This window comes from Cyrtonyx montezumae, unplaced genomic scaffold (assembly GCF_038088225.1).
Source record: "Cyrtonyx montezumae isolate F1298 unplaced genomic scaffold, pur_monq_1.0 scaffold_2, whole genome shotgun sequence".
In the NCBI taxonomy this organism is placed as follows: Eukaryota; Metazoa; Chordata; class Aves; order Galliformes; family Odontophoridae; genus Cyrtonyx; species Cyrtonyx montezumae.
This window is the reverse complement of record NW_027071936.1, coordinates 32,741,507-32,867,007: the sequence shown is the minus strand read 5'-3', so window position 1 is coordinate 32,867,007 and position 125,501 is coordinate 32,741,507. Positions and strand designations below refer to the sequence as shown.

Genomic DNA, 125,501 nt, shown 5'->3' with positions numbered 1-125,501 from the left:
AAGCACAGGCCTAGTTATTTCTAGTAGGTGTTTTCCTGGTTATTAATAAAAACAGAGAGCTTCCCATGTAACATGAGAATCACTCCATCAAATTCTGTGCCTGCATTGCTTGCCTGACAACTAGAGTACCTAGGACAGGTTTTCCAAGAGTGTTCAGGGATGGCTAGATCCTCCTGTCCCTAAAACAAGTAGAAATAAGTTTGATGAGAACTAGCACCTTCTAGAAAATCATCACCTGAAGCTACTCTACATATACCTAGCTTCATTCGTTGTAGCTGAAAGATGAACTAGCACCTGTGTGGCCTTTTCATAAATTCCCTGTATTTAACCCATTTATACAAGTACTGACAGAGTCAAAACAGAAATCTGTCAATTTCAAGAGGAGGAAGATTTTACTTTAGCCTTTTGAGATTGTTTCCCAGTGACACTTACAGGCTCTGCCACATACGAGTGTAAACATTTTCTCTGATGACACAAAAAAAGCTAAGACAAATTTTACATTTAAGAAAAATTCCCTTCAGATTTTTCTATCATATTTCAAGCACTAAGTACATAGCTAGCGTTGTAATTAGGCAAGTAACGTGAATACTAGCAAACAGATTGTACAGTGTCTATTAAACTCAGAACATTCAAGCCTCTGAATAGCAGTAGTTTGAAGCAGCCTATGGCTGATCCTTACTACCATAGAATGAACTGCCACATAAAACCAGTCTTAAAATACAGGCATGACAAAAATAGACAAAACAGGTAATGAGATCAACATATGTATCAACCCTGCATTAGTACCCCCAAAAGATGATAATTAGCTGTACTTTTATTAAACAGCTCAGCTGCTACTTGCTGCTACCTCAGAGAGCAGAAAAAGACCTCTCCACCTGACAAGTATTAAGCAGATATCATAGTTCAACCTTCATAACCTGAAAAAACTTTTATATCAAACACAAGCAAGGGAAAGCACCTCTACAAACTCACTTTTATCTTACCTCCAAGGCAGGAGAGGTATCCTTTACAGCTCGTGTTAAAAGGCTTGTTAAAGGAAGCAGAGTCAGTTGGCTGCAGCAGTGGGCTGGTAATGAAGCCCAGCTGGAGCCTCCTGGGCTCCTGGAGCTCAGGTGGAGCCACACACCCTGAGGAAGCAGCTGACTTTTCCCTATGGGCTTACACTTGATGCAGATGCTCCAATCAGTGGAAGTAGAAGCAAATGGAGAAAACAGCCACCTTCTTCAGTGTAGTTTAGCAATATCATGACTTGCTTCCCAGAAGAGGAATTTAAATTGCTCTGAGTTGGTTCATTGGTCAAAACTGTACATCCTATTCTGTTGTACTTTCTGAGCAGGAGTGTTTGGGTAAAAACAGGAGGCAAGAAGTTATGGATAAAAAAATAAAAAAGGCATATAATAGGCAAGAAAAAAATTTCATGTTCTTCTAAACTCCCATAATCACTGGAATTCCAGGAGGCCTTTGTATTAATAGCAAACATTATGAAATGCAAGAGGACATAAAAGAAAATGTTAATATCTCTGAAGTACTCCTATTTTTCCTTTCTGCACCAGGGTACAAAATTCATGTGTACTTTGGCATCCAGAATCTTAACAAATATTTTCTTTGTATATGCTGAGACTTTATCTGTACATTTTAGCTTGGGCCTGCAAGAACGCTTCTACAGTGAAACTGGAAAGGGAAATGAGTAGAAATAGAGTTAAATGGTTTGCTTTAGTCCATTGTAAGCAATTCGTTTGTGGTTAAGAAGAATGCAGGATACAACTGGGAGGAAAAAAAGAAGCCAAACAGCTTCCCTTTCCCAAATATTAAAATAAATTCTTGGCCAAAGAAACAACTGCAATTTACTATACACATTATTCATCAAATGCTGTCAATCCACATTGTCCTTGTACTCTCTAGAGAGCCTCATGTTTTAAAGCCTAAGTTCTGAATGGGATCTGCTTAGAAGGACCCTTTGCTAACTTCCAGACACAGCAGGTCCCTGTGCAGACACAGAGCATAATGTTATAGACAGGGACCCAGCTGATATGAATTGCACCAGGTAGCTACTAATAAAGTCAGTGCAAGCACCAGGGGAAACTATCAGACAAACTGCTTTGAGAATAGACCTCTGGACCAAAACCCAGTGGTTCAGCATTATTTCTTTGTTTACTAATTTCATTCACTGTGCCAAGAGTGAGTTTGTTTATTTCTCTGGGAAATGGGCTTGCACTTCTAAAGCAGACAAAAACACAGTAAGTAGACATCACACTACTCAACCATTACATTACTGGTGCTGGACAAACAGAATGATGAAACGCACCTGTGTCTAAACCGGGGTTTGAATTCTGTTATTTGAGAGGCAAAAGGAAGTTCCCCCTTGAGTAACTCTGTAACCTCAAGTGCTTGTTGAAAGCAGCTTTAAAACCTGAGCAGGACTGTTGGCCAGATTAGCATCACTGTGTGACAGTCTGGATTTGGAACTAAATGCTGCACTCACAAGTACAAGGTCTGTTGCTGATTTTATTAGTAGCAGCATTTTTTATTATTTTTTTTACAAGATAAAAATGAGTACCACTTGTGGAAAACAGAGAAGCCAGTATCTCTAACACTGCCTTATGCGGGATACAATGGCAGGTGGGAAGTGACTGTACCTAAGGAACTATCAAAGAACAATACTGTGCAAATAAACACAATATTTGACAGTGCCAGTCCTTTAACCTACAGTAAGAGCTTTTCATAGTGTAGACCAGCTTTCAGCCTCAAGTTTGCTACTCAGCAAAAGCAAGTGTAAGCAATTTGCTTTATTGAAATGCATCTTTAGTTCTCAAATAACTTTGAAGCCACAGTAATCCAATATACCTTTACGAGGAGCTGCCATCAGTGTGGGCCACCATGCACTGCTTCCCCATAGTCCTGAGTCTTCCTCAGCTGCAGACCCCAGCGCAGCATTTGTTCCCAGTGAGACATGCACACCAAACTCCACTATGTATGGAATGAGGCAGGAGCTTGTGCAGCCATGAAACCCTGCTGCTGCCTCTCAGTCTTCAGACTGAAATCACTGGGGACAGCAGAAAGGAAACCTTGATGAACTCAGCACCAAGAGGGAAATGGGAGAACATCTCCACAGGGATCAAGTTTCATTCTCCCCCGTGAGAAGCCTAAGAGAAATCTGCTTTCTGCAGGTTTGGGTCTCTTTCTCTTTGATTTTCCTCCTCATTCCCCAGTTTCTTCAAGTGTATTATCAAACTCCCAAGGGGACTGCAAACACGAGAAAAGTCTGACAGATACCTAAGGAAGAGACCTGATACCCACTGCCTTACTGCACCCTGCAGTTTGCACTAATGCATACATAACATGAGACCAAGAAAAGGTCTCAGTTACCTGTTCTGAGGCCCTGAACCACATTATAGTATGAGGAGCAATGCAGTGTGTATCCTGCTCTTAGCCACTTAAAACAGAGTTGCTCTAGTTGCTTCTGAGAAGTGTGTTTCCCATTAAGCAGCTCTATACAAGTTTCTGAGTCAGTGAAGGTAACACATGGAAAAACAAAGAAATAAGGAAATTTAGAAAAGATGAGATCCAGACAGTTAATATTTTAAAGAAATCTACACAATGAAAATAACTGCATTTTAAATGACTTCTCTTTCTTTTTTTTCTTGGCAATACTATTCTTGTCAATGGAAAAAAATCCTCTCCATTTATTATTGCTGTGGTCAAAATCAGCAGCATTCAGAAAGCAAATATTTTCAGTGATAATCTAACAAAAATAACGTCTGGCTCCCTGATGTGTTATTTGTTTGAATTGTATGCTTGCTCTAACTCAGACTGTGAACTTCTAAGGAACACTAGACTTCAGAAGTACTTGCAACCATGACAAAGCGAGGCTTTTTTTTATCTGGGACAAAGTTCTTCCATGCTGTCCTGTTCCTCTAGTGCTCCTATCAGAGCAGACATAGAGCATGTCACAAATGCCCCTTTTCCAATGGCTCTCTTGCAGATTTTAACCTTTCTCTCTATACCATCAGTAATTCTTTCTCACAGACTTTAGTCACCTTGCTCCAAAAGATGAAGAAAACAAAAAATAAGTATGTGCTAACTGAATTCAGTTCAAGTTGCAGCATGCCTCTTCTCTCTCTAGCTTCGTTTTCTCCCTTAAAATGTCAAGAAAAAAAGAAACAATATATAATCTAATATTTTTTTTAATTTTCTGTACAGGAATATAACGTTATGGCAACTTTGTACATGAAATACATACAGTATTTAAATGTGAAAATCAGTTAGGTAAGAATTTACATTAGCAATGAAACTCATTCATGTGCAGTTAATATTTAGTTTAGATCTGTACTTTAATGGGGAAAGATTTTAATAGTTTACAATCATAGAAACATAAACATTTAAAACAAGACTCTATAAAATAATTTACAGATACTCTACCATCTACACTGAGAGAAAGGGTGTATTCCTGTGTGTTCTGTGTTAACAAGGTGGATGATTGATTTATCTCAGCCTTTAAAGTATAAAATAATTTAGAAGCAGTTCATGCAATGTGGAAGCGAAGGAGTGTCAGTTCCTGCAAGGTTTCGTGCTACCTCAGACATCTACTGAGCATCGCATGTGGGTCACCAGACACATGATAGTACAGCTGTCAGATGTTGCCAGAGAGCACCGGCCTCAGTTCCTCCAAACAATTACTTATGTAAACATAAATATACAAGTTGATATCTTTTCTACACAGTACAAATACAGGCCACAACTTCTCAGCTGTGCAAGTAGTCAATCTGTATACTGGGAAGTAGGATTATGTTCAGAGTGGAGTTCGATATATCTCTATTTACAGGTGCACTAACAGAACTTCCTTGTTTTCACCAGTTTGCTCTGGTATTTGACAGAATGCCCTCCATGCCCAATGACGTACACGTCCAGCAGGTAGGACTTGCCAGACTGCAGGCCCCTAATTGTCTCTGTGGTAACTGCTTTCTGTATATTCTGGCTGTGAAAATATTTACAGAGAACTTTTTCTGATTTCTTCCTTGTATCTGGACCCAAGCATTGGTTCTGTTCTCTTTTCTTCTGCTCCTCGCTGTAGTTGTCATCCACCTCCTTTTTGTAGATGCAGAATTTGTTCCTCTCCTGCGTGCCGAGCCATGCCACTGTGACTGAAGAACATGTGCGGAGTTTGTCAAAGGCTTTGATCCTTGTATCTTCAGGAAGAGAAGGAAATAACTGCTTGTTAGGCCTTGTCGTTGCCAGAATCTTCAGCATAGAAGCACCTTTTTTGCTCCCTTTCAGCCTAATTAGATACTTAGCTTTTGCTTTCCCTCGCAGCTGAAACTGCCGTACTCCTTCCACGTTTTGAGACAAGAGTAGTTTGCCATCTCTTCTAACTTGGATCTGAACAGCATCAAGGCACGAATGAACAGAAAAGGTGACCTTCTGGTGAGATGAAACAGGAGCAAACCGTAGAAATTTGGCTCCCTTCCTCTTGATGAACACATCCGTAACTTTGCCGTCTTTCAGCTCAACTGTTTTCTGCTTGGCCTCCTCCTTTGTTCTGGCAAAGGTGCCAACATACGCGGTGCTCAGGTTCGTGTCAGTGTTTACTGCAAACATGTCAAAGTAGTACTGTGTGTCAGGCTTCAGGTCAGACACCGTGAAGATGTTCTTGTTCCCAATACAAACTTTATGCAGGTCAACTCTTGGCTTTGAGGATGTTTGGCGCCCAAATTTTGATGATGATTTTAGAAAACCACGTTCTTTGCCAGCACTGTTGTCTGCGGGGAAGCCAAAATGGGCAAAGTCAAATGGGCTGAAATCCAGGCCTGGTTTTGGAGCCATCATAAAAGCATCATCAGAACTAAGCTTGGCTTCAACAGCACAGAGGCTTTTGAAATTGTGCTCTTTATTGATGACTATGCAATACTGAATTGGCTGTTTTAGCAATGAGGCCGTGGGACTCGGTTTCCATGCCAGCGTTACTGTTGTACGTCCCAGAGAAGTAACATCAACTCTCGGATCATAAGGTAATTCAGGGTAAGGTTGGTCAGATTCTGGAGTAGTAGTTGCATACACTTTAAAATGTGTATCCTTCTCTGTCGACAGCAAATCTAGTTGGTATAAACCAGAAGGGGAACTAGAGGACACAAAATACTCAACATCGTTTCCTTTGTAAGAGAACAGCTCTGTGCCTTCTTCATTAGTAATCTGCTGTTTCTGTTGCTCAAGAGGTTCTGGTTCACCTAAATTATAAACAAAGAAAAACATGTATATACACGATCCAAGAATATAATAAAATAAAACTACAAGAGACACTTCTACATAAAATGCAAATGTGAGATTAAAAAAATAAAGGTTTTACCTTCTGAGGAAGGTATTACCAATATTTTTTTTTCAAATAAAGCAGGGTTTGGCACTCAGGATAACAAAGGCAATAGGAACCATACCTGACTGGTGTTACCATAGTCTTGCAGATGGCAGCTATACTCTCTACCAGACTACGCCAAACACCTACCTTGGGTGTGCCCCAGAGAGACTGACTCTGCTCCCTGTTTTTGGGCTTGGGTCCTCAACTTTGGCCCTATGAGTTACTGTAAAGCTGCCTGCCTAAATACACTGAGGGCCTAAGGTGACTATGTGATCCAGCATAGATGACATTCGGCACTTGTGTGAAAGTCTCTGAAAGTCAGAGTCTGTTCCTCTCCTGAGTAGGAATTATACTGCTGTCTCCAAATAAACTCCTTGTCAATATATGGGCTCTCAAAGGGGCCAGCTGAGGCCTACAGGAAGGCCAATCTTGCCTCTTCTATTCACTTCAGGTTTTGTTCTCACTTTTTACAACTCTTTTCATTCTCGTGTTGCTACCTTAAGCTACTTTCGTGCACAAAGGCAGGGCTAGGGCTGAAGATCCAAAGGTCACAGCAATGAGACTGCTGTGAGACTCAGCACTATGCTGAGTTTGGCTTGCGAAGCTTTGAATCCAGGAGAAAAGCAGGAGCTAGAGGGGTAAAGAAAGCCTTGGATGGGTTGTTACCTGAACCTTCTCCACTGGCTTCCTCTGGGAGCTCTTGCACACTCAGTTTCCACTCCAGGGGAGCATCACAGGGTGTCACTGTTACTGCTAGGGGTGTGTTGTCCTCTTCCACCACAAAAAAGTACCTAGGAGAAGGTTAACAGATCCTTAGCATCAATAAATTCTATTAGCACCAACCATTGGAGACCAACTTTACATTACTTACGTTATTAAGTTTGACAATGTTGGGGCAACAGAGACAAAAACATAACTTACAGGCAGTAAGAGGGAATGCCAAAAGGATAGTTGGCATGAGCTAAGGAGGTAAAGGGCTAAGGCCCCCAGCTGCACAGTGTTGCCAAGACATCATGGCACAGGAGCTTTTGGCCTCCTGCCATCCCCTCCACCAGCTTCACCTTTTGCCCCTACGCTAACCACAGATAGTATAAATGGTCACAAAATGGTCACCAAGGCACAAATGAGAGAAACAGGGCCTTTCCTGGAATTCGAGGTTATGCTCTTCAAAGCAGGACATGCTTTCCAACATGTGTCCAGGTGAAGCACATGCATACACATACTCATGGAGAATGGTTGCAATTCTGCTCTTCCCTAAATTCTTTGACTCATTTCCTGTCTAACCTCAGTATTTTCTGACCCGAGGATTGAGGCCGGGAAGTGGGCAATCAGCTTGAGCTGCTTCTTTAAAGCACATTACGAAATAGAAAAGAGCAACAAGTATGGTGGTGTTTGCCTGTCGTTTTTCCTTCCCCTCCCTTTTCCTGCAGACATGGTTAGTGGCCCTGCTTTGGGGAACTTCTGTGGTCTGCAAGGGCTCTGGGATTGTAGCAGAAATCAAAGAAACTTCACAGACTGTCAGCTGGAAGGCCAGACTCACATAGTTACTTACTTCACCAGGCAGAGTGCTGGCATTTGCATTTCCCTTACTCAGATCCAGCTTTGATTCAAAACACCCAACAAATAAAGCTGCTGTTTTCCAAGACCAATGTCCTCACTTAATCCGAGCAGAAATACCTTTTAGGCGTGTCTCGGAAGAGGTAGCTACTAATTTCAGCTCCATCTGGGATGACTGATGAATCATGAAAAAACGCCTTATCCCGGATCTGCATCTGGAAGAGCTCCTCATCTCTGGTAGGCAGCTTCTGCATCCTGGAGCTGAGCGGCAGCAGCAGTAAGAGCAGCGGGCAGTGGAGCAGGAGCATCCTGCAGCAACAAGAGGGATTCCAGATTGGCGAGGGGTGAGCCATGCACACAACAGGAGCTGCTCAAAAGACTGCAGGGAGGCACAGACAGGGTCTGGTGGTGACCTATTTGTTCACAAACTCAGCTAGCTGCCAACTCATGTGAATCCTATATACTGATTTAGGGCTGGCAAGGAGCTTAGTACAACCTTCTGCAAACCCTTCGACATAGATGCATTTCAAGGAGCACAGGGCAGTTTAGAAAACAGAAATGAATTTGAAAGGCTTATTCTGCCGCTGAAACTCACATATACACACAATGATGTTGCATGTCCTTTATATTTTATAGGAATCTTTGCAGTAACACCACGTGAGCACTGGGAATATGTGTTGTTAGGACCAAACTCGCACTGTTAGAGCATTTGGATGAAGAATGTAAATAATATTTTTTCATCTTGAGCTGTAATTGAAAGCAAGCCCAAACAGTGGTTTGAAATTGGTATCTCTCCCAGCCTTTAACAAAGAGCAAAAGCCTTGCACATCCTTTGGTCGAGCTACAATCTGGTGTTTTGCCGTAGGAGAGTTTGCTGGATGTGGAATCAGAGCAGATGGAGGGTACAGCAAGCTCACTTTGCTCAGCAGAGTTTGGTTGGGCTTCCATCAAGTCTTTGAAAAGTAAATATTTCCAGTGAAATTGCTGTTTATAAAAATAGTGAATTAGGAAAATATGTGATATAAGCCCACATATATTTGAAGCACATTGGTATTAACATGCAATTCAGCAGGGCTTAATCCTCAAGCCTGATGGGAATTGCAAAACACAAAAGCAGTGAATCCCTTACAAATTAGGCATAATAATTCATAATCTCAGCCTTTCATTATTATGTCTACAACTAGGTCAGTAATGACTGCACTAACATATACAGCAGAATGGACTGCAAATCTCCTCAGAACAGCAGATGATCTCACATATAATGGCTCTGGTATGGGGTGGGGGGGAAATGCAGCCTGTTTCTGGTACGAGTGCAGTGAGTTTAAACCACTAGATGATTACATTCCTAAAATTAGGAAAAAGAGTGTTAGGCCATTACCTAAGCTGTGTTAGCCACCAGCTTTGGGGAAAAGCACAATAAAAACACTAAGCTGGAAGGAACAGTTTTATTGTACTTTTTTCTTGTTACTTGTCCGGATGTGTGGGTATTCCCTGGTCCTTACACTGTAGGATAAGCTGATTACTGCTTCATAACAAATTCTTTCTTTTTACATTTAACATTAAATCTGTTAGGCTGTTGATTTTTCTTTCCCTCACCATGACCTTCCTCCAGGCTTTTATGTAAAAACAGTAAATACTGGGCTCGTTGAGAAGTGGCATGATGTAGTTCAAACCATAATAAAATCACTCTTCCCTTTCAAGCCCTTAACATAAATATAAGCACATGCCCCCAAGGGAAGCATCAGTGCCCGCCTCCTTCCCCCTCCCGCGGTTACCTTCTGAAAAACCAAAAAGAGCTGCCAGCCCCGTTATTTATTCAGTGATAACCTCACAACAGCAACGCAGGGCCCCAGGGCAGGGAGGCTCAGTGGCAGTAATTCCCCATTTGCAGGGTGTGTAATGCTTCATCTCCATCACTCACAGGTTTTAAATTGCTATTTTATTATTATTTGAGAGCTCACTTCAGTGTACCTGGCTTTACCCAGGACACGGAGCTGCTATTTGTAGTCCAGTCGTGACCTGGCTCTCCCAGGGTTTGTCAAAGTTTATCCCAACCAGATCCTTACCTAGGTTTTGACAACAGCAGACATATTTTCTTGAATTGAGACCAAAGTGTTGATGCTTATCATCACAGCTAATGACATCTGGCCTTTGGGAGCAAAGATCCTAACTCAAAATGCTGGCTGACTCGAGCCACCCAAGTCAGCAGAAATCCCTTCTCTCAGGGGGCAGGATGAGCTCCGTGTGCTATGCCGTGCTGTTTATTGACTTTTCACGTATTATCATTGGCCAACAGGGAAGAAATTCTTTCTAACTTAATCATACAGCTACAGCAGATTATTTGGTTAGGTAAGAAACACAGACACTTTCTACAGACAGCGTCCTCTGCGTGAACCCCCTGAAACTGCAGTAACATATATTCTCATAGCCTGCTCCACTGCAGTGTAGCCGTTACCAAAATAAACTACTTTTGATTATAGGACTACCCAGGCTAAGCTTCAGTTCTTAAATAATTTCACTAGCTAATCCACTTTAAAAACTTTGGTAGACAGCATTTCTGTCCCCATAAACTACTCTGGTGCAGTAGAAAGGTAGGGATTTGTCTGTGATTTCTGTATCTAATTGGAAAATCATTTCAGCTTAAAAATAACAAGAGACAATAAGGTTGGTCCCATACTCCCTCCACAGGCCAGCATCAGCCCATTTTATATGTGGAATAGCTTGCAAAGCTGTTAACTGTTAACGAAAGACAAATGCTGTATAAGCCTTGTTACTTTACAAGCAAATAGGGTTTTGAGTGTGTTCAATTTTACATATACAACCTCACAGGCCTAAAACAGCCTCAATTTTCATGTGTGACCCTTCTGAAAGTGGAACATCTAAATAGTGAAGAGGCACTCAAAATTCACCTGTAGTTTTGGAAAAACCTTTTGTCAGCATCAGACCGCTCCTTCACATAAGTCAGTAAACAGATTTTCTTTATTTTTTTTTTGCACTGCATTGGTTAATTTGGCACAATTTTAAAGTAAAATCACGACAGTTCACTCACACCAAACACTAGGAGAAAAGCAAAAAGAATTCCATGTTTCCTCCTGGACAAGCTCCTCCTTGAGCTCACTCTCACATCGTCCCCCCAGATTTGCACACTGTGCCTGTGGACACATGTACAAGTGCTCTGCCGTCCCCCTCCCACAAATGTTTCTGCTTTCTCAGTGCCTTGCAGTCCAAGCCTGTTTTATTTTCTGACTGCATGCACAGGATGAGGCCAGAACTCTGCCCTCCTACATCACCCCTCCTACATGAATGATGTGAAGTACACTCTGACTTTTTTGTTCTCGACTCTGCCACTTCCCAAATGCCTTTTGTTCCCTTTTTCGTAAGTTCACCTTCTTTTCTTTTCAACTCAGAGTCAATATTTTATTGATATATTCCTGCTGACTGGAGAGATTTGCCTGCTGTTTATCACTGAATTTAAGAGTGAGCCAAAGCAAACAGTCCTAAGTGAAATAATAAGCGCTGCTTGCCTTCCCCAGAGTGCACAAGTGCCCTCTGATGGCCCGTCCTTCCCGCTGGCCCTCTCCCCAGCCCCACCCACCAGCCCAAGGTGACAGGCACAGGCACGTGTTGTCACCCTGAAGTGTTGGGAGAGCAGAAGCACAGGCCGTGAGCTCCAAGTGGGATGCGATGGCCTCAAGTGCTTCAGCCTTACCAGAGGTGAGCCTTTTCCTTCTGAAAGGATAAATAAATCAAGGCAGCAGTCTGGCCACTTTATAAACTTGAGCTGCAAGCCCATAGATGAAAATCATTACACTGGATCAGAGATCTCACAGCGATTCCAATTCCCTCCTTCCCTCTGAACACATCTCATTCAAGCAGTGAGGCTTCCCAGCCCTTCACACATCCCATTCACACACTCTCTCCACAGTCCCTAAGACATCTGCATGCCTAACTCCATCTATATGAAGAACTGCAAATATCTAGGGAGAATGCAACCATAAACCAGAATGGAGAGATCCTCGTGGCCCGTGCTACTCGTCCTTCACCACTGTCTGCAGATCACAGGGACCTGTGAAGGATTTACAATAACAAAACAAAACAAGATCTGGATTTATTTGAACCAAAGGCATCTGGAATAAATGAAACCTAATTAGAGAGAGTGGAAAATGCATGACTGTAATTTAGTGAGGATCATTTCAAGGCGCTGCCTGCGACAGTACCTTTGTGTTGCATTTCCTTTTCTTACATGCTTGGTTAACACTTTTTCCTCTTTAACCCCTATTTTTAAACTCTGGGGTTTTTTTTGGTTGTTTGCATTGCTCACACTGTATCTCATAATAAGTCTGCAGATTTATTAATTTGATTCAAGTCTAGCTTTGAAAATGAAAATGCACTGCCAGACTTCTCTGACTTATTATAGGAACATGGCGAGTTTGCGAGCTTTGCCATTATAGCCTTCGTTTCCACAGATAAACAACACAAATGTATGTGCCTTGTCATGCAGAGTTATCACCACAGACAATAGCAATTTAAAAGTACTCACCAATTTCAATTGTAATACAATTAATCAGTTTTAATGTGCAAAGGATAAAAAATGCCTTTGAAATTTTAAGTATTTACTGTAAGTGGGTCAGTTCGTTTTCTTAGAGGGAGACTTGAAGGGAGCAGTGAAGGCATTGCATTTAATACTTGTGATTCCCTAAAGGATCTGGAAAACGTTTGGTATGCCTTTCATTTGTTGGATTTTTGTTGGGTTTTTTTTTGTTTGTTTGTTTGTTTTTTGTTTTTTTGTCTGTTTGTTTTTCTTCAGAAAGAAAAAGAGCTGTGCTCTGGTGGGCACAATGCTGGCTGAGGATTTGTGCCTGCAGTCCTGACCTAGGGGACTGGGCCCACTGCCTGCCCTGTGAGGAAATATCCATGCCCCATTGTGCCCTTATCCCTCAGCACGCAGGGACACGGTGTGATGGTGCCTCTGAAGCTGTTAGGGCACAGCCTGATGATAACCTGGGGCATCACTGCCCAGTCTTTGCAATCCCAATTCAATCCACAGTTCCCCTTTGCTGGAAGTATCGTGACTGTAAAGCAAATGGCAGTAGCATGGGAAACTGTCCAGCTCCACAGAAATAGGGCTGTTTCAAGAAGTTAAGGGTACGTTTCCACCAACTCTTAATGAACAACAGTGGTGATGAACCGCAACTTGTGGGAGAGGTTAACTCCGAAGGGGGATTACTGTGAAACGTGGAGCTGTCTCAAATTAGACATGTTGAAAAGCAAACATACTCAGGGAGATATGGTATCAAAAATCAAATTTTACATGGAATATTCTGTTTCCAAACTGAGCCGTATTTATTTTTCCACTTTTAGTGGAAACAGATTCAAGCTTGAGACCTCTGTCCTGCAGCACATGGAAGCAGGATGCTTCAAAAACCCAGCAAAGCCAGGAGATCCCAACGTGGGGAGAAGCCTGGCAGCTCCCCTCCTCCTGCCAGCCACTGCCCACTAAACAGCTCTTCTCTTTTCCACAGCCACTTCCATTCATGCAACCTACAGGTACTCGTCAAGAAAGAATAGAAGTCCCAGAGATCTCTGGCACAATGTCCAGTTGTTCTCTAGCAGCTGAGGCCTGCTGGGCGCCTGCTCCCACACAACACTTCGTTCCACTCATAGGTGGGGCACTAGTAGGCCTCATGGCTGGCACCATTCCTGCTCTACCTCCCCAGCCCTCCTACTGTGCCCATGAAGTTGAGTGTCTTCCACTGAGACCACAAGTGTATCTCCCATAGGACAATATCGCTACAGCTAGTGTCTTCCACAGGAAACACCAATTTTAGGCCCCGGACTCAAAGCTAAACTCAGTGAAAGAGCCCATCATCTCAGCAGGGTTTGAACCCTCATAGGAGGAATCAGATGGGGCTGAGAAATTTGAGTTCGTATGACTCTAGCCCATTGAAGATAGCTGACTCTGAACGCCACATAGCTCTGCAACAAATCTTTCATCACAAGATCCTGAGGTGTTTTGTAATGGAGAGCAATTACTGTCCCCTTGTTACAAGCAATAAAAGTGGGGCACTGAATTCCTTGTTCGAGGAAATCCCAATCTAATCCTTCCCTTTAATCACAACACAATAGCCACTTCCCGAGGCCAAGTCCCTCTGCCTGCAGCAGGGCTCTGTGCGTGGGTGCTGCTGCCGCCCCGTAATGGATTTCAGCAAGAGGATTAGTGGGGAGGAGCGCACTCACACAATTACAAATGACAACCAACGCCAGCACATTGCCGTTTGGTACCAAGTTTCCCACTGCTTCCCTATAATAGCCCCAAATGACATTACAAGCTGCAGCTCCTGCCAAAATCCACATGGGATAAGGATGGCTGGAGCGTCAGGGGAGGACGCAGGAATTGTTTGTGTACTGTTTTCCTTCTGCTTTTTGGTAGATGATTAAAAAAAGGGAAAATCTGTCACTGCTTTGCAGTTCCTTTCACTAGCAACACAGATTCTTCAGCATCTAGAAGAACAGCAACACATGTACACGGTTATGAGCCACAGCCAGCACAAACACATGAGCTTCGATGCCACCTTTCTGACCTCCAAATTTACATCTTTCCTGGGAGATCTTCTCAGAAATCCTCATTTTCAGGTAACCACATACTACTTACTAACTGGGGTCCCCAGCTAACAACCACCCCTGCAGATACCTGAGGTGGTACAAAAAGCTGCAGCAGTTTCCCAAACACCCAGTGCAGCTGTGAGTGCACAGCTGGACAGACGCTGTGCTGCTCAAGCCCAGCAGGCAACCATGATCATCTGCAAAGCTGGAAGATGCCTCAAAGTGATCGCACTGCAATAGCAACTCCACTGAGACTTCAGTGGGCATCTGGCCCCATATGCATTTTCATTTTTATAGTCTGGGAGCACTCATAGGACACTTGAGAGGAGACAATGATGTGACAACTTATTTGAAAGAGGAAAAATAGTATTTCTGGTGCATTGTTTTTTCCTATGGGTTTTTTTTTTGTTGTTGTTCTGTTTTTTTGTTTGTTTGTTTTGTTTGTTTGTTTCCCCCTGCATTGCTTGCAGTTATCGCATAAACCAGATCTTCAGCAGGCTTCAAAGCAACTTTTTTACTGGATTGTGAGTTTAGCTCCATACTATTGCTAAGGGTAATAAAGATTATGCTGGCTCCCCAAAATTTCCATCTCCTTAACTAACATCAGAATCCACATTTTCCAGTTGAACTTATTAGCCAAAATTTCTTTTTAATACCATCTGCTTTAAAGGCAAGCAAGGGGAACTCCACAAACCCTCAGTGCCACACCACTCAGGTGCTCTCACAAAAACTTGTTACATGCCACAGCAACACTCACATCCTGTGCCCAATTTTCCCAAGCTGGATAAAGCTTGCTGCAAATGCGTAGATATTTGTATAACATTTGAAAATGGAAAGTATGAAATGTAGTGCTCAGGGGATGGATACTGACATATTTCTACAACAATGCAGCATGGGAGCTGGTAGACCTCACCCATGGCTACATGGGTGTGGCTTCATCAGCTCTGCTGACTTCTTCAGGGTTTTGCTTAAAACAAAACAAAACAAAAAGAAAGAAAAGACAGGTTCCTATAGAAGGCAGCTCTGTGAATTATTGTTGTTTCATAACTTTCATAAGTTGCTGGCCCAGGAAGCCAACAGTTCTTAGTCACGCAACTTTCAGTCACTCTGCCAGAATGAAGAATGCCAGAGAAAACCTGAAGTTTGCTTCTCTTATATATCCAACCATCACATGGTGTTCATCAGTGAGGTTAATTCTGCCCAGAGACAAGCAGAAAGACACCAGCCCTGATTTCCCCATCCTCTCATCTGGGATAAGCACAAGCAGCAAAGGCACCTGATGTTCAAGAGGAAGCGGGGACCCTCAGGAAGAAAAGCACCCATATACCACAGCGTGGCTCTCCCAGCAACATTTAGGATCTGCAAGGGCTAAGAACCCATGGGACAGAACTGGTTCTCCATCCCCATGGACTCTGGCACCCTGCTCCATTACCACCATGTCCCCACCAGGGTCAGCAGCAGAGCTGTGATGCGGGGTTTTGGGAATGGCTTACTGATGGGCAGGCCTCAGCCCCACACCCCAGCTCAGCAGAGGCTGTTTGTGCAGCCGGCAGGCCAAAGGCCGGCCCTTCATCCCACCGCCACACAGAGAGCACATGGCAGGCCAGGCTGCCACGGGTGAGCAGACGTCCAAACAGTCCCCGGCCCTCAGACCCTCCTGGGGTCAGCGTCCCTCCTCTCCTGGTGGGAAAGACCAGGAGAAAGAAGGAGCAGAATGCGTCTGGAATTAAGGCACTAATTGTTGACACTTTCTTATAGTCCTGCAAATTCCTTTCCTTAAGTGAGTGGGGATGGGAGTGTGTGCCATGAATTAAGGAAGCACAGCTCCCACCTTGTGCCTGCAGCCCTGCTCCATGTGCCTGCAAGGGGTGTCTGTACCCTGCTTGTTCAATTTGAACTTTAAGTTAGAAGACTTCAAACTCAAGCTCTGCTTTGTTCACATGCTGTGAAAGGGTCTTAGAAACTGCTTATTTTTCTCAGGACGTATTATTTCAACAGTTGTGCTCTAATGCTCTTAAAAGTCCAAGTTTGCCTTGGACTGACATTAAATCTCTGCAAAATGGTAACTCTGCTACACCCTAGGACTGTTAGGTTTTAAATGATTATTCTTCATTACTGACAAATCAGCCTGAGAGAGCCCCTGGGGTCCTCCTCAAAGAAGGAGATCCTATTAGCCCTACAAATCATACTCAAGTTTAAGTATTACCCAGGAGGCAAAGTCTACAGAGAACTGACAGCAGCTATAGCAGCCCAAGCAGCAGCAGGAACGCTGCTTCCCTGTGCATCCTAAGAGCAGCCAGCAGCCAGGATGTCACTGCTCAATCTCTATCTCCAAGCTCCTTGGCAGGAGATGTGCTTTGGCACTGAGAAGGTCAGAAGTGAGGAAGACTGAAAGCACCATTCTTCTCACCCTAATAAAATTACAGCCCCTCTAACACTACTTTTCATTCCAAAAAACAAGCCATGTACCAATGCACTTCACTTAATTAGGTGCACAGTGCTCTTCCCCTGCAAGTTGCAGCAGAAGCGCAGCTCTCACGATGTGTCACCTCATGGGAGTGCGGGGTCACATTGAGGGGCACTCATATCCGGACCCACAGAGTAGGGAATGACGCGGGAAGAAGAAATTATTGCCTCTCGCCTTCCAGGTGCTCTCAGCAAGGACCACGGCTCCTTATCTCAGCTGTCACATAATCAGCAAACGTCTGTCTCACGACTCCGTTTAATTTAGGCCACAGGCAGAGCAGCCACGCAGTTCCACATCCCAAAACAAGCCAGCCTCACACACCCTTGAGCATTCCATGAGTGCATCCCTCCAGCAGCACAGCACCTTCTGGTCTGGCAGACCTGGGCGCTCACAGAGCATGGCCTGCTGCCTGCTTGCACAGCACTTACAGGTTAAGCACAACCCCCAGACCTGTCCTGTAAAACCAACACATTTTAGGCTTCAGACAGAACATCAGCCATCTTGTACACAGACTGCTGTGTCCTGCCCAAAGCCATCCATGCAGATTTCAAGCAGCCCGTCACAGCTCAGCATTCATCTCTCATCAGCATAGCAGCCATCTCTGTATGCTGCACATCAGAAAATCAATTCTGAAAGAGCAAACTCGTTTTTAATATTTACCATCCCCATTCTTCTTACTTTATTTCTGCCTTCAGATACGCGCTCCCGAAGTTCAGATTTATTGCCCTGACCCATTCCTCAGTCGAAGGGCAAATGCTTCCTCTCCTAATGACATCTCACTGAAGTTTTCAGGCACAACCACTCCTCACCCTCCAGCTCCTCCCAGCAGTGTTAACTCTGTGGAGTAGCTTTCTTGGGCAGACACAATCAAATCTGAACCTATCAAGGATTTCTGCCGTGGAAGCAATGCATTCTCAGTCACAATGCAAAACAAAGTTTGGGAAAGGGTTTCTGTGGGATTTTTGTTTCTTCTTTGATATTATGCTCGCTTCTACATGCCCAAGAAATTCCCATCCCTCACACGTAACTCAGTTTTCTCCTTCCCCTCCATCCTGAAGGGCCATGCCCCCATAAACAGCAAAGTGCAGTGCCTCACAGCACTGTCCAGGCTGGAAACATCACACTTAGGGCTCAGTGTGTGCTCCTGTTGAACCCCATCCCCTACTTTCCCATGGTTTGTAAGCAAGCAGAAAAAAGAGAGCCAAGCCCCACTGTCACGTTAACTCTTTATTAGCAGCCGAATGGCAGCAGCTCCGTAGTGCCCCACGTTAACGACAAGGGCTGCTCTGAGTGAGCTGAATGAGAGGTGTGCAGCCCTCATTAGACCCTCAATGCAGAAAATATGCAGCGGGGTTGCACAGAGAGCTGTCACCCAGGGGGTGTCTGTCAACATGAATGAGCAAACTGCCTCCTGCAGAAACGAAAATAAAAAAAGTTGGGGAGCGAAAAGACAAATACCCAGCAAACAAAATAAAGCCAGCCCTAGAAAGAGGCAAGGTACCAAAGGAGGCCATAAAACAGCCCCTTGAAAATAGTGAAGTAATGGGCTTACGGTTTTATTATTCACATAAAGTTTAGTGACTTCAAGACAGAGGCAAGGCCAAACACAACGCGCTATCCCCGAAAGCCGCGCCGTAACCCAAGCCCTCGCCCAGATGTCCTGCAGCAGAACCCACCGCAGGAGAGCCCCACGCACCCTGGTGCGTGCTTCTGCCTGGCTTCATCCAAACCCACGTCGGCTCTGCGTTATTTTCCTAACAATCTTTGAAACTGACAGAGGAAGCATAAAAGCCGGTCTCCTGCAAAACCGTTTGATACCACCTCGAGGTGTAACCACTTGCAGAAATAAATCAGGATTTCTCTTTAATAAACTGTTTATTATGAGTCTTTTGGACATAAATCGCAGAAGACGAAGCAGAGGCTGAGTTTAATAAACATCTCATCCTGCCATACAGGCGACCCTGGCACACCATGGAGTTAGGCTGTGCCCCACAGAGCCTCCGCACTACAGAGACTCTGATCCCCTGACTCCAGGGCCAAGGGCTCCCCGAGACCGGAGCCAACTTCACGCTGTGGGCACCGGTCCCACAAACTGTAGCCAACGGGCCAGGCTGGACTGGGCTGAACCCAGCTGGGCTGCGGGGCAGCACTGATTGTCAGGCACAGAGCAGGGCCTTGTGCGGGCTGTGCTGCCCGGCGGGGCGCAGGCGTTGCGTGATTTGGAGCAGCTTGCTTGACAGCTCGCACCATATTGTATTTATAAACACTGCGGAACGCAAAATGCTTCTCCTCCGTGCTTCCAAAGGAGCAGTCTGCAACACAACAGTCCCGCAGGGTGATCCCAGCGCAAAGCCGGCTCCAATTAAAAAAAGAGGCCCTATTAATTTCAGCAGGCTCGCTCAGGCAAGTAATTGCTTGGGATTCCACGTGGCACAGGACTGCCCGGCACATCACGTCTGCCAACACCCAGACCCACATTCCTGGCGTGACAGGGGCCGATGGTACCTCCCCGGAGGTGGCAGTGTGGGGTGACAGGGGCCAATGGGACCCGGTGCTTTGTCACACGCTGCTTACTGCCAGGTGCCACCGTGATGTTGGGAGCAGGAGGGTGGGAAGGGTTTTACCGGCAGCATTACAAAGCTCTCTTAAATTAAGAGGGGCTTCTGATCTGCTGGTGGCGAGATCCAGCCTGTGAGGAGCTGATAATGGGAGGAATGCAACCGTGGGATCCCAAATACACAGTACGCGTGGGACATGCAAAACAGCACTTCTCATTGGTAATGTTGAAAATAGAACATAAAATCTTCTTTCAAAAGCTCTCTCCTCCAGTAGAAACAAGTTTTGAATCCTGACCATACCTCCACGTGCTCAGAGAGTTCGGTGGTGCCAGGAGCCAGCAGTGCAGCCCTCTCCCGCAGCTCCGTGAGTGCTCCGTGAGGACAAGGCAGTCCTGACGAGGAGCGCCGCAAAATGCCATTTTTCAGAGAGCTGGGGAGCAGCGGGTTCCCAGCAGGCGAACCGGACCCTCTGAGCTGTCTCCCCGCTCCCTCGCAGCACGGTGCGGGCTGCTTGTGCCCCACACTCCCGCACTCTTCGTATGGGAACTGGGCTACGTCCCACCCAGACGAACCCTGCGAGCACACAAATCACTTGGGGTAGGGAAGGCTTCATCCCCACACCTCACTCTTCTTTTACACGCGCACAACTGCACCGCCTCTGCCTAACGCAAAGCGAGGCACGAAGCCCCGAGCGCTGCTACAGTGCAGCCCAGCTGCACGATGGCAGCGCGCTGCTCCACTCCTCGCCCGCTGCCACCCGCTCCGCCTGCCAGCGGGACGCGGCTTGGGACTGCCCCCTCCCCCGCCCGCCGCACAGCAGCGATACCCTGCGGTGTTACAACGAAGCCCTCTCGGGGAGGCAGCGGGCGCTCGGGAGCGCGTCGGCGGCAGCGGGACGCGGGGCGAGCATAGAGCCGCGCCGGGCTTCAGGGGTTTAAAGCATCAAAATGGTATCTGCGAGTGATTAAACGACGCTTTGTAGCCATTGTCTGGGCGCTGCCGAAATAAAAACACAATCCACGCAAATCCTCGGGCTTACATCCCACCGATCACTTTTTTCGGTCGCCACTTTTTTTTTGTTCCCCCCCAACTCCCTTTTTCGCTCCAACGCGGCGCTCCCGACGCGCTCCACCCGGCGGGGCTACAGCGGCAGCACCGGGCTGGCAGCGGGCGGGCAGGGCGGCGGAGCCCGGAGGAGCCGGGGCTCGGTGCTCGATGCTCCCTCCCGGTGCCCGGTGCCCGAGCCTTACCTTGCAGCGTCCCGTCACGGAGCTCCCACGGGGCTCGGCTTTTTCGGGGTGGGGAGGGAAGTGTTTGGTGAACCCCTGTTCCGACGGGGACGGGCTGCAGCGGGGACTGCGTCCCGCCCGTCCCTCGGCGCTTTATAGCCCCTTCTCCTCCCACCCCTCCCGCGAGGAAAAGGAGAAAAAAAAAAAAAAAAGGAGAAAAATAAATTAAAGCACTTAAAAGGGGGTGCCGGAGCCGGGGGGGGGAGGGGGGGGGGGAGGGGGGGAGCGAAGGGCAAAGTTTGGGGCGCGGAGGGCGCGAAGCGGCGGCGCCCGGCACGTCTCGCTGCTGCCGCCGGGGCGGGCGGCGGGGGAGCCCCGCGGCCGCCCCGCCCCACCGCGCCGCTCCGGGCCGAGGGGCGGTACCGGGAGCCCCGGCCCCCGAGGGAGAGGGGGGCGCGGGGGTGGCTGTGCGCCGCGGGACGGGTGCGGGCTGCTCCCCGGCGGCAACGGGGGCTGCGGCGTCCCGGCGGGGAGACGGCGATGGACGGCGCTCATCGCGCCTCCTGCAGCCCCACGAACGGCCCCGCTTCGCGTACGCGGTCCCTCACCTTCTCCCTCGCCACGTTTCACTCGGAAGCGGCTCTCGGGTTTGGGCAGTGACGGATGTTTCTACCCTTACCTGCGAGGAAAAGGTAGAAAGTATCATTTGTCACCGGGGAGCCAGAGTCTTTTCGTTTCTGTTCTTGGCACATCGCTCATAAAGATGTCAAGCGCTCCACAAGCATTAAACAAGTGATCACCGACAGCAGCCGCTCGGCAATTCCCCTGAAGGTACCCGTTCCCTTCCCTGCACGCCATATCCTACCTTCCGCAGACCTCGGGGGCAAAAATAAAATAAAACCTCTTTTCCCTCAGCAAAACTGCTGAGCAAATCTGACAGCAACGCCCTGGGGAAGGGACACGGATTGCCCTCGGCTGTAGGCAGCAATGAGCTTCGCTCTTCGAAAGCACGGAGCCCAGAAAAGCTCCCGTCTGTGGACACACGCAGCTGCCCAGAGCTGCCGATGGCCATCAGCGTTGCTCCGTTCCCCGTCACAACGCGGCAAACACTGCCCGACAGACTGCTCGGAAACATGAGTTTACCCAAAGGAGCCCAGAATCAAGAGAGAGAACCCCGTGGCAGCCCGAGTTTAGTCATCGTTCTGTTCTCATGTCCCTGTTTTTACACATCTTGCAACTCTATTCCTCCTTTTCAAATAGGATGAGGGTAGGAGCGTGGGGAAGAGGGGAAAGACGTGAAAGTTTAGAATTAATGTATGTATATCATAGAAGAACTTACAAATACCTGGTACTTGCATGCAGCATCCTCGCTTCTTCCTTCCAAGAGGAATGTTTGCCTCCAACTGCAACACCTCAGGAAGAAATACAAACAAAAGCTCAGCTCTCGGCACGTGTTTCTCCTCTCCTGCAGAAGACACAGGCACTCAGTAATACCAAATGCGAGAAACTAACGAAACAAGTCCAAATTAGTGAAGAAAAACAAGGGAAATTAGCCTTTCCCCAAGCCTTTGTAACATGCAGGAGCCAGTGGGGAGCTCTGCGCTTGGCTTAGGAGATGCGTTTACATTAGGGTCTCCTCATGGCAAAATATTGCTCCGGAAAGCCGGCAAAAATGGCTGGCTCCAGTGTGAGGTCATTAGAGGTAAAATATTGCTGCCCGGACAAGAGCTTGTGAGAGCGTGCGCTTTGCACACAGGCACACAGATTATTTCTAACCTGAGGACAGCTTTAGTGCTATTGTTCTTACAGGATACTGCTGTCTGTGATTTCAGTGCAAGCAGGACCACGTCCCCTGAATGTTATTTACTGAGCCATGCAAGCACCAACACTTCTGCGTGTGGATCACTGGTGCTTGGATGCTACAGATTCATCTCTGTCAGAAGTGTAGATCCCTGCTGGGGTTCAGGGCATAGCCTAGAACCATGCTCAGCCAGGGGAGCAGTCTGGCAGGTACTGAGGCAGGCAGGTGTATTTTAAAGGATGATGCTGATTTCCACTTGAATTCATTTGGCTGTCACGGGCATTGTCAAAGCACAGGGGAGACCCTACACTTAGTGCAGAGCTCAGGGACAGCTTCTGTGTGCACAGCCAGCAGGCTGAGCAGCTCACAGCACCCGTGGCAAAAGGGAAGTCATTAAAGGGCAGCTTCTTGTGCCAGGGCAGCAAAACTAAGACACTTCAGGGGAAGGAGATCAGGAAACTTCTGAGCAGCTTGACTTTGGCCATCAGCTTCTCTTTGCCATCTCTCAAAGAATGCCAAAGAATGGAGTTTTACCAGACAATAACAAAAAAAAAAAAAAAAAAACACCACAAAACAAAAAGAGAGCAAACCGAATATCAAAATAACAATGAGAGCCAAATCACTCACTCACATGTAGTTGTGATCTTTTATGCAGTCATGGTTCATTTAGTTGGGGACTGAAACTGTTTTGACTTAAGTGAGCAAACCAATATCCAAAATTTGGAACATCTGTAATTGGTTCACAAAGAAGGCAGCAAATTCTCTGGGTTGTGCGCTGTTTCTCCACGCTGGGAGCCCCTGCATGAGCAGAGAGGTGCTACCAGAAACAAGATGTATGTTACACATTACGGAGAGAAAAGGGGAGGAAATGTTTAATAATCCTTCCCACAAATAAATCTGAATAATAAATCTTTCTGGAACCAAAATGGAAACCTGCAATTGGATATTCTAGAAGCAGAGAAGAAGGCTAATTCATTGTATAAATAATTCATTGCAAATTTTAGCACCCAGCACTGCTGCACACTCAGAATGGAGGACAGATGACACTGTGTGTGCCTGCATGTGCGTGTTTAATTGTGTGTATCTATCTCTTTTTTTTTCACCCCATTATGTGACTGTCGTTGTGGTGCAGATCTGAAGATCCACCCTCAGTAATCCATTGATTAACGTTTGCTGGTAGGGAAAGGGTATCGTTATCTATTAACCTCAGAAAGCGCGACGTTATGCTGGACATATTGATCAGTGATAAGGCTGCAATGGCTTCAGCTCCCAGCCCTGCAGGGTCAGGGATGGACAGGGCAGCAGGGCTCCGTGGGACAACACTTGCTAGTGGGTGCATCCACACAGAGACAGAGCCACTGGGATTTGCCTCCCTTCCTTGCTTCTTGCAGTAATGAGGAACATTTCCTTTACCCTATCTCAAGAGGAAGAAAAATCAAAAGCAAACACAGCAGTTGGTGTGCATCTTGCAAGTTAGCTCAGCACTTCTTCCGCATCGCTTAAAAGCGCTGGTGTGAGAGGGACCAACTGAGACACCTCGACGGCAAAGTGCGGTTAATGCAATGTTGCAGCCCCCTGCCACGCGCCCTCCAGGCTTAACCCAGCTGTGGTGCAAGCTGCCAAGCTGCCACTGACCTTGAGAAAGTGCACATTTGGGCCGCTCTGAACTCATTACTCACCTATTTTATCCAATTATGGTTTATTTATTAAGCTAATTTTAAAATCTCTCGGCGCTGACTGTTTTACACCCCCAGTGCATTCTTTTTAATCCTACCATTTTATGAACCGATTAATAAGACCTTTTGCTCCAAGACCACCAATCCAATGCAAAAATCTAAAATACGATGCTATGGAGTCAAGCGGCGAACACCAGAGTTTCCCATAGCATTGCTGGAAATCATCTGCTGTTAAACACCGCTGCAGTGATTGTTTGATTTTGTCAAATTCTATATAATATTAGAAAAACAAATTAAAGATGGATAATTTTACTGTAAAATCCCACATCTGCATGTGCAAAACAATGGCGAGCAGAGCTCCCATGCTCCAAGCATTATTTCTTAATCATAATTTTATTCCACTGAGAAAAGAAAATTGGTGCTATTTCACATAATTTAAATAATCTAACCTACTTCCCAGATAAAATTGTTAGCAAACCATTGATTTAATCTCAAGTGTCCAATAGACCTCTTAAACTCAGATGCAAATTATCTATTCTGCTAATTAAAACAAATGAATTTAATAAAAGAGAATGGTACGATAATTAGAAGCAATACAAACTACAGGCTGCTTTGATCTAGAACACGCTCTCTTTAATTCTTAGGTGGCTAGGTGTTCCCACAGACATATCCCAGATCTAAATTCTCGTTATATTCCTGCCTTCAAAAAAATAATTGTTTTCGACACGTCACTGCAAAGTGTTTGTTTGAGTCGCTGATTTCAGTCACAGTATTCCACACTCATACCACAGAGACACAAATTCTTCTCTGAGCAGCACGATTCAGCTGCACGCATTGCTTTTGCAAGCAGTTCTTATCGACAAATAGGACATTCTGCTCACTGTAAAACAGGGCAAAACCAGTACTTGTGATTCCGAGGGCCGATCTGATGACTCCTAAAGCATTCATCTGTAAAATGCAGAGGACTTCTATTTGTTTGGCAGAAAATCAGGGCAGATTTGACAAACTGATTTGGGTTTGGGTCCTTTTGGAAGGACTCTTACACACAGGACAGCTTGGGGATGCCCTACACAATTCCCTCCAGACCACTGAAAAGTCCATTATATCAACCTCCATCTCCTCTTCCTCTCCTTCCCACCTCAAGGTGAAGAACAGTCTTTGATATCCTCCACTCCCATTTCAAGACTTGAGATTTCCCTTCTGGCTAACCAGTGTCAAGAAGAAAATAAAACTATAAAAAATAAAAAAATATATAAAAACTATAAAAGAAAATAAAACTCTATTCCACAGAAACACCCCAACTGCACTTGTGATTATGACATTTCTCCTTTTACCCTTTCCCAAAAGATCCAGAATCCCCAGCTGACAATTTAATGTGAAGATGTTCAGAATTCTTAGTATCTTTGCACGCCTGTGGCATATAATATTGCCGTGCATGTTAGGCATGGCTACATCTGTGAACGTGTTGGCCCATCTCACTCTGTGTATATAATCAGCAAACACTTGTGATTCCTAGGAAATCCAAACATGTAATTTATTTGATAAGACAGAAAACATCAAGGAAAAGAAAGAGATAAAAAAGGAACGGTCAGTCATAAGCCACATCATGGGAAGCAGAAATACACCATTGCTGGGAGAAACAGAAACATGTCTGAACTAAGGTTTGATTCTCCATAATTACTGACACAGACCAACGAGGAAACGAACAGGGGAGGCACAGGACCTAACCTGCTCCATTTTCAAAGCCTGCACTATGGGCCTTAACAATGCAGAAAGAGATTACATTAAGCACGGTAGAACATCTGGCTACTATAAAAACGTAACTAGAAGCCATACAGTGCTATAAGTATACATCCAGCTACATGAGCTCTTATCTAAGCATACCCAGTATCACCCTGTAGCTGACACCAACACTTTGTGATCTGACATCCACTTCTACAAAGAGAAGATCCAGGTAATGGTGAAGTAGGATAGTAAACTACAAAATGCTTCTCCTAAAGGCATGATGGAAGAGAATCTCATCCTACATGGCTTAGAATAAAAGCCTGTTTGACTGTAGGTTTTATCCCTTCTCACAAACACACACTGTGGGGCCCACCTTTGCATTGACTGAAGCCAGTGGCCATTCAGTGTGACTGCATTTTTTTGGTCAGTTGATGAAGATTAAAACGAATCTGATAGCAAACCAAACTCAGCTTTTACACTGCCCAGTAAAATTCTCAGCACGATAAGGATGGCCACATTGCTTTACAGAGGTGGGCCATGATAACGTAACTCATCAGAAAGTAGAATTAGTGATGTCCATTCATTCTGCCTTTCCCAAAGAAGGCAGCACGTTGCTGCGTTACACTAGGAGGAGCAGGGCACAAACCTCCTCACTGCTTGTACCACCCATGTTGAAGCAAAGCACAACATCCTGCAGGGTGGAGTGTTTACGCTGCCCTGTGATGAATTAGAGTAGCTGTTTGGTTACACGAGTAACTAATGGGTTTCTATAAATGAGTTTTTAAAAGTGTTTGAGACACATAATCTGTGAGGCGAGGTGCAGAGAGTGTAAGACACAGTTAATGCTGCTTTCTTCGCCACACTGGGAAGTTCGATCAGCTTTCTGCTTGGTAACTACGTGTCAGGTTGAATGCTTTTCCTCCTCACACCCCCATTGCACATATTTTCCTCTAAACCATTAAGCAAGTTTTCCAGTGCCGTGATTATATATGAATTTAATAGCTAATGGGTGGAAGAATTATAATTACACATGGGAAGCATGCTAAAGGGATAGAAAGATCAGAGAGAGCGTGAGCTGGAACAGCTCTGCCAGACAAGTCAGCAACAGGACAACAAGCACACCATGGAAAGCTTCAAGTAGCAAGAACACATTCCCAGTTCCCCCACCTCTCCTGCCGAGCGTTTCCAGTTAGCAGCAAGCGCTTGTGAAGCCAGGCTTGCTCAATACGAACAAAAAAATCCACTAAAAGCGAGGTCGATGTCCCCCCCCAACCCCCACCCTCCCGGCCCTGGCCGCGGCCCTCGGAGCCCCATCTCTCACACACGAGCTCCATCTCGTGGCCCTGCCCGGAACGCCAGGACAGTCGCGGACTTCTGCGCACAACCCGGGAGTCCGAGGGCAAATGGCCATTTCTGAGTCCCAGGGACAGACTGGGACCCTCAGGTTAAAAGTGCGAGGGCTGTCAGGGCTGGCCGCTGTGTCTGGGCTTTCTGTGGTTCTCCTCGTGCACGCATGCTGGAGACACCTGCATGGAAGTCGTAATGGATTTATGGGCGCCTCGATGGGAGACAGGACAGCTCCGGAGCTACACAGTTACCTGTTCTAAGGGTGTTATCATCATTTTGAATCTGTTGTTATTAAATATTGGATTATGTAAAGATGTTTCACTGAGTCTAAGTATGACATCTGTTTCAAAGATCTATTAATTGCTTCCCACCTCAAGCGAACTGATGACAAAGACCAATGCAGAAGATCAAAAGCTCATTGTAATAAATTGCATTGGCCAGGAAAGAAAAATTTAAAAACATCTGAGATTGAAATGATATTAAATACAATTATGCAAAGCTTAGAAACCAACATCTTCTAAAACAGCAGAAATTTGTCTGTGATTAAGGAATACCGCATGTGGGAACGCATGTAACTAACTTGTCTGCCTTCCAGTACACTCTCTGTGCTCCCTCTGTCACTAAGAGGAGCCTCCTCAACTCAGGAGGTAGCAGGACTCACGCAGTTCTGCAAATGGCTTGCACAACTCTGCAGATGCCCAACAAGCCCAGCTAGCTGGTCTGTTTTTATTTTTTTTATTTTTGTTGTTTTGTTTTTTGTGCTATTCACATGTTGTGAAGAGCAAAAGGCACAACAGAGATGCTCACTGTTTACGATTTCCTTGTGGCTATGCACATCAGAGCTATTCGAAAGAAGTTGTTTGCAACTCTTGATAAGAGCAAGGACTGCTCATTAGAAGATGGGCAATTAAAAGAAAAATGAGAGAAGGGAACGGAATGTTTGTGTGTGGTCCTAATGAAAGTCCATGGGAGAGTTTGCCTCAAGACATTAAGAAATCTGTGCAGATGAGCTTACTACCGAAGCCATCAGAGCCAAGGAGGAATTGACTGGATACATTTATTTAATCTTGCCTCTTCTTTTTACAACACCAGCTGGAAGAACACAGGGAGCCAGCTAAGTCAGAGATTCAGTGTGGAAAGAGCATCTCTGGACTGTGTGGCTAGAAATACATTTGGGGTATTACTGTTCCAAGTGGAGTCGTTTGCTTAATCATTTTATCTTAGCACCAGCTTTAAGGGTATCATACAAGCCAACAAACAATCTTTAACCGTGGTTTCTTTTCCCATCCCTTCATACAGAACCAACATTTATTGTCTGTAAACACCACTACCCACCATGCCAAAGGACTCTGAGGAATGTTACTAAGATTACAAGAATACAAGAAACATGCAGGCAAAGATTTCACAAGCCCCCAGTTTTCTCACTGAAATAGACATTCCTCTAGGCTCCACAAGGTACCTTTTGTCACCTTTTCTCAGCTTTCTGGGGATGATCAGAATCCAAACCTGAGAACAGTGATCCCCATGGAAAATGCATCTCCTCGAAGAAGAAACCATTAAAAACAAATGTTATGTAGTGTATTAGACAGAGCATACAGGCAGAGAGGACAGAGTCATAGCTAGCCCTGCCTCAACACCAAGTTAGATGACTGTATACCATTGACCATATTTTGATATCCTTAATAAGACAAAGTAGAACAAGAAGTAATGACCTTATGTTGTGCTAGGGGATGTTCAGGTAGGATACTGGGAAGAAATTATTCTCCAAAAAAGTGATAATGCACTGGGATAAGCTGCCCAGGAAGTTGGTGGAGCTACTTTCCCTGGAGGTGTTCAAGCAGTGTGGGCTTGTGGCACTGATGGATGTGATTAGAGGGCATGGCGAGGTTGGGTGGATGGTTAGAATGGATGAACTTAGAGGTATTTTCCAACATTAATGGTTCTATGATATTCACAATATTGAATAAAAACAGAGCATTCTTTCAGTGAAACGTGAGTATGATCATAAGGAAAATCCAAGCTGGCCACTCTCAAACACATTTCTACCTGTTATGGCTTTATCAAACAACTTCTGAAAGACAATTGTTCCTACACAAAATGAGAAGTATGAAACAGCGCACTTACAGTAACAGTCTGTACATCAGGAAAGTATCCTCATAGTCTTCAGTATAACCACTCAGACAGAAGTTCATCACATGCCTAACATCCCAAAGTTCAGAACACGCAGACTGTAATATCAAGAAAAAACATTATCTAAATGTCAACATTGTAAGCTGCTGACAACATCTGACTGTTCAAATGTCTTACTTTTATTCTTTATGGCTTGCCACCATCCCTCAGAAAGCCCCAGTAGTTCTGTGAGCTGAGGGGTCAGGGTGGAGATCTAAGAGGCTCTGATTGAGCAGCAGACTTGAATCTTTAAAATCAGGTTTATGGGGACAGATGTCACCTGGATGAGGGCTTGTGTTGATTCTGTGATCTTGCATAAGGGATTTCTTCAAGCTGATTCTGCTGAAGAGGCACTGACCTTCTCCGTCCTGCTGAAGCACCTCACTTTGGCTCAGTAAAGGATTCTAAGGAAGCAAAAGATGTCCAGTGGTCATCACCTAGCACCATATGAGCAATGCCAAAGGGTACAATGAGCCTTTCTGCAGCCTGCAGGCAAGGAAGAGACAATGTTTAGCTTTGGAGGCCCCTCGTCCCAACAAGAAAAACTGCACTGGAACAACAGCACACTTGTGTAAGCAGGACAGGCTGCTTTGGAGCCCAATTAAACTGTCATAGTAAACTCAAAGTGCCCTTATAAAAGAGTAAATAAAATAAATGGAAATGCACTTTCCCCTCATCAGTGTATAAAATGAAAGCAAGCACTAAGAAAGCCAGCGTGGTGGCAGATTTTCAAAAAGCTGGTGGCAGGGAGCAGTTTTTGGCCACCCAGATTTGCATAAAGCCTTCTCAGCACAGGTAAATTTTCCCAGTCTGGACAGACCTGGAGCTGGTGACAGCTGAACTCCAGGTTAAAAAGAAGCCTTTATTTTCTGTTACTTTAATGCTCTGCCCTGGGGACGTGGCGCCATGACCCTTTCTGTGTAACCTGGCTGGAAGTTATAGCAGTGAGTCTCTGCTCTCAAGCTGGGACCCAAGCTTTTAGAGCACAAAGTGGGATGTGTTCACACATGCAGGAGCTTCACAGCTCACACACACCATCCCTGGGCCACCTGGAAGCACCTGGGTTGGCTGCACGCATTTTTCCTGTAGATCATGGATCACCCGTGCAGTTTAACGGGGCCAGAACCAGCGTGGCTCTGCACATCCCCACCAGGTGTCTGCGGGCTCCAGAGGCAGAATGCCTGCAGAGTTTCAAGGAATGATCTGCAACAACTCAAAGCAGCCCAAAGAAGTTAATGGAGATTTATATGACTGCAACTGCAATATGAGTACGACTGCACTCCTTCTTGAGAAAGAAAGACAACGATGAAGGACAGCTGCTGAGCAGTCCTAAAATATCTGAGCCTGAACACTATCTAGGATACATAAATCAAGGTGCAATGTTTGCATCAGTTTCTTTTCAGATGAAGAAAGGCTTATGGTCTTCATAAAATTAAACTGTTTTAAAACAAAATTAAATTATCCTCACCAGCAGTAGCAGCGTTTACATACAGAAATCAAACAAAACTGAGTAAGTGGAATGAATCAGAGCCAAAGTGGAAGCTGTAGGGGATGTTCCTTACTTCTTCAGCATCCTCCCCCCTCCCTGGTGCTGCTCAAAGGTTTTTGTTTGCCTTTCCCACGTCTCTTATCTGTGCATCCAGATATGAAGTGCCTCACAACATGCTATAGCTTGAATATTTGCATTCATCAGGAAGAAAACTTTCATTAATAAGAACTCAATTATTTGGAAAAGCTTCCTGTCCGTTGAGCATTAACCTCCCCAGTTCTCATCCAGCGGGAATTTTATGTCCACATACCTCATTTGGCTCATAAAACGCAAATGGATGGTTTGTGCTGCTCAGGCACAAGGACTTGAGAGCAACGAGCATGAAAAGTGGAGCCTGCCACAGGCATCTGTGGAACAGTAGGAAGTTATGGCAAGCCTGTGAATGGTAGCACTGTCTGAGGCTCCCCGTGGGAATGCGATTAAATTAACAGCACATTCCGATTAATCACTGTTTTATTCTGGAAATTTTCCTCCCAGCCACCCAACAGGTATCTCTTAATGCAGAGCTGCAGCTCACAGGGGTCACCCGATAACAGCAGGCTTGCCTTTATGGTGACATGTTCTGCTTGTGCAGCTTGTTCTTTGAGTGTAGTAAAGAGCTGAGTTGTCCACAAAGTCTGCAAATATGGGGAAATTGCTCTTCCAAAGTTGTTCTGGTGTTGTTTTTTTTTTTTCAGGTCATTTATGCAAAAAATTTCATTTGAAATATTCTGCTCTTTGGGTGTTGACCATGTTTTCTGCTCTCATTGTCAGTCCTTCAGCATAACCAAGAGAGTTTCCTCTGATCACAGGTAAAAGGGATAGGTTACAAACATGGCACTGTGCAAAAAAAGGAAAAAAGAATAGAAGATGCAAAAAGGACATATTTCAAGCTCTTTATCAGTTTTAACCATAGTGAAAGAATCTGGCTGATACTTCACACCTTTCCTTCAGTAACGTTGGTGAGTGAGTGGCATACTTAATCAAAGAGAGAGGTGGTTTTGTGAAAAACTTGCAGCAGACCTAAGTACATGCCAGTTCTGTGGAGTAATACTATTGTCCCATTAAGTGGATTAATTTGATACTTCTGCTACTAAGAACTGAGCTTCAGGATGCCAGAACACAGGTAGGCACAAAATGAAAACTTCTTCCAAGAAAATTAAAGCGTTTCCCTCTGTCTCCTCAACTAAACCAAGTGACTAAATGAAATAAAGCAAACTAGTGATGAAAATGCCAATCGAGATGCTTTAGTTTTCATCAGAGCTGTAAGTAATCTCTCAATCAAGTTATGACATATAAATTCCAGAAGCATACATTCTTTTTTCCCAGTTCACAACACTTCTCCAAATCCTCCTTCAGCTGTTGGGTGAGCCTCAGCACCCTGGTCTATTGCCTCCCATTAGACCAACAGTGCTATAACCTACGGGGGGCTCGGCCTCACAAGATGTCAGCTGTCGCAGCAATTGACAGATTGCATCAGTGAACATGGTTTGTCACACACCCTATATCTGCCTGCCCTCGTTGCCCTCAGCCCTGTTGCACACCCTGCAGCTGGTGTGGGCCCTTTGCACGAGCAGCCCTAAGGCAGGAAGCACCTGGGGGTTCCCCGCTTACAGGGATGGTGGAGAAGGGTTGCTGCTGCCCTAAGTGGAAACACAGAATTAGCCCGTATCCTGGCTCCTGGTGGGAAAATGTTTCACTAATCAGAAAAATACTTTCCACCCTGCAGTGTCTCAGACCTTTACACTTGCATCTGCAAAAAAAAAAAAAAAAAAAAGGGGGGAAACTCTCCTGTCACTCTCATAACAAAGTCAAAACACATAAATTGTTTTTCAATCTTGAGGATTATTATTATTATTTAAGCAAAGGAGAGAACTGCAGTGTAAGTAGAAATGCTCTCTCAGTTCAGCACAGAGAGCTGCTGGAATGGCCATAGCAAAATTTCAGCTCATTAGGGTAAAGCTGCATTCCCTAGGTGCTCTAGGGCAGCTGGAGAGCTGAGATGAGTTCGAATAAATGTTATTTTCATACAATAGCTTCTAACTCTATTCCAGACTACAGAGAGAGAGAGGAAGACAACGACAAACACTTTTGGGCACCTCATAAACCTAGTTCCCCCAAAACACATAGAAATGAAAGCAGACAGAACAACAACACAGGGAAAGAAAATGGAAGTATGGGATGGAGCTACTGCAGTCCAAGTCTGGGTGTGGGGAAACAGAGCCAAAGGGCTATCCCTAGCATTAAGAGAGCATCTCTAATTGTACTGTTTATATTCAGTTGATCTCAGAAGAAAATATTTCTTTTGAAATGTTCTTACTATAATTCATAGGACTATGTATAGTAACATAAAACTTCACATTGCAGAGGATAACAGACTAATCTCTCCTACAGGGATGACATTCTTTGCCAAGAGATCTAGAAAACAAAGCACTGAACTTGAAGCAATTATTAAAAACAAACAAGGATGGTATGCCACAATTTGAAAGACATGTAAAGAAGGATTTAGAAATCAATCACACAGAGAAGATGGGAAATGAGGTTAGGGAGTTACTTGAAGAATAACAGAAATGTTTCTGACAGGTAAAAGACGAATGCTACAATAGAAAGAACATCTTATCACATTGGATGCAAAAGCCATGCTCTGTAAAGCAAAAGGTAAGGTAAGAAGCTACGAGAGAGTGAAACATCGTATGGGAGATGAAATGAAGATTTGTTGTTTGGACATGAAATTAAATATTGATGCAGCAAAAGATCAAAAACTATGGATTCGAGGAAGGTAAGGTGATCCAAAGTTTTGCTTGTTCATTCTCTCAGATCATCCCGAGTTATCTAGCCTTTCCTTTATAGGATAGGATACATGTTTATCCAGGGAACCCTGTGTGCTTTGCCCACACCATAAACCTGAACCCACTTTCTCTTGTATTCAAGGCTTCTGAGGCAATTAGAACTGCACCCACCTTAGAATCATAGAATTACAAGGTTAGAAAGGACCTACAAGATCATCTAGTCCAACCGTCCACCTATTACCACTGCTACCACAAGCTACTCAACCATACCTTGTAGCTTCTCATCCAGATGCCTCTTGAACACTGCCAGGGACTGCAACTGCACCACCTCCCTGGGCAGGCCATTCCAGTGCCTGGAATCCACCTTCCATTGGCAATTTTTTGTTCTTAAAATAGCTGAAACTTAAGACTGAGAGACTAAAAACAGATGGAATTTTGTGGTTTATGAACACTGACAACTTACTTGTGACCAATTAAATCCTCATAATGTGTCACAGAGTATCTATGTATGAAAGTAGTATGAAATATCTATAGAAACAGAATGGAGTAAACATTAGCAAGACTGTCCCCAATAGCACCTCACTCTTCCAGAAGATAAAGGCACTTCAAGAACTACATATTTTTTGACAAGCATGGCATTTAAAAGACCTGGGACATAAATCCAAACCAAAAGTTTCATGTCAGTAAAATGCTGGTGTCACATCTGCTGGCTTCATACACACATGCACAAAAAAAAAAAGACAAAAATTCCCCAAAGACCCCAAGCTTTCAAGTGCCTCATTTGCATTAATCACTCCATGAGTTCAAACACGTGCTCCTATTTTAATGTTGGATAATTACTGTTATAATAATTAAAACATCATTTAGTGAACCCAGCATATCATGTAAATAATGTAAAGATAATATTAGAAGCAGATAATTTAACCTGACTTATGAAGAGTTGCTCTCATTCATAGAAATGAAAATTTCTTCACAGTATGTTAAGTATGTAACACTGTAACTATGGAAAAAGTCCAATTTTGAAGAAAAATCTATGCCAAAAAGCACATGCATGGTACTCTCAGATCTATTATTTAATAAAACTGTACGTTCATTAGATTCCACAGCTTGCCACTCAGAATCTGCACAGCTTTGTATCAGCCATCACACTCCCACCAGAAAGAAGATGGTGAGCTGCCCACTCCCAGCAAGAAGACATCTGGGATCCCCCATCACTTTATCTCACTGAGTAATCAGCTTCACCATGGGTCATCATACCCATCAAAGTTTACCACTTTTAACAGTACAGCTGAGAGTTGGGCAGCATGGATGGGGATTGAACAAGTCAAGGCAGTAGCACTGCTGGACAAACAAGAAATGGGCAGGCTGCAAGTCAGAGACCTGCAGTAAGAGAGGAAGTGCAAGGGCTAGTAAACATCCCTTTAAATGGCTGAAGGGTTTTGACAGGAGCTCACTCTGTGCTTGCCTTGTTTCCCTGAGCCAGCATGAAAGAGAGGAAAGCAGGGCCTACAAACCTTGGCAGAGCTCATTACAGATTCAGGTATTCAAATAAGTTTCTGGTCCATTATTAAATAGAGTTACTCTGTCTGTGCGAATTGCTCCTTTGGCAATTTGCATAGTAATTCCAGCATTCCCAAACCCTCAGCAGCTCCTACAGAAAAAGGGAGGTAAAAAGAAAAGGCCTTTCACAAATACAAGACGTGCACTCTTAACTGCAAAATCCACTCACCAGCAGTACACAAAAATATTGGAGAAAGCTCAATTAAAAGGCTCAGATGGAAAATCTGGCAGGTGTCTGGAAAATAAAACATGAAAGAAAGATTAGGAAATGCCAGAATTTTTTTAAAAAGGTGCTGATGCCCAGTTTTGGCAAAACTAGAGATAAAAACAGTGCTTGCTATGACTAGTTTTGGTTGATCTTCAACTAGAATAACTCACCTCCTCAAATTTGTCCAGGCCACTGAAGAAAGCACATCCCTTGGCGGTACCTGAGCCTGACAATGCTAATTCAAATAGAGGACAGGGCCTACATTTGGGAAACATGCATCTGTACCAGAAAATAGGAAAGAACTCTACTGGCATTTTAAGCACGTCCAAAATTTTGTGGATTTTCTATCATATAAACACAAAGAATACCTCACACTTAGTATGATTAGGATCTGCATGAGTCAAGGTTTATCGCCTTGCGCCCAAGCCAGCCAGACACTAAAAGCCTGTGACTAAACTGAGAAAAAGGTATCCCTGCAAGCTCTATTTTCTTATGGTGAATGGCTCGCGTTGAATCATCTGCTTGGGCCAGATAAAGCTTGCACAAGTTGCAAGATAATGAGTTAAGCTCCACCAATGGAAGGCACAAACCTACGCAAGGCGTTGGGGAAAACACTGAAATGAATGAAGCGGGGTTTGTTGCCTCCCACAGCAGCCACACAGAAGCTGGTCTGTTTGGGGAAGGCACGGCGCCTTTGAGTGCAGGGTGCCCTACTCACAACACTGGTCACCTGCTGGGAGTCTGCATTGAGCCAGGCTACATTATAATTGGATTTTCCGAAGGCACTGCATTAGCATTTTCCATGATCTCACCCTTATTAGCCAAATAGCTAATCGGGAGCTGTGCTCTTACGCTGTTTGCTAGTTAAGTGATCTGCTGCTACGGTGTCTGCAAGCCAACTGCAAATTCACATAGTGATAAAAACTCCTCTCTATCTAACAGGCAGGGAGTTTGTTCTGGGGCTAATCTTGCAATTAGAACTCTAATTTTCAATAGATCATAAAAAAGCAATTTCTCTCCAGAGCTCTGTTCACTTGGTGCTTTGCTCAGGCTCTTCCCAGTTCTTTATTGTAAGTTAGGAAAACTTTTCTTTAATCAGCATAGGCAGAAGCAGCACTGCAGTAAAATTTAACAATAGAAAAATCCTTTCCCATGGACTCTTCCTCACTGTGTCCAAAATCAAACTCCCAACATGTTTCATCCTGTATGGTTATTATTTTAATGCCTTTGTATGTTGATGTGAATGGAAATATCTGTTCTAAATACAGAAATGATGCACAAACCATCTCTAGCTGATCTCTCTCTGTTTTCATATAGATCAAAAATCTGCTTGAGCACAAACTTCAGCTTATATTAACTACTTCTTCTGTCTTATCAGGGTTATCATACGGCTCCTGGCACTAAATCCCTAGTCCTTCCTTCAAGTGGGTCCCAGCAGGTTGGGGTACCTTCCACACCAACAGCCTGAAGGGAAGAGGCAGTCTGGCATGCAGGTTACTGGGCAACACTTGATGAACAGCCATTCACCAGAGTTTTAGAAAAGTCTCAGCCTTAATACAATTTTGTTTAGAAACCCAGGTTTTATTCTCTGATTGGAGGTCACAAGACAATGTTCAGATTCATTACAGTGTGATTATTAGCAAGAATTCTTTGGAAATCTAAATTTATTTTCACTGTGAAGTTAAACCCATGAAATACTTACACAAAAATCATACAGACACAAATAAAATTATTGTTTTTATATATTTTTTTGGAATCAAATTGAAAGGTGGGCTGGCCTGGACGCAGAATGGGAATAGGCAACTTGTGTCTGGCCTAGCATCAGAGTCCAATTGCACAAACATGTTAAAACAGTGAAGTGCATTTTGTTTTTAACACGCAACCAAGAAAACCTACAGAATTCAAGATGGTACATCAACAAATCATTCCCAGGAATCAAATAAAGTCAACTATAATCCTTAAACAGAAAGAATCACAACACTATAGAGCTGGAAGCTCTTGAATTCAAACCAGATGCAACTGTCTTCCAAAACCTCAGCAATAGCTGCCTCTTTTATCACAAGGCGTCATAACAAATAGCCAGCACAAACAGCGTCTTCAGAACAAAGGGCATTAACACTTCCCAGCAGAGTTTAACCGGATCGTGAGGATCTCTAGCCTGAATGATCTGCTTCTCTATTGTCCTCAGAGGGATTTCACAAGGCATAAATAACATGCACTGGAGAGATAAGGAGCTAGGGACAAAAAAAAAAAAAAAAAAAGGCCAGATCAAAACAAAATAACAAAATCGCAAGACTAGCTTGTAGACTTGGGTCTATGCTTCTCCAGGTCAGAAGTTGTCAGCGATGGGCTCCTCTTTGTGAGGACGAATCTGCAAAAGTAAACCAATAGCATGATTTTGACATTGAGAAATCCAACCTGCTCATGATTCATTTCCCTCAGTTTTCTCTCTCCTTCCCTTCCCTTGGAGCCAAGATTGTACATCCTTACAAGCCAGTAATCAGCCTGACACAAATAACAGTGAGCATGAAGAAGCAAAGGAATGCGGGGACATCCTGCAGTGCACCAGCAGTCACTATCTAGTCCTGAATAATCTTGGACCAGAGCAAACCAGAGGTTCTGTTAACCTCCATTCCCCATACAAAACACTTCTAGACCTCTAAAAAGAGCAGCTGGCACTCAGCAGTGTTCATTAGGTATACATTCACAGTAGGGACACCTGAGAAAGTATGTAAGTATGACAGAGGGAAAAAATTAGCAATAATGCAACTGTTAAGTAGGTGTCTGTGGTTCAGATGTCTTTGTCAGTAACTTATTCGGGCTAGGAAAACAAAATAGATCATAGAAAGGAAATGTACTGTGGCCAGTATAACACATCCTTCCTTCCTGAAGTTCCAAAAGATTCTTGAAATGCTGTAACTTGTTGCTAGTAGTGCACACTGGTGCTCACACCACTTTGCTTACAAGAGAAATATTAGGAGTGAAATAACTCTGGCAGGGATCTGAATTTGCCTTGGAGAATTGTTCTGCAGCTACTATGCAGTAACCCCATCCCTTCATGTCTGAACACGTGGGGTTGATGATACCCAAACGTGGATGAAAAAAAGTTAACCAAAATGTCTACAGCTGTGACAAGATGCAGCACCACATGAATCACTGATTTTGGCTAAATTTTTTCTTGCAGGTAGCATCAGAGCTAAAATTCATCTTATTTGTTCAGAAAAGCTAGGAAGAGCACACCCATTAGCAGACTGGTTCTTTGTACATCATTAAGGTAGACACAGAGAAATATAGATATAAGCATTTGTGTATATGTACATATAAATCATTCACTTATCCAGTGGAATATTGTACTCTTATGCCATAGGGGACACTTCAAATTGTATTCCCACACAATGCTTTTGAAGCAAAACCTTTCCCAAAAAAAACCAATTTGATGAAAATGTAAAATACTGACTCTCTGGCCTTGAGACCCTGGCTTGCATTCTGAGAGTTCTAGGCAGCTCTAATCCATCAGTGTACAAAAGCCTCTTCTGCTATCAGCCCCAGGATCATACAGCAGCATGGCACCAACAGTCTGACACAAATGAGTGTGGAGGAAGACAAAAAGCTTCCATGATGAGGCAGCAAGAGCATGCGTCCACTCTGGTCCTACTTTTCCAGCATCCCCTCTTATGCTCACCTGACTCCATGAAGAGAGAATACAAATCCCTCCCCAGTCAGAATAGGATCAGGTAACATGCCAGGGCAGAGATGCAAATAAACATTAGAGACATGCAGCAGAGTAATTTCGTGCACACAGCCCCCTGTAGTAGCAAGGAGAATGAAGCACAACTTTTTCTACCAAGCACCATATAAAGGAACATTTAGACACTGTTGAGGGATGCAGTTTAGTGAGAACTATTGGTGGTAGGTGCATGATTATTCTGGATGATTGTGTAGGTCTTTTCCAACCTCGGTGATTCTATGATTCTACATTTCAAAAACTTCACACCAAATTTTAAATCCAATGTCCACTGAAAGCAAAACAAGATCTAGATAAATCTCAATATGTTGTTTTATATTATATTAAATAAATTTATAATATATTATATATCCTGTTTCTCTTCATGTTAGAGACTCTTTTTTCCTTCATGTTAGAGATGGCACCGTAGAAAATTTAAAATTTTCTGTCGTTTCTATCTCAAATCTACTTCAAAAAGCAATACTTCTCATGTTTCTGAAGTTAAATCTTAGAGGGGCACAGAGAGGCCTTCTCTTTCAATTGCGGTAGCAAAACTCAAGTTGTATCAGTGAAAATCCTGGAAATAATCACATATACACTCCCAGGGGAGTGGCAAGCTGTTAATTAAATAGCGGTCTTGACTTTTCTAATGAAATGTATACACTGAAGACAGGCTAAATACTAACAATGTTTCTTTTTTTCTTTTTTTCCCTCACCAGGAAAATTAAGATGTCAGTTAATTGACTTTTTTTTCTGTCTGTTTTTCATTGAAGATCTCCATAAATCTATTTTTCCATTATCCATTTTTCCCCTCCCAGCGAATTCCATTATTTTCAGTGGAAAACCCCACACTTCCCCCCACTTCTTCCAATTAGCTGTAATTATAACAACATTAGCTGCAAAGTAGGTACCCTTGAGGGCAAAAATCTGGAAAGCAGCACAGTGTGGAAGGGAGCAAGAAATGATATTATAATGAAAGTAAGTGGACATATCAAGCTGCTGTATGTGCTCATTTGGGCATCCCTAGGGCTTCACAGGTTGGTTTCTGCTTTTCCAAGGCATGCCAGCTGCTGCACGAAGAGTTGCCCGTGCCCAGCATAACTGGATCCAAAACTAAAACAGTTTAGGTGAAAGAAATCCAGTAGTTATATCAAATGGGGGGCAAATGGGGTTCTTAAACACGTGCATTGAGATTCTTTCTGCCAGAAAAACAAATACAGTAAGATTAATTTTGGAAGTGAAGAAGGCAATATGTGCCAGCAGTTGTGGCATGCAAAAGGGATCTTGCTCTGAGTAGGCTTTGTGATATAAACCTCCTTTCCAGACAATTTTCCATTAAAAACTGAGTTCAGGGAAAATCTCAAAATATCAGTCTATCTTTTTTTATTTTTTCCAATTGCATTTTCAATTTTACACAGTTGGATAAGGAAGGAAGTCAACAATATTTGCCAAGAAAAAAAAAAGTGACATTAACTGCACTTGCTGGAATTCTTCCTGCCTTGCTCCTTAGAAAGGAGGAAAAAAAAAAAAAGAGGAAACTTGTTCCAGCAATTCTGAGTGACAAAGCACAGATATTTAGGAGCTAATGTCCCTCTGAAGGCAGCACAGCTGGCAGAACAAGGCTGAGTTGGAAGGATTTAAGCATGTTGTAGGATCAGGATTTCCAGAGAATGAAGAACCGGGGAAGGGATCACCCCAGAGTCAGATAGAAGTTAACTTCTCAGAAATGCATTGCACATGCAGTGAGTCATCTCTCTTCTTCCTTAGCCTCTACCCACCTCCTTACCATTTATCATTACACACTGTCCTTCTCTATCATGACCCTCAAGGAAACAGCCTCCCACTTTTGGAAGCCAGGTGATTTGTCCTAACCTTGCCCCGCAAACCATGGGTGCCCATTCCCTGGTGGCTGGATCTCCACCGCCCATATATAGGGCATGGCAGAGCACAGAGTGCTCCCGCCTATCTCCGATTCTGCCTGCCTTCAGCTGGAGTGTTTCATGTTTGGGAAGACAGGGAGAAGACATCTTTATTCTCACAGACGAGCTGTGCTCTGATATGAGTCATCTGACATTTCTGAGCTGTTTAACAAGATGTGCAATGTGAAACTTCTGGGATACTAATAGGAAGAAAAAGCAAGAAAATCAGGTCCATGATCGGATGCAATCACATGCTCCTTTTTGCAAGTGTCTGTTGAATATTTCTGTATTCAGCCTGGATCCCTACCTTTTTGGAAGTTATATATTATGTGGTAAGTAAATCTTTACTCTCCCATGCAGCCCCTGACAGCTCAAAATGCCTCCAAGCTCCCACGATTACCAATGGTAATACTATGTTTCGTAATATATGAGGCACATCTAGGTTGTTTTTAAGGTCCCAAAGGCCCAAATAGTATTTTGTTAATATTTAATAAACTCCCTACTGACATAAATTTGTTTTTGTGAAGCAACTTTAGTAGGCAATACAATTTAGTCTCAAGAAAAAAAAAAAAAATGTCAGCTTACAACAGCAAAGATATCTCTTTCACAAATACTTGCAGAAAAGGTAAAATCATTCTGGGACAGATCTGCACTCTAATACAACTATTTCTGATCTTCTAAGCAGGCAGCTTTTAGCGACACCAAAGCTAAAATAAACCACCTTTTAGTCTATCTTTGTTCAGCAGTTTTTTATTTTATTTTATTTTTTTTTTTTGTAGACAACTGCAACTATTACTAGCCAGGGTAGCTATTTGATTAGCCTTACAAGACAGGACCTCTTTATTTTGACCTTAAAAAGTAGCTCACATTATTCGCTGACACTCAGAAATGTTTCCTTTTTTGGAACTCCTTTTTCGTCTTCTGCAGGACAATTTTTCCCAAGAACTTCTTCCTCTTCTCTCTGACTTGACTATGGGAAATCTAATTTCAACAAACCAAATGCAGTTCAATTGCAGTTTACCTCACTTGGGCTTCTTCTTCCTATCCCATATCAATTTCTCCCCTTAAATTCTTGAGGTTCTTCTACCCTCTCTCTTATCTGGGAGTTCTAGATTTTAGTTGTTTTTCTTTAAAGTCTTCAATTTTTCCTGATTCATTTCTTCAACCAGGAAACGCACATATATTGACTCTTGCTACTTTAAGAGCTCTTTATGGCTACAATCACTATAGTTTGAAACATACATTGCTTTGTCCTTTGAGATTGACTGTAATTTTCTTTGGGGAAGCATTAACTTTTATTAAAGAAAGCATTTCAAAAATAGCTGTGGGCATCTGTGAATAAAAATGGATTAAGTAATTTAAATTCTGATTACTGGATCAAAAATATAAAGAAAGGCCACATATTAGCCACAATAGCTAGTCGTGGACAACATAATGTCTACAACAGTCAATAGCTTTTGTTTTACCTATTTAGGCATATAGGGAGATCAAAATTTTAATTAATCATAAAGGCATACCAAGATTACTAGTTGTGCTTGGTCACATCCACATATTCGTACCTGCTCGCACACACACCAACCTTCAAATTCCCATGCTTTATACATGAACAAAGGCAGGAACAAGACACTTGAGCACACTGTTACATCAGGCTTTGAACTTTGTGTCCAAGTTAATGCTGATGTCATTTCAAAGCTGAGGACTGGTCTCCCAAGCCACAGCACCCACTTCTAGGAATAACCAGATCTCTCTATACAGTAACTTCATCTTAGTGCAAAGGCTATGGACCCCTCTTTTCACCCAGATTAAATCTTTAAATGGCCCATAGATACTCAGCTGCAAAATACAGAGAGAAAGATTACTTCATGGCAAGAAGAGTAGAGTAGCTCTAAGGTGCTTTAGCCAAAGAAGGAAGGCATGTCACTGAACCTCACTTAGCTGACACAGTTCTGGAAGAGGGAGTTGATAGAGCCCTGCTTGGGTAACAAAAGATGCTCCAAACACTGAACAGACATATGAACAAACACTGAACACATAAAGACATATTTCATAGCTCAGCATGATGGGATAAGTGAGAAAATAGAAGGAAATTCCCGCGGCACTTTAATCTTTAAAATATTCTAGTAGTTCCATATCGGAAGTATCGATTTCCATTCAGGGAAAGATTACAGAAAGTAGAAAGGCAAACCAGGCTTCACTGATTATATCAGTCCTACAAGAAAGCTTTCTCCAAAATATGTAGTAGCTAAGAAAAGTGGGGACAGCCAGAAAAGAAATACAGAAACGTCTACATAAGAACAGAAGATGTGAAATTACAGCTTCTTCCTTCCTTCATTGTTTACAGAAGAACCTGGAGACCCTCTCACATGCCTAAAACAAATACATTCCTCCTCACAAGGGAGAGTGGAAAATAGTGTGGGTTCAGCTATACAAAACTGCACATAAAGCTATGAATTCCTCTTTGGTGACATATGTCTTTGCAGTACCAGTGACACTATAGCAAACTAGGTATTGTTCTCTGTCATAGAGCTAGTTACCGCCAATGTAGAGACTCTCACATTTGAGAGGTGTTTAAAACTGGGTTGTTGTTGCATGTCGTAGAAAAGATCTGTCTTCTGATTCACCTCATTTGTGTTCGATTCCAACACTACAATCTGTGACCCATACTTAGTAATTATTCCTCAAAGAAAAAATACCCAATATCAAAGGAAACTTCCTTCAGAGAGGGAAAACTTAAGCTTTTGCCCTAGAAACATCAATCTACCAAAAAAGCATTTCTAAAGACAACTGCCTCATGCCCAAAGTTGCTGCACTGGTGTTTGATTTTTCTATAATGAAGCACTAGCTCAGGAGAGATGAGATTTATTGGTCAGTTTATCACCTAATGAGGAAATGAAAGCTGAGAAATGAGACTCAGGAATGCTGCCACACATACTAACTCATTTAAACTCAGAATTGCAATTAGAAGTAGTCAAAAAGAGAACAAAGAAATTGGAAAACATTAGGAATGCTTTAATTATATATTCTTGGAGATTCTATATTCAAAACATTTCTTAAAAAAAAAAAAGGCTTACATTCAGATGTAATTTAAGTGACTATATAAAATACTTAAATCCAAGCTAATGCATTTTAACTGACAGTAGACACTGGACTTCTCTGTGACCAATGGCTAATAAAATACTGTTTCGCAAAGATAAAAAGAGCCCTGAAGATACACTACAAACATACCCTACATAGCACCATGATGGTACTAGTTGAGAATTCCTCTTTATGGGCACCAAAAAAGAAAGGGAAAAGTCTGTGAGTTTCCTACTCACTGTTTCACTAAGGAGGAGGTATTTGCATGTTCTAGACAAGGAACAGTTAAAGAAAGACAGAACGTGGTGCATTAAAAAAATTTTCAAGAAGACAGAAGTCATTATAATCAAACAGTGTAAAATAATTTGCTTTTCTTCAGATCCCCTAAGTGTACTGCCCAGGACCACAGCTGCAGTTGGTGGCCGGACATGTTTCATACACTGGTATAAACATCCTCTCAGTATTCTCTGGTGCAATAAATCACTCTGAGTTTAAGTGGGAGGAACTACAAAATTAATCTCCTGTCCTCTCTTGCAGTCACAGCACTACTTTCCCTGCAACCACATCAGAACCCTCCAAACAGTTGCCATGTAATTATGGGAAGCTCGTCCTCTGTTTTGGCAAGCTAAGTTCCCACCGCACCCTCTCTTCTGTACAAATGTGGGGGGCTATAAACAACAGAAGAGTTCCTCTGCAGCCCTCTTCTTCCAGATGTAACTAAACAGCTTTTGGTGGTGACTCCCTCCCACTCCATATGGAACCCACACACCCCAGGAAATGGTGCTTAGATGGAATGTTCATGCTCCTGCAGTGTACACCAGCTAATCTGGTCAGTCCCCTAGTGCTGCTCTGGATGATGCATCATTTGTTTGAGGCAGTATCAACATAAAGGGACCTTTTAGACATAAGAACAAAGCAGAACACAAAACGTAAGATGCCATTATTCCCAACTACTTCCAAGAGAAAAGCAGTAGAATGCGCCCAGAACAAAGTCCCTTCTTTGTGCTCCCTGGCACCTGTCTTTTGAGGGGCCTGAACCAAGTACTTTAAAATGCCGAGGAACTTTGCACGATTTCAAATCCAGCTGCAAATATTAAATGCTCTTCCTGGTTTCCAGCAGATAGCTTAGACCAGCACTTGAGCAAAAAATTAATTTGGTCTGTTCAAATGGTTTTATTTTCAGAACCAGCACACTGAACTACCAGAACTGATCAAGAACAGACATTTTCCCTTTTAAGTGAAACAGTGTCCTAAATCCTTCACTTTGTTATCACGGACTTATAAAACCTACCCTATCTTGTCTCCCAAGCTTGGTTCATCATTTAATTTAGTTTTAGCTGAAGCAGCAGAACCTCTACAGACAATTCTGAGGATATCTATTCCTTAGGATTCTGAGTAGTCATTTAATGAGGCAAACACACGATCCCATAATGTGTAACAGAGACATTTTACAAATTGCAATGAAGCTGAAAGTTGTAATGTGGATAGTATTATGTTAGAAACTTCACTTGTGTTGCACGTACACCAACCTCACCTTACTGAGGCAAATCTGTCATGTAAGCACTCAACAGATAAATAGAAAAGTTTACAATAAATCCCTTAAAGGCCCCCATTTTAAAAAATAGTACAGCTGTTGTCTTACCATTTGCCTTGTGCTGAACATCTGGCGGAAACTGGTCAGGAGCATACCACTGATAGTCTGGCTGCACAGAACAATAAAACATTATTACAGCAATATGGACTTCATAGACACTTCAAACAAGAGAATATCGGCCGGCATGTTAGAACATAATCATGCTGTGAAGCTTTTTTATTAGTCGTAGAAAAGTAGCTTACAAAAATCTTATATCTTGATATTTCTACCAATTGAGTCTTTCTGCTTGCTTCTTTCTTTGTGATGCACTGTTTCATTGCTGCACCAATTAGAAATATTGTTGTAAACATTTCTAGATCCCTCAAATCAAAAAACATTAACAGAAACAAATCCAATTTTAAAAGATCTTTACAGTACACTACAGCTAAGGACTAAAGCGTACCAGAGGATACAAGCAGGCATCACACTTTAAACTGGCTCCATCCTCTATACTTAGCAGGCTCAGAGAAGCCTGGTATGCACTGACCTGATGGGTGAACCTGTTCTATTTCCAGTACAGGTAACACACTGCTTTGCACAATAGGAAAATCTCTCTGAATAAAGTTATCCCACTTTTCCCTTTCCTGCAGATGAACATTTATGTTGCAATCACATTAACTGTTCTTTGAAAATCTATTGAAAATACTGTGGGATGAGAAGATTTCCCATCTTTCTTATAAGAAGGAAGGTTGTGTGCCTACCGGCATAGTCCATGGAAATTCTTCATGGTAAGGAACAGCAAGGAAGAAAGGAAAACTGTGCCTTAGTTTATATTGTGCATTGTGGTAAATGAGTGCTGCCAGGAGAGAAAACAATTCAGGGACCAGGCTGTTCAGCTGAAGCTCTATTTAACCATCAGTGTGGTTTGAGCACTGCATTCAAGCTCATCAAATTCCAGGTAATTACCTCTTCAAATTAGTTAAACTGAGAAAATAATTGCTGTTTTGCAGAAATTACTCTAACAATAACCCGAGTAGTCCCAAGGAGACTCCTTACAGACTTCAACTTGTAGGGGAAAATTGCCACTGATGTCTCAAAAAGTTTTGCCTCAATTAAGATTGCAAAAATGAAGTTGTAGATACAAAAAAGAGATTTAACTTTTATGTGTGCTTTCACTCTTAGTTACATAGCAGCGATCACTACCATGCGTTGTCAGGGAAAAGGAAGTATCCTATTTTCACTTGAAGAACACTGTCCACGGGAATTAACTAGTTCTGTGCTTGAGGACAAACAAACAGACTTTGATGCATTGCAAGACTGTGCTTTACTTTATGCGAGGTTAGTTTCCCCTCTAATGGCTCAAAATGTATTTATCTGTATTGCTCTTCTGAATTTCTATTGACTTTTTTGTTCTCTGATTTACTGTTTTCTTTCATACATACACAATGCAAAGTGGAATGAATTTCAGAGAAAAGAGATGTATATCATGTTAGACTAAACAATTTTTTTCTATTGACAATGTAAAATGAACAAAAAGGCTCAGGATATAAAAAGACTGAAAAAGCAAAAGCACAGACTAAACACACAGGATTACGTACGTTAACTCAGGACACCCATTAAATTCTAACACCTTCCTTCATTGCTAACAAATTGCTCAGGGAGCTATCAAAAGCTCAGAGCAGCAGCACTGCACTCACACAGGCAAAGAATTTCAAAGAAAGCTCAGAATGAAATTCAGAGTTACAAAGCGACCAGTCAAAGTGACCCCAGTGCTCCAGCAGGAATGGCAAAGTTGTAAACCTTGTGATCCCTTAAAGAATTAGAAACCCAGCTGATGAAAGTTCAGGGAGAAGAGCCAAAATAATCTGGGACAGTGCCCAAATTGCAGTGAAAAACATTCCACAACGCTTCAAATTCTGATAAACAGGCAGATAAGCATACTCCTGAAATACAGGAAATGAGGTTTGAGCACAGCTTTCTCCTGCTCTCTACAGCCTTCTATGTATTTTGCATGAACCAAGCTTGAATTTCTCAAATAAATGAACGTCTTTAATAAGCAATAACTTTACAGGCAGAAACAGACACTGTATATTTAAAACGACATTCACCATGTTTAAATGGATCCTCACTAGTTTTGAAGGAGTACAGCCTACCTCTTAGATAGCCCAAAGCACTTCAAATATAACAGTCTTTGAAGCAGTATTTTCCTTGAAATAGAGAACTCATCCTGATATAACGTGGCTTAAAGAAAAGAATTCTCCTTCATGCTGAGGAAAACAGGAAAAAAAGGCCAATTTCCCACTGGGTTAACTACATACAAATGTAACTGCGACTTATTTATTGACTTTTTCCCCTGTTCTTCCAATATACAGGTTTACTTGGGAAAATGGCATTCCTAAAACATTCACAATCAGAGTGGCTCAACCCTAGTAGAACCGAATTTCTCATATGATCCTATTATACATCAGAGGACCAGAAGGAAGATACTACTTGGTACAAGACACAGCATCTGAGATTTCACCCATACAGTTTAACAGCAGTTCTCTGCATCCTACTGCTGGCTTGTTAGAGTGTGGGAATGGGGACAGGGCATCTGCGACTGTGCATCTGTCTATAGGAGTATTGCCTGAAGGTAGAACAGTTGCATTATCTGAGAGTGCAGAAACTGTAAGTGAAGAACAGAGTTGTTTTTCAGTGACAAGGCCAAAGAAAGAAATACTCAGGGTAAGACATGGAAATAAGCTATTAGTCAACAAGATTTTTTAGGCAGAACAGAGAGAACAAAATAATGCTGGCTGCAGCTAAATACTCATTTTTGTCACTATCATTTATACCGAATGCCCAGAACTGGGCTCAGCTAGAGAGGGCTCTGAATTTACATGTATGTAAATTCATCTGAGAAACCACCAAGAGTTCAATCAATCTTAGGTTTTTTTTTTTAAATTATAAGATGACCACTGTTATCGCTGAAATCAAATGCATAACAGTATCCTTTTTCTTCTCAGTAGTTTAAAAATAATCAGTATTTGCCAAAATTATTTTATATACACGGATGTATACTTAAGGTGTATAATTATTTACAGGCTTTAATTGCTGTAATTTTTTTCCTCTACGTACTGATTTCTATTGGCTATGCTTCAGCTGAGGCATGGCAGCAATCTGTGCAATTCAGTACCAAAGGCACTGCAACAGCAAGAAAGAACAGATCGTGCTCATAAAAGGAAACCAGCATGTTGAGAAAGATAATTAAGGAAGAGAGTCTGCAGAGCTCAGAAAGGCTCTTCTGAATCTTGAGGTAATTCTAAAACCTCAAAAGTGCCAAAAACTAATGGAAAACCAAAAAATTTGGATACTGGTGAGGATAGCAGTATGGCAGCAGTATCTGTGATGTAAGAAAATCAGTGCCCTTGTGAAACTAGAAAAGGTGGGAACCTTACTGAGTGCTGCTGCTGTTCTTGTGCTCTGCGAGATACTGGGTGGACTCGAGGATCTTGATAGTGAAGAACAAGCCCACAACTCCCATAATTAACACAAGGGGAGAGAAAGAGTGGAGGTGGGTAGCTGAGCCTCTCAGACTGTACCGGAATGTCCTTTGTCTGCCAAAAAACAAACAAAGCAAAAAGAAACTCATTACTAACAGGGTACAACAAGCAGCAGAATATCCACATACAAATTCCTTGGTGAAAAGCTAGAGGGAAGAAAAAAATGTCTCTCAGTGTGTGTCACAATGCTTTCAAGTTTATTCTCTCCAGTCTGTTAGTGATTAAAAAAATAAATTAAAAAAATTTATTTTTGCCATGACACTTTTTAACACTTTTTACGTTGGAATTTTTCCCCTATATATGGCAAGCACATTTCTGAGTGTTTTCTGTCTTCAGGAGATTTTCATCTCACGCCATAGTTTCCAATAGCTTGAAGCAAACCTACACAGACAGGTATGTGTGTAACAAGAAAAATCAACATTTGGTCCTTTAACAACAAAGTGATATCTACGGTTTCAAGATCTAGTTGATTCTTATCTTAGGCTACCTGCCAATAAAATCAGTGGGAATTTTCCAAAGGACAGAACAAGGAGGAATGACAGATGAGTCAGAACTAAATATTTTTATGTCAAAAAAAAACAAACTAATAAATATGCTGTATGACTGCTCCTATATTTAAAGTCTCTCACAAGCTCTGTTTAATTGCATCCCAAAGCAGGAAGAAACAAACAAGACGAGCCCAAGTGCAAGCTCCCACTACCCATCTGTGCCTCAAAAATTTCCTGTGAAAGAAGTAAGGCTCAGCCAAGTGAAAAAGGAAGAGTTGTGCAGGAGCAAATGTAAAGGAGGAGCTGATGCACTGGAAATTCACACTCTTCCTGGTCTCTCTCATCTACCCACAGCCACAGATAACTTGTGGAATGGATTTGGGTCAGCAACTGCAGCTGATCACATATGTGGGACAGTTTAAAGCCTGGTACTGAGCCTCTACTATGTGGGCGAACCTCAAGTGCACCTCTACTATCCTCCGTTTCCTCTAGGACACACCAGTGAGCCCCAGCTAATCCCCAGTTACAACAGATCTGACCTTCTGGCAGAAGGAGAGAGGAAGAAGGAAGGAAGGCATAAATACATTCTCCCAATGTAAAGAACCTGAACCCTTCAGGCTGTTCTACCATGTGCAGTGCCACTAGCTGTTGTGGCTAGCAAGCAGAGGGAAAGGCTGGGCGTGAAGGAAAAGGAGATAGCTCCTCACCGAGCCCAAGGGCCAGCATTTCAGTTACATCCAGCAACGTGGAACAGAAAAAGAGAGCGTACCTGCTGCTGTAACTGCATTTCTTTCTGTTCCTTTTCTTTCAGACAGGTCTTCATCTGTGAAGAAATTAAATATTCACCCTGACAAACCAATTCTCTGAAAGCCACATCCAAAGTTGTTCAAGTCGTTGCAATGCAGGAACAACCAAGTTTTGCGTACACTCCATGCAGCACATGCACCACCCATAGACTAAGTTGCACATGTGCACTGTGGTAACAATTCTCCTTACTCAGAGAGCTGGGGAGGGTAGAAGAGGCCATGCAATATCGTTTGTAGTCCCCCCCATTCTTACAGCATCCACTGACTAGCTGGGCCCACGCAAGTTAAAATTTTTATGATCTCTAGACAAAGCAAAAATTCATAGGAAAAAGGCATTTGAATGCATTCTCCTTACAACAATAACAATAATAATAATAATAAAATCATTTGCTTTATTAACCACCCAGGAGTAGGCTGGAGTAGGAGAAATGTAATTAAAAAGTTTTTGCATGCAATACTAACAGATATGTCCTAGGTATTTCTGTATGCCTAGGAGGATTTCTATTTTCTTTTTTTCCACACTTGCATGAAGTGCTTTGAAGCACCTTTAAAAGCACTCACTAGCCAGAGGCCCTAATACTAATTCTGGCACATGGCTGGGCTGAGAACAAGGCAGCATTGCAGTTTCTGTTTCACAACAAAGTCGGGGCAGACAAAAAATCATCACAGAGCATTTTGGTAATCAGCCATTCTTTTAAGCCATTGCACAATTTTGTCAAGAGAGAAACCTCAACGTTTCATCATTTTTAAATGGGGTTGAGAAAGCTCAAAGTTTTACATGCCGTGACTTCGCCTTGGCTTCCTGAATGTCTGTGAACAGAACACTGACACTACTCCAAAGAGATAAAAAGGATGTTGCAATAACAATTATTCTAGAGGCTGCTCAGCTAATTTGCATGGAAGCATTTTTTCATTTTCCTCAGTAATATTAATATCACTCTGTAGTCTCATGACAGAGGTCAGGACTCATTACAGACACTTCTCATTTCAAAAGCCATTTCAATGTCATAGCTCTAATATCAAGTGCCAGCAAAACAATCAGGAGCCCTCTGGATTTGTTTTCAATTCCTCTTCTTTTTTAAGATATGTTTGAGGAATTTTTGCAAAAAACACTCCCCTCATCTGCTTAATTTGGAAATTGTCTCTAATCATTTCTCATCTTCTTAACACATTACTTCAGAATGATTTCATCCCAGGTGGTGACCTCACATAAAATTCAATGTCAATTAATAAGAGCCAGAAAGCCTTGGGTTGAGTGGAGAGTGAGAAAATAAAAATAAAATACACGTATGTTGGCAAGAGCATCTTTCTTTTGACTCATACCTGAACACTGAGTTTATTCAGTTGAGTCCGTAATCTCTCATTGGCTTTCTGCAATGCTTCTTTCTCCTCGTTAAGTCTTTCTCTGTCAGATCTCTCCTTTCTGAAGTCTTCTTCATATATTTCTACCTGCAATCATTATGACCAAGTCAGTGAATTTCAGCAGATCCACAACAGAAATTTTAAACCACTTTTTTTGTGAGTGGTTGCTTTTATCATTGGCCAACCAGAGGGTTGCATCCTAAAAGGATCCTTCTTTACAATCCTGCAAACAAAAGATTTCCCCCCTATCTTTTTTTAATTTATTTTTAAATTAAAAATAGCAAATAATCTGCAGTGGCACATATCAACTGAAACAGTTCACAGCTTCAGTGTTCAAAGACACATGTAATTACTGGGGAACATCCATTTTTAAGTCTACAAATCAGATTGCGAAAATTAAAGACATGGACATTTTAAAGGGATAAACAGTAGTAAATAAAACATTTCCTTTTTTTTTTTTTTTTTGCTCTATCTTCTTTTCAATTACAGACCACTGTAACTCCTTCCTGTACCTCCTGTTATGAAAGCTATGATTAAATAACGTCCTGCCTTTTCCATAGCTGAACAACACTGAACACCAAATAACAAGCTCAGCCTTTAGCCTGCCTCGTTTTACGCCTTTGCAAGTTGCCTGCAGCTTTACTTTATATGTTGCTCTAACTGTCTAACATTAGTGCAGACCAAAGGATTAAGCTGTATGAAAGTATTGGTACTATTTAAAGCTGTATATTAACAATCAGAAGACTTGGACTAATCAGGACTGCCAAGAAGTTTAGACATTGGCTGCAACACTGTGGGAAGAAATTTGTAGGAGGGTGTCCTGCCCTAGAAGCTAGAAAAAGGATGTGAAAAAAAATTGGCCAATGCGTCTTTTGTCTGTGATATGGGGACCTCTAATTCCCCATCTCAAACTGCCACCCAAAGAACCCACCCATCTCAGCAAAGAGGCAGAGGAGAACACTGCATGCACAATTCACAATGCAAACGTGGGGGTTTTGACCTAGTTCATAGAAGACAAGCTGCCTTTTGATACTCAGGAATACAATATCTTTTCTTATGTCGCCAGGGGTCATAGCGCTGCATCCTATTTAAAAACATCTGACCACCCAGGGCACAGACAACAAACGTATTCAAGAAGCAAAATTTAAGTCCATAAGTTAACTGACATTAAGCTGGCTGTTTTTGTTCTTTTGCTAATGAACAGACATCCACCTTGTGTGAACCTGGAGGTTCGTGGCACTTCCACAGACAAATAAAAGCAGAAGTACATTGGAGTGGGAATGACCATCAGAGCTTCCAGGGGTCCTTTTGTGTCCTTCCAGTTGGTCACTAAAGCCTGCTGACAGTCTACTTGCAGAGTTTCTTTGTTGCAGCTCAGGCTCTGCCCGTAGCACAGAACTAGTTTGCTTTTTGCTGGCAGCAGTATTATGACTTCACAGGAAGACTAAAGAAATGTTAATGCCCCAGGGAATAAAAAAAGTCAATGTAGGGCTCCATAAATTATTTTCATGACTTGCCTGTTGCAGCTATTTTTTGCAAGGTTTTTTGGGGCCCAGAGGTCCCCCACTAGATATAATCCCTTTCCTGAATAACATGGTGTAAAAACGAACAAAGGCTTTCTGTGTGGCCACGTAGAGTCTCAGCTCCCCAGCCTGCAGCTGAAGGAGGCATGAGTGCTGTGATCCCCTGAAACAGATGCAAAACTGTCACCTACTGAGAGGTAGGTTTCTTGTATCCCTGTCCATCTACATACATCTCAGTGTTTCCTCATTTCTTGTCTCCCGCTTTGCTCTCTGCTGTCTCACATCCCTCTCAGTCCCCAGCTGTAGGATTTGTTGAAGATGGAAGGGAGCAAATTTTGGCATGGTTTTATCAGATATTCTCTCACCCCGAGAAAGGGAGGGACACCTCCCAAAGAATGAATGCCTTCAACTCATCCGTAGTGGCCAGAGGCTGGCTGATGACCAGCTGAGATCTGGTGAGACTCTCACATCACTGTTTGTCCCGAGGATCCCTTTCTCTGTGAAGCTATAGCCTCCTGCTCCACTTTGTGCAGAAGGAAGTTTAGACTCACTGTACTGATTTATACAACCAGAAAAAATACATTCATAAAAATGGTTACCCCCATGAGAACTCTGAAAAAAAAAATTGGTTTACTCTATTTTATTGTGCAGAATGAAATAACTCATTACTGCACAATCAAGTGCAGGATTTTATTTTCCAGCATGTGGCAAGCATTACATTAGAGAGCAAACTTTGGCTCTGCTGTCAAACGTGACAGAAACAAGTATTTTATTCCTACTGAATAAAACTTCCATTCTGATCACATCCATTTGTGTGTCAATAACGTTAACCTTAACACTGCCCAGGATGACAGACCTAAAGTGTAGAACTATCTGTAAAGTATCATGCTTTAACCAGATTCTTTCATATGTAGACAGAGTGCACAAAGCACTTGAATTGCTTGAAATGAAGATTAAAAATAAATAAATATACTTCCCTACAGTGACAGGCATACAGGTTATGGATGCAAACGTTTTGCCTCATACTTTGAACCACTGCAAGACCAACAATAATGAATTGTTTTGAGAATACTGGTTTTGGCAAATTGAGCTTTCAAATTCAACAAAATAAGAAACAGAAGACACAAGCAACCAATTCAGCAGTAACTGATGAAGTTCAGCAGTCTCTGCGGGTGAATTCAGCCTGTACCAAGAGGCTGTCAGGACACCTCCAAGTGCCACAAAAGTCATTTTGCTGCTTGAGGTCCTATGCTCTAGACCTTTGCAAGGATTCAGTTTCACTTTATGGACTTTGCTGTGATTATGTGTTTCCTAAAACACCAATTTGAATACCTTAGAGCTCCTACAGCTTCCTGTCAAAAGTACTATACAGTGAGTCAACCAGGCACTGTTCTTGGGAGTGATGGCAAAACCACGTAGTATGAAATTCAGCCAGGCTTTCTTCTAGCCATTCTTACCTGTTGTTTGAGAACTTCAAGTTGGGTTCTCATGTCGTCAAGACTGCTCTTGTCACCAGTCTCTGAAGGAGTCCCGAGAACAGACAAGTTCTTCTTTTTCAATACATCCAGAAGGGCCTGCAACATAAAATATGACACTTACTAGTGACTCACCATATCAGAAAAAAATATTTTAATCCATTATAAAGTTTTCTTTTTAAATAAGCAGATTCGAGTGAGTCACGGACTCACTTCATTGCCTCAATTATACATAAATGTTAACCTCACAAATAATAACATGTGCATGCCTAAGTCCAGACATTCTGTGTGTTCACACTCCATCCATGAATTTAAGACAGCGCAGTTTAGGAGATTATTTGCATTTAAAACTACAACCAACAAATAACTGTGGAAATCACAGCTGCAATTGTCATCCAGAAATGTCGTTTACCTGTGTAAATCAGAATTTGGGAAAACCAAGGTAGGTATCTAAATTCATCTGGGCCCAAAAACAAACAACCCGAGACTGCTTAAAGGAGCATGTAACTATAGTAAAGTCTGATCAAAACACTCTGCAGAAGGAGCACAGACTTCTTCAACCGGAACCAAAGGGAAAACTCCCGTTTGGAGTTATGTAGTCTCTATAATTTGTCACTAGAGGGAGTTATGTATACGCACACTACACAGAATGCTCTTACACTATTTTTCAGTCGAATTCTGCTACTTAGAAGATTTTATTTAGCAGTATTCCAGCAGTTCCTTGGACTGGAATAATTTTTAAACTACTCCTACCATTTTCTGTCTATGACCACACACTATACATATATATTTGTTTATCACAAATACTACAGTTTCAGTACTTTCCTATGTCACTCTCTGGACATACAGACTCAGCTAACTTCATTCATTTCAGAAGGCTTCATTCTTGTTAACGGTCCTCAGCTCCTCATGGCTGGCCACATACTATTCATATCTTAAGATAAGGTGGAAGATCTCTTGGAAGAAGAGGAAGGAGTAAACAAACAAAACCCAAAAACCCCACATCTAATGTAACAAGGATTAGTAGTATTATGGGCTTTATCTTCCATTAAGTATCAAAAGGAGAACAAAAAAAGCACCTCCTACAAAGAATGCAGAAGTGAAAAGAAAGGCCTTTTATCTGATGAGCTACTGTCCTCAGGTCAGTATAGAAGAGAAATAGGTATATAATAGTAGAAAAGTTTGTCACATACGAATAAGCTTGAAAGTAGATATGGGAGGATAAAGATATGAATAGCTCACTGATTCATCTTTCTTTTGTCTCTTCCAGTCTCTGCTGATCATTTTGAGGATATGACACTTGAGAGTTCTCCACAAATAGCAAAACAGAATGAAAACAAATTTCACAGTGGCACTTAGACTTTTTGGAAGTTGTTCGCAAACAGCTGCAATAGCCAGTGAAGCATTTGTATCATGATTCTAGGCAATAAGATGGAAGGTATTGTGAACTGTATATTGCACAATAAATTAAATATAAAAGCTTCTTTCATTATAAAAATAAGGACAAACAGAAAAGTGCTGTGCACTGATTCTCTGAGCAAGACTGAAGATCATATTACCCAAGAAGAAGGATAACAGAGCACAGCTTCAAGAAAGGAATATGTAAAAATGAGGAAGATCTCACAGCTCACTGAGTTATTTCCAGCTTAACTTCATGCAGTGTAAAATATTGGTTATTCAGAAATACTGAAAACCATGATGTGAAATAGAAAGATTACCCACCCAGAGATTTTCTGAATTTTTCTACATCAAAAAGGAAAATGTGTGACCAAAAAATATCTATATTTGTTTTCAAAGTTATGAGAGGGATAAACAGTCCATGCACCTAGAAATACATTAAACTAACCATAATACTTTTTTAGACCTGGGAATAAATTTTGAAGAGAATAGCCATAGGGATGAGAAATGGGATGGAGTAAAGCACAGTTTAACCTGACATCTTTTATTAAAAGAAATAAATTAATTAGTACCAAAAACTCACATATTTTCTTAACGGGGAAATATATTCCAGTCTAAGGTTGAATAACATAACTGAGATGGTAATGCAGCAAAATTATCCATTAAGTCACAGAGAAATTTGGCTAATTCTTGGGCTGTATAGTGAACAGGAAAGTCAACAATACTGGGATGTGGCATTACAAACTATTCTGGCATTACAGCATCAGTTTCATTCTGCAAACATCAAAGCAGGATCAGATCATACTCTTCATTTTGGGCTCTCAAAATGACTGGATCAACACTGAATGAAGCTCAAAGTAAATATACTTACAAACAAGTAGTAATGTCTTCCTTAAAAAGGAACCTAAGCAGTTAAAATGACTGAGATGCAAAATCATACACATGAGCAAGCATAGTTCTATATTAAAAGAACAAAATAACTGGGCCAGCTTAATTAAACTGACCTCTAGTGAAAATATCACTGCCTTGTGTAGCTAAAGTTAAGAAGCATGGGTAATGGCAGGAGTGAGGCAGATATGTTTGACATTGCTACTGTAAGAACAAATATCAGCTGGCCAGAACAAATTCAGCCCTTTTGAAAGAGATGAAGTGTCTAATGAAAGAGATACAGTTCCAGAACAGCCTTCCAAAAGATGCAGTGTTCAAGGAGCTTCAAGTATTTTCAAGATAGAAGTTTGATTTAGGAGAATTTGTTAGAACTTCATGTCACTGAAATTGCAATAGCACAGTTTTCTATGCATTCATCATGACACGAGATGTGAAGGACGCAGTTACACGGGAAATCAACATCACTCATGTTAGAAAGCACACTGTGTGAGACTGATGTTTTGTTTAAAAGTATGCCTTATTCACCTACCTCTTAGTTCCAATAACATCACAAGACAAGAAAGCAAAATAGAACACTGAAGTAAGCTGTTTTTATGAAATAGGAAGGTCCAGTAAGGTTTTGAACAAGTCTTGCCAGTGCATTTCATAAATTCTGTCATTATAATATGGTAATGTTACTTTTTTTTTACCCAGACTTTTGCAGGTCCTCCAGCTTATGTTGCACTTAAAGACACACAGCAATGGTTACTGCGGTGTATTTCCTCAGGAAGCATTTGTGGTTCACCATGAAATACAGAGTTGTTAATAAACACGCACTGTTTCATGTGATCTGATCAAACTAAGTTACATTTATTACTTTCCCTCCAATGGAAAATTAAAAAACAAAAAAAAATATTGAGTAATTTTATGGCAATTTCCTCAATAACATATACACACATACATGAGAATACACATGCATGTATGCATACAAGAACAGAAGCATCTGTCTTGTGAAGAGAAGCCATTCTCAAACAAAACATATGTAGAGCAAGTTTTTAAACTAATTTTTTAAGCAGTGTTTCACTAGATGCACATGAAAGTATCTCTGTGCCATTTCCTATTTCCCTTCTGTTTTAACAAGGAAAAACCTAGAAAGAGCATAAATATGACACAGAGAAGTTTCATAGAAGCAGCCAGAGATTTTCGTATTTTAAACTTTACAGAGCAAACTGCTGCCTGCCAAAGCAACATGCCCAGGTATTTGCTAAATTCAGTTCTTGTTTGTTGCCCCAGCTCCCTGAACCTATCTACAGATTAACAATGAGTAGTTTGCTGCCACGAACAGATTGTCCACTCAGAACTGGAATGAAGGTCATTAGGTGGTGTCAGTGCTTGATAGTAGAGGCCCTAGAATTAAAGGGAGAAGTAATTTTCTGGCCAGTGCCTCATTCTTATTCCTACCTTATTCAGACGACTGATTTCACACTCATAGTGCTCTTGTTTTCTTATCATTGATGCATTCTTCTGCTTCAGGAACTTGTTTTCTTCCTTCATTTCATGCAGAGCTTCACTGAGAACCTTCGATTCTTTCTGAGATGCAAAAACACAGAGAAATGTTGTTGAAATGCAGATGGAACCATTTTTTGAGAGTAGTTTTCAGAGTATTTGCTGTCTGGCAGGTGTGTTGAATTTCTGGTGTCCCAAATATAGCTGTGAAGGAAAGCAACAGGAAGGCAGATGGTTAGTAATGACTAGATATGATAAAATCTGCTGAAACCATTTTGACCACTCACCAACGATGAGATAGAGGACACAAAGCAGACTAAACTTTTGCTCTCTATAATCTGCAGTTGCACAAATGCATGAAAAAGCTAGCAGGCCAAGGCAAACAGCAGCACACAAATGACCATCCTAGCCTTCCTTCAGGCTCATCTACTCATACCATAAGACCAGGGATAGAGGTTTGTGGAGTCCCAGCCATTCCCAATGTCATATAACATTGAAGATAAAACCACTTCTCAGTATTATGCAGTCTGAGGACTTTTTCTACTACTTGAAAAACTAAGGAAAGCCTTAGCCTGCTCAAGGGTTACCGTGCTACTAATCAAGGATTATAGAAACCCACTTTTTGGACCCCATCACAATTGTTGGTGCCTTGAGGAAGGGTCAACTTCCTTGTGTGTGTCTGTCTACACTGTTTCCTCCAAGCAAGCTACCATAAAGATTTCTCTATTTGCAACAAGGCTTACAAGAGTCTCTCAAGATAGTACTGTAGGAATTAGTAGGACAGTTTTGCCAAATTAAGTTTGATTCTCTTTCCCTATTGCTTTCAGCAATTTTCAATTTACAATGAAAGAAGCTAAGATTCAGACCAAAGCCTGAAGTAGCTAGCGATGCATAAGCTTCCCTCCTTTCTCTCCCAGGAAAAAGCATTCTTTGCTAGACTGCTTTTGTCATGTTGTCTGTTGTTTACATGTATTGAACAGAATGGCCTTTTCTACTAAAAACCAAACGCACCTCTGCAGCTGCCTTATGTGATAAAGAAATGAAATTCAACAATCGCACGCGTATGATACCATATAAATGCTCTTTCTGTGCAACAGGCACACCTCTGTGCAGCCAGCTATGAGGTGTTCATGTTTGAGCTCATGAGATATGAATCACAGCGTACATATCAAGTCACTGAAAAACACCCTTGAGAAACTGCCTCTCACAGAGAAAGCAGCTTTATTTTCCTTTGTTCTAGGCTACTTGGAATGTCTGTATAAGAACTTGGCACCTAGACTTTACCATAAATCTTTGATCACTGCCTATGGACATCTAGTCAAACCCAAAAGGAATAAAAAATTTTGCATTTCCAAAAGAATAGGTTTTCCTCTGTGGGCCACAGAAATCACGGGGCAGAGAACTAAGTTCATAACATTGGCTTTCTGAGACATACTGTCAGATGCATCAAAAAATGAGATAGCCCCATAAGACAGCAATAGCAGGTAATCTACCCCAGGACTATTTGCTGCTGTTGGCTTTCCCAATGGGTCAGGAAAGCACGCAGAGAATGGCTACTCTGAATTTAAATAAAGAAGAAAAAAGAGATTTGCTCAGGCTGTGGGATTAGATAAACAATTAGAGACCAAACAACTCTCTGCTCTGGCAATATCCTTCTGCAGCCACTCTCAACTCTGTGGCTACAGGATGAGATGTGGGATGCAGAACATTTGAAAAAGAAACTTGCTATCTTCTAAGAAAATTATATATATTAAAATATATAATATAAATATTTATCAAATATATTTTTAACAAAAAATAAATGCTGTTCTGAAGAATGCTAGTTGCTTTAGAAAAAAAAACAGCCCTACAAGTCTAACCTTGGTGGATTCATCAGCCTGGGTCCCTTCAGTATGCTGAACAATAAAGACAAATCTTGTTCATGTGTTTTCAAGCTGAATAACTAAGCATTTCTCTGGATCACCCCCTGGAATTGCTTTTTCTTTATCTAGCCCCACGGGCAACCCAGGTATTGATGTGTGTATTAAAAACCATGTTGCTCATTCAAAATTCTCTGCTTTTAGCAGCTACATCTGCAAGGGTATAGATCTTCTGCATCCCTGCAGGGCATCCAGCAGGTAAAGAAATTCAAAGGGAATAGAAGCACTTTCTGGCTGACTATGTAATTTGTAAAGAAGCTGGTGATCTGAGGCTTGAACATGTAAACGGTTTCTGAAGTACTGAGTTATTTTGTTCATTATCTGTGTATGTAGTTAGAAAAATAAAAATATAAATGGAGAGCACACCCTCTCAAAAAGAGTATTTTCCCCAGCTATTACAGTAAACAGTGGGCAATAAAAACTTCAGTAATACAAACAGGAAGACGGATTATCTCATGTTGTCTGCACACTGAGGGTAAACACGGGCAGCAATTCATCACGTTCGTAACGACACAGTTTGCTTTAAAGCATGAAAATGGTTTGTGGGTTTATTTTAGTGGGAATTATTCATGGATCTGACTTCCAATATGCATCTCTATGCAAGAGCCACTGCCTAAAGACTCCTGAGAGAGGTGCCTGACTATTGTCAAGGTGAGGTGAATGCTTCTCTAGAACAGAGAACAACAACTGATTAGCCCTATCACTTTCAACACTTAGCACCTGTAGTCTTTAAGGGGACCTAAGACAGATAGTTGTAAACTGTTAACACTAGCCCACGTGTAAAAATGTGTACCAAAAAGTGAGGGTATGGAGTTCAATTCCTTCTCTTAGTATTTATTGACAAGCATTTTATATAAATCTGCAGCTTTTCCACTTAAAATCAATGTAGTACTTTCTTTCAATGAGCACTCAAAGAAATTTACCCTGAAATTAACAATTAGGTAGAACATATCTGCACCATACACATCAATCTGCCCTCTATTCCCATATACAGACTACTGTTGTGCAGTCTGACAATTTCTCTGCAAATGGCTGTCTCATCACATTTAGTTCTCTGATTAGACACTGCCTCAAGTCCAGGACAGAAGAGTACCCAACACCACAACTCCATCTACCGATCGTACAACAACCCACACCATGCCACTTGCTAGAAGAGAGAAAAGGCAGGACAGCATTCAGCACTGGGTAACAGAGTACATCCTCCTACCGTTTCCTGTGATGGTCTGTCTCTGTCCAGGACCTGCAACCTCTCCTCTGGAACACGATGTCTTTCTTCCTCCAGCTCACTAACTCTCCTCTCTGATACGTGCAGTTTTGCTTTCACTTCTGCCAGCTGAAAGGCAAATAACATACCATGGTGGGCTGACTGTGTATCCTGAAAGGCTCAGCACACCAAAGGTGCCTCAACACCCTTTCAGCTCTCAGTAGACTGGTATAAAGGAGAGCATCTGTTTGGCTGAAAAGTTCCCAGTCACTTCTCCTCTCTTACTCCAAGCTCTACTGCTCTGTTTGAAGAATCTTAATGACTCCGGACAATTGCTTTCATGATGCTCTATCAAGTTGACTCTAGAACTGATTTTGATTCCAAAGCACTGTTACGAAGAGGTTGTTCCTATCTATGAATTCTTTGTTTTAATGTCCTTTTCTCCTTTCTCTTTGCAACATGGGCTGCCTCTGCGCTAGTGCACATCCAAAGCAACCTGGCCAGAGGAACAAAACTGTGTCATATTAAATGAGGAAGAGTAATTTGAATTCTTCTTCCCTTTGGAAAAAAAAATCAAGGAAGAAATGATCCAGACCTCAGTAAAGCTTACTAGAACATGTTAGAGGGAAAATTTTCCTGAGGTCACTCAGCTGACTTCCTTTTCATAGAAGGAAATAAAAGATCAGAAGTGTCAGTTTCTGAACCAACTTGGTCTTTGAAATATTAAAAAAATAATAAAATTGCAAGCACCCCATTAATAAACCAGAGAGGTAAGTACCTCAAAGAGGTGGGACAAAAACCAACAAATACATGGCTGGACACATCAGACACCAGAAGCTAATTTTCAGTTAATTATGCTCTGAAGTGTGCTCTTTTGGAAGGTACAAAGATCCCTGCTGTCATATCCAGCCTACTTCCCTACTCAGAGAAATGGCCTAACTAACCAGCAGCAGGTGATGTTCATATTCCAACAGAAATAATCAACACTGTTACCTGTTTTTCATAAAGCTGTTTCATGATCCTAAATTGACGATCCCATTGTTTGTTCACATCCAGAAGCTGTAATTATCAGGAAGTCACATTAAATAACCCTTATTTCAACACTGTCAATAAGAAAAAGAGGCTGGCATTCTGGTCCTGAAGTTACAAGCGTTCACAGTCTCTTTGGTATCTGGTCATTTCATATCAGAGAAAGCAAATGGAAAGTTCAGCAAGTTTTATGGCCCTTCTGCCAGTTATTTGCTACTTCAGTTATGGCACATGAATATTCAGGAAGTAACAATCAGAAAACATACAAGAAATTATAGGTGAATCATTAGCAGGAATGAACAAACCCCCAGATCTGCATTTCATACATGGCCAAGCACTTTTTGTTAGTCTGCTTTAAGTTACATAAAGGTATTTGCAATTAGAATGTCACTAGCTTCAAAAAATGAATATGACACATCTATTAATTGCAATTACTACTGAATGTGAAGCTTGCTCGCCTTTCTCAGTACCACTAAACTGAAAAATAATAGGCAGGCAAGACAGGGAAGACTTGTGAACAACTTTCATTCAAGTATTATGTCTTAAATCAGTGTGTGTGCATTTTGATTGAAGAAAGCCAAATAGGTCTCAGAAGCATTTTGATCTTTAGGAAACAGGATCACTTTGGGAAGCTTATTGGGAAATCAGCTCCCAACTTGCTGCTACCTGTGAATAAGAGTCCATGCACTACTACTCATAGTGGTTCTTTGGCCTTTACCATAGGGACTACTAAGAAAATTGGCCCTTTTTGACATAAAAATCTCTGCTTTTCTGGATTCATATCTAAGTTATAATAGGTGATAATTTGATTTTGGACGTGGTTCTCAAAATATTATATTAATAATTATGGACTGTAAAGGTTAAGAGTCAAAATTCAAGATTACCTCTTGTCTCTGTCTTTCCAGTGAGAGGATATGTCGTTCCTGAGACTTGGCTAATGCAGTCTTCTCTTTGTTTGATAATACAAGCTTTGACTGGAGAAAAGAAGTGCTTAAAATGAATGTTTTCAGCATCCTCTCTTCAAGTCAAGATTATCAAACAAGTCTCATTCTCTCTGCTATGTGTATGTAAAGAATGTAAAACAGCAACATTTTCTTACGCTGTATTTTATTTCAGTACCTCAAACACTCTGTGGAAGTGGATTCTGAAGCACACATCTGCATTAACCCTGCTTGACCTCTGTTTTAGAGCCATTTTGCAAATGGATCCCAAGATAAACAGAATCAAGGCTATTTGCACCATCTCAGATGCAGAACACAAAATACACTTTTAATCATTTTACATATGGTACTACAAACAAATAGTATGATTCACAGAAGTGGAACACAAATTAAAAGTGAGTGCCCCTTCATTTGTAAAAACTAAAATAATTAGTAATGCTACATGGGGTAAGTGTTTGCAGACTTGGAGCAATAATCTTTAAAACAATGGGTTCAAAACAAGCAACACAGAAAATGAATTGGCTATTTGATGAAATTAGGAAAACCAGTTCAATCTGCAGTTCTTTCATAAAACTTGTACCCATGCAGGACAACAGCAGCTATGTCCTCATTTCTGCAATGGCAATACCATATATTTAATCTTCAAGAAACTTCTACAGGTTGCTATGAATATATATATATGTGTGTGTGTGTGTGAATATGAATATGAATATATATGAATATGAAATGAATATCATATATATATATATATATATATATATATATATATATATATACAGGTTGCTTATATGCATACAAGACAATAGCCCTGGAAAAAAAAAGTTCATGTTCATATAAACACACTACATCAGGTCAGGGATATTTTCTTCTCCCTGGTCTGAATTCTAATCAATAAATGAGACAATGTAGAATAAAAGTGTAAGCACTTCTGAGGTCTTATGACTCCTGAAGTAAATTTATTTTCAACGAGGAAATTTAATACCAACACCAATAAAGAAAAATGCATATCTTTGTTGTGTTTTTTCATAGGTACAAATCTTGACGATGTATTTACCCCATGACCAGTCCTGCCAAGTTCATAATGATGGAGCACTCGACTTCAAGAAAATGATTAATCTCTCTTCCTGTAGAAGCTCATCAACATGTTTAAATTAAAGCATCTGAAATAACTACATGATCATAAATTGAGTTACTCATGTGTTGAATTGGTTTTTATTGTTTTTCAAGTCAAATAGCACTTCAGAGGGAGCTGAAACATTCACTTACTTCTAGTGGGTCTGCTGGAGCTTCCATCTCACTCATGTCTGCCCACACACTTCCAAGATGGCCTTGAGCATTTGTCTCGCTGCAGGTCTTTGAAAGAAGAACAATGAAAGACAATGGAAAACACACAGAACTGCAGGAGAAACACGAGCACTGTCTGTGGAAGCAGTGGGGACTGAGGACTACGTGGTGGAATTTTGATTTTAGCCTTTTCCTCCTTCCTATCTGGGACTTCCCAGAATGTTTCAAGCACACTGCCTATGACTAATGCACCAGGCAAGGCAGCACTGAGTACTCAGTATGTAAATTGCAATTGACTGGACAGCTTGCCCCTGAAAGGAAGTTATTTGTGTAAGTGAAAGAAGGGTACATTTCTCTCAGCAAGTAGGACAGCAGGGTTTTCTATCCCTGCTTCCACTTGTAACAAAGCACTTACGTAAGTAGAGTAAATATTAAGTGACAATAAGACAGTGTGAACCACCACACTAGCTAAAATTAGTGAATCATGCTCAGAAAGTCCGTAATGTTAATGGCTACGAGGAAGAGGGCACCCATACAAAAACCAGGATGTCAGAGGGAGCACCCTAACTGGAAAACTGATTTACTTTCCTAGAAGAAGGGTGGCATGAAGATTCAGATTGACAGATTTTGTTCTTATCACAAGTCCTTCAGTTTTAGTCAGTAACTCTAAGCATGGTTATAGCTTCAAGGTACTCAAGTTTTAATACTTTGAACTTATGTCTTAGTTTCCCATTTGGAAAAAGAGACTGACATTACCAAGTTAAACTCACAGGAAAGATCAACAGGGAAAAGATTTCCACAGATTTCACATGCAAAGCAAAAAGAAGATATAAAAGCACAAAGCATTGCTGTCTTCAGTCCTGGAAATCTGACTGGTTATTAATACAAGAAGGAAAGATGAAAGAAAAATAATTTTCCTTATTGTGGATAGATCCCTGTGTCTGAGGTCTTTTTTCAGTGAGGGTAGAAGTTATTCCATTGCTTGAAAAGCAAATAAACAAAAACTGCTCTGTGAAATGTGACATAAAATAATATAAATCTTCAGGAGATCTTTCAGTTTGGAAAACAGCATTAATCAAACTCAAGTAATCCTGTGAAATGGTAGAATTAAGCAGCCACATTCCAGATTTCTGGTTCATAATGTGTGACTAGGCAAATTCCATTTTCCAAAATAAAAAACCCGATCTGGGAGAAAGCTACTGTTAGAAAATATTTGCACATGAAATATATCATCCCAACCTCAAAGTTATTCTTAAGTCTTCTCTTTTGTGGAGCAGCAGCAAAACTTGCGGGTTATAAAAGAAAGAAGTTAAAAGAGACATTTCATTCTAGTAAAAATATTTTAGATTCTACATGGAAGCCGCTCTACCAATCAAAAAAAACAAAAGCATTTCATCTGCACATCTGCCCAAAAACAGCTTTTGAGTATATACACCTTCCACGTACAGCACTGGTTTTAAAAAAAGAAACACAATTGTGGTTCTTGACATTTCTCTTACGATGTAATAGATATATGCCAGAAAATGTCAGGTTGTGAAACAAAGCAAATCTCTTCACCTCCTAAGCAAGATTAAGTCCAAAGCCAAATGAAGTGAAACAAGAAAGTTATCCTCTGGAAACAGGTTTGTGATAAAGTCAACTTCTAAAATGAATAAATACATTACACTTCCTGAGGGAAAGTAGTAACAGTAAAACTGTGAAATCCCCACAGTAAGGTAGGAAGGAATCATCACATTTTTAGAATTAGACCTAGTATTGCAACAACATTGTCAGACATTTATGTCATATCAAAGCTCAGGATTTCAAAGCCCTAGGCAAAAGCCAAGGTAACAGCCTTATCATGCACATGGGGAAACAGACCAAGTGAGCCCTAAAGATCAGCCAGATGGTGGTGTCAGACTGGCGAATGAATAATATCTCCCTTTCACCCACAGCCACTTCTGCAGCATCCATTAATTGGGTGTCTGTATAATTGTGTTCTCACACTCAAGACAGAGGAAAACTATTTTCTCAAATGAAATTCCTGCAAATGAATAGTCAAAAGTTAGCTGCTGATTGAGTAATGTTAGTAGACACAAATGACACGAACTGCCTCTACCTCTCATCTTCTTGCCATGTCCTACAACTTTCTGCTGTGCCTGCCACAGCCATAAACACTATAATCTCACGGAAACAGAACCTGCAAAGTGCCGAGTGAGATGCTGAATGGTTTCTGCAGTGGGGACAGAAGAGCAGACTGAGGGCACAGCCCTGCTCGTGAATCACACTTGAAAGAAGCTGGAGCTCAAATCACTCAGAAGGGAGGAAGAGGCTAAGACCCTATAGTTCATATGGTTGTCATTATCACTGATTAGTTCAAACCAGTTAAGTGAAAAGCTGAGTGGACATTAGGACCCTAAGTCCTTAATTGTTAATACCATAGTGATCCCATTAATGACCACTGAAAGTGAATGATCTATCTCTTAGACTGGAGGATTTGAAGCTTTTCAGAGATCACCATGTTATACTATATCACAAGGCCGTGACTGCATGGAAGAGACAGGGAATCTCAAATAATTCTCATTCTTTTTAAAGTCTTCTGCCTCAACTGATTAAAATCCGTCAAATGGGGTTTTTTTTCTTTTACTATTATTTTGTGAAAAAATGCAGATTTCAGATGAACAAGAATCATCATGATGTGAGCAGAAATCTACAGAGATTTTTACTAGTTGCAGCCTGTACATACATATTAAAAATGATTCTAATTCTTCTTGTAGCATCTTACAAGAAGATCCTATTGCTTTCAACTGCAGGAATTTTATTCAATATATGACAGAACAGAAATGGCATTCAGTTCTGTTCAGTATGTAGCTAGGCAAGCTCAGCATTCATAGGGATAACACCAGTGCTCCTTCAGAGTTCTTTAAGCCATCTGCCTTTTAAAAAGACTTGATGGTAAATCCAAGTCAGGGGTCCAAACCAGACCAGCATGCTGCTAAAGGGCAATGGTTCTGGTAAGTGGTGCAAGCTGCTTGATGAGAGATAGGTCCCTTGGCCCCGCCCTCACAAATGTTTTTCTGTTCTCATTACTGCATAAGAACAATAGTGGGCACTGGAAAGAGAAGCATGTCTGAAATCTGTAAGAAAAGAAGAAAAGACAGTGAAATAGGGAACAGAAGTTCAGCTCTTCAGAGGTACTGGTCTTCCAGCAAAACCTGGGAGAGGTTGAAGCAAATTTGTTTTTTCTCCTTGAAAACATTCAACAGCACTGGAAAAAAAAAAAAAAAGATGAGATGACATTGATTTTCTTTTGCTGAGATAAAGCTACTGAATTTGTTTATCAGTCAACTGCTACACAGCGTAAAACAACTTAGTTTACATGATAGCACTGCAGAAATTGGAGATATATTTGTGAAGCTCCTTGAAAGAAAGACTCTTGATAGCTATGGGACTTTAGGAGTGAAAAACAAAACAAAAGCAACAAAAAACCCAACACAATTTTAACATATTTATAAGCAGCTTGAAACTGTTGAATCAAATAAGCTATTGTCAATTGCCTGGAAAATTCTAGTTCAAGACCAGACAGTAAATGCAGTCACAAAGCCAAAACAAAAGCAGACTGTTTCAAGATTCAAGCAATGTCTTAAATAAGCTGTTCAAATTTGCCAGCCTGAACCATACACCCAGAGCAGTTAAAACAGCTGGGGGTAAAATGTGACCTCATGCTACACAGCCACTAGAAGCTCAGAGATGGCGGAAAATGACAGCAAAAGAGGGCACCTACAAAGTGTAAACAGATCTGCACAAAACACCATGAAAGTAAATTCTGGAGGAACATCCATTGGTACTGACCAAGAAGCATGCCCCCCTGAGGCTGCCAGAGCAACACAGTATGGACTGGAACAAGACTTCAAACATGCACAGGACACCAGGGCACGTACACACATGGGTACTTGCATGCAAATCAGCACTCTGTGCATCAATGCAGTAAAGGGCTTGCAGAGAAAACTAGTCTCTCGGAATAGAGACTAACAAAAAAACAGATTTTACTGTGGTGAAATAATTCAGGCACTGACATGCAAAAACTCAATTCAGTAAATGTGACATAACAGTGACAAACTGGTCAGCAAGTGCTATAAATCCCTATCTAATGCTTACGTAAACCTTAATTTCCCTATTTCTTCTCTTCCTCTGAAGTCTTTGTCATGCCTCTTACTGACTACGCTTAAAATCCTACAGTAAGCCGGCTGCAGGGAGTAGTCTGTGAGTGGAGAAGTCCAAATTTAGTAACCTCTTACAGTATTACTACTTCCAACTTCTCCACAAGCATGTGCAAATCCATATCCTCACCTGCAGAGATCAGCATCATGGTACTTCTTACAACCTCCCTGTGGTATGCCACACAGGCCTTCATCTAACCAGGCTGATTCACACATCCTAGAGCACAAGTAGCTTTCATGCTTTTTTCATCTATTTTTCATGCTTTCTTTCTGTTTCCACTCTTTCCTGAAAGTCACTCCATTTGCATGTTTCGTATACCTGTCCCACATAAGAAAACAAAATGTCATTCCTTCTGCTGCTGGGCTGAGACTGAACACAAATCTTTTCTTTCCATTTAAACATAGTTCAAGAAAATGTGTAGAACAAAATTAGAATCAGTGCAGATTTTGCTCTCCAGAAGAGTCAGTGAAGTGTTGTGGCTTAAGAATTGATAGAAGAAAGGTAATTTTCCTTCTCCTTCCCTTCTGCCTATGCATACAGTATGAATGCTTTCTTCATGCACACATGCCATTCTGTTCCTTCACTCCCTCTGCCTCCCTTTACGAAGACAGACCAGAACACAATTAGCACTAAGAAAACACTGCAGTAAGTGAACCTCCCACTACAGGGAGCTTGAGTAAGCCTGAAACCTTCTCTAAGGTCAGTGAATCATAATTTAAAATGTTTATCTTCTCCAAATCAGAACAAATTCTTAAACCTTTACCCTTCTTTCTTCCTCCCTTCACACTCCTTTTCTTCTCCCCATACACACCCATGTGCTTATCCTTGGCACTTATGAATTTTGTCCATGCTACAGGCAATGGCAACAGATCACAAATGGCCACCTATTGCTCACAAACTACTCAGCAGCTCTGATGAATGTGACAGCCAGAGGTTCTCTCATCTCCCACTTTTGCTTACAGCTGTCCTATTTTAAGGGCTAAGGTGAACGGGGAAATGCTCTTTAATGGCAATCCACTGGAGCATATTCAGGGATGAAAGTTTCAGAGGCTTCAGAACACAGCCACCAGGAATGGCTGGCAGTGAGCTGGAAGTCAGGAGCTTCTGCAGACTGACAACTGCAAGGATCAGAAATAATCGTGCCAGCTACCAGGTGTGGAAAAAGCTTCTCAGTGATCAAATAGGGTGGGCAGGATCTGCTGACCCCAGAGTCACAAAAGGACTGAATTGCTCAGGAGATCCTTACTAATGTCTATTCTATTTGGAGGAAATTGTGTACTTTCTGTAATTAACACCATGAGTCTCTCTCATCCCCATTTTAAAACAAGGATTATTTGTAGCGTTTATTCTAAAAAGACACAACATTTCTGATTGTAGAAGCCTTTTTAGTCATCACTGGGAACATTGCAAAGAGATTTAAATAGGAACCTTGGAGCTCTTGCCAGCGCTGAATCCTCTTGAAAGCATCAACACCGCAAGAAGTTACAAGTTCTAATTTTTGGAGAGTGCTGGATCTTCATTCCAGGAAAGGCTTCTGTTACAGTATTAACAAAACAGGTGCACAGACTAAGGTAATGAAAGCCTCTCATCACTTCTGAAAACTCTGTTTAGTCACTGCAGTAAAACCAAGAATCATTAAATTGCTCCAGTCAAGTAAAAGCAAATCTTTCCTTGACTATAAGAAAATAGTAAAATTCTCTCTCCCTTTTTTCCTCCTTTCTGCTCTATCTATTGGATGTGAGCTGAGATTTTTTAGTTGTACGATTTCAGAATGGCAGAAGTTACATTTAATTTGAGATGAACCACAGCTAAAACTTCATGGCTTCTAGGAAATTGTTTGCTTACATTTGGGTCAAGCTTTTCTTTTTTATTTGAATCACTTCTAAAAGTGCTGTGACAACTTCCACTCTGAGCAAAAACGTCTAAAATAAATGCTTTATTCTGGAAGCTGTTACTTAACCAGCAGTGCTTGGCACGTTATCCACTGCAACCCCTTTTTCCCCATTCTGGTGCACAAAGTGAAAGGGTAAAAACTGAGGAATTTTAGTTGAAGAATAAAATTGGCTCTTAAACCAGAACAATCTCTTTCTGTTTCAAGCTGGTCCACTTGCTTCACCAGGATAAATGCACTAGAAAGGGATTTTCCCTTAAATAAGCATGTCAGCCTCACCATTTTCCATTTTCAGATAGGTACTCCCTCTAACAGAGTAACACATGCAGATTCATGAGTTCCCTAATACACAGGAAACAAAATCAGAGCAAGATACGTCTTCAGTGCAAGTGAAACAGGCACAGGCTTCTGTTCTAGAATAGAATAAAAGGGTTGCCTTTTATCCACTGTTTTCTAAAATCACCAGTGAGGCTAACCACACAGGCACTGCTACTCAAGCACACAAGCATCTAAGCATTTGCAAACTCAGTTCTGAAGATGTAAATTTCACGATACAATAATTGGTAAATAAATTATACCTGTAGCAAACAGGCTATTTTGAGTTTCAAAACAATTACTGCACGTATGGAGAGTTGTTACATTAGATTTTTTCTCACTTGACACACAAAGGAGTTTAGATGCTTTAGCAGTTTGGTTTTAATGCGTTACAGTATATTTCACGGAAGCAGTTCATCTTTGCCAATAATCTTTACATTGACACATCTCTTAATATAATCAGTATTATTCTTCCTTTCCTATTGAATATTTTTGTATGCCCTCACTGCTCTCGTTACATTCCTCATGTATGTCATGCAGGGCTTCTTGTTTGTATAGGCTCTTGCTACACATCAGTCTGCAACACAATGTTGCAGAAAAAATTAGGGAATTGAAAAGTAGACGTGAATTAAAGCTTGTCAGTAGTTTTGATCAGTGCATATGTTTGAGGGCTTCCCCTCATTCTATCTCATTTTAAGTCTACATCATCATTTCTTTTCACAAACTGACATTTTCTGCTTGTTATTAAATACTATTTTATAACCTTCATAACAGGACAGTACAATAAGTTTGTTAAAATCACTTCTCTCTTTTTCCAAAGTCAGATCCAGCAGGTATACTCCTAGTTTCTAACACTGAACTTAATGGAGCCTCACTCCCTTGAAGTCAGTAACCAGCCTAGTGAAAATCTCTTTGACTTAAAAATACTAAGAATAAACAGCCAGAGTATTTCCACCATGGAAGTATCATAAACCTTTGTTATTTAAGCTATGTAAGCAACACAAGCACAACTTCCAAGGGGAAAAAGGTCCTATAAATGCAGAAGTATAAAAAAATTATAGATGAAATACTGCCATAGTACATTTAGTGAAGCACTGAAGCACCCATAGAAGTGAGTGAAGATGTTCTTTTTCTCTCTTGCACCCCATAAATCCTTTCCTGCATCTCCTTCTGTCACAGAGGACAAGGTAGGAGCTGTGTATTTCCACAGACCACTTGTGCTTGCTGTTCTACCCAGCAGTTCCATAGCCTGATGCTAGTCAGTTCAGTACTGACTTTTGCTTTACCTTATTGTTCCAGCCCTGGGGCTGGGAATCCCCATTTCTCCATGTACTTTCTCTCTCTCTGTTTCTAATCCCACAGGCCTGACCCTGTGGCATCTCCTTAGGCTTAGCCCCAGTGCATGCTCCAAGGTTGTGATTCATTTTGGAAATGACGGTTCACACGTGAAAAGAGCTGTGTGTAATTTTGTATTTCATAGAAGAGTCATCTCTCCTTCACCTCCTCATGAATTTCCTGTATCACGCTGAGGGGCACTGTCTTCAGAGATCTTTTTCCTCCTGGTGCAGCCACACCAGTGGGTAAGCATGCCATCCCTCCTGGAAGAGTACTGGCATTCACACCTTCAGCACTGCTCTCCTCCACCCCTTCCCCAGCAGAAATCAGGAATTTCCTTTTCTTCTCCTCCTGCACGGTAAAAGCAAGCTGGTTGCTTTTACCATGGGGAGGGGAAGGAAACCTAGGACATGTTTTTCATGTTTGTTAACTGCTGCTTCCACCACAAGCAGAAAAGGTTGTCTTTGCAGCTAGCTTTATGTTTCTGTTCATAATATCACAGAGATGCAAGTTTAAATCATCATTTTTCCTCTTCAGCACTTTCTTTCTGTTTAACTGCCTTTATTCCCCCTGAGCTCTCTCTTCCTCGCATCTCTTTGTGTCTTCAGTTAAAATCAGAGCTGCCAGTCACAACCAAAAGGGATGTCAGTGCTCTGGGTGTGCACTGTTTCATGGGTCCATGACACCAAAGAGACACAGCTAGCTGCACAGGGTGGCACTTCATGGAACCGTCAGCTTACTTTTTAAAACACTATGAAAAGCATCTTTCCATTTTAACCTCTTAATTGTGCAAAGTAGCAGTATTAGAAAGAAGTACATAGTGAGTTCAGTGCATCATTTCAGAAATCAAGCAGTTTCCTGTATAACCAACGCGGGGAACGTGCCCTGAATGTTCTGCTCTCACAGATAACAATTGCGAAAGTGAATGGTGTTTACCTTAAGGGAACACGAAGTCCTCTGGTGGTTCAGACTCCCTTGGGCAATAGGTTCAGGGTCCTCACGAATCTTGGGAGTGCCACTCCTCTCTATCAGGTTCCTTATCTCAACATCGAGCTCTTTACTTTCACACCTGCTTAAAAAGAAATTGCAGAAAGACTTAAAGCACGGAAAAGAAAGATCTGTCTGCTGTCTTCTGAACATGTCAGCAGATAAATCAGAGCATGGAGCTCCTGCTGCCTTCCTTCCAGGAACACAGTTACAGAGCACTCGGGCAGCCTCCCGCATGCCGTGCTTTGTGACAGAAATTAATGTGGAATAGTTAAGCCAGCACTCTTGACCAATTGTATTACCTTGTGTATAGAAAAACCAAGTGAGCCCTCCTGGGGACTTGTCTGAATGCTGTCATGCACCCTCACCCCCACCCTCAGCTGCAAGAACGTTAAAATATAGCATAAGTGTTCTTAAAAGAGTTAAAATTGGTTTTGAATTCCAAAACTGAATGTTCAATTAATGATTTTTTTTTCTTTGCCCACTTTGTTTTCTGTAATATTTCATAATAAACACCCACCAGGCACTTTCATTCCCTCCTCCCCCCTGCAAAAAAAAAAAAAAAAAGTTCAGTTTGAAAACATATATTGCAAAAAAAAAAAATTAAAAAAAACAAAATAAAACGTCAACTGTTCTGGGCACTAAAATATTTGTTCTGTGGGAGAACCATTCTCTTTCAGTCTCTGCTAAGGACACTTAGGACTTAAGTCTGCTTAGGGGTGTGCTCAAAATGTGCAGGACTAGCTGGCAAATTCATACACTACTACAGTGCTCAAACATGACTTTCAGAGAACAGACGAGGCCGTGATCAAAAACAAACTCCCAAAAACGTACACCCAACCCAAGCTTTCAGGAAATATTTGTCTTTATTTCCTGAGCAGCTTAAACCAGCTCTAAATGTATTCAATAACAGAATGGCTTAGGATGAAGAGACCTCAAAAACCATCTAGTTTCAACTGCCTGCCATGTGCTGGTTACCTCCTGCCAGTTCACACTGCCCAGAGACCCATCCAGCTGATCCTTGAGCATCTCCAGGGATGGGGCATCCACAGCTTCTCCAGGCCCTCTGCCAGGGCCTCACCACCCTCTCTGTGAAAAACTTCCCCCCTTTATTTTAAAACCATTCCCCCTTGTCCTATCACTATCTCTCCACGTATAAAGTTCCTTTTTCCCTCTTCTCTATAATCCTGCCTCTTCAAACCATCTTACTTTTGCAGAGCCACAGCATGGAGGAAGAAAACAAACAAGTGTAATGTCAGGATATTCGGGTCTGATTTCAGGGCCAGACTTACAGCATAGGCAATTAGACTTTTGCACAGGGGAAAAAAAAAAAAAGCAGGACAGTATTTCATTTCAAACACTGAGGGTTCTCATTCACTAGAACACATCACAACTTTTCTCTCATACAGGAATATATTTCCTTGTACTGACTTTTCTGTTGTTTGTACTAAAACAATAGAGTAGCCAGAGTGAGTTCAAAGGACGAGAGTGCCCAAAAGAAAAGAGTTGTGCGTTTTGTCAGACCACTTGGAAAGGGAATTACAGCCAGCTAAAGTCACGATGAACCAAATAAAGGCTTTCTTGGCACACTTTTTCATAAACTGTTCTAAATGCCTGCAGCAGTTTTCAAAGGCTCCCTGCTGTGTGGGTGGCAGAGCCAGCCCTGGTGACATGGGCTCATGGGCTGGTTTTGTGAGTTAAGGTTGACTCCACAGAGCCAGCACACAATCTGGTGCTCCTTAGCTTCCCTTCCACTTCTGGTATGAGAAGTTGAGCAGGGGTTTGGGTGCTCACAGGATCAGGAAGGAGCCACAAAGTCCTGTCAGCACAAATGCCTGTAAAGCAAGAAGAAAACTACAGAAGGAAAACAAGGAACCTATAGAAAGAAAACCAGCCCTTTTCTGTACTGCTGAAAAGTTGCAAAATCCCAGATAGCAGTGCAAGTGGTAATTTTTCCCCTTTTGAGCAACTGTTTGCTAAGCTTCTTGGACAATGAGTTCTGAGGTGGTGGCACAACTAACAGTTCTCTCTGGAGGCTTTGTTTTCAAGCAGCTACACAATATGCCAGCTCTGCCCCATCAGTACCCCCCCTTTCCTCTAAGCGCATCTCCCTGGAAAACAGCAGCTTCAGCTCATTTGGATTCCCACGCCTGGCCTAGTGCGAGGCTAGCTTTGTCTAACAGGTTGGACATAGGCCATGCAGAGAACTGGATGCACTTGAGGATGCTTGAGAGAACTGAGAAGTTACGGCACAAACACTCGTGGCGCAGTTTTAGGGAAAATGCACTAAATGATATTTACATAATAAAGGAAAAATTGCTGTTACAGCCCCCTCAGAAGCCCTAAAAACGTGGGAAGAATTGAGGAGAGGTTAAGTAACAGCAAAGTGAAATGTTACTGAGCAGCACTGAGGGATTTAGGACAGCTGTTAAAACCATTGACTAACACTTTCAGGCTGAGCTTTCAGAACTTCAGTTTTTATTCTCTGCTTGGACAATCAAATAAAGGTGAGAGCTGTTCTTCTCTTTCTTGCGCCACTTAGCTCACTGAGCTGAGAGAAAAAAAACTCCTGCCTACATGTAGCTTCTCACAAAGACTGTTCTGCTCATTGCCCAGGGTTGCAGTCACATGGCACATCACTTTTCACCTCTCACAACCACTCTGCTGCACATGGCCATCCTTCACTGCTGGCACAACCCACCCATCTGGCTGGGACAGTGCAGTCAGGGTTTCTTTCAAGTGAAATAAAACAGCTTAGAATAAAACAACTGCTTAAATGAAAAGGGCAGTTTCTATGGACATCTCTGAGAAAAGCAAAAGATGAGCAGCAGTCTCCTGGCAGAAGTGTGCAGTGAGGTAGGCTGCACACATCTCCACTTCTCAGCCACAATGAGGGGAGATGTCTAACCACAGCCTCCTGAGATCAGAGCATGAATAAAGCTGGGAAATCCCCTGCAGAGATGGGGGTTGGCTTTAAGTACTTCTCAGTCAGGAAGCGCTCATTGCTCTGCTCTGTTTCCTGCAGCTTGCTTGACAGAGGGTCGTTCCTGGTACCTCCTGCAATTCCTTTTCTTGCTCTACATTCTCCTTCCCAGCCTTAGTGGAGTCCAGGTAGGAGAAGGATCAAGATCCCTCAATGCCAGTGAAAAAGACTGGGAAGCAGAAAAGACTCAAATCCATGCAAAATGGCTGCTGCTCTGGAGTACCCATGTGTTTCAGCATCACCATGAAAGTTAGAAAACTATTTCTTTGGCTGGATTTCTCAGTGCACTCGTTTCTCCTCTCAGCTTTTAAAGGAGGATGTTCTGACCAGAAACTATCCCTCTGTTTATCTCAAAAGAACATTAGCCTCTTAAGTATTTGGAAGGGTATATTTATTGTGAATTATGTAAAAAGTTAATTAACCATATCTGAGTCATAGATGCATTTTATAGACCATAATTTCAGAGCACACAGATGACCTAAGTACCTGAATACCTCTCCAAGATAGCGATGATTAAGAGCTACCACAGATCAAGGCAGTTCTGAATGGTAACACGAGCTTCCCTTGGTGAGCAGCAGAGGGCACACAGCAGATAACTTCCACAGAAAGCAATTCTTCCTGAACTACTTTTGGTTTTGTGAAGTTCACAGACACGTTTTCTGCACTGTTAACATCTTTATTACATTACACCACTACTAACATTTTTTAAAGCTAGGTATTCTGTTTTTCATTAATTATGGTGGTTTTTTTTTGTTGTTGTTGTTTGTTTGTTTTTGTTTTGTTTTTGTTTCTTGTAAGGAGAGAAATCAGACAGTACACTAGAAGAACAAACAAACAAAACAGAAGAATGAAACCCATTCAAAATTTTAGAGATGCATGTTTTGTAAAATCAGCCATCATAGAATCGTGAGGGCTGGGAAAGACCTCCAATACCATTCACTGCAACTGTCTACCTATAACCAATACTTCCCCACTAAACCATATCCCTTAGTACCACAACTAAACATTCCTTGAACACCTTCAGGGGCAGAGATTCAATCACCCTGGGCAGCCCATCAGAGAATGTTAAAAATATTTTAGTGTACTAATAGAGGGCAAAGTATCTATTCTGGGTATAAAAGCTTTCAGAAGAGTAAAAATAGGAAGATAGAAAATACGCAACCCATCCTATTTACATGGAATGTTATAGTTAAAGAAGACAATAATAAAGTAGTATGGTAGCTCCTCTTTGTAAAATGTGAGTTATTTGCTCAATTTCTTTAGCTGGGAAAATTAAAACATCTGAGAAGGAAGCAGCACTGACAGATATAAGGCAGGTGGTGGCTCACTGTACATTTTAGCAGCTTACAGGAAAAGAGGAGAGCACAACCTTACTCATAATTTCCATGTCATTAACACATGAAGTCAAAGTCAATATCCTTCCAGTCGTGCCCTCCAAAAACAATAAATTCCTCAGGTCTGCTCTCTTCCTTCTGAAAGTTTCCATCTCCATGCAGAATTTCACTGCTAGAGCTATGTAACAAAGACATTTTCATATTCCCTTTGTATTTACCTTGCTGCCTTAAAATGTTTTCATCTTTTTGCTCCATGATGTATCTTTGTGCTATTTTAACTCCTGGACTTACACAGCTTTTTGTGGTTAATTATTTATAAATAGTTGTGTACTTTCTATAGCCACTCAGTTTCTCAGCTGAGAGTCAGAATAAAAATGTGACCAGCACATGCTTTGCCTATGACTGGAAGTAAAATTCCTACCTAGATCAATGCCATACAATCAAATAAAATATTCAATTCTGCCCTCAGAGAGTTATGCTATGACATGCTGATTACAGGCACAGTGAGTTTTATTAAATATGAGTGTAACAGAGCCAGAGCAAAGCTTTGGCCCAATACTGTCACTAAATGTAGAATATTGTGGCACCAGAAAAAACACATGAGGTGTGAAATCAACAGCCTCTAGTAGAGTTAACTGCACTTCTTTTCAGTCAAGTTTCTGCTGGTCAAGAGAAGCAGCAGAAAACAGAACAAATTCCCACTAGTGCACACTTCTCTCATGAAGCAGCAGCCGTGCCCGGCTCCTGATGGCCTGCTCTATTGCCATTTGATGAGTCACACACCGTAGCGTAGATTCGTGGCTAAGAAATACATACTTGTATTCAAACAGTTAGGCATGAGTCCCAGGAAGAGTCTCAGTTTAGCTGCCGATATCACTTGTGAGCTGTTTTCTCTCCCCAGTTTTCACTGAGAAAGACAAGGTATCGTTATTGTCTTTTCCAGTGTTATGAGCTGATAATGGCTATGTGGAAATATTGGCCATAAATACAGCGAGTCTTAAGGAATATATTGCAAAATTCTGAATTGACCGTCTGATTATTTGACCAAAATTATATAGTTAATTTAAAGAAAGAATGAATAATGATTTGTAATAACAATCTCTTGGCTAGTGTGCTGGGGTCATTCTCATGCGATTGACAAAAGGAAAAATAAACACCATAAGCAATTGTGAGAAAAGGTTTTAAGCCAGGATTTACGGCCATACGCCAACAGCACAGAACCATATTTTAATGGGAAATGAATTCCAGAGTCTAGGGGTTAAACACATGCTACATCCCCTTGGGCGGGCATTTCAGATATCCCATTCTTGCAACCAAGCCTAGACAGCAGATCCTTAGAAAGAAGTAAACATCTGAATTTGAATTACAAAGGATGAACTGGTTCAGATAAGTTAAAATTTGCAGCAAAATTCAAGGCCAACCATTTCAGTTAATATTTCCCCTATTTATAGTACAGCACATAAATCATTCAGGAGAAGCCTTTAGAATTTGGGCAAGAAAAGACCTATTCACAGAATTTCTAATTTAGCATGCATTAGAAATATTTGAAACAAGGATAAAATCAGGCATATACTTCTTTACAATGACAGTTTATCCATAGAACTATGCCATTATCTTATGTTCCACGATTTTGAAGATTTTTTTGCTCTCTTATTCATTTTCATATAATTCCTAGGCTTTTTTCCATGTACATATCTTAGAATTTTTATATTAAAATCTTACCCACCTAAGACTAAATGACAAAGAATTGCCAGCCTAATAATTGATGGGAAGAAAAATATTTCGCCGAGTAAACAAGAAGACTTTTGCTAAAGAATTGGATGGGTTTTTTATTATTGTTGTTTCTGTTCTCTTTCATAGCCCCGTTAACTCCGAGAGTTTTAGCAAGCCATTAGCAAACCATGAGTTCCTGAGCTGATAAACAATAATTACAATGTAGTACAGCTCCCTAAGAATCAGCAGAGCTATTCCAGTACTCAACATACAGCATGCAGATCTCCTCTCGGAGCTTAGGGCTGGGAATCTGAGCCCCATCTCTTGAAATTGAGCTGCATTGATTCTACTTTTTCTCCTCTCACACACCACCGTAAGAGATCATTTATTAGACATAAAGCACACTGCACCAGTGCAAATGCACAAAAAGAACACCTGTCTTTGTTGACTGTGAAGACATAAGAAAGGGAAAGAAAAGGAACAACCAAATTATACTGCTATTTCAAAAGCGTATCTGGAAAGCCAGGCACCAGCAGCAGCTGAGCTCCACCTCACAGAACTACAATGACTTTAGACTGAGAGGTCCCAGATGCTGGGAATAAGGGCTGGCACCGGTACTTGGGAGCTAAGTATGAGATTATGCCTAATCTTGTTCCACACCCAAGGAGAGCGCTCACAAGGCAAGGTGTATGATATGGATTATAATGAGTGTGTACTGAGGCTACAGCAGAGAAACAGCTCAAATGTGTTTCAGCCAAAACATCTGCATGACACCCATAAACGTCCCTACACTTCTGTTCCCTTTACAACAAAGGAATGGAGCTTTTAAGGAACATTTAATAGCCAGCAGCTGTTTGGCTGTCAAATGCCACATCTGGAGAAGCTGTGCCGTAAATGTGAACAGAAACAATTATTCTTTAATAGTTTTGCTTAATTTTAAGAATTACACAAATCACAACAAAACTGATGGATGTTCTTAATGGAAACACATCTGGTTTCTCTGAAAAAAAGCCAAAAAAATGGGCCTGGTGATTAACTGAAGCTGCTCACGTAATCTGTCCTGCCTCACTGGAGAGAGAAGCAAAGCTACTGATATGTAGGCACTCAGGGTTTGGCTACTGCCTTCAACAAATACGGGACGTGTGAGAAGACAACTAACTGGTTACACCATGCCCTTTCACTCAGATCTTCTGTTTAGCTGTACTACCAAAACCACAATTCAACGTCTTCAGGGAAGGCAGAATTTGGGAGAAATTCAAACCCCTAGAAAGTCATGAAATCAGTTTCTAACTTTGTCAGGCTTTACACAAGCCTTGAGTGAGTGACAGAGGACCATCTCCCAGGAGATGCAGCACATGGAATATTGTCACACATGCTCCCCACACAGGGCTCATGCAGCTATGTGTGGACCACAGCAGGAGGGGAGGGGAACTGAACGGGAATTGAAGTTTTTCCCTGAAAATGACCCAAAGCAGAAAGCTCAGCCAAGTGTGTATTTTCTGAGCAGATCAACTCCTTACTCCACTGAAACGCACACCTGCAGAAAGCTTGTGGGAGACAGCAGGAAAGTGTTGAAAGAGCTGAAAACTAAGAGTCAACAACAAAAAGGGAGACAAATCTACAGCAGAGCAAGAATTAATTTTTCCAGTGCTCCCTTCCTATGAAGACCAATAGCCAGAAAAGCTGGAACTCCTTTTAGAGCATATCCCTGGCCTTAGCAGGCACCTTTTTGTAAGTCACCCTCCAGCAGCTCTTTCTGCACTGCCTGCTCACTTCACAGCCACACTGTAAGTTCCAGGTGTCCATTCAGGCCTTACAGGCATTCATTTCCCTGAAAAGCTGTCATACTGGTGCACTTATATGGCTGATGCTTTACACCACTGCTCTCTCTCTTCCTAGCTCACACTTGGGCAGGATGTAACTGCGTCACCAAAACCTCACTGTTCAGGGCAACCTTGGAACAAAACAAGCCCAAGATTCATTTGGGTGAGTTTCTCTCCTGTGGACCCTACATATTTTCCACTGTCTACTGACAATGCAAGCAGAATAAACAGAACACCACTTGGAAATTCAGCCAGGAAATTTTACTTACAGTAGCTGAAGAGGATAATCAGCTGTTGAGTCAAGTCAACTTCTTGCCTATGGTAGCTGTTAGGCAGCCAGATGAAACACAGAGGACACTCACTGCACAGCTGTCTGTGTTGCAGATCCACTCCTTGAACTGCCAGCACCTGGCATCTGCTTTCACCAGGGATGCCATTGTCTGAAAGGAATCTGACACCTCCCTGCTGTCTGAGACGGGTTAGAGTCAAACTACATTAGTAGCACACTGTATCTTCAGCAAATGGGAAATCCCAAACGATTTCAAAATACACTTATTTCACAAACTAACTTGGAAAAAAAAAAAGTTTTTCCTAAACTTTACAAAAAACATTTACTTTTTTTTTCTGTCACACCTGCACATTACAACTAACAGGTAGCTTTGAAAGGTATTAACCATCCTCAACTATCTGGGATATTTATTTATTTATTTATTTTTTTGACAGAGCTTACCCTACTGGATACTATTCATTTAAATACTCAGCACTGTTAATTTTCTTTAATCTCTTCATGACTCATTGAATCTCTTCATGACTCATTGAATCTTAGAAATGGGTTGCTATCATCACAGCCTCACTGAAGACTCTTAACTATACTGTGACCTCTTTATCTGTATGAAGTATCTCTCCATCCTGTCATACAATCTCTTTTCCCGCCATTATCAGTAGAACTAGTTTTACTTCACCAAGAAGCAAGCAGACCCAAAAAGCTACAAAATCTCTGCAGTCAGAAGTATTAAAAACTTGCCTAGATAGGCTCCACGCTGTCTGACCTGAGTGACTGCACTTGTCCAGACAACCTCCAAGTCCTTTCCAACCTGTTATCCTCCACAAGAAAAATAGTTATTCCTGCTCCTCCACAAGAAAAATAGATATGAGACTGGTCGTACCTTTCCATCTCAACATGCTGATGGAGACACAATTCTAGAAGATCCTCTGCCTCTTTATTCTTCCTTTTGAACTTTTCGCAGGGAAACTATTAGAAATAGGGAAAGAAAGAGTGCATTCAGAGAAAAAATAAATAGGTTCATAGTCTCAGAAGAAATGTATTTGCACGATCACAAGTAAAGATAACCATGCATCATCTGCATTCCGGTTTTCTCTTCCCATTCCATAAATGGCTGACATGTAGTCTAGAAATACATCTTCTCCTATTTCACCATCATACTCTCTTAAATCCACCACTCTAACAGCTGGAGTTTCGTAAGGGCAGAAGCAACAGTGCTACCCAGCTGTGGTAGCAGACATCTTCCCAAGAAGTAAAGCTGCCAGTAGTCATGCAGATATTAGAAATGTTGTAAAAGGGTTTTTTTTGCCACTATTATTATTTATCCTAAAAGAGTAAATTGTTTTAAATACTTGGAGTTCATGTATCTCCTCAGATTGACTAGAAAATTAATGCACTTCATGGAAGTATAAAATAAAACTACTACTCTCAAGCTGAAGAGGATGAGTAGAAGCCTGATATAAATGTCTTGGAGAGAAAAGAGAAGGAGCCTTGCTTAAGTTGGGGTGCACAAGTACATAAGCTAGCTACTGTCTTGCACTGCATTTCCAATGAGAATTAAAAACACTTCCCAGAGAAAACGACATAAGTTGGAGTAACATTAAGAAGTCCACATACAAATTATTCTTTCAGATGAGAACACCAAACTAACTCTGAAATGAAAAAACAACCTCTGTGTGCTCTGAAGTGCAATCACCTCTGCATTACAAATGAAAGACCAGATAGTTCAGAGACCAAGTCATGCCACCTCATCCCTAGAAGTCATTCTGCTGCCTGTGCTGCAGGCCAAGAGCAGTGCAGGGTACATTTCTTCATGATATATGGGACACCTCTATTTTACCAGCAAAGGAGTCCATGAGTCTTATTACTTTCTTTAGGAGAAAGTGACAGAGGAATAACATTATTGTAGCTGTTGTAACTGGAAAACTGGGAGATCAGATTTTATCTTGACCTAAGAGATTTCCTAACACCTACTGTAAGAATAGCAATGGAATAAACAGAGTCAACAAGAGTGAAACCCAATATTTATTACCAATTACAAGTCACTTATTTTACTGGCAACTTCAGCTTAACATGGAAGTGCAGCTGAACATTATCATAGAAGCCACATATGTGCAGAGCAAAAATGTACAATACAAGTTGGCCAGGAAAGGAACATCTCCCAGTTCCCTGTTCCATCAGGCATTTCATGCACTTTAAATGCATATTATAATCACTAATTACAAGGATCCTATTAAGAAAAAATGTCAACTCATTTTCATGTAAAACTTAATTCCAGCTTGTCCAAGTTTTTTGAGTGTCTGCTTAATCATAACAAAAACAAGTTGATGTTTTTTCTCCTTCCCCAGTCATTTCCTTGTGAAGTACTGAAAATAGCAGGCAGTTTCTAACAAAAAACATCAAACCTAATGCTTTATTTATGTCAAAAATAACAAGTTGCTAGGTTCTTCAGCTCTGTCTTGCCCAACTTGATTCCAGTACAATGAAGCTGGTACGTGCATTGTGTGATGCAAGAAAGTTTAATACTAAACAGTTAAACAGTGATCTCACCATTAAGCACTGTTATCCTTGGTTAGGATAGCACAGTGCAAAAATGGAAAACATACAAAAGACCCTAATTTGTAGATGCCATCCCACAAATCCACGATAGCCAGAACTTCGTAAGTAGTCTATTTACCTTTCCTGAAATAAACACTAATGATTCAATAAGCAAAATAAATTAAAATCCCAGACAGCAAAAAGCCATCACAGTGGACCTGGCTGAAGAATGAGGCAATTAAAGGCTGACTACGCTATGTCTACTCAGGACTATATGCTTGGAATTCAGCATCAAGTAGATGTGATTCTGGAAAAGCTCTGCACTGTAAGCTGTTTGGCACTTGTCCGGGAAATAAAATGCACAACATAATCTCTGCATTTGCTTTCTTGTACATGATACTGGAAAATGACTTTGCACTGACAGGCAGTATCTGCTGTTTAGTTCTTTGGTCTTAAAAGTTCTGGCTTTCCACAACAGGAGATCTAAAAATGCTTTCACTGACATACATGTGAAGGAGTTGAAGTGGTGAATATAGATTGCTGTTTTCAAGTATGCAACCTGTCTAAAAATTAAACATTTAAAAAAAGTATCATTTTTCTATTACATTAAAAGAGAAAGAAAAACAGTTAGGCATGCTTATTTGTTTGAAATCTGGTCCACTTTACAATTTCTAATTTCTCAAGGTCTTCAATGTGAGAAAAAGATTCCCAGATGAACATTAACCACACTAAGCAGAAATCAATGGCAGAAACACTACCAAAAAACCAGAGAGTGTCATGCCCAGACTGTATGCATCTGCACATGTGAATCTAAAGCATAGAATATAATATGAAAGACTTCAGAAGACACATTTCATGCCAAAAATATTATGACTACACTTCTAATGTGCAAGAGACACCTAAGAAGTGACCAGTGGAAGTCAAATATCATCAAGCTGCCATAGCCATACACAGTATGTCTCAAAGTGACCTCAGTACTTTCTTGAATTTCTGCAAAGTCATCCTCTGTTTCCCTTCCTTCATTGGAAACCATGAAGGAAAAAGAAAAACACTAACAGACTAACTTGTTATTGTTATAAAGTTGGGGGACTGGTGGAGGGGCTGAGATTTGGAGAGCTTTACAACACACTTAGAAAGTGCTAGAAGATGTATGATAACTGCTACTCAAAATGTCACAGAGAAAATTCCAACATTTTTCTGAGTTTCAAAACAAAATGTAACTTTCACTTAAGACTGTCTGATATTTATATGCAACCTGTCACTGATTTTCAGACACCAGTCCTCATTTTTAGTATTGTTAGAAGAGATCAATTCTGAAAAATCCTAGTTTGACTGAAGTCCATAATTGCCCAACAGAGTTGGTGGCTAAAACAATACTTTGAAGATACTTACTGCAGGCAAAGTCTGTGAAAGAAAATTGTTGTCAAAAGAACATGATTTAGATCTAAAGAGAACAAAATACATTGTTGAATAAAATAAAGTCTTCAAGAAATATCTTCTATTTGTTTAAAAGTTGTTTATCAAGAAATCATAGATAAGTCAAACAAATCTGCCAAACAGACAGTTCTTGGGAAGAACAATTATAATCTAGGCATCCTTTGTAAGCACTTTGTAAAGCCCTTCCAATTCTTCTCAGTGTCTCTATCTAAATTCAATTAGCATGACAAATTACTTGCAGCAGGCAGGATGGGACAGAACTACTGTTTGTTAAATGTCAGCTTTAAACAATGCAGTGAAAAAAACGATTTTTTGGGAATATTAATCACCAAAGTAGAGACAGCAGTCATTACAAAACATATAGAAGTAGAAAGGAAACTTTGAAAGATAAAAGCAAAATTAAATACATATTTTATATAAATGGTTTTGTTTATTTCCTAAAGAATTTCCAGTGGAGATCTCACTACAGTGCAACTAACATTAAGAAAGGAGAAAGAAATAATGGAACTTCCCTGAGCAAATCATGCCAAGAAGAAAAATATTTGAGATCCATTAAGCCCTATGACTTTGGAATTTGTACTCTGGAGTACAGATAGATAACTTGCCATATTAACTGAAAGGAGATCACTCTAAGAGCAGGGCCCACGTAGCTGGGAAGGAGCTTATGAGAAAAGTACTCAAGATAGAGGCAGATCTACCCACAGAAAGCTGTGCAGCTGTGGTAGCAACAGTTTAATGTTGAGAAGGTAAGAAGGATCTGATTTAGATTAGGAGTTTAGCTCCACTATATTTAAATTTTATATTTTCCAAGTAGGCTTCAAAATAGCAGGACAAACTAATGAGAGAGAAGTACATAGAAATGTAGGAACAATCTGGAAATACAGTTGCCAAAAAAAGCTTGGTGATTCTTAGCTGGCAGGAGCACCAGCACTGAGCAACTCTGAGAGACCCATGAAACGCATGTTGCCTTGCAAACACTCATGTATCCACTCTCCTGAGAACTTTGTAGTGTCACTGATAGAAGTTAGGACTCTGCTCATAGTACTGATAGTACATCTTGGCATATTGCAGATCTAGCATCAAGCCTATGGAAGATGGCCCTTTAAGAAATTCTCTTTCCCCAGGCTTCTGAGTGGGGTACTAGGAGTATTTTTTCTGTTTACCATGGGTGTAGCAACAACTTCTACTTTATTTTGAGAAGGGGGAACAGGAGTGGGGAGGGGAGGTTCCTACAGCTGCCCCGCTACAAGGAGTCTGCAGGCAGTGAACTCTACCAGCTCTGAAAACAGAAGGGTTAATTCTCACTACTGCAGGTAGAAGTACTGCAGCTTTATGTTTTGTCAGACAAGTAGTTAAAAAATGTTTGCTTTCTTCTCCCTCTGTACAAACCTCAACTCATAGTTCATTCTGCTTATGCTTATTAACCCAGAATTTACCTCTTGAAATTTCTAGTTATCTGGATACAAGCATTCCTTTTCAGGGTTGGAATGCTTCAAAGCCAGAGCCCCGGACCACTCTCAAAGGCTACAGGGGCTACAGAAAGCAATTCATAGCAAATATGGATAAAGACCCTCCTGTGTCTTAACCACAAATCCAGCCATGGGAATGCTCTGCCTGCTCATCAGTCTCAGAACTGAAGGGAACATGACATGCTCTACAGATCTTGTAAATCTTGCAAAGGTTTCAGCAGAAATGCTACCCAAGGAAGAAGTACAGGTGCAACCCAACAGACACACGCTGAATCTTTGTATCATTAGAGTTACCAAAAATAAATGTTAGACATAGCACTAACCCTCTACCCAGCAATAATCCTTTACCTCTCAATGTCCATCTTTGCGCAGGAAAAGAGTAAATGCTCTGTTATAACAGAGCATAAATGTGCATAAATTATATGATTTAAACACAACAATTATGAATAAATTAAGAAGTAATTAAAAAAAACTATTAAAACATCAGATCTGGGATTTGAGATCTTTTTGGCAAATGAAAAGGACACAGAGGCATATGACTTCACCCCAAGGTGAGGCAGAGATCTAGCAATGCCAGCTTCAAATGCAGCAGTTACTCACCATTTTTAGGCAAGGTGCTCATCTCCGTGCTGCTGGGCTGGAATGCACTTGTCTTAATAAAGGCTCTCTGAATCAAATAACTACTTAGTGGTTTGGAGGCAAATATATACCTATCTCAAGGTTTAACCTACACACCAGGCATAGGGAAACCCCTTTCTTAAAGTCACTCTAACGTGGAGGACACACTCATCTCTCACAAATAAACACAGCCCACACAGATCTACTTGAAAGCACTGCTTATCAGAGACCACAGAGGATTCCCTCTCACTCTCCTGATGACCATGGAACAGTGACACAATGGCACACCCACTCACCAGCAAGAGGTGCGTGGTGGGAAAAGTGGTGGTCTAGTATGGTGGAAAAGTTGTATCAACTCAAAGGGTACAAAACACAAGTTTTAATCTAGAAGTAGAATAATTTACTGTAAGGAGTAGAAAGGTCAGGGAACCATTTCTAGGAATACATTTTAATTAGAATTTATTCTAAAGGTTTCCCTACAGAAATAGCACTCAGTTCAGCCAGCCAAAGTCCCCTCACCAGAAGTGACTTTCAGTGCTCTACCCAGGCAACAAATATCACGTTATCATTTCGGATTTTCTCTTCGAGGAAGAGGGCATATAGAGGAGGAGACTGCAGAAACATCTTTCCCTCCACCCAGATCAGAAGTGATGCAGCAGTTTCAGGATATGCTGTTCATTTCAGGCTATAGTCCACTGAACATAATAACTCATTAATCAAGTTTCACAGTTGATAAAAGTTAACACTATCATTCTGTTACTTACTACGAATCTTTCATTTCTAGGTATATTGAGATCAATCTGACTCTTGCATTGGTTTCAGTTTTGATAACAACAAAACTTGTGCAGCTTTACACCAAGGAGGAGAAGCAGTTAAAACATGTTTATGAAGCTCCTGTTGTCTTCCGTACTGGAAATACCAGTGATTCAGGTACCCTGGAAACATTTTCATGCTCCTAGCAGAAATATCACAGCTGCTTAGTAGAGCAGGGTAGATCTTTTTTGTCACACCATTTAGCCTCTGCCTCTCATATGTGCATACACAGTAATCATCCAGTTCACGTCCAATTCAATGTGTTTTTGTTCTTAAAATAAATAAATAAATAAATAAATAAATAAAACTGTTCTGGAAACACTTGCAGTAATATTTATTAGCATTAGCAATTAGTAATATATATTAGCAATATTTAATAGCACAGAAGGCAACAGGCCAGGGTCAGGATGTGGGAGACCAAGGCTCAGATCTTTCTCCTGCATGAGGGGACTTTAACTGCATTTGTACCTCCAGGGTAAGCATTTCAACTGCTGGATTTGCATGGTGATTTCTCCAGTCTTTTGCAATAATAGTCTTCCACTGCATATTGAGTATTTACTACCTGCTTTTTAAAGAAAATATAAATGACTTCAGCTTGATGGTTCAAACCATTACCTATGGAGTTCAGAATTACTGTCTGCCTGATTAAAATAAGTTAAAGACACAAATGTTTTCTCCATTTCAGAACACTGTCCTGTTGACTTAGCTCTACATCAGACCACTTATGATCTTTAGTTCAGTCCTAAATGTTTGTAAAAAGCAGAACAACCTCAACAGGAGTTGATAGTAACCTACCAGCTCAGTAGCAAACTGTTAGATCACCATCTTGGGAGGCAAATGCCATGCACTCAAGTCCTTTCAAGCAGCAAAAGAAACTGAAGCCAAGAGATATGCATGAGGGGAAATACTTTTTCCATTGAACGAACTAGTAACAAGGGAGTAACAGCACTTCTTCCCCTATAATGCAATCATAATAAGTGAATACAGCTTCCTATATTTTTGGCTTTCACTGCACTAAAACACAGCTTTTGAATTTGGACTCACCAACAGGCTTGATTTCTTTGGGACTGGAAACAGTTCAGCAGCTTGTTGTTATGTTGTCATCTGTCAGCTCAGCAACAATGACAGAACCAAATTAAATATTTCCATGTGTGCTGTTCCTGAGTATAATATCCCTCACTTGTTCAACATCATTGTGATTTCTGCCAAAGAGATCAGGAATAATAAGATTTCTCCTAATCCAGAACCAAGCAAAGCCAGCATTGCTAAGCCTTTAAAGATCAGGTGTCTTCTTATCTGAAAGGCTTCATGACATCCCATGAGTAGCAAACAAAATATATACGTATATACATTCTGTGAAGCATTAACCCAAAGAAAAGCTAAAATATTTACAAACACCTCTAAGTCATTCTGAATCACACACATTTACTGTAGTGCTGGGCTGTTTATAGAGCCTCTTAACAATTAAGCATGAAGCAGGCACAGGTAGGAGTGCATTGCTGTGCTCACTGCAAGACCAGCTACTTTCTCAAAAACACTAATAAGGAACAGGATCATTGATGCTTCATAAGAATTGATGGTGAAAACATAGAATGGCTTGGGTTGGAAGGGACCTCAATGATCATCCAGTTCTAACCCCTCTGGCATGGTCAGCGTTGCCAATTGTTAGATCAGACTACCCATGCTCTTCCAGTTTGCTAGCTACCTTGACTCAAACAATCATACTGTTTCATTTTGAACCCTTGTAAATGTTAGCAACGTTCAAGTAAAGCCATTTTCATCACAGCAAGGCAGGCCCAACAAAAAGTGCTGTGGGGGTAGATAGAAGTAATCAATGGAAAAATTGAAGGGGGGAATCCTTTTTCTTAGCCTCCAGTGGAAATTTGTAAGGGAATAGCATAAGTCACACATGTATTTTTTCACCTGACCACCCCGCTTCCCCCATTCAGAAGAGGAAAACCCCTTTGGCTAAACCATAACATGTCTGAATAATAAAAATTTCATTGCTTCTCATGGATATCCAAGGCACTTATCCAATCGTCTAGATTGGATGGCTGCCATTCAAATCGTTTTATTGTTCACTGAAGAATTGTTTGCACAGGGTTTTTCCACAAGGGAAAAATAAGGAAATGAGTTAGAGAAAATTTAATATAAAGTAAAGACAGCAGCTTAAAGTACCAGATCCTTGGTGACTTGTGAAGGGCTTAATTGCCATGTAAGTATTATTAAGGAGAGAAAAGACCACTACAAGGAAGAAAGGAAACAGGGAAATAAAAGGCAATTCTGAAAGTGCTCAAAACATTTTAAGACTCTGGTATTCTGGAGAGGAAGCTGAAGATAAATTTGCTGTTCAGGAAGTTTCTGAGACTTAGTTTTAATGTTATACTTTGATACCACACTTAGGGCATTATGGATGATTTCATTCTGCTGGGAAAAAAAAAAGCACTGTCAACACAAAAGTTAGTCACTGGCTACCTAGAGCTGTCCTCATCTTTTCGGTGCATGAGTGAGAACCTCACCTATGCACTTACATCTTCACCAAGCTGAAATACTCCTCTGCTTCACTCCCAGAAACAGAATGGCCACTATTGTCTTTTTTCATTGTTGTATTTTTTAAAGACTCAAACGGTCCAGATCAAGAAGTAATTATACAAGGCAGTCAGTTCCAACTGCAACGTAACTAAATAGTTATGGTGCAGGAATATCTTCTTGAGCATGCTTGATACAGACTTGAAATACATTTTCACACTCACAGAAGTGGCTTTAGCAGGAAAGAAAATACTGCTACTTAGTTCTGCTCTCAATTTTAGCAAACTTTGAAATTTGGATTCAGTTGGACCTGAGATGTATGAGAAGTCAAGGCACGTCCCACCCATTCTGTTCCTCACTGCGTGACTTATTGCTTAGACGCAGATGAAAGACCACCCACAACAAATTTTCCCTTCCTCACATAAAATCTGGAAATGCCACAACAACTTTATGAGGCCTTGGACGGCAATTCAATTAATTCTTTATTATAACTCAAATACATTTTTATGCAATTTCACCAGATTTTCACCAAGTTGTTTATGAAGTCCATATGATACCAAAGTAAGGAAAGATTCTGATCAAGGTGCATTGTTAGTGGCCCTCCTCACCAACCCTTGATCCTTGACCAACAACCTTCCTATCAAGTTCCTCTGCAGCCTGGCCCTTTTGAAATCACTTTGTATGCAGTTACATATTTCAATGAACCTGGCCTTTCACTACTACCTCTACAGCACAGAGAACAGAAGCCAGAATTTGAAAATGGGTTTTAAAGCAGTGACCAAGTTTCAACACACCATTGCTTCCTTGATGTTTGTCAATTCCATGAATAGACAGTTTATGTGTCAATGAAATCTGTATAAAAACCTCTTTTCTGTCCAAAAAGTCTACTCTGTCCCCCACCCATTGGTTTCTGCCATTACAGTTATTCTTACTGAAATATTTCAGGATTTAGATTTTGAATTGTGCCGTAAATCGGAATTAAATCGAATTTTAGGCAATGTCTGAATCCTTCATGAAAGGAATCTCTCTTTCTGCTTCAGAAAGAACTCTTTCCTATCCATACTGAGTTTAACCTGTTTGACAGTTAACAAGAGGAAAAAGTAAACCCTGAAGTCATAATATCTTTCCCACAGTATATGTCAGTGAAGTCTTAAAGAAACTTCTACCAATTTGTTGGAAATATGACCCTTACACAATAGACAGAGGTTTTTTGGATGAGACAAAACATTTTTCTTCCAGATTCAAGGACTGCCAAAAACTGCAAGTTCACCTCAAACATTGAACATCCCTATACTAAAGGCCAAGGATAAACTCCCAAGAATCAAGGTTGAGTTGAAGATTGTGGAAGAAAATTAAGGATCATCACAAAAACTGTGGTTGTTGCCCTTAGGGAACATACATGACATTTCCCTTTTGTTTTAAAATAAATCATGCAAAAACAATTTTAAAGCATAAAGAAAAATCTACAGAAAGTAACCACTCTTCACTACAGTTGCTTGTACCTCTGCGTAGAGGGAATATCACAGAATTCAAGTACAGCAAAGGCTTTGGCCACATTAACTAAAGAGTTATTGGAACCTGATGATCATGTTAACAAATTATACTGAATAGAGTAATACCAAATAATATCAAACAGCATCATGCAAGCAAATGCCCCTCCCTCAATTGAACAGTAAGCTTAGCCTGTCATTAGCAACTAACACCACAATTACAGGTTGAAAACTGCCAAGTAAGCACACAGCAATAGATGCTAGATTTAAAAAATGAAAAAAAAAAAGTACTCTGTAGCAGAGAAATGCAGTGAAGGGTGACGCTTCCACTGCATTTCAGAAGATAACTGTACTCTTTCTAGGCTCTCTGGAGAGCTGATGACCTTCTTTTCACTACCACTATCATTCAAAGGATTATATCTTAGAAAGCACAGAAACCACAGAATGGCTTGGATTAAAAGGGACCCCAAGGATCATCAAAAGTTCCAACCCCCCCACCACAAGCAAGGTAGCCAGTCACTAGATATAATAAATGAACTCCCTTTAAATATTGGAAGGCCACATCAAGGTCTCCCTGCAGACTTCTCTTTTTCAGGCTGAACCAGCCCAGTTCCTTCAGCCTGTCTTCTTAGGAGAGGTGCTCCAGCCCTCTGATCATCTTTGTGGCTCTTCTTTGGACTCTATCTGAAAATTTCTCATCTTTCTTGTGTTGGGGCCTGAGACATGGATGCATTAAATACAGTTGGGGCCACATGAGGGCAGGTTGGAGAGGGAAAAATCACCTCCTTTGCTTTGCTGGCCTCCCCTCTTCTGATGGAACCCAGGACACCATTCCAACCTTCCAGGCTTCAAGGGTACACTGCTGGCTTATGTTCAATTTTTCCACCCACAAGGACCCCCCAGGTCCTCCTCAGCAAGGCTACTCTCATGGAGTTATTCTCCCAGTACATAACATAGTATCAGAATGTCAGAAGAATTCCCTGCTTCCTACTATAAAACATAAAAATCTAATTTTCCCTCTTTGTAAAATCAAGAATAATATCTACTTACAGCTTCGCTATATGATTGTGCAAGACATACAAGTGAGTGTGGTAAAGCTAATAACCACATTAGAGAAGTTCACTATTAGAAGCTAGATCCAATCATTTCCAATACAGTTCCTATTAAAGAAGCAATCAGACAACATCAACAAACACCTATAAAAGCAAGAATTCCCATATAACATCCTACAAGAAAACCAACTTAGAACCGTTTCCTGTTACCAAAAGAAAGAACAATAAAAACAAAGGAACTCCTGATCTCAGGCTGCTATTTCTACCTCATATGAGCTTAATTTTATGGAAACAGCACCTTTGTGTTATTCAGATTTTACTCATAAAACATAGACAGAGGCAATATGCAAGCATTGGGGAACAATAAAAAAAATCATTGACTGGTTAAGAAAAAGGTTGTTAAATGTTTTAAATGATGCAGGGAAAAGTCATTTGCTGTGGTGGATATAAGGTTGTTCTTTTTATATTTTTCTTAAGAGGAAAAAAGATAGAAGTACTTGGAGCAGTAAGAGGCTGTAGCAAATAGTTTTACTTCCCTTACGTGCTTCCTCTGCAATTATATCCTTAAAAAGAAAACCAACAAACAAAAAGATTAAGTACTGAAGATTAGTTTATAATAGGTAGATGTATATACCTAGGTTAATTATAACCTTACTCTAAATCTGTGCAATACCTTTCAGTGCATCTTACTTTTAAAGCTGCCTTAAATCACAGCAGACAACCAATTAGTCTAATATATGTCCCATTATTACTGATCAGTTTTTCAAATGCTAAAAAACAATCAAGTTCCACTCACCTTATTTTCATGAAAAGGCGTATTCAGCTTTTGCAAATCAGAGATAGATAGTAAAGAAAAATGTAACCTATATGAGAGGGTTATCCAGACAAGAAAGTGGAGTTATAATGTGTTATTTTCAAAGTTTGTGCCCAGATCCATGTGGGTGTTATGCTGGGGGGGGTGGCTTAGCATTTTCTTTTGCACATCATGTGGTTATGAAACCCTCACCTGCACTGGCTAAAAGGGAGGCACAGCATTCACCAGTGCAGCTTGACCTGCATCAACCATGCTGATCAGATCCCAGACACAAAGTGACTTCAGACAGACCCATCCAGGGGCCTCTGCACCACATCACCCCAGTGAGCATTATACAGTTTGAGTTTTTCTGTCCTGCTACCTTAAGTAGGCTGGAGGTAAGCAAATTAAATATCTGTGAGCAAAGCTATGAGATTCTGAATCTTTAGGAATTAAACCCCTTCCAAAAACAAAACAAAACAAACAAAAACAAAAAACCATACAGACAAAAAAAAAAATCCAACAAATCTGAAACCATTAAAACCAAGGAGTAGCTTGGGCATTGAGCTCTCTGGTCTTCATTCACCCAGCCTGACATTTCTCACTGTGTTAGGAAACAACTTGAGATCACTTGAGGTTTGAAGCAAGACCTCCTTGAATGCATTTTAAAGTATTCTTCCTAAGGAAATCCCCTCATCTTCAACTAAGATCATTTTAGAATGTTCTTTAAAAGCATTAGTCAAAGGCAATGGGAAATTGTACATCTTTGTGGCTTTTATTAACATATTTCATTTACAGCAATATGCTGTAAAACCAGTAATATGACTATCTAAACTCAAGAGTGTTATTGTGGTGCCTTCAGCAATCTCGTGGTCCTTTTCAATGCTTAATAACCACCATATCTCAACATATAACCACTCCCTTCCACATCTTAATACTGAAGATATCACCACAACTTGCTTTTAAATGGTGACTTCAGGTTGTATTTCATTTTGTTTCTAGATAGCTTAGAAATTGGCAGTAAAGGACAGATAAAAGCAAAGAACCAAAGGCTATTGCAAAATGAAATTTCCATCTTTTGTATGCACATAGTTTTGAAAGGTGATTAATACTCTGACACAGCACCAGAGCAGTCACTCCAGGTAACAGAATGTGGTAGAGGAGGGTTTCAGAAGACAGTGGCTTAAGGTAACATGTCAAAACAACAGTAATGCAGACAACAAAGATCAACAGATTTATAGTGAAAGAAATTCAAAGCATTCTTGCATACTAGAAACTAAATTTAGTAATTCAGTTTTGAATCAAAGCATACACAAACTCGAACCAGACTGTGCTTCTTGCTGAAGAAATTCTAATATTTGTTATTACACTCACAAGCTATCATGCATTGTTCTCCCCCCACAGCCCTACAGACCTTTCAAGATACTAAAATGCTGAGCAATTTTTCAACTTGAGATGCATTTTGATCTATTAAACTTCTAAGCTGCATACTTCTCACTGGAATTACTATTAATCTCCAATTTATTTAACAAAATAAGTGGCAATATTGTTTAATCTACTGCTCTCTCAAACCTTTCTTTCAAAGCTACAACCTACACAGTGGAACAGGATTATATATAGCAGTTATATAGCTACATAGTTGGAATCCCCTTCAGCTTGAATCAAACAGCTTGAAGCAAACAGCAGTAGTGACTCATTACATTGCATTAAAAAAGGGGATTTCCTGCTGAAGTAAAACACCAATGTACATTACAAAAAAAAAAAAACAAGCTAAGAAAAGAATAAAAAGGAAGCCCAAAGATCCATTAGAAAGGTAAAACAAGCAGAGCACAAAATTAGCAGTTTTTATTTCAGCTGCAGGTACAAGAACCACTAGATTTGTTATTCTTAAACTGAAACTAGAAGACGTGCCGAAATTTGAGCCTTCACTCTGAAACCCAGCTGAGCCAACAACAGGCTGCCTTCAGCAGTCAGCACCTTTTCTGCAGTTCATCACTTCATTCCAGATTCTGACAAAGACAGAGCAGCCCTATGCATCACCTATATCATCAAATCTGGCACAGAACTCTAGCCTTCATTTCAAAGATTGTGCAAGATCACAGAAAAATGGATTATCGAGAAGCAAGCCATTACCCAATATCTGGGCTTCTTTCCATGAGTCAGGGTGAAGTGGTCTACTGCTTTCAGTAAATATGAAGTTCACGTTTGCAATTACTGTTTCTAGTAAAGACAAACTCCCCCGCACAGTGAAAGTAGGAGGGTGGTTACGAACTACGTGGGATGTTTCATATGTAGGCTGTGAGAACACGGGACACCTTCTGCCTTGAAACACGAGGAGATAGGGTTTTAGTAATTGACTGTCAAACTAGCAAGATTCCCACAGAACACTAGCACTGGCACACCAGTATGTCTGCACCAGTGTCAGAATGCTGGGAGGCAGATCTCTAGCAGGTAGAGGATAAAACCGGAGGTCGTTCTGCCACTGAATCACACTGCTTTCTCACCAAGTCATGCTGTCTATTTCCGCACAAGAAGCATAAGAAACTTGTACAGCTTGCTGCTCATACTGTGTTCAGTCCTCTAACAACAGAGGTTATTGCTACAGAGTATGGCAATTAAGATGAAAGCAACATGGAGCATATCAACAGCTTCCTTTCTCCAGAGCAGTTGCTGTAGGGAAACTGGGCCAGTGCTTCCACTGACTTGCTGGTGAAGCATTTGACTATTAAATTAGTAAAGGTTAAACACCCCTCTTTGAAAAAACTGTTTTTAATTCATAATTCAGCTTTGAGAATGGTTTTTTATTGGAATAAGCCTGAATAGATTTTCTTCTAGATCCAGGTGTTAGAGACCCTTTTTACTCTTCTCATGCTCACATGGCTCAGTGCCTATATATAAGAGGAAACAAAAACACTAGTGTTAGAGACCCTTTTTACTCTTCTCATGCTCACATGGCTCAGTGCCTATATATAAGAGGAAACAAAAACACTAGTGATGAAATTGAGCACATCAGTTGAAGGCCTAATCACGCGCCCCACAAAAGCAGGATGCCTTGGAGAAGCTAAGTGCTTAGACAAAAAAAAAAAAAATCAGCTCTGCCTTACTGGATGAGAACTTGTAATATTTTCTTGAAGACAAGTCTCTTGATTCCTCCTTTGCAGTCAGCAAAGGACCAAGTTAGATTTATATTCATGCTATTAAAAAAAACCATTCTGCTAGGCAAGACAGGAACAGTAATTTTTTTTTAATATAAGTATTGCTTTCCAACCACTTTTCAAGAGATTAATCATTTCTCACATTACAGTCTCCTCCCTTATAAGCACAGCAATGAACCTGGTTAGAAATTTTCTAATAAGTGATCCATTTGAAAACAGTATTTAAAGCCATTAGATACAACAGTCATATTGGTTGCAGAATTAAGTTGCTGATTAAAATTAGAAGAGGACAAATACTGTGCACCAAAGGAAAGGTAAAGGCCAGTAACTACATGTCCTTCTATCAATCAACATCCAACTTAAGAAACAGCTATCCTTTCCTTTGCCACTGTTCACTGGACAAATACTCTAGCCCCATTTGCAGAGGACTCCTCTGTTAAAAATGGAGCCCCTGCTTCTAGGCAAGGTGAGGCACAGTGGAGTACTGATATCTGCTTCCCATTTGCTTTCCACTCCTCCCCTTGTACAGGTGGGCACCCTGGCCTCCTCACCCACAAGCACAAGGAAAGAAAAATGTCTCAGCCCCACTCTGCACAAATTGGTACCTGTGCTACATTGGTATCACAACCAGTTGCTGAGCCACTAGAGAGCAGAACCCTGGACTTCATGTTGGACACAGATCAGATGTATGGCGTGAATGTTTGTAAGCCTGTCCTTCAGACAGCATCTCACCTTCTGTTCCCAGTAGTCTATCTGCTTCAGAGTGCTGATGTAGCACAGCCCCAGCTTGGTCATTCTTCTCCAGCCTTTCCACTTCTGGAAAACCATTGCTACTGGTTTCAAAATTCAGTTGAAACTAACAAGTCATATATCTGAAAACAATAACAAAAATAAAATAAAATACTTTAGTTCTCTTGACTGCCTCAGCTCATCTAAAACCCTATAAACACTTGTGTTTTGAGCACCTTTGGGAATGGTCTTCTCCATCTCTCCCCTTCCTTCCACCTTACCTCCATCCTGCATCTACAGCATGGTCCTGAACCCACTGAACTGAAATGTCAAGTTCACTGTTGCCTTCGAATGAACAGAAGAAAAAAGCATTCAACACTTTTCCATAACATTCACATATCTCACTGAAGAAGATGACAACTTTCACCTTGTAACCTTCTTCTAGATTGCATATCACTGTAAGTCCTCAAGTTCCAGGAAAAATTCCAGCAGATTTAGCCACAGAATGTGAAACTGTGATAGACATTACTTTTAAAGCTGCTGCATTTCCAGCTTTCAAAGCTGGATAAAGAAGTTACTGTCTTACCTGGTGCAATGCAAAATGAAAAGACATTTTAAAAACATGCTGAAGTGTTTTAAACAGTCAAATATGCGTGTGTATGTTTGGAGGGGGCACTGCTTGTCTGTAATGTGCTTAATGTTTCAAGGCAAAAAATAAGCTAAGGTGTTAGTTATAGCTCAAAGGACCTGCTTATTTCAAGCGCATCAGCTCCATCTCTTTGTGCCTAGAGTACCTCAAGGGAACAGTCTTATATTGCACTGATGACTAGCTGAGTCAGCAAGGTGAGGTTACTTCAATAGACTTCATCTTTTCACACTGGGAGAAAAAATGAAAAGTAACAAAAGTCAGGAGACTGTTAACAGAGATTCCATGTTAACTGTTGTTCGCAAGAGATCAGCTGGAGTATTGTGGGTTTTTGTTGTTGTTGTTGTTCCAGGAGCAGGACTAAAGTCTGATTATATTGCCAAATAATTTCTGTAAGAATACCTATTATTTTCAGCTAAAGATCACTTTATATAACACCAGGGTTGGGTTTTTTTTGTTGTTGTTTGGTTGGTTTTTTAAAACAAACAAAACACAGGAACACATACAGTATTCTGAGAAGAGAGACCAGTTAATTTGTTATATCAATTCTCAAACATCAGTTCTAAGTCTGAATCATAGAATCATAGATTCGTTTGGGTTAAAAGGGACCCAAACAGTCACCAAGTTCTCATAGGGGAGGTGCTCCCAGCCCTCTGATCATCTTTGTGGCTCTCCTCTGGACCCTCTCTAACAGCTCCTCATCTTTCCTGTACTGGAGGCCCCAGACCTGAACACAGTACTCGAGACGGGGCTTTACGAGGACAGAGTAGATAGAGACAATCACCTTCCTGCCCCTGCTGGCCACCCCTCTTCTGATGGAGCCTAGGGTACCACTGGCCTTCCAAGCTGCAAGAGCACACTGGGGCTCATCACAGAATCACAGAATTGCAGGGGTTGGAAGGGACCTCTAGAAATTATCTATTTCAACCTCCCTGCCAAAGCAGGCTCCCTAGACCAGGTTACACAGGTAGGCATTCATACATAGGTCTTAAACAAAGACTCCACAACCTCTCTAGACAACCTATTCCAGTGCTCCATCATTCTCACTGTGAAGAAGTTCCCACACACGTGGAACTTCCTGTGCTTCAGTTTGTGACCATTTCCCCTCATCCTATCACCACGCACTCCTGAGAACAGTCTGGCCTCCTCCCTTTGCCTCCCTCACCTTAGATGTCTATAGATGTGGATCAGATCCCCTCTGAGTCTTCTTTCGTCAAGGCTGAACAGACCCAGATCTCCCAGCCTTTCCTCCTGTCACCGCCAAAATCTGACACCAAGTACCAACTTCCAGTTCCCTGCTGTCCTTAGTTGCCACATAGCATCTTGGTTTTGCATTTCATCCTACCAACTACTAGTTACAATGCCACTCCTGAGGTTGGGGACAGCAACACTCCAGACCGGTGCAGAAACTTAACCATATCCCTTATGGAGTATCTGGACAAGCTTTTGGCAAATAAGTATTTCAGTTTATTTATTCTTTAAAGAGTAATAGAAGATTTTGCAAAACATCCCACAAGGTGTCACTAGAGATGCACCAGCCAAAAGCCTCCTCAAACATCCTCTATTTTTCCTTTGAAAGATGTTACAGATAGATTGGAAATCATACAAACAAAGACAACTAAACCGAAGTATGCTTATTTGCACAACTCTGTCATTTAAGATGTGGCCTATTAAGCAATAATTTGAACGATGAATGAACCAAGTAAACACTGATCAGCAGGGAGTGTAATTCAACTTAGGCAACAACTTACATTGATCTGGCTCAAAAGTTTGCAACAGGCTTTATGTTTTACTAAGGAATCAAAAGATGCTGTGTTGCCACGCTTTTTAGACTTCTAATATAGAAAAAGTGGGAAAAAAAATCAACTATCAGATCTGCCACAGTCCCACATAAGTACTAGTAAAGGTGTTCTGGTGTTTTGTCTCATTTTATTTTCATCATTCAATTTTAAACCCATGTTTTAAGTAAATGCCTATCCCTGAAAGCTACACAGGCCTTTTGCAAGGGCCTGTTGTCATCAAATATGATGGCATGGTAGCATTCTCATTCGCAGCTATTACTTAAGGCCTCTTCTATTCAATACTGTATGAACAAAATATGAATAAAGCTACTGTGCTGGACAGGAATTGTATTTCCTCTCCCCACCTCCTCCACAGCTTCTCTACCTAGAACATTATATACCACGTGAAAGCTGTGTATTAACAGAGGGCTAGTCAGAGGGCTCTCAAATAGAAATTACATTCCAGTGCCTAATTTTATTTTTATTTTTTGTTATATGAAAAATAACAGTTTACAGCCTTAGCAAATGCCATGTTTACAGTTAACAGCAGAGATGATATCTCATTGACCTAATCACTCATCTGCCCCAGAAACACCAAGTTTAATGACTTACATTGCTTATTGCCTAGCAGACAATGTTTGGTTGGTTGTTGAAGAAATTACTATATCCCCCATGCCAGTGGCCAAATTCCAAATGATGCTCCAGAAACACAAGCAGTCCAAGTTGATTTGTTATCAGGACTGTTTCTTATTTCTTTTAGACAATCTTTTAAATGATTACTTCTACCTTATTTCATTCTTCACAAGAACCAGGAAGGCTGAGACAATCTACCAAATCTTTTCAGAGTAATAGCATGCAATGTAGTTGCTAATGAACCTTGTCCTCATTACAGAAACCAGCTAAGACACAGAGACTCTTTCAAGTGAGACCACAAAACAGATTTCTTAGCCTTAAAAAATAATCAAAGACTGGGAACATAGTTCTAACTAGCTTAGATAAGAGAAATATCTACATCTTTCTTATAGGCCAATTATTGGCTTTAAGGAACAAAAAATGGAGTGTGCACACATTATAACATCGACAGTATTTAATAAAAATACAACAAGTATATCAATATTGCTTCTATTGTCTTGTACGCAGTTAACACTAGAGCAGATTACAACTGGTCTCAGTAGGAGTTCAAATTTTATAATGTATAATTCAAGCAGATAAAACTATGGCATTCCAGTAGGTTCAAACACAATCCATAAGGAATAGCCATTCTACATTTCCCAGAATAAGCAAAGAAAATACTTTGCATGGGTAAGTATAAATAAGAATATTTATTCTAAGGCTTCATGTATTTTATGCAGAAGTAATTTTGCAATAGCTTAGGGTCATCTGTCAGAGAAATAAAGCAGACACCAGTAACTGCAGTGTAACTTTAAGAACAAAAGCTCTAGAAACATTTAAAATTACTCAAATGTATTTAAAAAAAGCCAAAACAACAGGAAGTAATAAGATAGTTACTGCAAAAGTAGTAGAAATCATTTTGTGGCATGAAAATTGTAAGGTAGAAGCAGTATTGTCCCTGATCATTCACCTCAAACTGCTAACTGTGACAGACTGAAACAGAACTTCTTTCCAAGAACAGTCAATTAAAGTTTGCCCTAGTAAGACTGAAGATGCCTTTAATACCAGTTGTATTTCAGTTCTTGTTTCTAGTTGATGAATTAATGACTTGCTTCCTTGATATTTTCCTTTTCAAGTTCAACACTGTGTAAGGTTAGCATATTGTTTTCATCTTCATAGTAAGAAAAATAGTAGTTCTGTAACATGCCCCTTAAAAGAGTGTTCTGCCTTATCTTTCCTGTGACTATCACCTAACACTTTTCAAAATAACTGATTACTGTAAAGCCAGCAAGTTTATCTGCCTTTTTAGGTTACTTAGTCATGAAACATTTTTTGTGTTTTAATTTTAAAAAATGTACTTCTTTCCTGTGCCATACCACCTAAGATTTTAAAAAGTTACATGTTTTCAAGAGTAGAACTTCTCATTCCTTTATGTCCCCAAATACACCCTCAGCACTTCTTCCATCTTACTGCTCCTTGAGTCCTCCTTCCTTCAGATATATTTTACTTCCACAGAATCTCAGTCATAATAAAAATGCCCCACTAAAACTCTATAGATCTAGCTGAGGCATAAAAGCAGCCTCCAGCTGCTGCTACCTTAGAAACAGTGGGGTTATCAGAACATTTTGCTCTAGACCATTTCCAGAAACTGGGGCAAAAGTTCGCTGAGAATTGGCTATTCCATTATTCCTGCTTGAAAGGCTTCATATAGACAAATTGTTTCTTACTTTTTAATCTGCTCTTTTTTTTTTTTTTTTTTTTTCCCACTGTGCCTCTCTTGAAGTGTCCCAAAGATACCCCTTCAGTTACTTTTTCAGGGACCATTTCATATACAATTTGCCCCTGAAGGCACCATGGTCCTCATCTTTCCTGCAACTCAGATGTGCAGGGAACAGGCCAGCCTTACACAGTAGAGACAGAGAACATAAACAAGCATTCGGCCTGGGAAGAGGACTCTGGAACAACGTGACAAAGGAACAGCTGCCTACAAAAGCTACACAGGCACAAGCCAAAGACTTTGTTTTAGACTTGCAATATGGTTTAATTCATGCCTTGGACAAACATACTGAGCTAGACCGTTGCCTGATCAAGATGCAAAAACAATGTTGACTGAAAAGATGGAAACTTATTAGTAGACCTACGTGCAACCAAGGGACAGAATAATGATTCTTGGCAAACTGCAGACCTGATCAGAAGCCCAAATGCAGCTGGCAGTAACAAGAAAAGACTAATAGAGTCTATGGCCTATAATTCCTGTAAATCTGTAATTAAGGACGCCCAGCATAGTCACTGGATTTTTTAAAATTATTATTATTTCTAAAACTTATTCTATTTGGCTTCAAATCCTGAGGGTAGCTAAGACAGGCAGGACATCTAAACAAGTTATGCACAGCCTGCCTTGCCCTATACCAATGCTTCTATCACTGTCTACAATTAAGCTATCACATCAAGCTCAATGCAATTGCTTTTCAACTCATCCCTAATTCCTGAAATTATTCAAGGTATAGTTCATGTCAAAAACTGACAAACAATTAAAAAAAAACCCACTGTCTCACAAAGTAGCTTTTCTTTACGCTCATCTCTTTCAGTCAGTAAGACTACCATAATAACAAATGCACCCACTGCACAAACTAAGTCAAACTGCTGGCCTGTATCCTCTTTTTGCATAAGACCAGGAGGCTACAAATCCAGAATTAATTCTGCCAGCTGCTGTGTTTTTTCAGTATCCTCCAACATATCATTGCCTTAGTAGCATTTTTAGCAATATCATAGAAAATATCTCAAAAACTCCAAAGATGAAAACAAGTAAATTATTTAAGAAATTTGTCATGAGCTGCTCTCACAGGGAACTGAAATAACAGTCTTCATTCCTCCTACAAGAGAGGAAACTATGTAACTAATGCATTTCAAAGCACCATCATAGACACATTTTAGCACTTATGCTGTTTCTTCCTAACATTCAGCCAGGTGGAGGAGGGAACTGTATCAAGTTCACCATATCCTATCGAATACGTGTTTTCAAAAGCTCCTAATACACCCTTTTCAGAGCAGGGAGCAGAGGATGGCCTTTGGCATGCAGCAACGCTGCCATCTACAGCCTGAGTTGTGCCACAACACACGTAGATGGATGAGACTTTCCCAAACGTTTCTGCTACAAATCAAGTCTGAACGAGAACACAGCTTTAACGATATTTAGTAGAAAACCTTATAATACTTTAGTCACGGAGATGCTTCATGTTTCCTTGCTATTCATTTATAGATTCCATGGTCACTAAGTCTCTTCAGTTATGAACCAAATAATTATAATCATGTTTTGGGAGGGGACTTTGGTGCTTAGCAGATGTGTTTATGAAAGCCACCATGTTTGAGGCAAGAGGTAAGAAACACGTAAGATTTCCATTGTCACACATACACAAGACTCACAGAAAACCAACAAACAAACAAAAAAAAAGAATTACTGACCTTTTTATAAGTCATAGTTCAGATGTCCTCCTTGACTGCAAAAATAACATCGACACTTGCTATTTGAACCAAGAAAAACTGGTTCCAGGGCAACTGGCATATTTCTAAGAAGCCTCTAGCTAAATTCCTATGAATTACAAGTATGAAAAGTCAGATTCACAAATAACAATGTTTTGTACAGGCCAGCTACCTTATGAACATTGATAAACACCTGAAAGCTTGAGCTAATTCAAGGCCAGGTGGAAAGGGAGGAAATATCTTCTGTTTAACCCAATAATGACAAATACAGCTGATCTATTTTAACACAGGCTCTACAACTTTACCAGTGCTGCCAGGCTTGGCCCATGTCTTACTGCACCTAATTCCCTATCACAAGAGGGTATTAAAGGCCAGGCTTGATAGGTTCCCGGGCAGCCTAATCTAGTGGCTGGCAAAACTGCCCATGGCAAGCAGTTGGAACTAGCTGATCTTTGAGGTCACTTCCAACCTAAGCCATTCATGATATGATGGCCACATCCAGCCTGATATCAAACATGCCTGACTGCTACACACATCTTTCAAAGTGGAGAATTTTCCATACACACAACTTGTTTTTTGTTTGGTTGGTTGGTTTTGTTTTTTACTTGTTTTGTTACCTAATTCTATTCGACTGTCTCAGAATTTCAACATCACTGCACATTTTTATGCCAAGAAACTGCTCCCATCTAGATACAAACTTTATATATACTTCTTAGGACACTTACCTTAAACACAGCTGTATCCCTTTCTCCACATATTCCACGGATGAATCTATTCCACGGCAGAAAGTATATCGGCTGCAGCCTGGGCAATAACCTTTCCAGTATTCACACTGGGAGCCCTTCATCACACCTCTGTCAAATGCTTTACTTCAGACTGTGCTGCAAACAGTAGTCATTCACGTCTGGTTTATGGTAGAGATTCTGTTCATCATAAACCCTACTTTTTGCTCTGAAATCAGCAGGAATTTTGGTAACAAGTCTGCAAATTGTCTTTTTGTAAAGGTTTAAGAACCCTTCCGGCAGCTTTCTCGCCTTTTCAAACGTGATCTCAAAAGCAAAATCTTATTTATGATAACCACTGAAAAGAATATTTAAATCAGTAAAGTCATGGAGGTGCAATCCAAGTAAAATATACCTTCAAGACAAATTTTGTTGTATGGACTTCATGGAGTTCATCTGGAAGAATCCCAAAGGAGTAGAGACCAAAAAGATAATGAAGAAACAAAGTTCTGTTAGAGTAAACAATAAATATTATTATTTGTTAATAATAGTGTTATTATCTAATAACATTTATCAGTAATAAATATTACTTAACATTTTTCTTTTACAGGTGGATTACTTTTTCTTAAAATTGCAGGCAAGTTTACTAACATAATTTCATCAGCAAGTATTTGCCTGCAAAACTACTGGCTTGCACAACATTTAAAATAAAGCAACTCAGCCTTTTTTCCCCTCAAGTGAGATGGATGCAAAAGTCAATGCACTTCTGCTTTATTTATTCAGTGAAGAATACATTATTCATTTCTGGAAAATACAGTTTAACTTTGTCTAATTTTTGCTTTAATGAACTGATGAAGCAGAAAGTTAAATTAAAACAATTGGTAAATTTTTTGGTAGTATCCCAGTCTGATTCTGTAGCAGGTGATATACATAATAGTGAAATAATTATAGAAGTAGCATGAATGGAAGTAGCCAGGGTACTGATTTCAGGAGGAAAAATTACAGTGATTTATGAGTAAGAGCCTGACACAGCCTTCTTGTTTTACCATGATATAAAAAAATGCCTTCAGTTTTTAACTTATTACATTAAGGCTCCATTCAATGGAGGAAAAAAAAATAGACACAGTCTAAAAAAAAAAAAAGACACGTAGATTTGCAATGCTACTCATGATGGTATTTGCTAGCTTAGGGTTAACTGGATAATAACTAATTAAAAAAAAAAAAAGAATGAAGACTCAGTAAGGATACAATGGATTGGGATCAGAGAGGTTATAAGCCAGTATAATTCTTAACTGCAGGGATATACTTCGGATGAATAGGGAGAAGTTGTGGTCAGTGCATGTGAGAAACAGGCTAAGGCTTCCTGAATACGAGGAAGCTTTTTGAAATCAAGAGACTTCAGTTCAATTCAGCAGTAGATCTTAATTACATGTTTCTATCCAGATGTTTAATAAAAGGACAAAAAAAAATCTGGCCATGGATGCCTTAGAAGATAATGATGTGTCAGTAAGATTCGAGTAACCTTTTTCATGCAACGAATGTCTTTCAAGCCTTTATTTGAGCTTCAAGCAACCCACAGGGCAAAGACTCAAATTCTAGAAGTTTGTTTGCATCCCTACTAAATTTCTAGAAGCTTATTATGCACGCATATGCTAGCTGCAGATATCCTTAGAACATCTCAAAAACAACTCTGGCTTACAGGATAGCATTTGTGCTGCAGATCAGCTTGATTTGCAGGACTGTTCATCCTCGTTTCTATTGAAAGGAATGAAGTTTTACTGCTTTGGATTGACAGTGTTTTTGTTGTACTCCTTATTACAGCTGGAAAGCTGTGGAGGGATATGTGTTTAAGCTCTCATGATAAACTATTATGTGACTCTGGAAAAGAGTAGCCTACTGCATGATTTGTAATTTATTCCTACAGATGTTCCTACTACAGAATTACAACTCGGTGAATCTAAATTAAGCACTTTCACTATTAGATCCAATGCACCAGCTTCATCTACAGATGCATGATATCAAATGCCTTAAAAAACTAACTGATTCCAGTTTTGCTTTTCATTATTGCTACTTAGTAAATGCAGGAGTAAATATCTAAATATATATGTTTTTAAGCATTCACAACTATAAATCTGAAAGCTTAGAGGGAGAGCTTTGACCTCTGTAGCTGCTTACAGACAAGTCAGAAAGAGGAAAATTGTCACTTTTGCCAAGATGGGGGGGGGGGGGGGGAGGGGGAAATGGGACAAACAAACAAACAAGACAACAGAAATCCCATAACAATCCCATGCAAGCAGCAGTAATCAGAAACTGGTAAGTACATAATCACTTCCTAACAATAGGACTAGAGATAAACACTGAAACCAGAATCAATCACAGCACTGGAGAATGTCTACGTAACTTTGAACAGGTCTTTATGTATTAGCAGTTTCAAGAACTAGAGTCACTTGTAATAGATTATTAACTGAATCTCAAGTCAGCAGAGATGCTTCTAAAATAACTTCAAACTGTTAACACCACTGGAGCACCAACAGAGTAAAATAACAATGCCCAGAACTTCCAGCAAGAAAGATTTCCAAAAGCCATTTTTGAAGTATCAAAGCAGGACGTCTGGTATAGACAGTATGAATAAATAAATAAAATGAAAAATGCTATGTTTCACCTCACCCTGAACAGAGCTCCCACTACATTCCACCACTTCCTTTCAGAAGGACATCAAAGGGCAGTCTTGCACTCTTCCTAGCTTTTTGCCCTGTTCCTTTAGATGCTGTTTAGTTTCCAGAATTGCTCTCTTATATGTAGAGCATGTTTCCTTTTAAAGCACCTATCACTGTTACTACCTTCTCAAAACAGATTTCTAATGGGTATTCTACCAGAGCAAAATCAGATTCAGCAACAGGCAGTTACATTATTAGCTACCTAATTTAAACATAAGTTTTTTGTCTTTGATTGAGGACAAGCAACTCAAAGATTTGAATTCTACCTACAAACTTTATTATACAAATTCATTTTTTCAAAATATCAATAAATACCCACGCAGCACTCCCCAAAACACTGACCATAACCCAGGGTCTTAGATTATCATTGTCAGAGCTGTTTTTTTTGTTTGTTTGCTTCTTTGTTGTCATTGGTTTGAGAGTTTTGTGGGTTGTTTTTGTGTTTTTGGGGGGTTTTCTTCTAGGGTTGTGGATTTGTATGCTGGCTGGTCGGATTTTGTGTGTTTGTTTGGATTTTTTTTTTTTCCCGGGAACTTGGCCAGAGATGCTGTAAGCAAACAGTGCCAAACTGAGGCATGCCATCTTCCCTGTTACTATTTGTTATGCTTGCTTGGGAACAATCAAAGCCTACTCAAAAGAAAAGATTTGTATTTAACAAGAACTGATTCCAGCTTTTACTACACAGTTACAAATCTGACTGGAACATTATCAGGAAACTTGGACACAAACCATGAAAAGTTGGGCCACTAAATTAAGATTGGAACTTAGAAACAGGAATTTTATTCTCAGCCTATATTTCCAGATCAACTTGACCAAGGAAGTCCCAGCAAGCACATTTGGATGCTTTTTTTTTTTAAATACAAGCAATGCTATAATTAGATGTTGCTTTGAACAGATTTTTCTCATTTAGGTATTTAGCACAAATAGAAGCTTAAGGTTAAAACACTATTTGTTGTATTTGCTCTCTTTAGTAGAGTATGTGTTTTGATCTATAGCCATAATTGAAGTAATCTATACTTTCAAGTGCAAACCTTACTCTCAAGGCACTATAGCACCTGTGATGGGGTAAACACCAAACTGCAAAGTATTAAACCATTTTTAAAGGTAGTTCCAATACCAGTGTTATACAATAACTAATAAACAGCAATCACTTCTTAAAATAGTATCTAAGAAAAAAAAATGAGTGAACTCAGAAGGAATAATAAAATGCAGTGTTAGATTTTATTGAGCTGATGTCTCAATCACACTAGATATCCCTCTGAAAATGAGGCAATGGCTTAACTTGTGTCATCCTTCCCAAAACATAGTTAGCTTTTTTTTATGACTTCCCTTACCTGAACTACTGCTCTTAAGCTAAGCCTCTCTCTTATGCATTGCTTACGCAAAGAAAATCTTTCCATGCACATCTTCGTAGAATTAGGCACTTGTATTGCAAGGTCTACCACAGAAGGACTATTTCTCTCCATCTGACTGCAAAGCAACAGGTGACTCACTCCAAAATGAAACTATTAAGAGCAGATGCACACACAAACATTGCCCTAATTTCCCTTCCCATACTCTTAATTTACCAGCTGTTGTCTGTCTCTTCCAGGTTCTGCATCTTGCCCTGCTACCATAAGCACTGGCTCTACAAGCACTCCAGACAGTGCTGCTTGTTCCACAAGGGCCAAGTACCTCAAAATCAGTTCTTTCTGCCTGCCAGAACTTCATAGCCCTTATAACCTCAGCTCAACATTAGATACATCCTCAGATTCCTTTATTAAGATCACTTTATTAAGATCACCTAATAAATGACTGCTCATCTTCATCAAATAACTTCAGTCTAGATCCTCATTTACTTTCTACCCTCAGCAGGAGATGAGGAGAATACAAAACAAGGCAAACAAACATGAATGAGAAAGGTCATAGGTCAAGATAAAAACAGGGAGAGTGCTTACTCCTATGTTTTGTGGGTCAATTACTTTATTGCCAATTAAAATAGATACGGGTAAAGAGTTATGGCATATAGTCAGCGCAGAGCAGTTCCTCTCTCACTTCCCTCTCTCACACTCCCTGCTCTGCTATGGCTCCTCCACAAGAGCAGTCATTCAGAAAATGCATCAGCCATGGCTTTCTATGGGATACAGAGAGCACCTCCTCCTGATCCTGGTGTTCACTCCTCTGCTCTTTACTCATTGCTTTCTCCTGCCCTCTCCTCTGGTGTTTCCCACCCTTTTTTATATGTTTCTGAGGCAGCGCCAAGTCCTGTAAAGGGGTTCAGATGCTCCAGGTGGCTGTGCTGTTGGAACCAGCTTCAGCATGGCAATCATGGCTTCTCCTCTCAAAGAAGCCCTGCAGACCCCTCCAGCTCCTTGACACAAACCCAAAACGTCTGTTTACGAGTAACTGAGCAGCAAGCAGTGCAGACAAGCCACCCTGAATAAAGAGGTCAAGCTATGCTCTCCTGTATCCATTAAAACACCAGCCCTTCAAAAACGGATCCCACGTCCCCCTCAGTAAGTGCTGTGCTAAGTTGCATCAGTTCATTGTCCCAAACAAATATACATACACCCAAGCACCATGCCAGCAGTGCCACATGCTCAGATACCCTTCCGTAAGGCTTCAAATGGACATTTCATGGTCTGCGCTTAGATGACCCCTGAACTCAGTACCACCAGTATCCCATGACAACCGTGCTTGTGTTGCAGGAAGCTGTAAGTGCTCACTGTTCAGCTGCTCATTATATTCAGATTTTTTTTCATGCCTAGAAAGCATAGTGCTCACCCATAACAGAACCCCATGTCTGCATAAAAGCGTATCTCCCTGTCTGCTCAGAGTATTACACAGTCCAGTATATATTGCTACAGCTTAAAAAAAATATACCCACAAATGAATCTACCTGATATCCTTTGAAACTATTCTCCATAAATAACATGAAAATTTTCCTAGGAAGAAACTTCATGAATTATTTGGCCTCCCCCAAATCTCCCCCTACCCCCCAGAAAATGTTTCTCAAATAGCTGCACAATTGCAGTCACTGGAAGTCTTTATTCCCTTCTACTCACTGCTCTTCATGCTTAGATCCTCTGAACTCAGTTGAGACAACTAAAGCAGGATCGTACACCTGATGTGTTTTTTTTCTGGTCCATTCATATTTCCAGACTTTGTTCTATTGAATGTGCCCTCTCAGATTCATAAGCTTCACTTATGTGCCAGTTTCTGGTATCATCTCATTGTAACTTTAAAGGCATAGCTGAGAATTAAAAACAAAACAAAAACAAAAAAAATTGAGCAAACAGTTTCTTCAAGCTGTTTCACAATATAAGTGATCTGAAATTAACAGATATTAGACAGGAACTTCTCAGAAGAAGCATTTTTTACCGAAAGAACAAAACCATTGATAAATACTCTCAGTTCAGGGAAGTAAGCTTGTGTTATCTTCTCTGTTGACCAGTAAATCTCTATCCAGAAAACTTTTTCATGAGGTTCACTATGCAATTCTAGTAACAATGAACAGGAATAAGCAGGCAAGCTGGGAGGAGAGCAAGACCATTCTTTACACAACAGAGTTAGCTTTCAGCTGAAGTACTCAGTAGCAGAAAAACACTCAAAACACATGCTGTGAGCCCTTAGAAGACACAGGCTACCAGCCAGAATAGACAATTAACCCAATTCACTAGAACAATTTGTTAGTTAAATCAAAGTTGAAACTTCAGCTGAAAACAAAAACAAAACAAAAAACTCTCCATAGATAAAATCTTGTTTCTGATCAATTCAATAAAAGATTTTCTATTCCTTACGGACAGGATGCTTTTTAATCTAGCATTGAGAAAACTACTATTTCAAAAGGCACTAATAACATAGCTTATAAAGATGTACAATAATTGTCATAGTTTTGTTTCTATTTAACTGTAAGCACAATCTATGTTGAAATATCACTTCTCTTTTACTTGGTTCTTTCTACCCCTTCTACCTTTTCCTGTTAAAAAAAAAAAGCTTTTAAATCACACCTCTCAGGATGACAGTAGCAGCTGGTACCTCTAACATGATTGGAAATTCATCACTAGAAATGCTCGTACATTACACAAATCTTTAAACAAAAGTAGACTAAAAGTTGATAGTAGATGCTCCCAGAAATGCCAAAATGGGATTTTAATGAGAAAAGTTAATACAGTCACTTGTGGACGTAGCTCTTATGAAACAACAGAACAAACAAGTAAGACAAAACAAACATATACAGTACTTGGAAGCTTTGTAGAACAGCTATCACCTTCGCTGCTGACATACATTACTGAAATTAGCAGTATGAAAAAAAAGCTTAAAATACAGATCTGTCAAACCATATGGTTATCATATGCCAGAAACTGCGTCAACTGAGGAAAATTGTTGTAATTGACCTTTATGAGACTGTTCTTCTCAGGGCAGGGAATGTAACTAAAAAGTTGTTTTCAGAAACACAAACTAAGACAAAAAAGCAAAGGCAATCACAGTTGTAGTCACAGGCAAAAATTGCTGCTGCTGCTTATGAGCATTATTCAAAGGTAATGCAAAAGGGTATGTTTATATGACTGAAACAGTAACTGTCTTCACTCATTCTGTTTTACCCAGACACAGCCCTCTGAAGTTGGCATTTTATCTAACATATAAGCTAGATTGAGTAAGATCACTCTTAATTCCAGGCTATCAGGTCAAGCTGAGAATCCTCCTCTATAATTGTACCAAAGTATGCCATATACAGTATAAATAATAATAAGCAGAAATTTAAATAAAGAGTACATCACAAACCAACATCAGAACACATTATCCAAACATCCATAATTACATAAGGATCAGATTAGTTTCAATTTATACATGAATAATTAAAATTCTAATTGCTAATGAAGCATAGGCAGCAATATATAAGAAATTTAAGTCACCATCAAGGGAGCACCAAGATCTATTATGGGAAGTGAGAGATGACAAAAATGCACCAGCATTCACAGGCTATGAAAGGATCCAGCCTTATCTCATCTGGAGCTGCAAATGACCTATTTCAAAGCATCATTTGTGGGATCAGTTCACAGTATACCATACTAGATCACACTTTTTCTCCAGTCCCACATTTATAAGAATCTTTTGATTTGCCAATCTCTCAGTTTGACCCAGCGATGGCAAGCTTAGTTTTTTTGGGGGGCAGGTTTTGTTGCTTTTGCTTTGCTTGTTTTTATTTAATAATTTATATGGACTTCAACTTTGTAATACTGGCCCTGTTCTTCCAGAGTAATTAACATATTTGGAAGATGAAGGAGAGAGTTCATGTGCAAATCTTCAGCCAAGCATCTAGTCAGAAGACAACAGTATTCAACTGAAAGTCTTATAGAGTCCAACAAGTTCTGGGACTGGTCGTTATATACCTCTAGAAAGTGGCAACAACTCCAACCCATAACCTATTTATCAAAGCATGACAGAGTAAACACTGCGTTCATCTACAGGCCACACCTATGTAGACCCTTGATTTGTATGGTGCTTTGAAGTTCCACATTTTTCAGTGGGAATAATGTATTTTACAGGGCAGTACAGTGGCATTTAATTTTGTACCCAAGAAGTAACCTGTAAAAGCAGCATATTATTTACACGTGCACTGGTAATTCCTAATATGCTTCTTAATACAATTCAAACAAGCATCTAAAATCTCATCAGAACCAAATTATTGGTGACTCTCTCTCTTCAAAACAGAACTTCATCTCAGTCTACATTTTCCATGAACTCAGATCTGAAGTCTCTCCATTCTCAGAGCTACAGACAGTAGATCATACAGACAATGCTAGACCCACTGTCGAAACTGTCCTAAAACTATTCCCAAACTGTTGAAAGGAAACTGCACTCTCTCCACATAGTCTCCATCTTTTGGCATTCAGCTGAATACAGTCCAGCAGTGAGCCAGCATTTGGATAGAATAAACTGGCAAACAACTGTGTTCTGTTCTACCTAAAGCAAAGAGCAAGCAAGCCCTAAATTAGCTTAGGAAGAAAAATATTTTCCTTGAAATCACACAGTAGCACTTTCCTAAAGTTTTGTTCCTCATCCTTATAAAATATTTTTCTGAACTACTACTCCAACATTACTATAATCACAATGTTTTCCCACTCTCACTTCAGCATGCAAATTAGAAAAGTATTTTAAATGGCTTGTTCAAAGTTATATAAAGAGAACTTCTTTCTCTCCATTACTGAAACCTTTGTGATGCTACTGTGCGCTTGCAGAATGCACAGAAAGCTCAGAGCTGAATAAAGTAAGGTGCCTTTTCAAATTCCTTTTTGAAGATGGTTGATCACAGAACTTTACTTCGATGTTGCCATCACTGAATGCCTCTCTTCTGGCTTCGTCTGAGTCAGAGGGACCTCTCTGAGAAACAGTTGTCTTTTGCCGCCTCATAGTAATTCCTGAGTTCCCAAGTTGCCTGCTTGGTGATGCATTTTCTTTGACAGTGCAGAAGCAGATGGCAGACATAAAATTTTTCTTGAAGTTCTCATTCATGAAAGCATACACAATAGGGTTGCAAATAGAATTGAAGAATCCTATGATTTGAACGATTGCAAAGATCATTTTTATTGTCACATCGTCATACTGCTTTTCAAAGTTACCTGAAAGGAAAAAAATATGCTAAAAGCACAGAACAGCACCCACTGCTTAACCCATGTATGTACAGCTCAGCATTAGAAGTTTTTGTTTACTGTCAACAAAAGATCCTGCTAGAGGTTACTAATATTAGTAATAGGAATTAAGCAGCAAGCAATATAATTATCTATTTTACCCAGCCCATGCATATGCAGTGTATATACAGAAAGATAGACTAGTCAAAAAGAAGAAAACTATTAGCCAAAAAACTCACTCCATGGCCAAGAAGCAGAAAGCTTCCAGTTCCCTAAATATCTGCCAGGTTTATTGTTCTGCTGGTTTTGCCTTTCACATCCATATTCAACATAAATAAGAACTATACGAAGTACTGTAACATAACACAAATCCCTGTCTTGTCACAAGATCAGAAATGGATTCTTTATCTTATGGAGATCATCTCATGGAGTAAAAATACATCTTCTTGACACATCTCACGCATCTTAAATTATTCAGATCATACAGATCTCTGGATTCCTTGATTTCAAATACTTGGCTACTAAACTATGGAATAACTAATATAAAGTTTTATATCGCAAGGAAAGGCATTGCAGCAGCTGAAATTATCCATGAGACAATTGCAGAGAACCTAGTTCACCAAGCGACCTTATAATGAGACAATCCAGACCATTTAATAGTTATAGCTTTGCATCTTTTGTTCTACCTAAATATAAACATCTATTTGTTTGGCCAACTGGATAAAGGCTGCTGACTTATCTGCTATGATCTTACCTGCAATAGAAGGCAAATAAATGCCTGCTGCATTTGGAAAGTAGAGTACAACAGTTACTGCTCCTACAAATAGCCAGCTGCATAGTTCCACATGTCGTCACAGTACTCATGTAGAAGATGGGAGACTAATAGTGCAAGACCCAAGTGAATTGAGGCAAACAGCAAAAAGCGAAGATAACAAGATGGTGTTTCAAAAATAGTGTCTAACCCAGAGCACTGGAGAAGTTCAAGTGGATTAGCAGATAAAATGAGGATATTAATCCCTGTTGTCCAAGTATTTTTAATTTCAATATACCTACCTACATCACTAAGAACAGTGCAAGTGAAAGGATAAATATTCCACACCAGTTTCACTCAAAGCAGTATGAGAACTTACGCAGATGCAAGTGTTTATATACTGCATTAGAAATAAATTTGAATTTTTAAGTTACTTGTTCAAGAGATTTTTCTACTTGGAAATAACTTTCACCTTGAGGTGAATGAGGGTGGTACAACAGACAAAGCAAATAATCCACAGGGATGCGCTCACCATCCTAATATTCAAATCTTGGTATTTCTGAAATCTTGTTACACTTTGTAAACCTCCTTTTCAAGACTGGATTATGTGCTGCACAAATTCAGAAAAAAAAAAAAAGCAATCTCCTCTCTAAGAACTTACATTCTAAAAGAGCTGTGAGATTTCAAGTTCCCTTTCATCCTTTGTACAACAAAGCCCAGTATACAGCAAGACAAAGATTTTTTTTTTCTTTAATTCACACAGTAGGAAATATAAGATGTGGCTGACACACAAAAGTATATCTAAGATATAAGACAGCATTACATCTGATAATATTTTATATATTTAATTTTTTTTGTGAGCACTGCAGAACTGTCTACAATTCAGATTTCAGAGCAATCCATCTACTTCCGATTATGCACCTCAATTACAAGACAGTGACCCAGGATTTAGAAGTATAACATTAAAATTTGCTAGCAGAAGGCATATTATAGCTGAGCAGCACTAGCCTCTCATAATCTCTAGTTTCATTACAAAAAAAAAAAAAAAACAAAAACAAATAAAGCCTTTCCTAGTTGTTATTTTTATGACAAACTGCAAATACTCACTGTATTCCATCATCATGTGAATAACATGGAAAGGGGCCCAACAGACTGCAAAGAGAAACACCACTGTCACCATCATAACAATTGCTCGCTTCTTCTTCCTGAAATTGCACCAAGACATTTCATACTGAATCACTATGAATTGATTTGTGGTTTATATATGTCTCATTAAGTTAGATTTGCCAAGATGTTCTGATGATTGCAGATGCAAACAAAACCCTGGAAGAATTATCAGAAGTAAATAATTCCCTTTGAAACAAGAACCGCAAAAGCACATCAACATAGTAAGTAACACCTTTTATTTCTCTATCAGGAAAGTAAGGCATTCATAGTTTCAGCACCTGATTATTAAAAAAAAATAGTTGATAGAGATGGTAGAGTTACATGTGCAACATTCAGACTTCACTGGTAGGTGAAATGCTGGAAAGAGAGCATGAAATGCACTTGCTCAAAACTCAAGGACAATTATCAATGTTCTTAAAAACAAATTTTACTCAAATAAGTAGATTTATAGATAGCAAGATAGATCTCTCACTTCAACTGAAAAGTTAACACTTGACTGGTAGCAGTTACAGGATCTCCTTTCCACTAGGTGAAACGTTTGCTAAGCTGGGGAATAGCACAAAGTTAATCTCAACGTAGCTCAGACAAGAAATACCTGTATATATAATACTTCAGTTTTGAATTATAATGGTTTGCCTCCTTCAGTACGTTGTTAGAAAAATGTCTAAAGAATCATTTATTTTCAATCTGCTTGCCAGTCTTCTCCATTCAGCCTATACTTAATGTGATAAATTCCTCAATGAACTGTCCTATTAGAGGTCTCTATCACATGCACCAGCTTGATCTCCAAAATTAAAGGCAAAGATGTAAAGTACTTTAAAAGGTAGTCCATATATACTAAAAAATATGGAAGTAGCTATAAATGTAAATTAACGTAACTTTTTGTTCATTGATAATTGTTGAGTTTTATATCTTTTCAGATACAGTTACTATCCAGACCGTCTTAAAAGAAGTCTGAGAACATTCAGAAATCTTTGGAAGTTATAACAAAATAAACAGTATGAAAGTAATTACAGGTGAATACTGGGTTTTTTTTTCTTCCCCGTGTACCAATTTAATTTACAAAGGGATCATAAAGCAGTGTTCACAGTTAAGATTATATAAAGAATTCTCCATAGAATATATGGAAATAATATAAAGGTTATTTTCTAACTTGTGGCCTACTTCTTTCAAAAGCAAGGACTTTATCATGTGTAATATTAGATTTGAGATGACTTGACATTCACAGAATGGCAATTCTGCATTTTGATGAAAACTGTTTAAGTTGCCTTCTTTTCAGTATCTTGTTTAACTAGCTAGCATTAGAAATTCGGGCTATGTCTGTAGACTTTCCCCTGAATAAGAAATATTTCTTAGCACTGGTTCTCAAAATATAATGCAAAAAAAATTGCTTTCTAAATGTCAAAGTTTCGAGTGCTCTTTAATTTACAAACCTTGATATTTTAGACATTTCACTCCCATGAATGGTTTGAAGAACTGAAGCATCTCCCACTCGTTTCCTAATCCAGAGTTCATAACAAATTTTAGTGTACAAGAAAAGCATCAATATCAATGGAAGAAGAAAGAGTATAACAAGTATAAAAGTGGTATATATCTTCTGATAAGCTGGACTGGCCCATTCTTCCAAGCAACAGATGTGCACTTTTTCATACAGGAAGTCATATTTAACCTGTAACAAGTATAAAGGAGATGAGTCACTACAGTAATAATCCCAAACATAAAAACAAAGCACATTCAAATATTCCTTGTTGTTATTACAGCAACTGGAATTCATCAGAAATTTTTTCTGAAATGAGAAAATTCTTCCAAGTATTTTTTCACAGTGTTGTGTTGATCCAAGTTGGCAAAGACAGGTCAGGAGATGCTTTAAGTTGCATTCCTCAAAACTTTTTTACACAAAAATTTTCAAAAGAAATCTTTGGTATGTATTTTGCAAGTAGATACAAGTATCTAGACACTTCATGCATTATTCCATTTTAAAAAATAACAAAATAAATTGGTAAACATCCAGACTCACAAGTAGCAGATTCTGACAAACCATTATTGTTTTTCCCCCCCAAAAAATGCATAGTATCTTCTTAAACTACGATGGGCAGTGAATTACACTTTCAACTAGACAATTCTTCAAAATCTTGGAAAAGACTATGCCATGCTGAAATACAAACCTAAGCCCTACAACTGCTGAGTGTCTGTATCTCTAAGAAAAGAGAAGTAAGCTACAGCTCAAATGCAATTAATGCTCTTCAATAAAATTAGGGAGGGTAGACATGACTAGTCCCTGCTGGCAGTTCTTCTTGCAGTACATGCAAGACCTAATTATTCCTCTTTCTCCTGCTGGCACCCATAGGAAAAAAAAGCTCCAATTTTTTTTTATTCCCCTCTTCTATTTCTCAGGAGTTTAGTCAATCTCACTGTTAAATATGCAAAAAGATCCAGGAATTACTGAGTTGAAAACATGAATTTCCATTTCACCTAACATACCTCAAGTCGTTGCACATGCCACATAGGTGACCCAACAATAACTGCCAGCAACCAGACTATGCCTGTAAACAAATACATCTTTTAACAAGAAGCATAAGTTCTGGAATTAATAGTTTTACAGCTTCATCTTTAAAAGTCAAAGTAGACTATTTAATAGCAGTTTTCAACATGAGGCATATAACAGTCAATATTCATATGTATAACGGCATGATCTTCCATTACCAGTTTAATATTTCTCAAAATTGCCTTCATTTATCAGTACCCACATACCAAGTCAAATTAATTTGCAAAAGCAGCATTATCTGTATTCTCTTTATGTTAAAATGGAAGGATTATTTACACCTATGACATTCCTTTAGCAGTGCTTGTACATTTTGAACCTCTTCTCACAAAAAAAAATTGGCTGTCAGACGTTTAAGAGTCTCAGTTAAATAAATATGTGACTTCACATTTTAGATTTATTGTCAGGATTTTGGCAAGTAGTTACTCTATGCGTAGGCACTTTCCTTGAGTTATTTTATAATCATAAGCATTGTATCTACCTCTGAATTACTTGTCTTATCAATGCATTCTGCTCATCATGCCATATGCAACTGCTACTGTGCTCTATGCACACAGTTAGTAGAGACACCTAAGATCTTACCGAGCATCGTGAAAGCCCTCTTATTGGTGTACTGCCATTTCATTTTTAGTGGATGCACAATTCCCTGGTGTCTTTCCACAGCAATGCAGGTCATTGTAAGAATCTCAGTTACAATGGCAGTGGATTGAACAAATGGTACCATCTTGCAAGCGAAGGCACCTATAATAGTCAGAAAGTAAAACATGCAACTGCTGCACATCATGGAAAAATAATAGTTAACAGTAGTCTTGTTACTAAAAGTACTGTCAAGCAAAACAACTCATCAAGTGCAGTTTTCAATGGTCAGAGCATTGTGTACTACACATGTGTAAACAGTTCTAAGGACATATTAATGCCTACCATCCCCACTCTGCTCTGTGCTGGTGCAGCCTCACCTTGAGCACTGTGTGTTTTATTGTATGCAATGATAGAAGGAAATAAAACCACTAGAGAGCATCCAAAGGAGGATTACAAAGATGGGGAAGGATCCAGAGGGCAAGACATATGAAAAGAGGCTAAGGTCCCTCAGTTTGTTCACTTAGACAAGAGGAGAATGAGACTGAGGAGTAACCTCGTGGCAGCCTACAGCTCCTCACCAGGGGGGCAGAGATACTGATCTCTACTCTCTGGTGACAGGACCTGAGGGAACAGCGTGGAACTGCATCAGGGGAGGGTTAGGTTGGGTGCTGGGAAAAGAGGGTGCTCTTTGCAAGAGGGTGACAGAGCACTGGAACAGGTGGCCCTGGGCAGAGGTCAGGGCCCCAACCCAATTCTGCCACAGTTCAAGAAGCATTTGGACAATCCTCCCAGACATAACATTAAAACTCCGGGTGGCCTTGAATGGTACTGAGAGTTGGGCATGTTGATCTACGTGGGTCTCTTCTAACTCAGGTTATTCTACATTCACCTGCTCTATATCAGCCCTCCTATTCTGCTTTTGTTCACCATTTACTCTCAAATGCACCAGGAATACTATCTTTTACCTTCACAGTTTTTAGAAGATCACCTGTTTAGACTTTTCTGTTCCAAAATATTCTGTTTGTTTAAATACTACTCTAAGTACTGCAGCGCATAAAGCATAATTTTGCTAAGCTTTACATTGTGAGTCATCTGTCAAGGAGGACAAAATTCAACCTCTTCATCATTTTTCCATTCTTCAGATCATCCTTTTTTCCTGATTAAAACATAATGTTAATGGCACTGTACAAATTAAATGCAATTTCCTGGCTGTATTTTCACAATTGTGTACGCATCTCCCACTGTGAGATGCTGTATTTATGCAGAGCTAAGCACATATCTTCAGATTTCAATGCTGCTATAGCTTCCAAAAAGTACATATTCACTTCTTAATATGTTACTAGTTATTCTCTATTGCTCACTCTCAAGTCCCAGCAATCTTAAAAATGGTGGCTTAAATTAGTCTTCATCAAAAATGTGTTAATATCTTTCCCAACCTGCTTCCTATTTACACATTTTGTTTGTTTTTCTGACCCCAAGATGATTTTCTCTAGCTGCATTCCCAAAGTTCATTAACATTCTTACGGTTCAGTGTCAGCTACTCATTTCAGGATCAGCTGCAGTGATTTCCTTTACTTGATCATTAACTCTGCCTTATCCATATATAATCAATGAACTCAAAATAGCCAAATGATTATCTGATCCAAATCTAAAATTATGATGTTGCAAGCACCTTAGGCAAGAAAAGAACACAAAAACAGGAAGAATACAAGCTGGCAACTACCAATACACTGTCCTGTCCTCCACAAACAGAACAAGGAACAAGTACACACCTATCCAGTAGTCCAGGCTAAAAGCCACTGAAGCTTACAAGAAAGTAGCTTGTTACTGCTTGGTTTTTGATCAGTTCTAACTGGTCAAAAGTAAAGAAATTTAATTCCCTTCAAATTTAAGAAAGTGAAGGGAAGGGCAAAGGGAAAAGGATGCAAGTCAATATCTTCCAAGAATATATTCTCTATCAGCACCACAGTCAGTGGGATGTGCTCAAAGATCTAGCTTAAAATGAAATTTAAATACATATATGTCATGAAGACCAGTTTCAAGCTATTTGGGAAAAAATCTTAGCATGGTCAGCAGGAATTTCACTGTGTACTAGGATGCCTGTTTGCTTCTCATAATATTTTTTATTTTGTAATTATGTTGCCAAGGTGCTAGCAAAAACAAAGTAAGTGCAAAGTAAGCCCCGCATGTATAAAGGTCATTATCTTACAAAATCAACATCTTATTGATTTCTTACTATACCCAGAACAATACAGGATGTGCTATACATACCATCACCAGACCTAGTCCATAAAATTCTGAGCCCTCCAACTGGAGTGCATTGAAATTTCCATACTGAGATGACAGAAAGCTCAAGTCACATCTTCACACATGTTGAATGCTAAATACAACCAAATAAGAAGTTACAGCTCACAGTCTCTGATTATTCTTAAAACTCAGCCTACTGTCATGGGCAAAATAGAGCTAAGAGATCCAAATCCTTCTTAAATCAGTCGAAATCCACCTGAACTATACACCACTGTAGGGGCTTCACTGTCATACACCATTGCTTCACCAAAGTTCCAGAAGTCCAAAATATTCTTAGGAAACAAAGAGGTTTCCATGTATTAACAAAATGAGGCAGTGAAACAGACTGAAATTATGAGTCTGATGGAATTTTCAGCTTGTGTCTATTCAAAGAGAAAACAATACTTGAGTTCAACGGGTGGCAACTCCCAAATTGAGAGAACAAACCACTGAAATCAGATGGTTCCTTGCCATTACTGATATGTTCTCATTTTCTTCCCAGCAACTAACTGGGAAAAAGCACAGGCTAACATTTTGCCTTCAGTTGTATGTCCAAGAAAAAAGGATGCAGAAATTTCTCATCTCTGAAGACAAATTCACAAGAACAGGTGAACCAAACTAATGTAACTAATTCTTTCAAAAGCAGTAAAGGTATACTTCATGGCATATAAAGAGTGAAATAGAAACACTTGCTCAGTCACACAGCACATATCACAATTCCTTGATGGATTGAATCTCTGCAGCTAAAGCAAAATAACAGCCACATGCATTTCCGTAACAACAAAAAAAAAACCCACGAATTTTTTCCAAAGCACAGTAGTTAAAAGCTACTAGAAAAGCCCCTGCATATCAATAGTAAAAAGAACAGTATTCCAGCTCCAAGGCTGCTGGTACCACTAAGGCAAAGGCCTCTAAACACTAACTTACATTAACATTACCATATCATCTTAGAGCTCTTTCACAAGCCGTGAATTATCACTCCCTGTACAAAGCTTCTTACCTTCTGAAACTATTAGATACTCCAGTGTTTCACATGTAAAGCTTCACCAGATTTAACTAACAGTAGCAAAAAAAAAACAAACAACCCTTATCCCTTCTAGTTTCTAGGAGTATTTGAAACTGTTTAACAGCAACAAAAAAAAAAAGGAAAAAAAGCACTTAAAACGTCTCAGCCAGCATCAAGGTCATCAACTTCAATGGAAATCTGATATCAGAACTGAGATCCAGCTCCAGTCTCCTTAATTACATCTGAATTGGATTCAGCCCCTTGTGATAACCTATTCTTTTAAATTTAATGTCCCCAATATGTTTCCACATGAAGCCTGTTCTTATTTCTCTAAACTTTCATTATATTATTTACAAAGATATCACCATTCCAAATTACTTGACGATATATGAAGATTTTCTGCAAGTCTTTTAATACAGAAAATTACATAGTTTATTTTCATGCTACAGACACAGCTTTCACACACAAGAAAAATGACAATGATTTACCTTTAAATAAAGTAATTATTTCAGAATAGTGTCAGTTGGATTGCAGTGGGTGGGAATAGAGAAAAAAGGAAAAAGAATCCAGAGTCATTATTTCAATACACTAAATATCTCAGTGCAACAACATCAGTTATTCCAGGAATATTCTGAAATAGAATATCTACATGGAAATAAACTCTTCAGTAGATCTTTCCAAAACAGTTTCCAAATCCACAAACCCTAAATCAACTTTTTTCTTCACAGAAATCTCATTGCTTTTAACTTTGAACTAGATTACTGAAAGGACTTTGTACAGCTATGGAAGTCTGTGTCATTTTTTGCAGGGGGGGATTTAGTTGCCTAATATCCATAGTGTTGTACCTACCCTGTTATCATAGCCAGCATGAAAGTAGACCGTAGGTCTCTCAGTCATCCCTGTGAAGCACAGAAGTGGATTAGAGGATCACCGAGTAAGGCTGGTTGAAAACAAACTCAGTAGATCTTCAGTCTGGCCTCCTGGCTCAGAGTAGAATTAGGATCAAGTTAGATAAAAACACAGAAAACTTCCATCTTGAAAACTTCCAAGACTGATGACAGCACAACCTCCTCTGGAGCACTCTCTTCCACTGTTGGACTGTACTCACAAAAATCTTCCTTATTTTCAATCTGACTTCCTTCTTACCAGTCAAAGGCTGCTTTCATGCAATGCTATGAAGAGTCTGAATGCATCTTCTCAATAATATATTCAAATGCACAGGTCACTCCAAAACTCTTCACCAGGCTGAAAAAGCCCTCTTCTCTCAGCTTTCCCACCCACACAGGTGCTTCCCACCCTGACAGTTAAGAGGCTCTCCACTGAATCTGTATCAGAATATCATTATCTGTTTTATATTTGGTACATTGCATTCAGAACAGAACACTGTATTCTGAACATTACATTGATGTGATGTATTAACAAGTGAGGTAGATTTTACAGCATCTAGGTCTCCTCAGAATGCAGATGACATCTTATTCTCTTCCTTAACTGAGTTAACGGATGGAATCACTGAACAACTGAAATGCAAAGAGAAGTGCCGGGAATCCTTGCTTTCGTTTCGATCCTTGCCTTATCACAACCCCATGGGCAACAGCTCTGGGGACTCTCTCTGAGACTGACATTAATTTCACTAGGCACTAAAGGTGGCTTTAATACATTTACAAGAAGTTCCATCATTCACCTTATTTCCAAGCTAAACATCACTATTATTATTAAATATTTATCTACAGCCTTTAAGTCATTGAAAACAAAACAGACTAAGAAGTCATTATTTGCCTTTCAAATATGAAGCACAAAAGAAGCAGACAACATGGCCAGAATCTATTGTTCCAGCAAATGAAGTCCTACTTGATACAGAATCCTCACATCCTTGCACTCTCAGCCCCTGCTTCTTGCTCTCAGAAAACAAGCCCATC

General features: G+C 40.4%; 3 protein-coding genes across 10 annotated transcripts in view; all 3 read right to left on the bottom strand.

The window, feature by feature from the left end:
* Positions 1-4,184: 4,184 nt before the first annotated feature.
* Positions 4,185-35,949, bottom strand: NDNF (neuron derived neurotrophic factor). Of its 5 annotated transcripts, none has more exons than XM_065736836.1 (7): positions 35,734-35,949; positions 35,525-35,590; positions 22,100-22,225; positions 21,369-21,439; positions 8,024-8,212; positions 7,013-7,137; positions 4,185-6,221 (listed from the first exon to the last, which is right to left on the bottom strand). In XM_065736836.1, the coding sequence occupies exons 5-7, from the start codon at positions 8,209-8,211 to the stop codon at positions 4,828-4,830; spliced, it is 1,707 nt and encodes a 568-aa protein (XP_065592908.1). In that variant the 5' UTR covers position 8,212; positions 21,369-21,439; positions 22,100-22,225; positions 35,525-35,590; positions 35,734-35,949; the 3' UTR covers positions 4,185-4,827. The 5 variants fall into 5 exon arrangements, with proteins under 5 accessions (XP_065592908.1, XP_065592909.1, XP_065592910.1 ...); XM_065736837.1 differs by having other exon boundaries at positions 22,100-22,172; XM_065736838.1 differs by having other exon boundaries at positions 35,525-35,949.
* A 1,437-nt stretch (positions 35,950-37,386) lies between these two features.
* Positions 37,387-88,184, bottom strand: TNIP3 (TNFAIP3 interacting protein 3). Of its 4 annotated transcripts, none has more exons than XM_065736841.1 (14): positions 88,107-88,184; positions 82,946-83,031; positions 73,876-74,011; positions 65,181-65,267; positions 63,858-63,947; positions 62,938-63,003; positions 61,948-62,073; positions 58,777-58,905; positions 55,033-55,149; positions 52,014-52,139; positions 50,654-50,707; positions 49,292-49,450; positions 45,924-45,984; positions 37,387-37,934 (listed from the first exon to the last, which is right to left on the bottom strand). In XM_065736841.1, exons 1-14 carry the CDS (start codon positions 88,107-88,109, stop codon positions 37,903-37,905), a joined length of 1,272 nt encoding a protein of 423 aa, XP_065592913.1. In that variant the 5' UTR covers positions 88,110-88,184; the 3' UTR covers positions 37,387-37,902. The 4 variants fall into 4 exon arrangements, with proteins under 4 accessions (XP_065592913.1, XP_065592915.1, XP_065592914.1 ...); XM_065736843.1 differs by having other exon boundaries at positions 49,436-49,450; XM_065736842.1 differs by having other exon boundaries at positions 73,876-74,008.
* Positions 88,185-114,754: 26,570 nt separating this feature from the next.
* The window catches only part of QRFPR (pyroglutamylated RFamide peptide receptor), a 19,221-nt gene continuing 8,474 nt past the window's right edge, over positions 114,755-125,501 (bottom strand). The window contains exons 2-6 of the mRNA XM_065736107.1: positions 120,297-120,455; positions 119,654-119,715; positions 118,606-118,841; positions 117,113-117,210; positions 114,755-115,245 (exon numbers count right to left, since the gene is read on the bottom strand). Of these exons, the coding sequence (XP_065592179.1) occupies positions 114,848-115,245; positions 117,113-117,210; positions 118,606-118,841; positions 119,654-119,715; positions 120,297-120,455 (953 nt within the window). The 3' untranslated portion in view covers positions 114,755-114,847. The remainder of the gene's footprint in view (positions 115,246-117,112; positions 117,211-118,605; positions 118,842-119,653; positions 119,716-120,296; positions 120,456-125,501) is intronic.

Coding starts and splice junctions, on each gene's coding strand:
- NDNF (XM_065736835.1), bottom strand. CDS start 8,256: ATGGCTCACCCCTCGCCAATCTGGAATCCCTCTTGTTGCTGCAGGATG. Junction 7,138..8,023: donor TTCCGAGACACGCCTAAAAG/GTATTTCTGCTC, acceptor ACCTTCTCCTAG/GTACTTTTTTGTGGTGGAAG. Junction 6,222..7,012: donor AGCCAGTGGAGAAGGTTCAG/GTAACAACCCAT, acceptor TTTATAATTTAG/GTGAACCAGAACCTCTTGAG.
- TNIP3 (XM_065736841.1), bottom strand. Junction 74,012..82,945: donor CAGCATGTTGAGATGGAAAG/GTACGACCAGTC, acceptor TTTCTTTTTAAG/CAGGTGTGAAAGTAAAGAGC. Junction 52,140..55,032: donor TTGAAGTTCTCAAACAACAG/GTAAGAATGGCT, acceptor TAATGATTGCAG/GTAGAAATATATGAAGAAGA.